The following is a 143,327-nucleotide window of genomic DNA, read 5'->3' as shown; positions in this document are numbered from 1 at the left end:
CGCTTTACCGCGCCAGGCCAGTAGCACGTAGTCTGGAGTCATTGCATAACAAAGCATGGCAGCGTATGGTCCCAGTGTTTGCTGGCATTTAAGCAACATCCATTCTTTATCTCTCTGTGTTATCTTCAGGAGAGTGATATCATTCATGGTCACCTAGTTGAAATAGGGTAATTTTAATAAGGGGCATTCAGAGGTGGTTGTTCCTGCTGGGCTGTTTGCCTGTGGCTGAACAGAAATGTTCCCCGCTGTTAGCCACTTGGTGGGGGGAGGAGTGAAGTGATCATCCCAGAGAATTGGGTGTGTTGTGGGGGGGTTTAGTTGGGTTTGTGCTGCACATTAACCTGAAAACCGCAGCCCCTTCTTTTAAATGGCCAACCCAACAGCTATTTGGTATGGGAAATGAGGGCGCTGCTGTTTGAAACCATTCCCACATGTTATGAAGGTTAAAGAAGCCAAAAGACTGTGGCTTACCATGTCTGCCTGCAAGCTGAATTTTCTTGCCCGCCGTCCCTGTGTGTGTGATCTCTCACACCAAACTGGCAGACTCTCAAAAAAGAGGTAAAATTCAACCTTGTACCGAATGCACACATGCTATGTAATGTTAACAACAAGGTTCACCCTGAAAGAGTCTACCTATTGTCCTCTAAAATGTGTCTTTTCAGCTACTACTCTCCCATTTTTTTTTTTTTTTGCTCCCGCAGCTGCAAATGTTTCAATGCTCACACTGTCATCTCCTTCCCAGAGGCTAGCGAAGATTAGAAGGTGAAAAAAACGCACTCGTGATGAAATATTCTCTGAGTTCATGCAGTCCTCCCACACTGAAAGAGCCCAGCAGAATGCGTGGAGGCAGACCATTTTAGAGTCCAGGAAAGCACAATATGAACGCGAGGACAGATGGCGGGTTGAAGATGATAGGTGGCGTCAGCTTGCTGACAGAAGGCAGGAGTCAATGCTGAGGCTACTGAAAGATCAAACTGTTATGCTCCGGCATATGGTTGAGGTGCAGGAAAGGCAGCATGAGCACAGACCTCTGCTACAGCCCCTGTGTAACCAACCGCCCTCCTCCCCAAGTTCCATAGCCTCCACACCCAGACGCCCAAGAATGGAGTGGGGGGGGGGCCTCTGGGCACCCAACCACTCCATCCCAGAGGACTGTCCAAGAAACAGAAAGCTGGCATTTAATAAGTTTTAAAGTGCTGTGTGGCCTTGTCCTTCCCTCCTCCCCCACCCCTCCCGGGCTACCTTGGCAGTTCTTCCTATTTGTGTGATGAATTAATAAAGAATGCATGAATGTGAAGCAACAATGACTTTATTGCCTCTGCCAGCGGTGATCAAAGGGGGGGAGGGGAAGGTGGTTCGCTTACAGGGAAGTAGAGTGAACCAAGGGGTGGGGGTTTTCATCAAGGAGAAACAAACAACTTTCATACCATAGCCTGGCCAGTCATGAAACTGGTTTTCAAAGCTTCTCTGATGTGCACCGTGCCCTCCTGTACTCTTCTAACCGCCCTGCTGTCACTGCGCGTAATCAGTGGCTAGGCAATTTGCCTCAACCTCCCACCCCGCCAAAAATATCTCCCCCTTACTCTCACAGATATTGTGGAGCGCACAGCAAGCAGTAATAACAGTGGGAATATTGGTTTCGCTGAGGTCAGTAAACTGCACCAGTGCGCTTTTAAACATCCAAATGCACATTCTGCCACCATTCTGCACTTGCTCAGCGTATAGTTGAACAGCTCCTGACTACTGTCCAGGGTGCCGGTGTATGGCTTCATGAGCCATGGCATTAAGGGGTAGGTTGGGTCCCCAAGGATAACTGTAGGCATTTCAACATCCCCAGTGGTTATTTTCTAGTCTGGGAAGAAAGTCCCCTCCTGCAGCTGTTCATACAGACCAGAGTTCCTGAAGATGCGAGCGTCATGTACCTTTCCCAGCCATCCCACGCTGATGTTGGTGAAAGGTCCCTTGTGATCCACCAGTGCTTGCAGCACCATTGAAAAGTACCCCTTGTGGTTTATGTACTCGCTGCCTTGGTGCTCCGGTCCCAAGATAGGGATATGCGCTCCATCTATCGCCCCACCACAGTTAGGGAATCCTCTTGCAGCAAAGCCATCCACTATGACCACATTTCCCAGAGTCACTATCCTTGGTAGCAGCAGCTCAGTGATCACATTGGCTCCTTGGATTACAGCAGCCCCTGCAGTAGATTTGCCCATGCCAAATAGATTCCTAACTGACCGGTAGCTGTCTGGCGTTGCAAGCTTCCAGAGGGCTATCGCCACTCGCTTGTGAACTGTGAGGGCTGCTCTCATCTTGGTATTCTGGTGCTTCAGGGCAGGGGAAAGCAAGTCACAAAGTTCCATGAAAGTGCCCTTATGCATGCAAAAGTTTTCCAGCCATTGGGAATCGTCCCAGGCCCACAACACTCTGCGGTCCCACCAGTCTGGGCTTGTTTCCCGGGCCCAGACTCGGCGTTCCATAGCATGAGCCTGCCTCATTGCCACCATGATGTCCACATTGCTGGGGCCCATACTTTGAGAGAAATCTGTGTCCATGTTCTCATCACTCTCCTCACTGCGCTGCCGTTGCCTACTCGCCTGCTTTTGCAGGTTCTGGTTCTGCATATACTGCTGGATAATGCACATGGTGTTTAGAATGGTCATAACTGCCGCGGTGATCTGAGCGGGCTCCATGCTTGCTGTGGTACGGCGTCAGCAGGAGAGCAGAGTGGCAGCAGAAGCGGCGGGTGAATGATGATGCTGACAGCAATAATGCGCCTTCATGGAAAAAGGCACAAAACAATTGTCGACCGTTGCTTTCACAGAGGGAGGAGTAAGGGGTAGGCTGGCAGCAGATGGTGCAGTACAACTGCTAGCTGTCATCATCTCCTGGGTGCTTGCAGTGCAAGCTAGAGCAGCCTGAGGCAGAATGGCCCCCTCAAGGATTGAGCTCACAGCCCTGGGTTTAGTAGGCCAATGCTCAAACCACTGAGCTATTCCTCTGCCGATATTCCAGGCAGGACTGAATCTCCATTAGACAAAACTTAAAGAAGAGAATGACCTGAGTCACTCCCATTTATGTCCAGGCACCCCTGACAGACCTCACCGAGGTCTGCCAGGAGTACCCATGTCCGCACAGGCGCCCTGACCAACCTCACCAAGACCAGCCAAGAGCACCCAGGAGATGACGAGGACAGCTACCAGTTGTAATGCACCATCTGCTGCCACAAGGCAATGAGCTGCTGCTGTGTAGCAATGCAGTCCCGCATCTGCCAGCACCCAGGAGACGGACTGTGACGGTGAGCTGAGTGGGCTCCATGCTTGCTCTGGTATAGCGTCTGCATGGGTAACCCAGGAAAAAAAGGCGCGAAACGACTGTCTGCTGTTGCTTTCAGGGAGGGAGGGGTGGCCTGACAACATGTACCCAGAACCACCCACGATAATGTTTTTTGTCTCATCAGGCATTGGGATCTCAACCCAGAATTCCAATGGGTGGCGGAGAGTGCGGGAACTGTGGGATAGCTACCCACAGTGCAACACTCCGGAAGTCGACGCTAGCCTTGGTACTGTGGACGCACTCCGCCAACTTAATGGTCTTAAGTGGGGACACACACAATCGACTGTATAAAATTGATTTCTAAAAAATAGACTTCTATAAATTTGACCTAATTTTGTAGTGTAGTGTGAAATTTCAAACCCCTGAGAGACGTAGCTATACCAATCTATCCCCCAGTGTAGGCAGCGCTACAGAATTCTTCCGTCAACTTAGAACTAGTCTACACTACGGGGTTAGGTCGATGTAAGCTGCTTTGGGTCAACCTAGCTGTGGAAGTGTCTTCAATTAAATTTGGCTCCCGCTGACATAAGTGTCTCTCTATGCCAATTCGGTAACACCACCTCCTTGAGTGGTGTAGAGTCACAGTCGATGTAATTAGGACAACACAGTGTCAGTGTAAACACTGTGTTGCTTATGTTGACTTTTACTGGCCTCCAGGAGCCATCCCACAATGCCCCACACTGATAATAGAATTAATGCAAGCACTCCTGGTGACGATGCGCATTGCCAGGTGTGCGCACACACAAGCGATTTAATAACTGCGGTGGCTGTATGCTGATGTAAGTTACATCAACATAATTTTGTAGTATAGACATGGCCTTAGCTACCACCTCTCTGGGAGGTGGATTACCTACACCAAGGGTAGGCAACCTATGGCACATGAGCTGATTTGCAATGGCACTCACGCTACCCAGGTCCTGGCCACCGGTCCGCGGGGCTCTGCATTTTAATTTAATTTTAAATGAAGCTTCTTAACATTTTAAAAACCTTATTTACTTTACATACAACAATAGTTTAGTGTTATATTCTAGACTTATAGAAAGAGACCTTCTAAAAACATTAAAATGCATTACTGGCACGTGAAACCTTAAATTAGAGTGAATAAATGAAGACTCGGCACACCACTTCAGAAAGGTTGCTGACCCCGACCTACACCAATGGGAGAGCCCTTCTTGTCGGTGTAGGCAGTGTCTGAATTGAAGTGCTACATTGGCACAGCTGCAGCGTTTTAAGTGTAGGCGTATCCTTACTCTCTGGCATCCTTTACTCAAGAGTCCGTGAACTTTACAAGCGCTACAAGAACAGGATCTTCTCAAGCTGGATTGCAGCCTTCCCCCAGGGCCATATCATTTTGTCTTTATTCACCGGAATCTGCATTCCCTTCAACCAGTGCCACTGCTGACATTATCAGAGAAAGCTATAGTTATAATTACTGAGTATCACACTTAACAGATTGATTATCAAAAGCTTTATTAAGTAGCTGAATTTCACTGCCTCAGTGCCACTTTTTCCATGACTTCATTCAAATATCATCCAATTTCTAGGGATTCCATTATTGCATTTTAGGGCTTGTCTTAACTTTCCTGAGTGTCCCTGTGCAGACAAGTCAGCTAAAGCTGTGGTCAATGCACTTTAGTTAAAGCTTCTTAAACCGCTGTGTGGCTGCTCTCATTCAAAAGTAAAGCAGCCTTAGTTCACTGTAGGATTAAGCTCCAGCAAACTAAGGCTACTTTACTCCCGAATGAGTGCGTCCACACTGGTTTAATGCGCTATAAATTATGCGTGTTGACTTCATGCCTTTAGCTGAACTTTCCTGAGTGTCCCCATGTACACAAGGCAGTAGGTTATAAGGCAATTGGCCTTTATTATAGTACTAGGCTTCATTGCAGTGTGGTACTCACTTCAGCATATGTTTCAGTCAAATTACCCGGTTTCAGAACCCCCTAATTTTTCCTCTAGGTATTTTTTTTAGTATGATCCATATGGGTGTATTAGTGGAGATGGGCTTTTTGTGTGGCCATGGGTGGTTCTTCATTTGCATTTCCCTTAATTTCTCATGGCCATTGCCCCCTGTGTTGGTTCCCTAGATTTGTCTTTGTATGCTTTTAATGTATTACGTTTTTTAATTGTTGTATTTTATAATGTGTAGTTATAGTATTGAATTTAACACCTAAAATGTAATAACCTGGGCTCAGTGCTGACCCTTCAGGTCCCTAGTACTTACCATACACCCTTTTCCAGAACTCCACCCAAAAGGTGTGAAGCTTCACACACAGCAGAGAAGCATATATACATGTACACCCAAGCTTTGCCCAGTCTGACATCTTTATGCTCTTCAATTTAATCCTGTTCAGCACAGGAGAGTACAGATTCTAGAAAACAAATGTATGAAAGCACAAATGTCTCCTGCTTTCTATCGCCCTTTCCTTGTGAGTCCTGGGGGGACCATCTGGGTCCAGGAGGGCAGGGTGTCCCCTCTTCATGCTGGCTGTTGCACCCTGGCTGAGCTCTCTCTTATGGAGCCTCTTCCCAGCTTCTGTGACCTTGCTCACTCTTTCCTGCACCATGCTTCCTCTTTCTGGCCCATCTTCCTGTGTGTTCCTTCATTTAAAACCCTCCTTGTCCACTGATCTCTCTCGTTCTCCTCCTGGTAACTTCCATTGGTCCTGCCTTCTCCCTGCCCCCCCCCCCCCCTCCATTTGCTGGGCTAAATAATCTTGGCCTTTGCTTTCTCTCATCAAATACAAGTCCCTCTGAACTGCTAACCGTCATCTTTGCCCTTTGATTAAATCTTTTTCTAGGAGAGCCAACTACAGCTGGACCCATTATTCCAAGGGAGGGTGAGCCATTGTTCAGGATAATGTTTCAGGTTCTGATGGCTGCTCTTAATTGTGGCAGGGGGCAGGAAATCCCAGCAAAATAGGAGAGTGCAAAGGTCACCTTCGCAATTCCCTGATCTTCAGCAGCATTGTGTTCAAGGATTTAGCCCATTGTTTTCTGTGATCTGTCCAAATAAATATGCCAAGTGTTAAGAAGTGCTGAGCAGCAAAAGCTACTGGTGAGGTCAACCTGTGGAACTCTTTGCCGGAGGATGTTGTGAAGGCCAAGACTATACCACGGTTCAAAAAAGAACAAGATCAATTCATGGAGGATAGGTCCATCAATGGCTATTAGCCAGGATGGGCAGGGATGGTGTCCCAAGCCTGTTTTCCAGAAGCTGGGAATGGGTGACAGGAAATGGATCACTTAATGACTGCCTGTTCTGTTCATTCCCTCTGGGGCACCTGGCGTTGGCCACTTTCAGAAGACAGATACCTTTGGTCTGACCCAGTATGGCCGATCTTATGTTCTTATGTCAAGAGGTGAGGGTGCTCAAGTGTCTCTGAAAAGCAGGCTGCCCATTGAGGGGCCTAACCATGGGTTTAGGTGCTTCACTTTGGGCACCCAAGTTTGAAAATGCTGCCTTGTTTCCCTAAACCAGAGGTCCCCAAACTGTGGGGCATGTCCCTGGAAACTTTGGGGGGAGGGGCGGGCCAGCCCCCATGTGGGGTGGAGTGGGAGCGCCATCCAGCCCCTGCCTACCCCCCCACCCCGAGTTCTGCTCCAGTCCTGCCCACAGCTGCATCCCTGGCTCCCGGCCCTGCCCCTAGCCCCATCCCCAGCCGCGGCGTGGCTCACCTCCTGGCTCTGCCCCCAGCCGTGGCCGGGCATGGAGCTGCACGTGGCCGTGGGCCCAGCTGCCAATCTCCACCATAGCCCAGCTGCGGCTCCACTCCTGCCCCCGTCTCCAGCCTTGGACCCTGGCCGCGGCTCCTGCCCCAGCCCAAGCTGTGGACTCAGCCTTGGCCCCCTTAGCCCTGGCCACGTTACATCCCCCCGCCCCGAGCCGTGGCCCAACTCCTGGCCCGGTCTGGGGGGACAGATGTGTGTGGACAGGGATGTGGGGGGCACGGCCCTCAAAAGTTTGGGGACCACTGCTCTAAGCACTCTAAGGCTGCTGGTAGTGACCTCTGTTCTCAGTAGGGATAGGATTTTAATTCTTAACAGCAAACTGTTTAGCAAACTGAATAAGATGAAAGAGATACTGGTCAGGATCATTTTACAGTTGGTTGGCCAAGCTTGTGAAGGCCTTACACTCCACTGGACAGTATTTCTGTGTATCTGTCAAATACATGATAACCTCTTGTGCCAGAGTGCTAGGTAGGAAACCCTGAGTCAGCACTCTGTTCACAGCCCCTCCAATCAGGCATAGCATAGCAGATTGGAGCTGATGAGGCAGACCTGTGCCTAATTTGTGGGTGGGGCAGGGAAGAAAGGCTAATTAAGCCATTAGCCAGAGCTCACAAATTGGCACAGGAAGGAAATGAAAGGGAGGAAAGCAGGCAGTGGGACTCAATTATAAATAAACTGCTCAGAGTGGTGAACCAGCACAAGGATCTCTGAGTGGTTTATTGACTGATACAGAAACAGGACTGAGGAAGCCGGTTACACCTCTGAACACCGCATCTGAGCAATTCCAAATTTTCAGGGAATGTTCTAGGCATCGCTTAATGGAACCCTATTGATTTTGGGGAAAACTGGAAGAAAAAAAAAGGAGGGGAATGGGGAACATATGGAACCCCCGTGTGTTTAGCAGACCCACAGCTTCAATCATGTCTGTGATGGGCTGTAGATCAAAGAACTGATTAATGGCAGCCATTAATGCCTTCCAGCATAACAAGCCCCCTATCTCATCTCTGCTCATCTTCCCACCAGAGCTTAACACCGTGTGGCACCCTGAATGACTAATCTCCTAGACTGAAAGAAAACAAATCATAATGGTTTGGTGGGGCTGGGGAGAATAGGGGAAGCAGGTGCACACAGAGCCACTGTCATGGGGGAGAAATGGAGAACTCTGGTATGAGGGGAGGCATAAATGGGGCATACAGAGGCCCTAGCAAGTGCTGGGGGAGAGGGGGTTATAGAGAGCTCCTGGCATGGGGGGGAATATGGGGAAATATGAGTGTCGAGGGAGGGGAAATGGAGGCATCACACAGCCCCTAAGATGGGCAGGAAGTGGGGGGACCCTGCTGGGGGGAGGGGGTAACAGAGGGCACATAAAACACTTGGCCAGGGGATTGTAGGACCTTGGTATGGGTGGAGGAGGGATGGGGGTACACAGAGCCCCTAGTATGGGGGGGGGAAGTGGAGGGTGTGGGATTGGGAATGCACACAGCTATAACCAATCAAAGAGAATGGGGTCCTCGGTATGGGAAGAGAGGAATAAGGGGTACATAGAACCCCTGGCAGAGAGAAGTTGGGGGAGAATGGTATAGGGGAAGGGGATCACAGAGAGCCCCTGGTGGGGGGAGACTGGGGGATACTGTATGATTCTGGCAGACCAGGTGCCAGCTCATGCCAAAGTCCCCATGTTGCCACTGCACCCTGACACATATAGCTGGAACCAGTCTGGTTCACCTGGGAGTTAGTATTGTTAAAACCGGTATTAGAATGATAAGAATGTGTTTAGTGATTAGACTTTATGGAATGCTTGTAAATTGCTGCACGCATTCATTTCACTTACATCATTTGTATCCCATATTGTAAGGTAATATTTGAGCATTTGCACTGTAAGCCTCTGTAACTGTAAATTACCAGACAGGAGAGAGACACTATCAATGATTTCAGTGTTTCTTTGTACTTCCCCATCTGTCCGTCTGTATCTCTCTCTTGTCTCTTATACTTGCATTGCAAGCTCCTTGGGGCAGGGACCATCTTTTAATTCTGTGTTTGTGCAGCGCCCAGCACAGTGGGGTCCTGGCCCATGACGGGGCTCCTGGGTGCTGTAGTAATACAAATAATCATAATAATAAGGGAGGAGGTTAGGGAGGATGAAAGAGGATTTGTGGAAAACAGAAACCCCGACATCTTTTCTTAACTGAAAATGTCCAGTTACTGGGAGGGGGGAGAAAGGAATTCAGTGGGTGAGACCCACACGGACTCTAATAAAGCTACCTTCCTTACCAAGTATTAACAGGGTTTTCTTAGGAATGTTAGGACCATACAACTGCATTTCATTTGAGTCCTCCACCAGCTGAACATCTTCATGCGAAACCTAGACAGAGGGAGCCCTCCACCGTTCAGTTCATGCACTTGCACCTAGCAGTCCAAAGGACTGTTTGCAAGCCATTGATAACAGGAATAATGTCCACAAGTGTTCCCACGGCTGCTGTGGTCTTCATATATGCAAAGTAGGGTAGGGCACTATGGGTCTGATATATGATAGGACTGAATTTATTAGTAGAAATATTCAAATTCATGAACAGATTCTAACTGGAAAGTATAATATTATAAGATATATATCTAATCTGTATCTATCTCAACATGGCTACAATACTGCAAACAATATTATGATACTTTGACAATTCATAGCATTCCCTTGCGTTTATATGATATCCTGAGAATATGATTCTTTTTGGACAAGATACGAATGTTAATATCATGCTGCTACTGTGGTACTGCAGGTAAGATTTTAAATCCAACCTTTCAAATCTAAACCCTCGGTTGGCTTTGTGATTATACGGAAGGCTCTTTTTTGTATCACACTTAAATTAGTTGGGAATTAAAATAATGAAGGTAAAACTCACTTCTATGATTTTATGATCAAAGTAGCTGCTGTGGTCAAGAAAACAGCTCTGCAGCAATCTCCCGGCATTCAGAATTAGATTGCAGGATAACAATATTATTCATTTTAGCTTTAGAAATGTATAGCTGTACAGGGTGGCATGCATTCATAAAATAGTTAATTACAAAATCAAAAGCATAATGAAACCTCTGCTAACAACCAGCCATCCTCCTATTCCCTAATTTTACCAAAGACCAATCAAACGCTTGACCCAACAGTGAGGTCAAGACAGCTAACACGTACTGTTAACACAGCTGTGTCTGTTGAAAATCAAAGTGGGCAATCAATAGCACACGGGGAGCAGTGCTATATGGTACCCCATACCCTCCATGCTCTGTTGGGTAAAAAGCCTTATAAAACTGTTGGGGTCACAGAGAACAGCAAGAGACAATGTGCAGAAATACTTTAGGGAGGAATAAAGAAATACTTTAGAAAGTGTTTTAACAGAGAATCAAAAGTCAGTTTAAAAATGATTGCAGCAGTGCAACAGCTCTTAAGATTAGGTGTGCGTTTATATATGCACTTGCTGTGACTATACATGCACAGTGGGTATTTCTGCATCTAGCTGGCCATTTGCACTTTCAGAAATGTGAATTGTGTGCACAATCATGGTAAATGCCATGCAAACGCGCATGCTCGGTGAGTGCCTGAGCTTTTGAAAATCAGACCTGTCTCCTGTTACTCAGCAATGTAGGTGCAACCCTGGGGCATGTCCTGTCGATTTTTCTGATTCGTCTTCATTTTCTGCTCAGTGCAACTGCAGGACTCATTTGTTCTCACTCCTGGTCCCGCAACAACCCCAATTTTTAAAATTTGCCTCACTGTTCTATCAACACCCTTAAACAATACCACCGTATCCGAGCACCTCATAGCTGTTAATGTAAGTATCCTCACAAGAGGCAGGGGAGTATTTGCATGGCCATTTTATGGATAGGGAACTGAGGCACAGAACAGTTAAATGTTTTGTCTCAGGTCACACAGGCCGTCTGCAGGAGAACAAGGAACTGGCCCCTGCTCTCCTGACTCTTGTTCTAATGCCTTAACCACAAGACCACCCTTTCGTTCTGTGCTGACTCCCAGTGGGTTGTGGTTGCTCCTTAGCTGTGTCATGGAGTTACCGGGCGATGCTCTGGAACTACTCTGTATGAAGCCAGTCAGGACTCTGGGGGAGCCTCCTCTCTCTGAGCAGACTGTCTCCAGGGCAAGAAGCTTACACAGCTTCGACCTTCCTGGGCCTGACCTCAGAGCATTCAGCATCCCCTTCCACACCGTGCGCTTCCCGCAGCGAATCTGCCTGGGCAGGGCTCCTGGGTAAGCCAGAGGGCCCTGCACCCCTACTCCACAGTCAGACGTGACTCTCAGCCAGCATAAAACCAAAGGTTTATTCGTCGACAGGAACACAGCATAGAACAGAACTTTTTAGCACAGAAATCAGTGACTTTCAGCCAAGTCCATCTAGGGGAGTCCTGGGGCAGGCGGCCTGGAGTCCTCCTCTTCCAGTTCCCCCAAGCTGACTGCCAGGTTCCAACGACCCCCATTTCTCCTCCTCCTTGTCTTTGTCTCACTTCCCAGGCAAACAGTCACCTGGTCGTCCCCTGGTTGCATCCCCCTCCTGGGTCTCAGGTTATGAAGGGCACTGGTCATAGCATACATGCAGACAGCTGGAACAGCCTCACCTGCCCCAGAGGTCTCAGCCAAAGTCACACACCCCTATTCCCACCACTGAGGTATTGGTGCACACATGGAAACTGAGGCACACATTATTCATGCAAAGCAGTAAAACTCACATAGGCTCAACAGTAAGACTCACATACAACATAAGGGAAAATCCCCACTTCAGCACAAGCTGCATATACATTTGTGAATATAGGGTTCTTTTAAAAGCGCCAGGGACTTCTGCTGTGGGTTGACCGTTAACTGGGATGTCTGTTAACATCTTGGTGCCCTTCCTAAATGCTTGCCGCTTATGTTGCTCTGGAGCCCCTTAGTGGAATTTACACTGCCCATTAGGGAAATGGGGAGCAGCTGGCTTTGCAAGCATAGATCATCTGAGTGATGAAAGTGTTGCACAGGGAAATTAACAGCTGTGTATGGAGCAAAAAACCTGAGAAGAAAATAAATGTGCATAGTTTGCTTTAGGGTTTGTATGTCAGGGTGGGGAAGTGCCCTACGAACACTGATGGAAGAATCACCACTGCTGCCCCTGATTTAAAAACAAACCATAAATCATTATGGAAGTGCTAGTGAGATGCTGGTTCCAGGTCAGCAGCACCCAGCTATCCACGGCCTGTCAGCCCCAGAGTGGTCTGTTAGCTTTGTTCCTCATCTGGGCCTGCTGCTTATTCCCCACTGAAAGCCACAAGCCCATTTGCAAAATCACAATCATTTCTGTGTATGCCGTGTAACTGTAGCCATGTTAGTCCTAGGATATTACCTCACTCCCCTTGTCTCTCTCTAATCCAGTGGTTCTCAAACTATTATACTGGTGACCCCTTTCACATAGCAAGCCTCTGAGTGCAACCCCCTCCCCCTTATAAATTAGAAACACTTGTTTATATATTTAACACCATTATAAATGTTGGAAGCAAAGCGGGGTTTGGGGTGGAGGCTGGCAGCTCACTATCCCCCATATAATAACCTCATGATACCCCATGTAATAACCTTGCAACCCTCCTGAGGGGCCCTGACCCCCAGTTTGAGAACCCCTGCTCTAATAATTTCCATGGCAGCCTATTGTGATGTGAGGCAGAATTATATTGATTTTGCTAGAGGCAAGAGGAGGGATGGCAAGAGGGAGGTGGTGAAAGCACAAGATTTGGAGAGATCTGACGGGCTTTTCCACTGACTTCCCAAGGGACCTTGAGCAAGTCATTTAATGGTTCTGTGCCTCAGTTTCTTGATCTGTAAAATGGGGATGATGATGATGATGATAATACGGATCTTCCATTCTAGGGTGTGGCGAGGTCGGGCTTTGAGCATCATTCCCAGAGGGGAGTACAGTCCACGCAAAGGGGATATTTCATTTAGGGTTCAGGACTCATGCATCCAATAGTTTTTGCCTCCCAAGATTCCCACACAAACGCTTCCTAAAACCTGGCCTGGATTATACAGTCATGGAATGGAGTGTTGACTCCCCACAGGAATTTACGACATTACGGAACTGCAAAGTGTGATCATTTATCATACCTTTCTGCAGGAGGAGTAAACAGAAATGAGCAAAAATGAATGGGACAGAAACAAAATCCTTGATGGAAATAAGCAAAGAAAACTGAGGTTGAATATCAGGAAACATTTCCTAATGGTGATATGTTAGGTGAGGGACAGTCTCACAAGAGAAGTTATGGAAGCTCCATTATCTGGTAATTTAACATGGGGCTAGGCAAGACGCTGGGGAATATACAATAAAAAACAATCCTATATTGGATCCAATAAGTCTTTTCCCTCTCTAACTTGCATGATTCTACCATTTGGAGAGTAGAGGAGGGAGAGGAACTGAAAATGCTGATCTTTGGTTTCAGTGCATATGAGTGGAAGCTAAAAGAACAGGTTAATGGATTTGAGAATGGGAAAATGGGCATATTCAGCATAGATTAGGTACCATCAGCGGTACTGTGCACACTTGTGTGTGTGCAGGTGGCATATAGGACACCTCCAACTGCTTCATGATAAACAAGGAGGGATGTCATTTCGGTGTATGGTACAGCCTAAAGCAACGCTCATTAAGGGCTGTGTTCCCACTCACAGTCTTAACAAACTGTTCGTTTGCACTTCATGTGTCAGCGAAACACTCAGTCTGAAGCCCAACACTATAATTGATCTCTCTCTAATCTAGAGTCCAGCACCCACAGCTCCTAGCACTAGATGAGAAAATACTTTCAAACGGAATGAGCACCAAACAGTGGGAAGATACAATAGCATCTGCATCATCCACATGAGCCATTTGTGGGTAGTGGGGCAGCTGAAGAGGGACTCTGATGTCTAAGAAGAGATCAAAGCAGCTCTTTCCTGTGATGGGACTTTCCAAAACCCCAGGTTACATCATTGCTATCAGATAGAAAGGGGAGCTAATAGACTTGTTTTGCCTCAGTATTCAAGTTTGGATCTTATCATCTTAATCTTAGCATTCTAAGATTAAAATCAATGGTTAAACAGAATATTTCCTCTCGGTCAGACAGATCCCTAAGGATCAACATCCCCAGCTACCTTTGAAACTGGAGATGGGACTCGAGGCATAAAGTGTGGATTCCGATCTGGAATTTCTCAAAGTCTCATGCCACTTCTCAAAGTTTGGGGTTTTCACATCTGGGGTTTTGGTTCAGCCCTTTGAATAGAGTCAGCTGAGATATTCAGATCTGGATATGCAAAAGTTTCCCCCAAACTGGGAGGATCTTCAGGCCAGTTTTGGTTCAGGCTTTATTCTGACTTCTGGATAAAAACTCCAGCCTCACAAACTCATCCATGGGGCAGCAGGTTTATTGGTAAATCTGTATATTACCTTGACCACCGAAGGGGCTCCAGATGGACAGTCCTTGGGGTCACAGCAATTGTTATAGTGGAAAGTGGGCTGGCTGTGTGAGTTGATTTTGATGGAGATATTGACACATTCCCAGCTGTAATTGCGTGAGAGAATAGAACATCTTCAGTGTGATGATGTTTGTATCATGACATTTAGATACCACATTGATAGGCATCTTAGAAATAGCCAAGAGAGATTAGATTACCTCTCCCTGCCATATCAAGACATTGACAAGGGGCCTAATCTATTATACTTTCTGTCAAAAATATTATCTTCACTGAAGTCAACAGGAATTCTCTCTGAATGATGATGCTATGCCATGTCTTTTCCTCTAGGGGCAAATGTGGAAACACTAGTAATGGGCAGGCAGCCAGTTCACTATTTATTATTTATATTACAGTAGCCCCAGTTATGGACTGAACCCCACTGTGCTAGGTGCTGTACAAACAATGGTCCCTTTCCCAAAGATCTTCCAATCTAAGTAATTGGCCTGACCATGGATTTTTCCTTCATTCAGTATGGCAGCTAAATTGTTATTTAATTTCCTCCCCATGTTGTGCAGCTTGGTGAATTTATTGGGTTGGTGGGACATTCCATTGGTCTGGAGGAATCCTGACCCTCTGTTACTACACAGGTGCTAGATTTTGACAAAGTGTAACTCATGGCAGGCAAAATGCATCTCACTGAAGACAAGCATGAAGAGAGAACTGGATCTTTCAAAATAAATCTTTCAATCTTGTATTGTTTTTTCATTTTTAAAATCTCATTGGTATTTTGACTATAATAGGTTTGGCACCATTTCGGTAGATCCGAGGGGCCCCATCTTTATTGACCACAGTAGGCTGTCGTGCTAGGATTAGATCCAAAACAGTCTATGCTCATGGAAGTCAAGTTCAACAAATTCAGCTTGCACTGCCCCTCCCTTGTTTTTGTATATTTACCCTAATCAGAATATGAATAGTTAAAGTACATCAACAGTCAAGCTGTAGATGAAAAGACCCTCATCTCTAGCTTTGGTTTGGTTTACTTGCCCTTGTGAGTATGATACGTAGTAACATTTAAGAACCCATACTCAATAGTCTCTTCATTATCTTTTCAGGTAAATGGCAAGGGAGAAAAATTGAGTTTGTGACTTTTTCTGCTTGTGTATGATGTAGAAGGAAGGCCTGAAAGATTTATTTTGCTTGTTCTTTACCTTAGAAATATCAAGTTCTGACTTCTCTGTATTTTCTGGAGGACTCCCTGGGGGTCTGGAGATCTAGTGGGATTATGACATTGCTAGAACAAGAGACTGAGACTTGAGTAGTGGAGAAGAGAAGGGAAGGGATTTTTTACACAGACTGCTGAAAACTCTGTGTTTTGAAAAAAACACTTGGGAGAAAAACACTCTCTGCCAAAAATGTCAACATCTCTACCCGTTCACAGCTGAGACTGAGAAAGCTCCCACTTTGGTTCTCTAATCCTCCATGAAGTCCTCCAGCTAAATCATAGACAAATACATTTTTAAAAAGTAATGGTGTAAGCTGCCTCTCCTCCCCCCTAGTCCTCCTCCCCAAAATTACTCAGACCACGTCATAAAAATGCAAAAAGGGCACAAACAATTATTTTCCTTTTCTGGTCAATTATAATTTCTAGCAGAATTGTCCATCTCAAGATATTTAAAACGTTTCTTTCCTACAAAGTAAGGTACTCCTCAATAGGCCTGTCTATGCTAGAGTTTTCAGCTGTTTTAATTTGAATTAATTGATTGCCAATTAACTCAAGTTAACAAATTTAAGTGTAAATGTTAATCTAGGTACAACACATACATTTGTTACTGGTTTGTCCTAAGAACAGACAATTGTGGAGTGTCTAGATTAGCATTTACAATTGTGTTTATAACTTGAAAACCCTATTATTTCATAGAGGCCTTTCAGAACAGTAAAGGCTGATTGCAAGAGAATAGGCTAAAAAACACTTCTTTTTGAAGAACTGTGACATTCCCCTCTGATGTTGTCTGGACCAGTGATCTGCTAGGACACTCCAATCCTTGACTCTGGGAGCCAGCCTTACCCTGCTCTTCTGTGAGAACCTCCACTCCTGGGCTGTTCATGCACAGCCTCTGGCATGTAAGCTGCTTCCAGCTACTTGCAAGCGAATGACACCATCCACTATCTCCAGACCCAGACACAACCCTGGGAACCTCCGTTTTGCAGAGTCCAGTTATGTCTGCTGGATGCTGCAAGCTTATATAAGTTCACCAATTTAACAAATAAATTGATATGTACCAGGCTTGTTTTCCCGAGGAGAGTCTCTGACACACTGCAAACCAAATGCACTGCTTCAGGCAGAATAAACAAACAGATTTATTAACTATAAAGGCAGATTTAAGTGGTTATAAGTTGAAGCATAACAAGTCAGATTTGGTCAAATGAAATAAAAGCAAACCGCATTCTAAGCTGATCTTAACACTTTCAGTGTCCTTACAAACTTAGATGCTTCTCACCACAGGCTGGCAGCTCTTCAGCCAGGCTCTCTCCTTTGATCAGTTCTTCAGTCGCTTGATGGTGGTGGTATCTGTAGATGTAGGTGGAAGAGAGAGAGCAAGGCAAAATGTCTCTCCCTTTTATCATGTCCTTTCTTTCCTCCTGGCTTTGCCGCCCCCCCATTCAGAGTCAGGTGAGCATTACTTCATTGCAGTCCCAAACTGCCCAAAGGAAGGGGGGGTCTAACAGATTCTTTTGTTGCTGCCTAAGCCAGTGTCCATTGTTTCTGTGAGGCTAGACTGGGTTTGTCCCATCCATGACCTGATGAGGTGTGAACTGCCTCTCTGTTCTTGGGGAGTTTTTGCATGGGCTTGCATTAAGCCATGAGGATACATTTTCAGCCTCATAACTATATACTGAAATTATAACCTATAACTTTACTATACCATTACTGTAACAATTACTATAACATCACTATAATAACCATGCTCAGTGCATTATGAGCCTTCCAAAGACACCCAACATGACAAACTTTGCATTGGATACCACATAATCATTTTATAAAGATGAACATGGGGGGTGCTGGGTGTTCCCCGAGGTACAGAGTGTCACAAGAACACAGCAACATATGTGTAAATCCCCCAGAACTGTAGAATCCATAATATTACATAGTCCCTGCCACTGATCTGCAATATTGGGAAAAACAGGCAGATTTAGTTAAGCAGACAGCAAACTTAAATGTGACCGTTACTTTTGTTGTTGAGACAAGGTGGGTGAGGTAATATCTTTAACTGGACCAACTTTTGCTGATGAAAGAGACAAGCTTTTGAGCACACAGAGCTCTTCTTGGGGTCTTGTTGTTGGGCTGTTAATATAAAAAGGGATCCTGTTCGAGCTATTGGGCCAAAATGTAGATTTTTCAAACTCCCTCCATCCCCCAGCCTTTACAAAGCTTCTATTTTTTTTGTTTTAAAATTGTCCATAGAAGCAGTTTATTTGAAATGACAAAAGTTTCCCTTCAGTGTTTGCAATTCAGCAGTTTTGTGTTAATTCATAAGGACTTCAAAGTAGTGAAGCAGAGGCCTTGCCTACTCAGGAAAGTTGAACCATTTTAACTTGAACCAGTTTTTACTCCCTGCATGGATGCTCTGGTTTCATTTTGAGAGGTTTATTTTGTTTTATCTTAATCCTAATTTGTTCCAAATAAACTGAAATAAACCTAAACCAAAATAAATCCACACAGGGGTGTTTGCACCAGTTTAATTAAATGCATCTAAAATCACATCTTTCTTTAAATTGGTGTGACTGTCTCAAAGTAGACAAGGCCTGACTATAAACAAAAGCGAAACTGGTAAATCTCTTTTCATTGTCAATTTGAGTCTAATTTAAGACAAACGAAGTATAAAAAAGAGCTTTATTTGATAAAGTATGTTAGATTATTGATAACTCTTTCAGTATTAATACTAAACTGTTATTGGTAACACAAATAAACACTTTTTGTATCTGCCCATTCTTCCTTTGTCATCATTCTCTTTGCATGGAATGACTGTTCAAGCCCTAATGAAAAGTCAAAGCGTCATAGTTTGAATGTGACTTTTAAGAAGTTGAATATACATACACAGCCTATTGTGCTGACCAGGATAGTCTCTGTGTACTCCCCAACTGTTGTCTCTCTTCTTACACGTAGGGATGTCCATGCTAGAGAGACTCTATTGGCCTAGCTACAGTGCTGTAGTTATGCTGGCATAACCCCATAGTGTAGATGCAGCCTGCCCAATGGAAGAGTTTTTTCCATCAATGTAGGACTACCACATCTCTGAACTACCCTAGTTACGCTGACAGAAGCATTCTTCCATTAACATAGCTGCAACTACACTGGGTTTAGGTCAGCATAGGAATGTCACTCAGGGGTGTGTGTATCTTTTTTCTTTTCTTCCACACTCCGAAGTGATGTAGCTATGTTCACCTAATATTTACATGTAGGCCTAACATTGTAAACTCACTGGGACAGGGACTGTCTTTTTGTTTTGTTTGCAGAGCCCCTGGCAGAGTGGGGTCCTGATCCACAACTAGGGCTCCTAGATGCTAAGGTAATTATAAATACTGTAATAACAGCATAAATGAATCCTTCACCATCAGACTGAGATGCTTTAAATGCTGCTTTAAAATTAATCCCAAATAAGGGATTTTCCACACATATGGGACTAGTGCAATTCTGTTGCATGCAACAGCGAGTTCTGAAACTACACAGATTACTCTGGATATGACACTGTGACCTATTGTAACTTTAGACCAGCAGTTCTCAAACTGTGGGTCAGGGCTGCAAAGTGGGTTGCAACCCCATTTTAATGGGGTCATCAGGGCTGAAGCCAAAGCCTGAGGGGCTATTTTTGCAAGCAGGGCATTTCGTTATCTTGGGTAAGCCGATCTAATGCTGCAGATGCATATTTTGGGTAGCAAATTATTATCCTATCCAGTAGTGACAATGTGAATTTTGAATCCTTTTTTATCCTGGCTTCTCCTTAACTCCTTGGAAGGTGACTTTAGATGATGCTTTGTGCAGCAGGCATTCTTTTGTGCAGCAGGCATTCTTTTGCCCTGTGTCGTCCTGGCTTTTCTGTTGCTGGATTTGGGAGGAGCGTTGGTGAGAATCCACTCTGCTGCCTATAGAACACTACATTCTAACCAAAAGTATGTTACTTTGGATCCTGATTTCCTTCTGTTCCTGGAAGGTGATGTTTGGAAGTTTTCCATGGTGCATGAAACAAAGTCAGAGTCAGTATTGGTAAATGTCCCCAGAACACGACTTCAACTTACCCTGCATCAGCCAGATCCAGCCTCTTAATTTCTTTGGTATTGATTTAAGGTAAAATCAGTGTTACACACACACCTGCATAGGGTGTGAGTGTGTGAATCCTCCAAGGGCAGAAGTGAGATGGAGTGTATATGAGAACTTATGAGTGATATCGAAGCATTCCGCAATGTTGGAAATCATGGCCTTGTGGACAGACAGAAAGCAAAGTGGGGGATTCTTCTCCTTCTCCCCATGGCAATACAATTAACACACCCTCTGTTTCATTCCATTGGAAGACACTTCCACACCTGCTGGGCCAAGCCTGCTGCCTGGGACTGCGGGTGCTACAAGCAGCCAGCAGTGGGCCAGAAGGAGGAGGACCATGCAGGAGCTTTTGGAGACAGGGGCAAGGAGGAACAAGGAGCAGCTGGCTTTCAAAAGAGCCAGAGAGGAAAGGGACATGGTCCACGAAGAGAGAAGCCTCCATGGTCCACGAAGAGAGAAGCTGGGCCAAGCCTGCTGCAGGGGTTGCTGTAGGAAGAGCAGGGAGCAGTGCCGATTGCTCAGGGAGGGCATGCTGGATGTGGGGCCAGCAGGGTGGGTCATCCAGCTCATGTCACAGCACCAGCCCCAGTGCGTGTGCCGGCTGCAGTGTCTGCAGATGGGCAGGTCCATGTAACTGTGACAGTGGAATGGCGTTCCCGGGCCTGGCTCACGATGGTTGCAGGGTGGAGTTTGCGGCAGGGCCAGTGAGCAAAATTACAGAGGGGTTTCTGTTCCCAACTACTGACAGTTGTATGTCTCAGACAAAGATCCTCTAAGTCCTCTCTCCAAGAGAGGGACCCTTGTCTCCAAAACCAGTGAGGTGGCAGAGCACATTTTCTGGCCAGCCTTAAACTCTCCAATTCCCTGATGAATGTTCTTCTGACACTTAATGGCTTTTATATTTTTGCTCTAGCGATTATTCAGACGCTCAGCCCAATCGGCCGGGTCCCGCTTCCACGTGGTGCCTCACTTTCCCCCTCTCTGAAGTGGGGATAATCCTAACCAACAATTAGACAGTGTTTGATCCTCAGATCTTGCTTCCCAAATCCCTGCCCTCCTTGCCCAACATCGGCCTCTCCCCCATTTCCCCAAACTTCCATGCCTATGTTAGTGCCTGTCTCATCCAACTGCAAGGTCTCAGACGCAGTCTCCTTCCAGAAAGCTGAAGCTGTCCCTGGCTCTGGAGCTGGAATCGCATGTCCTGTGAGCTTCCCTTGCATGGTGTATTCACCGTGGGCATGAGAAAGGACAACACCCATATGCAGGTAGAACTGCAACCTCCATCTCTGTCTCAGCAGCAGGATGGCCTCTGGTCCCTGCTCCCTCGGACAGCTGGAGCTACTGAGAGGTGGGGTTGGCAGACCATGAGAACAGCCCGTGAGGTTAAGAAATGGCAGGGAGAGCCTCTTCCCTCCATGGGACATTACGTTGTCCCTCTGTGGGCAGTCCTTTCTTTCCGCAGGCTGGGCTTTGCTTCCTGGATTCTGCCCAGAAGCCCAGGTCCCGTCCCTAGCAGCTGGGCTGTTCCCTACCCTGCTGTGCACCAGGCCCTCTGCAGAGACCTGCTCTGGGCAAGGGCTGCAGATCCAGCTGTCATCCTGGCAGCTGTAGCCCCAGGTTCCATAACCCTGACCCAGGGTCTCCCTCCGCTGGCAGACTCTGAGCAAGGCCTGCCCACAGAACATGGATGACAAGCTCTAGATCCTGCTGACAGCACCCCCCAGCACAGACAAACTCCAGCACATCTTGGAGGTGAGCAGAACGGGGAGGGACAGCAAGGGTTTTACCTTAGCCCTTGGGACTCCTAGGAAGAAGAGACTGGAAAATTCATGCTTCTGTTGGATCCTTCTGAGTATGCATTTGTGATATAAACTCACTGGGTGACCTTGGGGTTAACTCACTTTCCCCTTATGGCATCAGTCTTCTCCACTATCAAAGAAGGACATAAGCCCCGACAATCACCTTCACCTGTGGGTGTCTGTCCTTTGGAGCCTAAACCAACTGGACTATCTGCCCCATCACATAACCCGCCTCTGTCTTTCCCTCCTAGGTCCATGTCCTAAGCCAGGGGTTATCAAACTGGGGGTCAGGACCCCTCAAGGAGTTGCAAGGTTATTATAAGGGGGGTTGCGAGCTGTCAGCCTCCACCCCAAACCCCACTTTGCCTCCAGCATTTATAATGGTGTTAAATATATAAAAAGTGTTTTTAATTTATAAGGAGGGGTCGCACTCAGAGGCTTTCTATGTGAAAAGGGTCACCAGTACAAAAGTTAGAGAACCACTGTCCTAAGTGCTCAGCCTGGCCCCTTCCCAGCTTGTCCCTGACCTCTAAAGGACTCTCCAAGCCCCTCCCATACCTGCTCCCCTTGGGGTCTCTCTCCTGGCTGAGCACAGGCTGCCCTTCTATCTCTCAGCAGGCCTGGGTCCTAGTCACATGCTGCTTCTTGTCACATGACCCCCCACCTAGGGTGACCAGATGTCCCGATTTTATAGGGACAGTCCTGATTTTTCTCTCCCACTTCCTGTCCCAATTTTTGACACTTGCTATCTGGTCAGCCTACCCGCACACTTATTCCCTTCGCCCTAGGGAGCTGCGTAACGTGGGCTAAGTGCAGTTGCGCTCCAACCCCTTTCCTCGCCATCTCACCCTGGGACAGGTTGAAACTGGAACCTGTGGGATAACAGGAACTGTTTGCTCTCAAAGGTGCTGAAGACACAATGGAAGAGGAAATCCTTTGGCCTGGATTTCAATTATTCCAACTGAAAGTGAATGAGAGAAAATAGGTCCAGAGTTATCTTCCTAGCAGCATAAAATGTATAGATTGATAGATGTTAAAGTCAGAAAGGACCATTATGTGCATCTAGTCACACCTCCTGTATAACTCAGGCCCTAGAATGTCACCAAGTGGTTCCTTCAGCCAACCATAACATGGGACTGAGCCAGAGCACCTCTTTTGGAAGGACATCCACATGCATTAGAGCCAGCTGGCTAACAGAAAATCCTTCTTCTGCAGTGACGTGGGGTTAAGGAACATGGAGGAAAAGACATGGAGGCTGTGATTAAAGTTAGAGCAGTGAGGCTAGGATAACTGTGGCTAGGTCCCAGGACTGGCTATCAGAAGACCTGCCGTTTTCTATTCCTAGCTTTGGGACCATGAGCAAGTCTCTTCACTGCTGCATGCCTCGGTTTCCCCAACTATCAAATAGAGCTAATCAAGGTTTTGTTTGGTCTCCCCATTTTACAGGGTGAGAAACCGAGACACAGTTGGGACCTGTCTACACTACAGGTCTGTAGTGCATTTGTAAGCTGCTGACCCCCACATGTTTGTTGTTCAGAGCCTACTGACAACACAGCTCCTCAAGGTGTGTTTGTTCTGTGCTTATCCCCTATGTACCAGCAGGGCTGGACGGCCTTTTCTCACTGTGCTGTGGGGAGCAGGTCCTGGGTACTAAGGGTCTGAAGAAGCTCTCAAGGACTAATTTTTTAAAATAATTTTTATCAATGAATTGAGAGAAAACATACAATCACTGCTGATAAGATTGGTGGGTGACAAAATAGTGGCAACGTGGTAATTACTGATGAGGAGAGGGCAGTGATACAGAGCGATCTGGCTCATTCGGCAAGCTGGACCCATTCAACGAAAACAAGTTTGACCAGAGCCAAATGCAAGATCCTATACCTAGCAACAAGGCATGCCAGCCACACCTCCAGAATGGGGAAGTGTATCCAGGAAAACAGTGACTATGAAAAGGATTTAGGGGCCATAGTGGAGAAGCCACTCAACACGAGCTGCCAGTGTGATGCTGTGGTGAACAGGGCTAAAGCCATCATTAGACATAGGAGCAGAGCCGTGGGTAGGATAGGGAGGTGACACAGCATCAGTGAGACTGATATTGGAATACAGCATCCGGTTTTGGTGTCCTCATTTGAAAAAGATGTTGAGAGATTGGAGCTGGGGCAGCAAAGAGCGACCAAATGTTCCAAGGGCTGGAGAAAAATGCCTTCTAGTGAGCTATTGAAAGAACTCAACCTGTTTAGCTTATCAAAAGAAGATTGAAAGGTGACTTCATTGAAGTGTTGAAGTGGCTTAATGGAGAGAAAATCTTGGGTATTAAAGGGCTCTTTAATCTAGCAGAGAAAGGAATAACAAGACCCAATGGCTGGAAGGTGAAAAGAGACAAATTCATATTAGAAATAAGGCACGAATATTCAACAGCGAGGATGATTCACCACAGAAACAAGCTACCAAGGGAAGTGGTGGATTCTCCATCTCTTGATGTCATTTAATGAAGACTAGATGCCTTTCTGGAATGTGTTTGCCCAAAAAGTAGCTATTGTGGTATACAGGAGGCCTGTGATATGCAGGGGGTCAGCTTAGATGCTCTAATGGTCTCTTCTGGCTATAAAGTCTACTAATTTCTGAAAAACTGAGTGTTGCATTGGGAGCAGCCTCTGATGTTTTACTGTCTAGCTGGCTTGCTTCCTAGAATGAACACTCATTGAGTGGAGTGATCCACAGGGGTAGCTCAAACCTCCAGTGGGTCTGGCCAGTGGAAGGACATTAGCACTGCAGGGGAGGGGTGGTGTGGCAGTGGCATCACAAAGGCCTTTTGCAGGACCTCAGCCTATTGGTCAAAGGTGGTGACCTCACAGAGAGATGCGGACATCAGCCAGGCAGGACAGGGGCTCAGGGCCAGGGAAACCTCAGAGACCCCTGTGGCTTTGCTACAGCAAGTCTCCTTCTTGAAGTCTCTCTTTGAGGACTGAGAGAGTATTAGGGTTCACATACGTGAGAGCGAGGAAGAACCTCTTTCAAATTTTCTCCTTTCCTTTTCCTGATTTTACTAGAAAACCGATGTCCCTGTTTACAAGGTAAGAGTCTCCAAAAGGTTTGGAACCTGTTCAGTCTGATCCATCTGGTGCCAGCTGAATTCTAGGAATGGAAAATACTAGCTGAAGGTGGGAGAATTTTATTCCCCACCTTTGATTTTGTCCCTTAGAATCACTGGGGACATTGGGGTTTGTCCTTTTTGTTTTACCTTTTCCTCCATCCCTCCCTCCTTTCTCTTCTTTTCTCACTACTTTTGTTGTTTCCCCTGTTCCCCTCCCACCACCAGGAAGGGAGGGATGTGTGGGTGTGTGGGTGTTGGGGGGGGTGCTCTACAGCTCCCATTGTGGGAGGTCCACCCGGGGCTGAAATAGTGCTTGGACAGTGATCCCCACCGGTGATCTGGGCCATCCTCTGGGCTCTCTGGAGAGAACCCGCCTGCCCCTCAGTCTCTACCCTGATTGGCTGAGCAGGGGGGTTATTGACAGGGAGGAGACTCAGGTCTTTGTTGTTGTCTTTTAAGACCAAGTAAATAAGTCATAACCAGTCATATGTTTGACGAATTTTGCTGCTTCTCTTCATTAATTGTTTCTGAGCAGTTCATGATTCTCTGTAACATTCCAGTTCTCCTAAAATACTTGCTGACTAATTACTGTGAATTGTTGATCTGGAGCTCATTTGAGAGCACTTTTTGAGGTTATTCAATGTATGAAACTCAAGATCTGATGGTTAGTTTGAAAGTCAGGGCTCTTGGGTCCTATTCCCAACTCTGTCACTGACTGGCTGTGACAAGACAAGTCAATTCTCCTTTCTCAACCTAAGACAAGTCAATTCTCCTTTCTCAACCTTAGCTCCTCCATCTTTCAAGTAGGGATAACAATCTGCTCCTACCTACCTCACGGTGGGTGGAGGATGGGGATCCATTGGAGAGTGTCACTAGGAACAGTGTATAATATGAGGTTCCTATCACGTTTCCTCAGATCAGATTATGACATCATAGAATAGCTGAAATATTCTGTTTTATTTGTATTTTATTATTTTGAAATTAAGAACAGCAATTACTTACTTCAGATTGAAGCATTTTATCTAATTTTCAAGATCTAAGTGTCTTCTCTTTATGTGCAACGAGACAATTTAACACAGTGTGACAAACAGGAGATGCTTTTGTTTTGCAACAAAATATTTTTGCAAAGCATTTTCATCCCACTTGTTATGATTTCAAGAAACAAACTGGTTTAGTCTGAAAGGAATTTTCTGACAGAAACGGTTTCAATGTAATTTCCCGGCCATCTCGATTGCTGGGCTCTATCCCTGCCTCTGGGGGGTTTGTTGTCTGTTAGAACAGGAGTCAGGACTGGTGGCCTCTCTTTCTGGCTCTGCCACCACCTTGCTGTGTAGGCCCTTGGGTAGGTCACTTCCCTTCTCTGAACCTCAGGCTCCCCATCTGTCCAATGGGAAGAGGGAAAATTCTTGAACTCTGGGCAGCCGTCATCCTGGGTGAGATAAGGGGCGTTAAAGCCCTTTGTGAAGGAGAAAGGGGAGTTTCACGGTGTTGAGCACCAAGGAATTCTAAACTTTGCTAAAATGTCTCATCTGTGGAAACAAGAAATGGTTGGGGCCAAATGTTAACCATTGTCTTTTTTAAAGCCCATTCAGGGATGTGAGTCCCACTCTTTTAGGTACCTGGGGTTCTTTGCCAGGAGGAGAGAAGAGGTTCCTGCCTCCATTTTTGTGGTCTTAACAAACCAGGTGCTGTGTCCCAGTTCTCTTCTGAGATCCCCGAAAAAGAACATCTTCCCATCCACTAACAAGACAGTACCTATCTTTAAAAGGGGAATAAAGAGAACCCTGGGACTTACAGACTAGCCAGCCTCACTTCCATCCCTGGAAAGATACTGGAACACATTATTAAATAATCAGTTTGTCAGCACCTACAGGATAATTTGATTCTTAGGACTAGTGAACATGGATTTGTCAAGAACAAATCATTCCAAAGCAATCCTATTTCCTTCTTTGACAGGGTTATGGGCCTAGTCGAGGTGGGTAAACAGGAGATGTGATCTATCTTGGCGTTAAGAAGGCTTTTGACACAGTCCCATCAGACATTCTCACAAGCAAACTAGGGAAATGTGGTCTTGATGCAATTAGTATAATGTGGGTACACAGCTGGTTGAAAGCCCGTACTCCAAGAGTCCTTCTCCATGTTTGGCTGTCCAGCTGAGAGGGTGTACCTAGTGGGTCCGGCAGGAATCAGTCTGGGGTCCGGAACTATTCAATATTTTCATTAATGATTTGGAAAATGGAGTGGAGAGTATGCTTCTAAAATTTGCAAATGACACCAAGCACTTTGGAGCACAGGATTGGAATTCAAAACTCCCTTAACAAATTGGAGAATTGGTCTACTTGAGCCAAACTCCATGACTGGGCCCCTGGCTAGAGACTGGGCTGAAGTGAAACCCCAGAGCCCAACACTCCTCCTCCTGGGCAGTGCACACTGACCTTTATTGGTCAGATGCTGCTTAGCACTGTCAGAGCAGCTTTTTTCTCCCAGCACTTTCCCATAATGGGAAAGTAGGAAATCCCCATTTGACTGCTGGGGACAGAGTCATAGAGTGGGGAGCAACTTGCCCAAAGTCCCACAGGTCAATAGGAAAACCAGCAATGGAACCCAGGAGTCCTGACTCCCAACCCCCTGGTCCAGTCTCTACAACAGAGCACACTCCCCCTCAAAGGCAGGGGGACTGGACATGAGGGCCTGGTTGTAATTGCCAGCTGTGGGAGGGAGTGTGCAGCAGTGGTTAGTGAAGGGGTCTGGAAATATGGACTGCTGGGTCCCATCCATGGCTCTGACACTTGGTGTGACCCTGAGCCAGTAGCTTCCCCTCCCCAGGCCTGTTTCTCATCAGTAGGGTTGGGGGTCACAGTCCCTACAGCCCAGGGGTATTGGGAGGCTCCAGGAAGGTGTGTAAAGTGCTGGGATGTCAGGAGCTGGGAGGCGCCATCACCCCTGCACTAGGGCAGTGTTCTGCACCCCCTGCTGCTGGCTGAGTTTCTCCGTCCCTTGGCAATAAGACAGACTCTTCTTTTCACAGCCAGTTGATCGCCCAGTGTTTTCACCCTGCCTGCTGGCTGGGCAGGGTAACTCCTCAGGTCACCACCCTCTCCAGCCTGCCTTGGGCTTGGAGAGCGAGGAGGAGGGCGAGCGACAGCAGGTGACCCTGAACATCCGTCATCCATCGCTCCATCACCTAGAGCAAGTGAGTGGCATTAGGGTTCCTCTGTGGCATCTCCTGTCTGTCTGGGGAGAGGCAGAAAGAGGAGGAGAGAATCTCTCCCAAAGGAGATTGGATTTGCAAACCGCCCCCAGGAGCCCCTTGCTCTCAGACCGGGGAGGGGCTTCTCCAGAGCTGTCCCCAGTGTGTTTGGAAAGGTCCCAGCAATGGGGCTCACAGCCCTTCCCTTGTGGGAGACTGTTCCCAAGGCTGAGAGTCTCTGAGCTGGGCCAGACCCTGTGAGCGGCTGAGCATGGAAATCAATGGGAAATGAGGGAGCCCTGGGCATGCTATGCCTTGGGACTTTGACGTGGGGAATGGTTTCCCAGGAGAAGTCCGCACTCCTGGGTTCTGTTCCTTCTCTAGCCTGGGGGGGAATGTGCCCTGGGACGGCAGGAGTAAGCTGCTTGTCCAAAGTGACTGATGGTCTTTGTGACTGACCCCAGTGCTCGAAAAGGAGGAGACTCCCCGGGGAGACAGCACCAGGGATGACGAGGGGGAACGTTGGGAGCTGATCATGCAATGAGCTCCTGCCAGCGTGTGGAGATTACACTCCCTGCACCCCTGTGGGGGGAGGAGGAGCTGCTCTGGCTGGGGCAGGGATGGGGAGGGACAAAAAAGGCTGGTTAGTGAGAGGCTGCCTTGACCCCAGACTCATGCCTGCTCCCCGCTCGGTTCCAGGATGGCCAAGCTCCTGAGGATGTTCAGGAAGAAGGTGGCCCTAGAGCCTGAGGGAAGCAGCTGCCATCTTCCCCAGGAGCAGAGCGGCCCCTCCCTCCCTGCTGGTGTGGAAGGAGCCCCTGGCTGGGCCAGGAGGTGGAAGTGCCCAGCCTTCTGGCAGAGGAAACCCACTCCCGGCGCAGGCGCCAAGGTGGGAGAGCCACCGGCCAGGCCGAAATGGAGCTGGCCCAGGATGCGACTGGGCAGGCAGGACCCAGCCCAGGAGGGGAACCGGGCAGGGTGGCTCTGGGACTTGTTGTGTGGGAAGCACTGGCCCCAGGAACCCAGCCCTGATTCCCAGCAGGAGGCGTCTCCCTGCCCGGTCACTGAGGACCTTCCAGCCTCCCCAGGGCAGGAGGTGGAGTATCCCTGTCCCTGCACCAGCAGCTTGGCCTGCTCCCCATGGGACAGCAGCAGGACCTATGACTCGGGCAGCAGCGAGGCCGATGGGCGCCGCTGCTTTGTTCCAGGTGAGGAGCCAGGCTGGGCTCAGGGAGGGGTGAGGAGGGGGCTGTGAACACCTTGGGTCCAGGCCCTCGACCAGTGCTATGGGGGTGGGTCCCCAGCCCAGGTGTCTGGCCTGAGCCACGTGAACCCCACTGACACTCGCCACTTTGGTCCTTGGTGCTCCAGTTGTGGGGTGGGGGACAGGCACCTCCCAGGGAGTCCAGGACAGTGTCCAGGTCTCTTTGCTATGGACTCCTGAAGGAATTGGGGGCTGAAGGCATCACTGAGAGAGAGGGGAGAGTGTGGGGCCCGATCTGCCCTGGGTCCCGGAGGTGGGAAGGGGACACATTGCCCCACCATGCCCCTGTCCTTTCCCTGAGTGGCAGCAGGCGTGACCCTGTCCCCTTCTCTCCCTGGTGCAGGGACCCCCAGGAACTCAGAGGACAAGGAGGAGGAATGGGTGGATATGGCCACAGAGGAGGCTGCTCTCAGGAACATCCGAGAGCAGCTCCAAGGCCAAGAAAAGGTACAAACGTTCCCCAGCTGTGCTGGAACCGAGATTGTCCTGCCCCTTCCCAGCACCCTGACCCCCTGCAGAGGGTCTTGTCTCTGATGATCCACCAGCCCTAATGGGGACCTTTCTCCTCCATGATCTGGGACCCCCAAGATGGGGGTGTTTGTCACACACCAGCTGGGGTCTTCCCCCCACAAGCACTGCTTGTGCAGGAGTCGTGGGTGATCTGGACAATGGGGGGGTCCCCACTCTCCCCCATTCAGGCCTGAGTCCTGCAGCTGGTGGGGGTGGGGCAGGGAGGTCCCTGGCTAACTGGCTCTCTCTCCTCTAACCCCACTCCTGGTGGGTGCAGGATGAGGCCCAGCACCTCATGTTCCTGCACACCATCCACCCCACGTGTCTCGCTGCACGTCAGAGAGGGCAGGACACACTGGAGCCGAACTGCTGCAAGGCAGCTGTAGTGGAGAGGATTGTGGTGAGCGAGACACGGTGCCCAGCAGCTGGAGGGAGGACAGAGACGTGGGAGGGCAGGAGTCTCTCTGGCCCAATGGATGGGGGGCTGGCTGATGCTGGAGGGGCAGCTGCGGGCAGGGATGGCTGGAGCTGAAGATTGGGGAGAAGAGACGGGAGAAATTCTGAGATTGGGCAGGAATCGGAGGAGTGGGAGGCAGGTGGGGTGATCCTGCTGGCTGTGTGGGGCGCTGACTGTGTAATCTCCTAACTGGGAATTGTCAGTGAGGCCTGAATCTCACACACTCCTTTGTCTCCTTTGGGTCTCACAGGAGTTCATTGAGGAGCTGCCTGATAACTTTCCACCCGGCGCCGTCCTCGCTAACTCCCTGATTGCTGTGGGCAACCTCAGGTACCGAGACCCTCCCTCCTGGTTCCCCTAACCCTGGCGCTGCTCAGGTTCCAGGGCTGTGAGTCACCTCCCAAGGGTGGCTCCTCTGGCAGAGGTGGTGGGAAGGTTCACTCTCTCTGTGCTGAACTGTTCTTTTCACTTCAGTAACATTGCAATGGCTTTGGGGAGAGGCTCCCTCCCAGGATCAGATCCAGGAGGGGCAGCAGGGCCCAGGGAAGAGGTGCTATTCCTGCCCTGCCACTGTCTGTCTGGGAAACCTTGGCCTTGTCATTCCCTGGCTTGGTGCCTCAGTTTCCATTCTTGCCAGCCTGTGCTTATTTCCCTGCAGTTTCACATCCATGTTGGTGACAGTCCCACCACCGCACTGCACAGTCTAATACCAGCTCCTCTCTCTTGCCAGCACCATGACACCTGCCCTGGAGCCAGAGCTGGAAACCCACCTCCTTCAAGCTGCCCTGCATGTCATCTTCACCCTGGGCACGGAGAAGGACACCACCCAAGTCCAGGTAGATCATGCTAAAGTCATGGATTGAAGAGCCAGCTGTCATCCTGCCATGAATCCTTGCAAATTGCCTGCAGTGGGATGTGAATGAGAGAGGCCAGGATATGTGTTTGGGGGTCTCACCAGTGCTTCCCAGAGACCCCTCTTCCCATCCTGTGGCAGGTGTAGTCCCTCTTTCCTTAACTCTGACCCATGGCTCTCCCTTGCTTTGCAGGATCTGCATAGGGTCTTGCCAGACCTCCTGGATGCCATGCTGGGGAACCTGCTGGCAGAGTCCCCAGACACCAGCAGGCTCCACTACTTCTTGGAGGTGAGCCCGATGAGAGGGGTGGGGGCAATTTTACCTTAACTCTTAGATCCATTTTCCAGTCTGTCCTCTTAGCTGGGCCCCCAGTGGGCCGTCCTTGGTCAGGGCAGTCAGTGCAATGCAGTGTCAGGCCCTTCCTCCTGGAAGGACAGAGGAAGGAGCTGGGACTTCAAGCCAGAGCTCTGCCTGGTTCTGTTGAGCACTAACCACAGGGCCCCTGGCTGGCTTGGGGAGTGAGAGTCTGAACCCCTCCTGTGAGATCCAGAAGATGGTCCTCAGAGAAGAGTCACAGGCTCCTTCCTAGAGAAACAGTAGTACCCCCAGAGAATCAGCCCTTCTCTCTGACGGGCCGTGAGATTCCTGTGGGGATTGTGCTCACACTCAGTCCCTTCACTCAACCAAGGACTTGAGTGAGAGTCAGGGAGGGGTGAGGGGTCTGTCTCTTCCTGGTGAGCTGTTCAGAAATCAGGAGTTCAGGGAGGATGGGACCAGCCCAGACACCGAACATTGTTCCAATCTAGAAAGACAATGACAAGTTGTGACCTGCAGGAGACAAGCATCGTCCTGGGGGCAACAATCCCCTTCTAAAGCTCTGCGATCAATGAATCAGATATTCCACCCTGCGCACAATGTCTCAGCCCCCTGGGGATCGGGGGTGGGTCTCATTTGCACAACACGTGCACCTGCCCATTGGTCCTATGCTGCCTCCTTTCCCCACAGCACATTAACTACTGGATCGTGTCCAGGGTGTCGCAAGAGAGAGCCAGGGCCATTAGGAGCAGCACGGCCCTGCTAAGATTCATTATCACCCTCCCTGAGTTTGACGTAAGTGACCTCTGACCCCAGCTTCCTGACTCCAGGCGTAGGTGGGCTGGCTCCCACGAGCTGTAGGATCTGCTGCTGCAGGGGCTGTGGGTTTGGAGTGTTCTTTTTGGGGAGGCAGAGTCATGATAATGAGCTTGGCTTGAGCAAGCTCCCCGCACCAGCTCAACTCTGCCTCCCTGGGCCTGAGCGCGAAGCTGCCGCTTGCTTCTCAGCCCCCCCCCCCCCCGGCTTCCCGTGCGAACAGATGATTTGCGGGAAGCTGTGGGGGGGGCGGAGAAGCAGAGTGGGGCAGTGTGTTCAGGGGAGGAGGCGGAGGTGGAGCAGAGGTGAGCTGGGGCCGGGCACGGGGCGGGGAGCTGCCGGTGGGTGCTCTGCACTCACCAAATTTTCCCCATGGGTGCTCCAGCCCCGGAGCACCCACGGAGTCGGTGCCTAAGGCACCACTTTTGATGTGATCAATGGGGGGAGCAGCTGCTCCTCCTGCTCCCCCCCAGCTATGCTCCTCTGTCCCTAGGAGCCAGAAGGACCTGCCAGATGCTTCCTGGGAGCATCACATCTTGCCCCCGGCAGGTCCCTATGGCTCTTAGGGGCGGGGTGGCACCCACTACGGTGGCCCACGAGACCCTCCTGCCCGGTTCTGGGGTCAGTCATGGGACAGGGGAGGGGGGTAGATGGGGCAGGAGTTCCGGGGGGGGGGGAGGCGTCAAAGAACGCAGGGGGTTGGATGGGGCAGGAGTCCCTGGGGGTGGAGGTGGGTCACGACCCCCTCGTGGGGTGAGGAGGGAACCAGTTGTTAAGATTTTGGCAGTTCATCACTGGCCTAGTGTCCATGTCACCCGAGCCACCACCCAGAGTTGCTCCCATCACTGGCAGCCTGGGAGGCCAAGGACTGACGGGTGATGTGAACTGACCAGGCAGGGCTGAGGCACATGGGCGGGGGAAACTTGTCCTGCTGCTGGCAGGGCTGGACCCACTCTAGAGAGAACGGGAGGATTCAGTCAGCAGGGGCTGCTGATCTGCCCCATTCACCAGGGCTGCCATCCTGCAGCTTCAGCACTAGTGGCTGGGATGACTTGGGGAAAGGTCTCAACCTCCCCACATCCTACTTCACTGCTGCCAGAATCCCTCATCCCCCCGCCCCCGCCTCCCCGCTAGAGCCCCCTCCCTGCCCAACCTGAGTGGGGGTGGGGGTGGGGGTGGAGGAGAGGGTTCTGAGAACTTGAGCTGTGGATTGGAGGTGGAACAGCTCTCAGGGGCACTGAGGGGGAGGTGGCAGGAGCTCACACTACAAGGAGGGGGGTTGGCACTAGAGGTCACTAGAAAGGACAACAAGCCTCCATTCTGGGGGTCAGGAGGGTGAATCCATGCCTCCGACATGGACAGGTGCTGGGTGGGAATGCTGCTGGTTCCAGGTTCCCTTAATCCCCCCTGATTCTTCGGGGACGTCTGAGTCTCTGACAGGTTCTCGTTCCCGTGCAGCAGGAGGACGTCGTGGCCAATGTGATGCGACAGCTCTGCATCATCCAGCGCTTGCGCCAAGTGCCTGAGGCACTGCAGGGGCTGTGCCTCTGAGGCCACCAGCCACTCCCACTTCCAGCTGCAGGTACTGCTCTGGCTCGCTGTAAATGGGGAGCTAGTGGAAGGGGAAATGGAGCCCCCTGGTACTCACAGAAACTCTCTCCCCTCTCTGTGGAGCAGGATCCTTCCCTCTGCCCCCCAGATTCCTTCATCTGGGGCAGAAGCCTCCTTCCCAGCTGTCTTCCAGGCCCTGGGATCTGGCAAAGCCTCCCAGACAGGCGCAACCTGCAGCTGAGCCACCTCAGGGAGCAGTGGGGACAGGTCACCTCCTCCCATCAAACCAAGCAATGCTGGCTCTCAAAGAGGCTTAGATGGAAGACCCCACTCCCTCATGGAGGTAAGAGCCATTTACTCCTTGGGGCATGTGGGTCTCTTGGGGGAGAAATGGGATCCCCAATGCACAGCCTGGCTGGGAGCTTCCCCCATCCCTGGCTCCCAGCTCTGGGACAGAGACGTCTCCATCATCATACCACCCTGGTTTTGTTCCTAGGAAGCAGCTCCCCAGAGATGTCCTCGAACCTGGACTCCTGAGAGCACTTCCGGCAGGAGGCTCCAGCCCCTCAGGCATGAAGAGAGCATCAGATAGTCTCGTTCCCATGGCATCTCCTGTCTCCAGCTCCACTTCCCACAGCAGGGCAAATGAACCCATCAGCTCCCAGAATCCCAACTCCTTGACATCCTTCCGCTCAGCAGTGGGGTTTCTCCAGCACCCTCACCACACCTGTCAGCCTCTGAATGATGAAGGGCCTGAATGTCAGAGTCACCAGAACAAGCACACTCCAGTTCCAGGCAATGAGGCCTTCGTGTACTCAGCCCCTTTGGAAACCAGGTGGGGTGCAAGGACCCCAGCGCAGTAACAGTAGGAGTGGGCCAGGTGCTTTCCCCTGGGCTGCACAGCCTGGGGATTAGCCAAGCTGATTATAAAATGAGCCCTAACTGAGAGGCACCATGTACCTCCCCATAAAGAGCCAGACTTCGGTGGTGATACAGCCCAGCTGGGGTATCCACAGGAATGAGAACGAGGTAGGAAGTTCAGAGCAGCAAGGAAAGCCTGGAGGGGAACTTGAGAAGAGAGGTAGGAAGTGCCCAGGGAAAACTGCAGGAAAGAGAAAGGAGCAGACCTAGCTGTTGGGTACAGGGCCCTAGGCCGCTCCCAATGTCAGGGTGGGAATGGGTTCCCCTACTGGCCTCAAAGAACGGTGCATACACGCACCCGGAGAGGGTTACCAAACCCAGCAAGGGGGCTGCAGGCTGAGCAAGAGCCCCAGCGATGGCAGAAGGACTTCTCTCTGTGGAAAGACCTCTTTGGACTTTTAGTGTGAGACAAGCTGGGCCCCAGAAGGATGGACTAAAGCTGATGACCTGGCCGGAGGGCTGAGTTACCAGGCAGAGAAACTGCCATGGTGCTGGAGCAACCATCGAGGGGTGATGCTAGCCCAGCGAGAGGGCTGTGATGCCATGTCTGCCCATCAGCGGGGCACGTAACTCCCAGTAGATTCGTTTCTGATTGGCATAGTCAGGAGGATTGAATTCCCCCGGTGATCCATGAGGGCTGATGGAAGTCTTGGTTGCTGAAGGCAGATCTGTTCTCCCAAGCGGGTGTCTCGAGGGACCGAGCTGGTCACTGGATTTCCCACTTCAGTTCCAGGGACTGGTTAAGCAGCCAAAGCAGGTCTAGGGGTTTCTCCAGCAGTTCCTAGAAAACCAACAGAAGCAGAAGGAAATGCAGGCGGAGCTACAGACGCGGCAGCAGCAATGCCTGTGAGAGATCCTGCAAAGGGAAATCAACCCAGGGTCTGCTCTGCTCATGGATAAAAAGAGCAGACACAGAGAGCATGCCTGGGCTGTGCTGAGAAGGTTAGCCCAGGAGAGTAGGGCATGAGAAAGTCTACAAGCGTGGCCTAGTGCCAAGATGGGGACAAGACCTTGCAGACCCTCCACCCACACACCCTGTCAGATGCTGCAGGGAGGTGAAGGATGAAATGGTTGGCCCAGAGATGAAGCAGACTGAAGAAGGGACAACTACAAGGGTGGAGCTGTCCATGGTGGGTTCTCAGACCCTGACGGAAAAGGTTTTGGTGTATGCAGCAGCAGTAGCAAAAAGGCTACAGAAGAAGCTAAAGGCTTCAGAAGAGGCTCTGCAAGCAGTGGTTAATGAGAAGGAGTGGCTGCAGGAAGAGCGCTGGGATACTGCAGAAGAGAAGGATTGCCTCTTCATTCTGGTGAGCGGCTGGCAGTGGAGCTGGAGACACTGTGCGTGCAGGCTGTCCAAGCGCGCAGCCGGTGACAGTGACGAGATGACGAGGGATGAAGCTTGGACAAGAATAGAACTTGCCCCCCATGTGGGCCAGGTTCTAAGGAGGAGGGTATGTAACAGGGGGGCTTGGCCTGTGGGCTATAAAGCCTGGAGCTAGGCCAAATGGATTACAGAGTGAGCTCCACCTGAGGGGAAAACCAGGGAAAACCACAGCAAAGGTACAGGAGTAGGCCCTGCTGTTCGATACAGGGCTTTGGGGCAGAACCTTGAATCCAGGATAGGACTGGTTCTCCCATGATCTCTAAGGAAGGGGATGTACAAGGCCACAGAAAGGGTTACCAAGGCCAGCACAAGGGCAGGCTGAGCCAAAGTCAGGTTGAGGAAGAGCCCTCAAAGGGACAGAAGACCTTGTTTCTGTAAAGGACCTTTTTGGAATTTAGTTTGGGATGAGCGCAATCCAGGAAGGAGTGGACTCAAAGATGGTCACCTGGCTGAAGGGCTGAGTTCCCAGCCAAAAACCTGCCAGAGCACCCTAGCGACTATCAGCAGGGGTGCTAGCCCAGCAAGAAAGCTGTGACACTAGGCCTTGCCAGGAAGGGGCGCCTATTGGTGTGTGAATTCTGTTACAAGCCTGCTTCCATTATGGAAACAGCCTGGTACTGGAGAGTGGTGGGGATGGCCTATGGGAGAGGATGGCTGGAGGGGTCAATCAGAAGGGGCAGCAGGGTCCAGTGATGAGAGCAGGGAACGGGTTGTACTGCAGTCCTGCCACTGAGTGGTAATGTGATCCTGGCCAGGTCACACTCCTACCTGGTGCCTCACTTTCTCTATCTTTGAAATGGGGATCATCCTGACCCACATTAAGAAAGTGTTTGATCCTCTGCTCTTCCCTCCCAAATCCCTGCCCTCCTTGCCCCACACAGGCCTCTGCCCTCTGTTCGCAGTGATGACTGCGTGTTTGAGTGGCTGTTTTCAGAGAACTATCCACAATGACTCCAAGACCTCTTTCTTGAGTGGTAACAGCTAATTTAGACCCCATCATTTTAGACGTAGAGTTGGGATTGTATTTTCCAATGTGCATTGCTTTGCATTTATCAACATTGGATTTTGAACATTGAACAATGCCATTTTGTTGCCCAGTCGTGCAGTTTGGTGAGAACCTTTTGTAGCTCTTGGCAGTCTGCTTGGGGCTTCACTAACTTGAGTAGCTTTTTATCATCTGCAAATTTTGCCATCTCACTGTTTACCCCTTTTTCCAGATTATTTATGAATATGTAGAACAGCACTGGTCTCAGTGCAGATCCCTGGGGGGACACCACTCTTTACCTCTCTCCATTCTGAAAACTGACTATTTATTCCCACCCTTTGTTTCCTATCTTTTAACCAGTTACCAATCCATGAGAGGACCTTAGGATGTACCTGTATGGCACAATAATTCTGCATTGAAACAGTTGATTCAATTGCTTGTTCTTTGGGGTTCTGACCCCCTGTTCTCCCCATGGGGTGACAGAACCCTGATTGTCACATCTGACGTTTAGGCTCTGTCTCAGCCTTTCACACAGATGTATCGTGCAGCCAGCCCAGCTCAGGGAGCAGTGGGGACAGGTGATCTCATCCTGTCAAACTAAGCAACATGGGTCTCATTGAGGCTCAGATGGAAGATCCCATGCATCACCTGGAGGTAAGAACTGTTCACTCTTCCTGCCACTTGGGGCTCTTGCAACAAACTGGGGGCTCCTGCTACATATCCTGGTTGGGAGCTTTCCCTATCCCTGGATCCCAGCCCTGGTACAGAGACCTATTTCTCATCATGATATCCTCATTTTATTCTCAGAGGATGTGTCCAGGATCCTGGATAATGTTTTCTGCAGGAGGTTTGAACGGGGAGAGATCAACCTGGGTCTGCAGGGTTCATGGGAGCAGCCACACTCCAACCCTCCACCTGGAAGCTGCTGAAAATTGCTTACCTAGGACCCATGAAGTTCAGCCCCAGTTTGAGGCTCCACTCCTGAGGTCCTATTGGAGGAGTCCCAGAGAAGCTAATTGGCCCTCTGGCCCTGCGCAAGGAAGCAGGAGGAACAGGAAGCTGACTGAACACCAGGGCTGCTCCCTGTCCTGGACCGTGTCCTGCTTGTTTCTGCTGCCGCTCCCCTGGCTTGATTTTCTGGCATCTGATTTGTGGTTGCGATCACAAGTTTGTCTTTTGCTTCTGATCTTCCCGTATCCTGACCCAGCTGACTCTTGACTCCTGTCATGTGAGTGTGGACTCTGGCTCTGTCCAGAAGATCTGTCTGCCCTTGACCCAGCCGTGACATTGACTTTGTACAATTTCTCCAATGCTCTTTTTTGCTGTCCGGCAAGATACACCAGTCCCTTGGCTCCCAAAGTCCTAGTTGCCTGCTATTCAAGGGCTGAGGGGTGGTGCTTGTATTGTCCCCACCCCCACCCCAGCTGCTTTTCCTATGGGGAGCTCCCATGAGCAGAGGAGAAATCTGCTCTTCTCTTAGGCTCCGTCCCAGCAGTAATTCCACCCACCCTGGCCTCAGCTCAGCTACTTTGTTTACCTGGGATCAGGAATCACTTTTGAAGCCCTTAGCCTGTGGGTGGAGGTGAGAGCAGAGGCTGAAGCTCCTCCAGTTTCCACCAAAGAACACCACCCTGTCTTTCTGTGGTCTGACTAGGGCTCACCATCCATCTTGGAGGTGAACACCAGATGGGAGCTGATAGATTGTCCTTGGTGGGCCATGTTCTTGTGTGTGATGGAGCTGTGTGCCAGAGAGGACCAGAAGCAGATGCACCAGGCATGGCCAGGACCGGGCTAAACAGCCTGTAATGCTAGGTGAGTCAAACCATGGCCACCTATAGACACGTTGGGTATCCAAGGGGTCTGAATCTGGGCCCTTCGCTGCCAAGAGCACAATTCACTCCAACTTGAGTCATTACGGTAGTGACCCCTGCCAGCCCCCTCTGGTGGAGGGTCAGTATTATCTCTGTTAGCTGGCGCACAGGGATGGAAAGCAACTGGCTGCAAGGTCTCACACAACATCATTGAGAGAGGCAGGAAGGAAGCATGGTACTGATACCAGTCCAGCTCCAACCACTAGACTCCACCCACTTCCAAAGCCAGAGAATCCAGGAGCCCTGACTCTGACAGCTAGGCCTTAAATGACAAGACCAACCTCCCTCCCACTCAGGAAGCCATAGAAGGGACCATCTGCTGAGCTCCCCTTTGCAGTGTCACTGTCAGAGACCATTGCTAGTGGGGTGCCAAGTGACTGAGCAGGGAACTCCTTGAGAGACTCCTAGAGACTTGCAGGTATTTCCCTATGACCCTCTGGGAGCCGTGGAAAGAGAGCTGTATTGAAGACACTCTCCTGCTCTAACAAAGGGTGTCTGTTCTCCTAGATAGTCAGCCAGTGGGGCCAGTTTGCAGAACATGGAAGAGCCGTTTGGCGATGGGTTGGAGGATTCACCATGTAGGTGGCAGCAGCTGCAGTGCCTGGGGTCCCCATGGGCCAAGCCTCCACTCCTGACACTCCAAACTAATCTCCCCCTGCTCTCAGGGGGGGCGGTCTTTGGCATTAGCTGCTGGGCCTGTGTGCCTAGGCAGAGGGCTCAGGTATTTCCATCAGGCTGCTCAATGGCAAATGCAGCCATCCACAGAAGTGAAGAAGAATGGAAGTGAAAGAGCAAAACTGGACCATCCGCTGAGATGCTGCAATCAAGTGAGCAGAGCTGGGGAGAGAAGAGGGAGAACTCAAAGGTGGCTGGTGGCAGTAGGGAGGAAAAGCAGTTTGGGAGCTAGGAGAGTAGAAACAAATAGTTAATGATGAATACTGTGGGCTTTGTCTTGTGTGGTAAAGGGTTAAAAATGGGTCTCTTTACTATCACGCTAAACTTTAAAATAGCCGCGTATGATGAAAGGGCAGGTCCATAAAGGTAAGAGGTCAGTCTAGGGGCTTGAAGTCCCAGATTCTGTCCATATTGCATACTTCTACCAGCTGATCTCAACCCAACCAATCCCTGAGGTGGTAGCTGTAGTGAACTCTTGTCCTCTTTTTCTGGAGTAGAAAAAGGACACGATACATGTGGCCAAGGAAATAGAGAGGCATGGGGGTCACTTGCAGTGGTGCCTGTTAATATGGCTTTTGTGGGGGAGCACGGCAGGTTACTTTGGACTAGGTAGCAGCCACATGTCTCCAAACCTGCACATCCCAAGGCTCCAGAGACCTCTCTCCAGATCCCAGAGCTTCCTCAGAGTCCTAAGGAGCCAGATGGAATCTGGCCTCTCTCCCCCCACCTCAGCAGTCCAGAAAAAGTTATTTGTAGACATGTTATGTGTCCTCTCCTGCCACACTCCCCTGTTGGTGACTAATGCAGTCACAGAGTCCAGGCTCAGTGTCATGCATTCCTCTGGGCTGTGACAAGCAGGAGGACTTGAGCTGCAATGGATCCTCCTGTTCATGGGCTGAGTGGGCAACCTCTCTACGGCCGTATCTGGTTTCCAGCCCACACGCACTAAGGAGGAGGTGATGGACTTACCCCAAAGGTGGGTGTGGGAAGAAGCAGAGTGAAGAGGTGATCAGAGAGCCATCCCATGGCATTCCTCCTAGAGTCGCTCCAACAAGCACCTGGCTCCTTCCTGGCGTAGGCTGCAGCCCCTAGGTTCCGTAGGGAATTTCTGAATTAACCCTCTAGAAAGCTGCCTCTGGCTCTCTACAAGCTCTCTCACAGCCCTGTCACGAGAGGTAAGGAATAAGGTCCTGCCTCCCCCAACAGCTCGGGGGAATCCTCTCAGAGAAATCAGTGCAGGGCTTTATGCATCTCTACAAACAGATCACTTTGCGTGGTGTTGTCAAGAAGCTGTACAGCTCTTTTTAGAGCAACATTAACTCCCCCAGGGATTTCTGCTCTAAATGCTCCAGGCCTGAGGGAAGGATTCTGTGGAAAACAGACCTTTCCCTTGCTCCAGTCCAAGCTCTGCTGTTCTCATGCTGCAGAGCTGATAGGGAAGGCTTGAGGGCTCCTGGAGAGCATGCTGCAAGGCCAGCAATCCCATTCTGCAACTCCAGCAATCCCATGCTGCCTCAGCCCTGGGGACATGTTCTCTTTCTCCCCCAGCACCTTCCAAAGGAGGGAAGAAAGGGACCAGTGAGGTGGAGTCTCTCCCTGGCTTACAGATAACCCATCCTGCAGTAACACAAGTGTGGACTCGGGAATACTGTGGTGCGGTGTAGGTGCTCTGCAAGATATCACTTGTGAAGGGAAACAACACTGCTCTTGGCACTGGAATCTGGGCAGTAAGGAAGAGGAGTTGGAAGTTCTCCCTGGGGAGGGGAAATGGGGAAACCTGGTGGGACGATGTGTATGACTGGAATGTTAGTGTCGCTGGTTACAACACACTGAGGTACGGGAGAGAGGGTAAAAGTGGTGGGCAGGGTGGCACTTTCAGCGGTTCTCAAACTGTGGGTCAGGACCCCAGAGTGGGTTGCAACCCCATTTTAATGGGGTTGCCAGGGCTGGTTTAGGCTTGCTGCGGCCCAGGGCCAAAGCTAAAGTCCAAGCCCCAGCACCTGGGGCCAAAGCCGAAGCCCCACTGCCTGAGGCTGAAGCCAAAGCCTGAGGGCTTCAGCCCTGGGCAGTCGGGCTCACGTTGCAGCTCCCCTGTCTGGGGCTGAAGCCCTTGGGCTTCGATTTTTGTCCAAGGCTTTGGCTTTGCACCCTCACCCGCACCCGGAGCAGTGGGGCTTGGGGGGCCTCAGGCTTCGGACCCCCTCCAGGGGTCACGTAGTAATTTTTGCTGTCAGAACGGATTCAAAGTGTAATGAAGTTTGAGAGCCCCTGCTTTAGACCATGGTTCTGTGACTGGATCTGTACAGATACAAATGTCACCCCGTGTGGATCTGATTACAGGACTGAGGTTTTAGATTGTCAACTGTTTGGGACAGGGATTGTCGCTGTGAAGTGTCTTGCAGCCTGTGAGTACCAGAGAAAGCAGTAATCTACCCCCATTTAGAATGATTAGCACAGTATGTTAAATAAATGTTCCGACACAGAATACTGTGCTAGAGAATTAATCTTCATCTGCGCACAAATGTCTAACATGTAACACCCCGATTTATGATTTAAACGCACTGAACCACTGGGAGCTCCAGGCACCGAGGGCAGCTCAGCTCCAGCTCTGAGTGCTCAGATTTCTCCCGCTGGCCCCGCCCCCTGGCAGGATCACCGCCAAGCAGAACTCGGCAAAGCTTCTCAGCCTGGCTTTCCAGCTCCCGGGGCCGCCCCTCTTTGTTGCGGCAGCCAATAGGGGCGCTCGGAACGTCGGCGGCTGCCGGGTAACAGGGTTACGTGTCAGAGAGTAACAATCATGGACCATGGGCTAAGGCGAAAGAGGCAGCCGCAGCAGCCCCAGCCTCCCGGAGGGTCCGTGGCGCAATGAATCCCGCTGCGACCAGGTGAGGCGGCGGGGGGGCGGACTCAGGGCAGGGGTGGAATGTCTGTTAAAGAGCGGCCGGCAGCAGCAGCAGCGGGGGAAGCAGCCAGGCAGCCCCCCGCTCCCTGCCCAGCCCTCTGCTGCTGGGGATCGCTTGCGAGCGGACCCGTCTGGAGCTGAGCCTGATATAAGACTGGTCGTGCTGCAGCCTGGGTCTCTGCTGCTGGCGGCTGGCACAGAATCACCCACCTCCGAGGAAAGAGGAGAGGGTGAGTGTGGAGTGCGGGGTCTCTGGGCTTCAGTTCGAGGGGGATTCTGTTGCGTTTGCATTTTGGACTCCGGCATTGTCTGAGATTGAACCGGGTGATGCAGACAGGGATCTAGCCAGAGTGACAGCCCTAGGCGCGATATGCCGAGGGATCTAGCCAGGTCCAGGTCACTTTGGGAACCCCAGGGGTAATACGGGGAGAGAGATCTAGGTAGATTGCTATTGTCACCCTTGTGTGACGCCTGCAGGAGTTTTACAGAGAGGTGTCTCTCCAGATTGCTATTTTCCTTTTGTCTGTCAGTCTTAGTTGATACGGAAAGGGATCTAGCCATGTTGTTATCCTCTCGTGTGCCAGCCTTAGGTGATGCAGTGAGCTGAATGCTTTGCATAAACTCTGCTCCTCTTCTTCTGCTAACATGCTTTCTCTTTCCCCCTCTTTCTCACCCTCTGCTGGTTTTAGATTCAGCCCACAAGAGAACAAACCCAGCAGCACTCACGCTGGCTAATTTTAGCTAATAACCACTCTGCCTAGTTGCTGTGGCAGCAAGTGAGAGATGGATAAGGCTTCCTTGTTGTGGCATTGAACTGTATACATACGTCCTACTTGGACTACTCTCGCAATTCAAACCCATCATGACAGGCTCTACTTCCAATGCCCACCACTGCCCCCATCCCAAGGGAGCCAAAGGGGGCCGGTCAAGGAGCACTCATGCACGGCCTGTCAGCACAGCCAACAACGGGGGCTCAGAAGAAGAAGACAAAGATGGAGGGGTGCTTTTCCTCGTCAATAAAAGTGGCTTCCCAATCGACGGGCAGACCTGGGAGAGGATGTGGGTGCATGTGGCAAAGGTGCACCCTGCAGGCAGAGAGATGGTGGAGACAATAAGGAATGCTGCATACCTGGCTAAAGTAAGTGGCTCTAGGCCTTGGCAGAACCCTGAGATCTCAAGAAACTTAGTACAGCAGTTGCTTTCCTCTGTCTCATGAAGTGTATGTGTACGTTATAGCTGTTATTTGCACTTAAGCTATAGTTAAAGATGCCTAAGTGTTTCCATTCTAAGCACCTGTTTTGCATCATGAATAATTTCTTGAAAACATCACCTATGGGTTTCTAGGCTTGATTTCTGCCAATATATGTATATGTTTGCAACTATTTGTTGACAGCTCTAATGCTGCACTGGCAATGCAAGTCTTCAATGCCGCAAAGGTTTTTTTGTTTTTAACAGTGAGATAACTATTGCATGTTAGTTATCTCAGTATAAAATCCTAATAGAGATAAAGCACCATATTCTATTATTTTTATTGCTTCAGCACCTAGTAGCCCCAGGCATGGACCCCATTCTTCCAGGTGGGGTACATAAACAGATCAAAAAGATGGTCCCTTCCCCAAAGAGTTAATACTTAGTTTGTAAGAAAAAAGACAACAGATGTACTTCCCCATCAGTTTGTCTGTATCCAAGGAAACAGATGATGTTGGTCAGTATGATAGGCTATGGTCTCTGCACATCAGCAGCCTAACTTGTCAAGTTTTTTTGGTAGGCATCACAGCAAAGGCGAGCTTTGAGGAAGGATTTGAAGGTGGATAATGAGGTGGCTTTGCAGATGTGTACAGGGAACGCCTCCCAAGTGTGGGGTTTAAATGGGACCCTCTAAGGGTTAACTTGGTGAAAACTCTGCTGGAAGGAACACCAGCTTCTGAAGCCTGTGGGCCTGACGGTATACCTGGGTGGAAATGGGAGAAAGCACAAAGGTGTTTATTTGAAAATTTAACAAGAGGGCAATGGTGACTGGCCTCATGGGCCCGGGTGGAAGTGGGAGGAGACCTTACAGTTCTGAATGACAGATAATAGGTAGGGTGGGGCTAGGTCGTGAAAGATTTTGAAAGGGAAGACAAATCGCTTATATTTAATGTGATAGACAAGAGGGAGCAAATGGAGGGATGCCAACAGATGGGTAATGTGACCAAAGCGATAGGCTAGAGAAATGATCTTTGCAGCAATGCTCTGAATGGATCTGAGTGGGACATTTGTGGAGGCCAGGGAAAAGGATGGTGTAGTAATCAAGATGCGAGATAACAAGAGCTTGGATGAGAGTTTTGCTGTGTGAAAAGACAAGAAAGGTCTTATTTTGCTGATGTTCTGCTGAAAGAATCTGCAAGATTTAGACGTGGACCTCTGTTTAGGTCCTCACATCCAGGCTGAGTTGCACTATAGAGTTTTCCGTGAGGTAGCTGGTAGGCAAGGTTGGTGCTATACCCTCCACCTGTGGTTGACCTTGCAGTAAAACTAAAATGCCTTGTCCCCACTAGGGTTTTAGCTAGTGCACTCTAGTTAATCCATGGTAAAAACACACTTTTTTTTTTTTTTAGCGGTCTAGACCAAACCTAATTTGAAAATTAGCAGGTTAACAACCCTCACTGAGAAGTGCCTTGGAGTGTTCCGGTGAATATTGGTTTTGATCTGGCAGTTAGGAGAGCATGAAAACCGCCCTTCGCGCATGGACCGTGCACTCGGAACACCCCTGACACTTGAAAAGCAACGTTCCGACGGAACCGCAGCTGCGCAGTGCGCAAAGGTACCATTCGCTCAGCTGCACAGTGGCCATGTTCCAGATTGAATGAGGAAGAGCTCTTAAGGGGTCCTGCCTCAGCCAAAGCAATCTTAAACCTTGACTTTACAACCGTGCTGTGGACTCTCCTGGCCTTTGAGTTCTTTATTTATGCTCTATCCCTGTCTTTTACCCTCTGTCTGTCTTCTCTGTTTAGAATGTGAGCTCATTAGGGCAGGGGCTGCCACGTACTCTGTGCAGTGCCTTGTATACCTGGCTAAAGTAAGTGGCTCTAGGCCTTGGCAGAACCCTGAGATCTCAAGAAACTTAGTACAGCAGTTGCTTTCCTCTGTCTCATGAAGTGTATGTGTGGGCTTGTACTGTGGGGCCCCCATTCTTGGTTGGTGCCTAAGCACTATAGTAATAAACAGGAATAATAATAATTGCACAAGCTTGACATTCTCTTAATAAAGAGGGTGAAATCCTGGCCCCATTGCGTTCAATAGCAAATTTCCCACAGACTTCAGTGGGGCCAGGATTTCACCTAGAATGTGTGTTTATGAGACTTTGGCAAAGTTTAGGTCGGGGACTGGACTTCACAGCTGGAGCCCATCTCTTCCCCCCCGCCCCTTATATCTCTACTGATTTATGAATGCAAGACTGAAAAACCCTTGGTGAGGAATAGATAGTTTGCATGTAGCTTTGCATTAACATATTAGTTTAATGAACGACTGAGCTGGGGGTAGGTGGACATAGGGCATGTAAGCCATGGTGAACAGTTTAACGTTTCTGCTGGCAACATTTCCTGCTGAGACTAGCAGGTTTGTTTTGCTCTTCACACTCTGGTTGTCTCTCTGCTACTGCATTAGTAATCATACTGTATTTAACTATCTGTCTACCCTCAGAGATTATGGCTTTGATTCTCTAGTGGTGAGATCTACACTAGTGCAGATCAGGAGTTTTTACTCCTGGGAAAGAAGATTGGGATGGGCAGGGGGGAATGGTTTGATAAATGTAGTATGTGTATGAACTTCAGATGGCTAGTTATATCCCTGTTCTTTGCCTAGGTTAGTAACTAGGAGCCCTGTGCTTCTCTCTGCTCTGTGACACAGAGGTGGGCAAATTCATGGAAGGAGAAGAAGAGAAAAGGCCCAGATCCATAAAGGGACTTAGGCACTGCAATGCCTAACTTTTAGGCACTGAGAAAATCACTCGAACAACTTTGGGATCCACAAAGCCTGAGTTCGGTGCCTAGGCTTCATGTAAAAGCCAATATGCTAGGTGGGAAGATGCCTGAGCTAGCCAATGAGAGATGCCAAGAAGTGGGGAGGGCTAAGCTCCACCCTTCTGACAGAGTTCAGCACGTAAGTCTGGGCTGCAGGGAGGTGCCCATCTCTGCTTATGATTCACAACTGGGAACTCCTCTCCCGGAGTCAGGTGGCTTAGGTGCCTAAGCCGTTTCTTACAAGAATGAGTTAGGCACTTGCCTAGTGCCACACAATGGACCATTGGGATGGGGAGGAGCAGGAGGATGACCATGACCTCTTCTATAACTTTTAGCCCAGTAGTTAGGGTATTCCCCCAGGATGTGGGAGACCCCCGTTCAGTTCTGCCTTCTACTTGATAAGAAGGGATTTGGACAAGGGCTCCCCGCCTCTCAGGAGGGGGTATCAATCATTGGACTGTGGAATATTGTGATGTGGGACTCTCTCTCTGTCTCTTCCGTAGAAGTTGAATAATTAGTTAGGCCAGAGACAGGGATTCTCACTCCTTAGCTGAGTGGTTAGGGCACTCACTTGAGAGGTCTGGGATCGCTATTCAAATGCCTTATCAGACAAAGAGGGAATTGAACCAGGGTCTCCCCTATCCCAGAGATGTTACCTAACCTTTGGGCTAAAGGGAGGCTGCCTCTTCCTGTCCCCAGGCATTTTGTATGGAGTTAGGTGTACTCAGTATGCCTACTGATTGGGCCCCACAGGCAAGATAAGAGGAGGAGTGCCTATCTTCCCCCAGTTTGTGGATCACTCTGGGACTTTGATGTAAGTAAGACTTGAAATGTAAGATGACTTGAAACACTTTATTTTTAATCTGGTTTGTGTGGGCAAAAGTGGTAGTGGTCTATAGACTGTAAGACACGCACACTTTTTCCGTTCAGAATGTAGAGGGCTAGACACGGTGTGTAGGCCTTCCTGCTTAAAGCAAGGCAGAAGTGCACATGCCCAGATGCAGAAATATAGGTGCTCAGGGAACTTCTGCAACAAAAATGTAGGGTGCTGTGTGAGTTTAAGGCACCTACAGGGTTCGGCAGCCGCTGAGTGGGGTTTTTTGTGGATTGTAGTGATGCCTAAATCTGGATTTAAGTTCCTCTGTGGATCTTGGCTTAAGTTTCCAGCTTTTTTCCCCTTTCCTTGAGCTTGCAGGAGCCCCTCTGTCTGAGCACTGCACCGCTGTGGCACTGCATGTGGCAACCAGGAGCAGTCACTCCCCAGGATTCTTCCCCTCGGGCTCAAACACCAGAGTTATCCTCCAGAAAGTCAGCAGTCCTGATCACCACATCACCTCCCCTGCTTGGAGGCCGTAGAGCTCAGGTGCAGCGTGGAGAACCCATAGCAGCCCATCCCAAAGAATCCACTCGTCTGGAACATCCCTTCCCCATGGGGCCTCAGGTTCTCTTGGAGTTTGAAGGCCCACACTCTGCTCTCTTTAAGGCTGTAAAGCCCTGCCCCCGGTAGGAGCATGGAGCAGAAATCCTACAAGACGAACTGGCTGAATCAAGCGGAGTTCTTGAATTCTCTTCCCTACTCCTGGGAGGGCTTTACTGCAAGGGCGTGTGGAGTTGGGCCTAGCAAAGTAACTCATATGGAAGTTGGAAAGATAAGTGACTGTCACCTGAGCGTCCCTTCCCTGGGGAGGTGTTTCTCAAATGACAGTTAAGATCCACGTGAAGTGGGAAGGTTTGACTTCAGCGTGTCATGCTTCCTCTGAAGTGTTAGGTATGTCCTGGGCAGAGGTCAATGATACTGCATGTGGGCCATTGGTCTATGCTGTTACGGCAGTTCCTGGGTCCTATAGGAAGTAGCCAGGATGAGATGCTGTTAGATGAAGGGTCCAGCTGCACCTGGTGGAATGAAGCACTTGTCATGCCTTCATTAATGACATGGAAATGGATCAAGCTGTCTAAACCAATGGCCAAAGTGTTTCCAACACAGACTGAGAGGGGATGGCAGGAGGAGCTGACAATCACAATGTGTTGACAATCACAGTCAGCAGCAGTTGGGTTCCTAGTGTAGTCCCTGCTGCTTATTTCTTTGATTTTCCTCTCCCCCGTTAAAATAATAGCATGGACCAGGTCTTGTCCTGGAATGTGATCTACTCCTGCTTAGGAGTGCAATATTGTAAACTATGGTACTAATGATAACATCATAGCTGCTTGGCTGCTGACACTTTACTATGCTACTCACAGGCTCATGGAGTTTTTCTTTGCATTATGTTTTGTGCCATCTTTTAGCTGAGCCATAGGCAATTTGTGTTAGGAAGAGATTGGATTTGGGATCTTGTGTTAATACATCAGGTACTGGTGTCTTTTCTAGCAGGTTCTGCTCTTTGTGTATCTGGCAACACTTTTCCTGGTGATAGTCTTTAGATTTAGACTCTGTTGTGGACCCTTTAGCTGACTTGAAACACTTTATTTTTAATCTGGTTTGTGTGGGCAATGGTGGTGGTATATAGACTGTAAGACACGCACACTTTTTCCGTTCAGAGTGTAGAGGGCTAGACAAGGTGTGTAGGCCTTCCTGTATCTGTAGATTTCCTCTTGAGTGGAAAGGACTGAAAGGTCAGAGTTTCTTTGACGACTTCACTGTTGACCAGCATCTCTAGTTGCAATTCGAAGATAGCAAAGCACATACTGGACTTGATTCTCTCCCCTTGCTTTCCAGTCCCAAAGGGTTTGCTGCATCATACGACTTACGCTTGGAATGTCTGTGATTGATGAAGCAACTGGGGAACGATCTACTTGCAGCAGAAACATTCCAAGTATACCAGCACGCGGAAGGCCACCTGATATAGCTGAATGCTGGGTAGCACTGGTGGTGCATTTCAGTATCTTCAGAGTTGAATCCCCATTCCATGTTATGTACACGCGAGCCTTGTAATAGTGTAGAGATAACACTTGATACCTGTCAAACTAGACAGCTGGATAGTTTCATGTGTTCTTTTCCTGAAAGGTCAGGCTACTACTTCCTGATCAATGGGAGAATTACCATCTCCTAGTGCTTCATTCTCCTTCCTCTATGGTGCAACAGGAGACCTTCAGGCACCTTTAAGGGGAGATGGGCCCAGTCGCACCTGTGACTAGTTAGCTGCCTCCCAGTTGATGCCAGGGGACAAATGATTGCCTGAACGCACCTGGTCCTTATAGAGGCCCACAAATGATCAGTTGGGCTGGTGAACTACAAGGAGTAGAAAATGGAGCCCTGGCTCTTGGATGGGTCCTAGGTAAATGGACTGGGGAAGAAAAGCATTGTAGTGCATAGAAAGGTTCCTATAGAAATCCCTGGGTCAGGGCACTGGCTGAGAGAGGTGAGAGAAAAGTCCCTGGGACTGTAGCCCGGGTAGGGCAGAAGAACTTCTTTATTTTGATATTTTGCCTAAGTATCTGGTTAACCAATAACTTGTGCCCGGAGGCCAGGGCCGGAAGTAGTCACTGGTGTAGCACTGATCTTTCTCAAGCTGGTAAGAGAGTCCACTAGCTTACACCTTCCTTCTAAAAAGTGAATCTTAGTCTCTTTTATATTTTCAGTAACTAAAAGCTGAACCTGATTTCTATTTACATAGCTACTTGCGTGAATTTGATGAGTTCAGTTTGGATTCTGAATCATTTTAATTCCCAGTGATGGGCGATGACTTTTCCTCCCTTTCCAGACCGTTGCATTTGACTGAGCTAATCACCTTAGCATTAGACTCAGAACTTCTTAGTGTGGAGCAGTAAGCAGCTCCTGAGTTTGTCTGTTGGGCTGCTGTTAGTGGGACAGATGTAAGTTACAGAAACACAAGGCTGATTTTTCTCCCTCTACCTCCCAACGCCAGATTCTCTGGAAATGAAGATCTCTCTCTCTCTCAAACCCGATGGAGTGGCCAGTTTGGAAATGCCAGCATCTTCAGGATTGTCCCCGTTCCCACCCTGCCCCCATCTTCAGTTTGTTATCAGCGCCTAGTACATTGTTCTGGTCCTTTAGCTAGTGCCAACTATAGAGCCTTTGCTATAGTGTCAGCTAGCCTCTGCTCTCGAAGCGTCTTGCAAACGCTAATGAGTGAAGCCTACCTACAGTCACTCTGATGGCTCCACTCTGCTGAGTAATAATGGGAGTACTTACGGAGGGAGGGCACAGAATCAGGTGCTGGGGTCAGTAAGTATTACATAGGGGAGACTGAGGTGCAGAGGCATTAAGTGACTTGCACAAGGTCATGTAGGAAGCCTGTGGCGGGGCTATCAATAGAATCCATATTGCTTGAAACCCAGTCCTGTGAAAAGTACTAGCCTCAAGACAATCCCTCCTCTCTGTGTGGGCTTTAATACAGACTTTGGACCTGACTTTGGTCTCACCCATATCTTATACTGGGGTGGCTCCCTTGTCTTCAGTGGAATTATTCTTGAATAGCATTGGTATGAGATCAGAATCTGCCCCTTTGTTGTATGTCTCTGTTAATCTGTCACTCACTTTATAATTTATGAATGGCTGGGTTCATGTTTCCTTCCACTCTGTGCTCCTTCAGCTGTTCAGTTATCCCATTACAAACTCTTGCAGATGTCTTGCATCTGTTGGGACATGTGGCTATGACTGGAGTACTCTGTTTTTGATGGCATAGTATTGACACAGAGCCACGCTTCTCTTTTAAATGGGAGGCTAAAACTTTGCTGCATTAGCATTTCATGCATTGTTTGTATGGAATGAGCAGGTAGAATTGTGGGAGGACTGAACTTAGCACCTTTGTCTGGAGTAGTTGCCAACTCTAGGTGTAAATTGAATGGAAAAATGCAAGTTGGAGGCATGGAACTTACCCCTAGTTGCTTAGCCTAGTTGTAAATGTGCTAAAACAGAGGCTCTCAAACTTTAGCAACCCGAGGACCCCCATTTTGATGTAAAAATTTTCGTGGACCCCCAAGCGCCCCGCTCAGCCCCAAACCCTGCCCCCATGCCACCCCTTCCGCCAAGGCCCCACCCCTGCCCCACTTCTTCCTGCCCCCGCTCCACCCCTGCCCCTTCTCTTCCACCCTTTCTGCCCCCTTGCCTGAGTGCATCCCATCCCTGCTCCTCTCCCTCCCTCCCAACACCTCCGTCACGCCAGGGAACCAAGAGTACTCCAGGGGGTCCGCCGGCCCCACTGATCAACTCCTCCCCCTCCCTCCCTCAACTCCTCCCCTCCCTCCCAACTCCTCCTGCACATTGCTGAACAGCTGTTCCCTAGCTTGCAGGAAGCACTGGGAGGGAGGGGAAGGAGCTGATCAGCGGGGCCGGCGGATCCCCTGGAGTACCCTTGCGGACCCCAGTCTCAGAAATGGTGTGCTAAAAGATGTTAATTTATAATGATCTTATCCAGCTAGTGTTACTCAAGGTATAAAACAATAAAGCGCATTGAGATTTTTAGCTTTTGGAGTTCTTTGTTTATAAGACAGTCCTCAGATATAAATTTCAGAAGTTCACTTGGATTCCATGGACCAAATTCATCCCTAGCATAACTGTAATGATCCATGGAGTTATTCCAAAGACTAATTTGGCCCTATGTATTTAACTCAAAGTCTCTGTCTCTGAGTAAGTACACAGATGATGTGAACTACACTATAGAGAATATAATTGTATTATTATTATTTGGAGGAAGGTTTCCTCAGGCTATTTCTGCTTGTGATGCACTCCCCTATAGGTGATGTTCTGCAGGGAGTAGTGAGTAGCTGTCCACCAAGAGTCAGTGCCTCTGAAGCCAAACGGTACGTGTTCCCTTGGTATTCGAATGAGAGCGGCAAAGGGTGCTTCAGAAAGTAGGGTCCCTGTCACTTCGCTTCCTGCATGTGGCAAGGAGAAGAGAGACTCTCAGTGGGGACAGCACAGGAGAAAGAGACTAATGGGTTTCTGAAACTAAAATTTCCTGAGGAGACACAGGACCTTTGGTCTGACAGCTCTGTCAAGATATGTTAATAGTAAATGGTGCAACAGTACTAACCTGGGGTGACATCCTGGCTCTATCTATGGTACTTATATGCCCCCCCACCCCAATTGCCTTAGTATCTGAGCACTCCACAATCTTTACTGTGTTTATCCTCACAACGCCCCTGTGAGGTAGGGAAGTGCTGTTGTCCTGTTTTACACACGGGGAACAGAGGCCCAGTGATTTGTCTGTACCCAGGTCTCCCAAGGCCTAGGCTAGTGCCACAGCCACAAGACCACCCTTCCTCCCTATTCTGCTCTATGGAAATCATGAGCAAAACTTCATCAGAGCTAGGTTTTAACCTCTGGTATTTATTTAAGACACTGGCTTTTGTAATTGCTTGCATATTGCAAATAGAATAACACCTGCCCACGCAGTGTTGATAATTTTCAGCATTCGAGCTCTCTACTGTCATTTAAACTTGCTAAGCAAACTCCTGGCTGTTTGATGCTTATACTAAAAATTTACTTAAATATGTGTTATCTGCTGGCTAGCTTTTAGATCCATTCTTTTCGTCAAACACAGAACCTATTCACCACTTCCTTTCCCTATCCCCCGACTGCTGGAATTAGAACTAACAAGGTTTTCAGTGCAATTACCTGTACCCCTCTGTAGATATTCAGGTAATCTGATCTACATGGAGAACTTGTCCTTCTAACAACTAGATGTGTCTGGCACAGTGTCTTTCCTGATCAGCATCTTGACTCTGTGCTGGATTGCCCAGCTCAGGACTCTGGAACTATATCAGCCTCAGCAAGTGCCTAATCCTGGGAGGGGCTGAGCACCTGCTGTTTCCATTGACTTCAGTGGTAGTGGGGGTGTGGTCTCTGGGGTGGGGCCGAGGATGAAGGGTTTGGGGTGAAGAAGGGGGCTCGGGAAGCTCTCAGAAGTGGTAACATGTCCCTCTGGCCCCGAGTCACAGAGGCGGCCGGGGGGACTCTGTGTGCTGCCCCTGTCCGCAGGGTTCCCGGCCAAAGGGAGCTGCGGAGCTGGTGCTTGGCGTGAGGGCAGCGCACAGAGTCTCGATGGTGGCCCCTGTGCCTCGGAGCCACAGGGACATGCTGGCTGCTCCCAGAAGCTGCACGGAGCCGGGGCAGGCAGAGAGCCAGGGCAGGCAAGAAGCTTGCCTTGGCATTGCTGCGCCACTGGCTGGACTTTTAATGGCCCAGTCAGCGGTGCTGACCGGAGCCACCAGGGTCCCTTTTCGACTGGGCGTTCCAGTCGAAAACTGGACGCCTGGCAACCCTACCCCTTTTTCCCGCCCCATCCTCCAACATGCCCCTTCCTTCTCTTTCTGCTGGAATAGGAGGGTGACTCATAAAGCTGCTTCTACCACTCTTCTGGTAGTGGAGAAGGTGAATTCTCGGCAGGGTTTGCCCTAAGAGACTGGAGAGGCTGGCCCACAGATTTCTCTTGCGTTATATTGGTTTTCAGACCTACATGGGAAATATTTGTCTCAGTGTTACCTGTCCAGGGCATCCATGTGTCTCTTGTTTGCTCTAGTTAACAGTCTTTCCCTGGCAGTTTTGCGGAGCTGAGAAGAAAGTTGAAGAGTGGCCTGTCTGGAGTTAAGCTATTTAACTTCTACTAATCTGTTTTGCTTCCAGGCTTTATTGTAAGAGGCTTTCAGCCCGAGGTGCCTGCTTTGCTTGGCGTATCACAAACAACAAATGTTACCCTTGAATGTGTGAACTGAATTCTGTCACAGCATGAAGGGCCAAATCCAGGTCTGAGCAGCCTGGGTGCATTGGGAGGAAGAGGTTGAGAGGGCTCAGGAAGCTGTAACAGGTGGCTTGTGCTTTGGGAGCAGAAGTGGGGGAGGCCAACCAGCACTGCCGTCAGCACTAGTAGCCTCAGAGATGTGTGTCTTGGTGAGGAGCCGGTCTTACTGGATGGTGCCTGTGGAGCTATTTGCAAAGAAGCGCTTGCTGCCCAGTGCCCTGGAGTCATTCCCCATAGGCATAGTGCCTCTGCAGCCACCTTCCCCCCCACACACACACCTCCCCCGTGGGACTGCCTGTAGGTTCCCTGTCTGTCTGAGCACACAGAGAGTTGGGTTTGAAAGTATTATTGCATGGCTTGAGCTGTAAGCGCTTGGAAATTCAGTGTGGGCTGGAGCATGGAGAGCTCCGCAGAAAACAAACTTCTGTTTTCCCCTTGCTGCCCAGTCCTACAGGGTGCTGAGCACCGCCTGTGAAATGCTGAACCTCCTCAGCAACCACTGAAGTCAGGGAAAGTTGAAGGTGCTCAGTGTCTTGCAGGATTAGGTCCTTGGTTGCTACCTTGGGGGGAAATTGTCTGCTGTGTGGTTCTGAGACACAGCGGAGTTCCTTGCCTGGCCTTCCTGGGTTCCAGGCAGACCCATCCTTCATGCTTTAACATAATTGATAGTGGAATGGTTTCAAGCATAACAATCCTGCAAATCTGACCTTTCCTGAGCCATTTAGTGTCTGTCTGTGAGGGCCTGTATGTGCCTCACATGCTTGAAAAAAGATAAAAATCATTTTAAACTGCATTCTCTGACTTCACATACATACAAAACTTCACTATCGAGTTGTTCCTAATGGGACACTGTGAGATTATTCATAGCGTGGTAGCATCCAAGCGCCCCAATCAGGATTGGGGTCTCTGTTAGGTGCTGTACAAACATAAAGGGTTGGAGTGCTTGGCGTTGGCCTGAGTCGGCTTCTCTGGAAGTCAATGGGAGTTTTCACATTGGGAGCAGAGTACAGCTAACATGGAGTGCTTTTGAATAGCCCACCCAAAATGAGAGTGTGTCTGTGTAACGTAAAAAGAAAGGGGCGATTTTACTCTTATGTTTACAACCGCATAAATGACTAAACCTGAAATTATTTGAAACAATCCATGTTATTTTTCACCATTTTTACTGTGTGCAGTTCCTGCATTTTGGGCACATTCTGGTCTGTGTGCAGCAGCCCAGTGTCCCAATGGTTGTGTTGCAAGAAGTAAAGGGGAATATTTTGCAGGCAGACACAAAACATTTCTTTGTTTAACTATTTATTTATTTAGGGGGTTTTAACAGGTTTACAAATCCTTGCCATGTAAATATCAGAGACAAAATAATGATCATTATAACAGTGAGCTTTTGTTAAGTGAGACCTTATAGATTGATTGATCACTTTATTTAACATAGCGTTGCCATAATAGTGAATGAGTCTCTTTACACTACCCACATTGATGTTGAAAAATATTTTTCTCCTCATAAAGCTATTTTAAAAAATCCTTAACATACATGAATTTTCCATACAAGTATTAACAAATCTGATTTATAACCTGTGTTTGTTACCATTAAAAGACACATTTGTGTTTAGTCAATGTCTTATTGTTTGGTGGTTTATTTATTTATTTTTTTTAATTTTTTTTTGGTTCAAACTCCAAAAATGGTAACCATACATTATAAATGTCTTGATCCTAGGCTGTCGTATTTTCTATTGAAAGGATTTCCCATACTTTATTTCTCCATGTCACTGATGTTGGAGGATCCGTGTGTATGTGTGTGTTTTTATTTTATTTTTTTCTTTGAAAAAGGACTGATCACCCATCTGGCTGCCAGTAGCAATTGTCTAAAATGTATAGTTTGGGTCTAACCTGTCTGAGTCTTCTAAACACCTTGGGTGAAAGGACCTATTGAAACTGGTAGGAGTTTTGCTATTGGCATGAACAATGTGAAGATTTCACCCACTTTTTCTGAACATTGCTTTCCTGACACCCAACCCATGGATGTGTGAATTGCTCAATCTGTGTGAATACAATTATTAAAAATTCACATTGTCTACTTGAGATTAGGTTTATAATGATTGCAGTTGTTACTTGTTCAGTTCAGCATTCAAACTAGTTTAAAATGATAAACTGGAGTTCAAATGTATTAGGCAATCGGAATTGGGTACAGCTGCAGTATAGTAGTTTACTGAAGGGATTTGCAGGAAATGTTCAGGAATTTGGGAAACAATCGGAAACTATTCTACCATCACAAGGTATGGGGAGGTAATTCTTAAGGCCAATTCTGCCTTCAAATACGTGGGTGCAGTTCCCAAAGGGCTCCAATCCATTTACTCCTCAGTTTTTTCTCCCATGGAATTGTATCATGTATCTGATGGTAGAATTGGGCCCTAAGACCTATATATTCAAAACCTGTGGTGATTTTGGGTGCCCACCCTGTGATACTTTAAAGGAACCCTTTTTTCCCCCGGAAGTGCTGGTTGCCCACTCTCTGAAAACCAGGCACCTTTAAGGTGTCTCAAGCAGGCACCCAAAAATGGACTCCCCAGAATTGCTAGACACTTTTGAAAAGTTTGGCCTAGTATTTTAAATAAACAGCTCCTCCTGAACTTGGTTCCCTAGTACAAGTGCTTTATGCTTAACAAATTGGAATGTCTGTAATGCAGGGATACTGGTGTCTGGCTACTGCCTTCTGCAGTGCTTTGTGAAGTTACAGCTTTTTAAAATTTGTTTATTTCTTGTGTCATGTTAATTCATTAATCACCCGCACAAAAGGATGAAGAATGCTAGGTAAAATAATGAGCCCTATAATGCTGGCACAGAAACAGCTTTAGTGAATATCCTGGGGAGGTTCTAGACTGGCAGTGAGGGGCAGAGACTGAGGTGCGTCTCCTCAAGGCAGTGATACAACATTCTTTGTTTGATTTGGTGAAATTGGCTTTAAGTGGGCATGGAGCTAGAACTGACCTTGAAGATGGTCCTGTCCGAAAAGGCTTGAACCGGTGAATGGCTGAGTCCTTCTTGTGAGCCACTGCATGTCCCAAAGTCCCACTGAAAACTAACTGGGTTGAGAATAATTGGCACCTCAAAGGTTATTGTAAACTAGTGAGCTCTCTGACCAGCCTGCTGACCAAAGAACACTCTCCAGCCACAGGGTGCCAGTCCCTTTCTTCATGGCTTCAGTTATTTCTTCAAAATAAAAACTAGTTAACATAATCTGAACATATCAATTTTGCCCTTTAACCCAACCCAGCGCTTACAGGATTGCACTGCACAGGCTGTCTGCCTGAGATTCTCTCATGAACTGGAGGGCAGATTTTTAAAGGTATTTAGGTGCCTAGTGGAATTTACAAAAAGCTCCTAACTCCCATTGACTTCCAAAATCTGGCCCCAACTGATCTTCAAGCTGTCACCTGAGCCCTAGCCCCACAGCCGCAGCAAGGAGGCAGCTAATTAGTCACAGGTGAGGGCAGCCCCCTCTCCGCCTCCCATGACCATTATGATGTGGCAGGACAGTATGGCAAAAGCTGAGCCGGGGTGGCCTGATGAATCCTTGAGCTTTGGCCCTGCCAGCGGACTTAGGGTCCAGTGCTGCACTCCGTTAATGAGCCCTGACCACCAGCAGATGGGAAAATGTGTATTGTCAAAGTTGCTCTTTGTCTCTGTTCAGCTCTCTCTCTCTCAAGATGGATAAAACCAGAGATTAAAATTGAAGTTAATACTCTGAAGAGTCTGGAACAAATCCAGCACTGGAATTCCATTAATCTGAGCAAAATTGGTTTTTCTAGTTTTAAAATGCAAACGCTGTTGGTTTCTGTGCCAGGATCTCTCAGTCTAGGATGATATTTAAAGGCTGCCCCTTCCTCATGCCAGTGGTCCCACCAGAGTAGATGCAGGGTAACTCCAATGAACGGATAGTTCACATTGTTGTAACTGAGCTCAGAATCTGCACTATTTGCATGGGGCTGATTGCTTTCATATGGGGTTTGCACTATCGGGCCCTTAAATCTGAATTGTATCCCTTTAAGCGCCTGCCTTGAGAGCCAAATTGTTCTAGCTGTTGTCCTGGAAGCAATAACCTATGTCATCTTTTTATCCTTCTTTGTTTTCAGCCTTCAGTGCCACCAGTGCCAAACTACAGGCTCTCCATGTCTATCCCAGAATGGCTTCAAGCAATACAGAATTACATGAAGATGCTGCAGTATCCTTCTTGAGTTGGGCAGCAGAGTCATTACACTCTGCACTGAACCCACGGGGTAACTTACTGAAACACGAGGCTGCCGCAAAGGCAGAGGATAATTCAGGAGGGCAAAAACTCCCACTCTGCCAGCTTTGTGAGGGACCAAAGCGTTGAGCTCCTCATTCTGGTCTTCAGGGCCACACAATTAGCCCTAAGTGACACTGAGCAGAATTTAACTGAAGTGCCAACTCTCTAGATGAATAGGAATGTTCTGAAGAACCTCATAAGCCAATTTCAAAATGATCAACATTCACGGTGCCTGGAGAAATATATTCCAGCCTCTCCTGATAGCTCACTTTCAGTTGGCATTGCCAGTGTCCACCCCTTTCCTAACCTAGCTGCAGCCTGTGATTACAGTGTTTTCCCCTCCAGGCTGAATCCGACCCTCACCTTCTCAGCCACAGCTCATGCTTTTCGCTGAGGGAGGGATTCGGCTGCCCCCGGGCCAGGAGGTGGGCTGCACTTGCTCAGCTACCTGGGGGTGGACTCCAGAGGGGCATGCAAGAGGCCTTCTTCTCCCCTCAACTTGAGCCTCTGCTCAAGCAAAACACACAGATGGAGTCCCCTGCTGCATTAGTGCTTGGGGACTTTTGCTGCTGCTCTCCCCACCCTGAAGCAAAGTGCAGGAACGGCAATAGAGACCTGGTCCTGACCTCTCCAAACCAACCCCCCTAATGAGGCCTGCACGTTTGTGAGCGTGCCCTAGAGTAGTGCTTGATGCTTAGGGGAGGGCCACGTCTCAGTTTCTTGCCTTTTGTGGATTTAATCAGAACCTGACATGCATTTCTTCCCCTTCTCTCCCCACCGCGGAACATTGATTGTGTTTCCACAGCACATAGGCAGCATGATGGAATGAGCAGTCACTGGCCAGAATATTTACTCCTGGGGGAATTCTGTACCACTGCGCATGCACAGAATTTGTCCCCCGCAGATTCCTTTGCTTCCTCACAGAAAATTAACTTTCTGACAGGAAGCAAAGGGAAGCCACAAGAGCGGTCATGCGACCCTTCCCAGCAGTATGTTTTGGGTGCTCAAGGCAGCCAGCAGAGAGGTAAATCACTGTGGGGCAGGGGGCGGGACTGGAGAAGACCCGGCTGGTGGCTCCTAACCTGCGCCAGGCTCAGCTGTTAGTCCTGGATAGGCAAGGGAGGACGGGACTCCCTGTCCCCCTGCACGGCATCTGGGGCCATGTCAGACCCATCCCCAGATATCTGCCCCAGCTGTAGGGAGCTCTGCAAACTGCTCCCACCCCTCTGTGCTTCCTGCACTCATCGCTCCTCAGCTGCAAGGGGAGAGATCCTGGTACAGGGAGCTGCTCCCCCATCTGCCCAACCTCCGTGCATCCAGACCCCCTCATACTAGACCCTCCCGCCGAGCCTCATGCCCCCACATCTAGAACCCCCCCCCCATGAGCCCCACTCCCCCTGCACTTAGACCACCTCGACGAGCCACCCACACCCAGATTGCCACCCTACCAAACCCCAACCAGCTGCACTTGGATCCCCACCCCAGAACCTCACTCCCCCAGCATCTGGACCTCCCACACAGAGCCCTTTCAACCCACATCTGGATGCCCCCACACTAAGCCCTCCACACTTGGATCCTGCATTGCTGAGCCTGCCTTCCCACACCTGCTGCACCTGGCATGGAGGGGTAGGGCCTTTGGGTGTTTCTGGGGTAGGTCCAGTCCTTGCGCTGTGTTAGGATTGGGTGCAGCCTCACCGCTGAGTCCATATCCTGGTGGGAGGGCTGGGGGGGGCTTCACAGTCGTCTCCCATCTCTGTGCAGCCAGTGGCCTGTGCTCCCCAATGAGCCTCCACATTTATTTGACAAATAAAATGTGCAGAATTTTAAAATATTGTGCGCAGAATTTTTAATTTTTTGGTGCAGAATGCCCTCAGGAGTCAATATTGAATTAGCTTCTTTCATCTTGCTCCATTTGCCAGTTATTTCTCTCCTCTTGTAACTTTTTGATCTTTATTTGGCAGAAAGGCAGTGGAGGTAGAAACAAAGGTGCATGAGGGGCTGGTGAGCATTTGGAGGAAAAACAGACAGTTGGAAGAGTATCTAAAAATAGCAGGAGGTTTGGTAGGCCAGACAGAGCAGCAATAAAGATCAAAGCACCAGCAGAAGATACAGCAGCAGCTGAACCCGAGAGGGAGAGGCATGGCTAACCTGTTGTTTAGAGAACACGTATATTGGGCTAGGTTTGGACATGGAATTTCTTTACTTGTTGGTGCATGATTGCTACTCAGACACAGTGAGCTCTGCTAATGCGCATTAAAGGGCGGAACGGCATGATGCAGACAGGAGGCTCTGTCACACTATGAAATGCATATGTGGGATTTTTAATTTTTCAAAAGTAGACACCACTCTACTTGGTAGGTGCTAGAGATGGCCTTGAGAACTCAAAGTTTGGATCCAGATCGAAACAGGCTTCAAAGTCTGCTGGGTTTCAAATGCAGGGTTTTGGTTTCTCACTGAAGGCTATCATGCCACTCTGTTTTACTCAGAATGCTCTGAGTAAGGGCAACACACCTCAGAGCTCAGGCTCTGTTTTGTCTGTAGGGCCTGATTTTCATCAGTGCTCCGCATCCACAACTTCAGCTGAAGTCAGTGGGAGCTGCGGGTGCTCAGTTGTTCTGAAAATTCACACCACTGGTGCTGAGAGTCAGGGCTACGTTCAGTTAAATGGTCATGACATTTTGTTTTTCCACTAGTGCGATGTGTGCTTGTGGCTCATTCCCCACCGCATATTGTTAACAGATGTTCTCATTGTCTTGCTGTCACAGAGAAGGACTTACATCTGTTTATATGTGGAAATTATCAGCCACATGTTGCCTATAGGGAAACCTACATGAATAGCATGATTCTTTTTGCATGAAGGGCCGCGGTTATGAGCATTCTTAAACAATGAATGAGGTAGACTGTTGATAGATTTATAAACTGTATTTCTCTTTTCCATTGTGATTCTTCCCATTATGATTCTTTCCTCCCCCCCATACTAACAGGAGAAGGGTCTGAGCTGGCCAGAAAATTAATAATTATTTCTTGAAGCATTTGATATTTGGATCAGATTTAACAACTTCTTTCACTTGCATTTCTTCACAGTTGAGAAAATAGAATTAAGTTTTATTTCACATATACAGGATTTAATTTCTGCCATGAGAGTCGGTGGCTTTTTAGTACCTGCTTTATGCTTCCAGCGGAAATTACAATTTGAGAGTGAAAAGAGACTTTCCATCACCTTGGTGAGCTTTGTTGTTTTGTTATCTGACTCTTTCTTAAAGTTACTTTACTTTAAACGACAAAATCCAGATACAATCACACAGGAACTCAGTTCTTTGAAATTAGGAAAACAAGACCTCTAAGTGGGTAAGTGGCATCTGCCTGCCTGCAGATTGGTTTGGTTCTCTTACATTCCTGAGGCTCTGAGATAGTCTAATTCTTTTCCTGGACACATGTATACAGATCCTCAGCTGGTGTAAAGTGACAGAGCTCTGTTGAAGTCATCAGCTAACGATCTGACCCAGGCTTTTTCTCTCCTGTACTTCACTGTGACTAATCATAAATGCCTGGCCCGAGTACAGCTTGCAATTGAGACTGATGGCAGTTCTGGAAATCTGGAATCGATTGAGAAGGTCCAGTCTGGGTCATTATGATGGAAGTCTTCCTTGCTTCCTACTTATATCCTATCTCCCTGTTTATTGCCTCAGACAGTACAACCCCCCCACCTTCCCCATTGTTTGTTTTCCTGTGTGGTGCTGCCCTGTTGACTTCACGGTTCCTTCCGTATGTTCATATGTAAATGGATGTCCCTTGTGCTAGCTTTCATCTGACAGAGAGACAGGTGAATAAACAATCTGACAGGAAACCTGTTTCTCCACCTCTGCTGTGATACAGAAACTAAAAACATATTTTCAGTATACGTCCATGGAACTCCTTTTAGTATCTATATACGTACATTTCACAATGGTATTAACAACCAGTGTGACCCTGGTTTTCATTTAAGGCCTCACATGACGGTCTTTGGTGAATCAGAATGTACCAGTATCAAGATATTCCTGTAACCCCTTGGCAATGATGGGCTCTAATGTGAGTCATTTCCTTTATTTACCCATTTATCTCTATCTTTTTTTAATAAAAGCTGGAAGCACTTAGATTTTTCTCATCATTACCTGCCTGAAAGGGCTTTTCATAAAGTCTGAGAGGAACTTCATTGATGGAGAACAAAATCAACCTGTAGAGAGCTTTGAAGAACACCGCTAAGAGCAGAGTTCCCTCACTTTGTGACTGATGTCAACTTTCTGGGAGCAATGGGCTGCATCTTATTTGCAAATAAATTTACATCACTAATGAGAAGTGTGAACTCAGCCTGTTACCCAGACAAAATTCTCTGTTACTCACACACTCTAGGGGCATCCACCTTTACCCAGTTCCTAGGGCTCAAGGCGTAACCCTCTTAATTTAGGCATCCTCTCTTACCCTTCTGTGAGCTCAGGCATAACCTTATGCTCTAGGGCACCCACCCTTACTCAATTCCTAGGGCTCAGGGCGTAATTTTCTGCAGGTTTGCAGGACCTTTTACTGGTGAAAGAGCCTTACACAGTAAGATCTTTATCCTCTATTAATAATCACTAAAAACAGAATGCACACGCTATACATACAATGCTCACCACGCCCAATAAGACAGGTGAACTTTTCCCTGCTGGCCATTTGGGATCAGGTCCATCTGGGGGACTTCAGTGTCTGCATGGTGTCATTGGCAGAGTGTTGAGGTCTGGCAGCTCTGATGGGGCTGTGTCCTGGAGTTGGTTCATAAAGAACTGCCTTTTGGACCCCGGTTTATACAGTGAAACATGAGTCCTGCTTAGCTATACCTTAACCAATCATTTTACTAACCAATCCTAACAAAATTCTCTAACCAATCATACCCCAGCATCTTCATTAATTTACACCTAGCAAAATTAATTATTTAACAGACCGAACCAATCAAAGAACCAGACAGAGATCATACAGACAAACAATAGGGAAGTGGGGACCATAATGACAAAACAATAAGGAAATGAGGATTTCACAACCACAACTATTGATAAGTGGTTTCTTGCCAGGCAGAATGCTATCAAACTAAGTTTTCTTTAACTATCTTAAGATCTGTTTCTTTATCTGGTGATAGTGGGTGCTATTAGGGCAGGGTCTCCTTCTTAACGGCCTGATATTACATTGTTTTAATGTAATTTAGATGGAATGTGAGGATGTAACTTCCTGCTTCTCAGCTAATGGCTGCTGCTCTTTTAACTTGGCTGCAGACGAAGGCCTTAGGCCTTACAATATGGCTATAGGCCTTATCCTTACAAGCCCACTGTAACATTGCTTGTACTGGTCCTTTCTTTGACAGATGAATCAAAGTTACTTGTTTGAAGGTCACCAGCAATAATAGCTGAGATTTGATCAGCTATTAGCTGTACTTTAGGGCCTGTGAGGTGCATTTGATCTTCTGGCCTTTTTTGGGTACCCTAACTTACTATATATGGGAGGGGGGTAATTCTGACAATTGTCACGCAATTACAATAAGAACTATTGAAGCAGCTAATGGTTCAGATCTTGAGCTACCATAATCATGCTAGTGTTCTGTGATCTCAGTTAACCACTTATACCTGGAGGCATGGGTAGACTGGTCAGCTTCTTTCAGCTTGTTTGCAGGTTGTATGAAAATATAATGCTTTCTCATAAAGGGCTCAGTCCTGTGAGATGCTGAGGGTCTCCAGCTGAGCACCCACATTTTACTTAATTTACTCTGAAATTCAGGCTGCTCATTAGAGAGCTTGTATATGGATTTAGGGGCTTAACTTTAGACACCCAATTTTGAAAACATTGGCCACAGCCACTCTGTGCCTCAGTTTCCCCACCTATGAAACAGGAATAATACTGTAAATTGTTTTGAGGTACTCTAATGAACTGCATGATATGAGCCAGCTCCACAGGTGTGGTAAATTGGCATAGCTCCATTAAAGTCAGTGGAGCTACACAGATTTACACCAGCTGAGGATCTGGCCCTTTAAGTACACACATTTTTCCATGGCTATTGCAATGATTAAATAGGGGCTCTGTCGGGAAGTCATTTTTTGCTCTGCAATTACTTAGCTATTGGCTATAAAATGCTAGCTGGATTTATTTGTTAGTTTTTTTAAAAAACTGCTGGTGGGGATGGAAAGCAGGCAGGAGAAGAAATCGTTGGTCATCACTGTGTCTTCCAGCTGCCCTGTGCAGCTGTTCATGAAGCCTGAAGCCAGGTGCATAGGCCCCAATTGAGCAAACCATGTAAGGAGTGCATAAATCCCTTCCTATTCAATAAATGCTGAAGTAGGTGCTTGACTTCTAGCACATGCTTTCAGTCGCTGACTCTTTAAGCCTGTGCTTAATTGCTTTGCTGAATTGAGCCCTCGCTCCAGCTGAAGACACACAGTACTTCGGTGAAGTGCCCAGCACCGTGCAGGGTCAGGCCCCAAGTTTGGGTTTTAAATCAAAGGCCACTGGCCAAATAGAAGTTTTCCATTTTGTTGCAAACTCTGCTTGCTGCGATTGATGGATATTTTCAGAGACGCTTCCAGAGGCTTTACTGCTCAGTGCTTCTGTAGTGATTCCTGTTGGTTTACCCATTGAGTGCCCCAAGTGTATTTTGTTCCTGAAATGACAAAGGAGTACTGGGGAAAAGCTTGCTGGGTGAGCTACTTTCATTAGCTATTGCTAGCTGTGATCTTTTTAGCTTTGTACATTTCTTTGGGATTTTCTTTCAAATTTTAATTGTGATCATGTATTGCCCCTTTCCTCCCTCCATTGTACAGCTGAGTTTGAAGTTTTTGGTCTAGGTCTCGGTTCAGAAGTTTCATGCCAGGATGAATTAAGTTTATTATTTACAAGATTTATTTTGGACGCTTTTCTTACGGTAATGCCTAGAGACCCCACCTGAGATCAGAACCACACAGTATACACATACAGTAAGTCTCAATCCCTGCCTTGAAGAGCGTACGATGCAGAGGTAACATCACTGTAGTTATAAGTTGTGTTATAGAGCTGAGTTTTAACAGGTGCTTTAAATCTTTGTTTTGTGAAAGTCTCATTGAAATGGCAAAAACTAAGCCATGGAATCGAAGCTTTGAGCACAATCTGAATTTTTCATGGTGGTTCGAGGAAAAACGAACTGATGGTAACAAACCTGTAAAAGTCACCCATTTGGGCAGTTTTTTCACTGGATTGTCTCCTGTGTCTTGGTACCCCTTTTTCAAGAAATCTAAAGCACTCTGGGCCCTCTCCTTTGGCCACGTTGTTACTCCCCGTATGCTGGTTCCTAGAATATCAGTTATGCATCAGGAATGTTTGCCTATAAAACACAGATAACTTTTTAATAGTAACAACAAGTTTTTGCCACAAAGCAAATCCTCCAGATTGTAGTTCGGTAGCATTAATGCCATAGCCGATCTCTAGTCACTTACTTCTGAGAAAAACTAAAAAAATGAGTGATGCGCTCTGACTCCCTCACCAAATACCCCTGGAATGTAGGAGAAAGCTCCCTGAGCTAGGAAACAAGAGCGCAGGAATTCAAATCTCCCCTGTTCTGGTGCTGTAGAAATTGCCATTCCCTACCCTACCCTTATGATTAACTAATACATGAACCCCAACCTAGAAGATGGTTAGGGAACAGCTGCTGAACACCCCTCCCCCCAGGCTTTAAATAAGTTAATAGAAACAGGTCACTCACTGCAGCCCCAGAATCCAGGTCAAACTCCAGTCCTAGGCTCTGTACCACACTGGCTTTCAGGGTGATTATACCAGTTTATTTGCTTATCTTCAGCAGTGTTGGGGCAGAATAACTTCTGTTACCAGATTTGCCCATTACTTTGAGGTACGCTCATTCATTGGGTTTACTCTTCTGGGGGTGGTGGGGGGGTGTTCTGTAATTCTATCAATGTACTGCTTGTGTCACTTGTGTTCTCATACGGAGCTCTATTTCTCCCTTCTGCAAGTTCCCTCCCAATGGAGCTCTCCTGCAGGACCTAGTTTCCCCAGGGCTAGGTTCTTCCAGCCCCAGAATCAGATGAACACACATTAACAGAGCGCATCTGAGAGGACCGGGTTAATCAGCACTCCCAAGCTGACCCCTTATATGTCCCTGGACTCAGCAGGTGGGTTGAACAGCACTTCCAAGCTGTCACCCTCATATGTCATGGGCACCGCACTGGAATAGAGTATGGCTGAGCAGGCTGGGTCGAGCAGCGCTTTCAAGCTGCCACCCTCATATGTCCCAGGTTCAGCACGTCCCTAACCCCACTTTCACATCACAGTTGTTCTGCTAGTAACCCACTTGATGAGCAAACCCCACAGGATTTTTGGGTGCTGCAGGGACCTTTAGCTTAGGTACGAGGAGTGTTGTTGCAGAGTGAATGGGGAAGCCAAAAAACACCCACGAGTGGGGGGGAGAGAGAGAGGGAGAAGCAACCAGCTTAACCATGAAAGTTATTTATTGCCAGGTAATAACCATACAAGGAGAGCCAAACAAACAAAACAGTTATAATATTCAATCTAACTTAAATTTGATTATAAAAGTCAGGTTTAGAAAACTATAACTGATCACACAAGTCAGGATCAGAAGGTGATACCTAGAGAGAGCGCGAGACAGAGAGCTGGTTTTCACGACTCCGTGAAGCTAGAATCGATTGGGGTTTCCAGGCTGTGGTGTTAGCCGAGGGTGGAGACAGGCTGAGACCCCAGCACGATCAGTCAGGAGAAGATGAAGTCCCAATGGAACTGATGCAGATTTTGGATCCAGGCATCAGAACACATACTTGAGCATGAGTTGGAGTTTTTGTAAGGAAAGAACAGTGGTTCAGGGGAGAACACTAGATTTGTTTGTGGGTAAACTGATAACTCAAGGGGATATATCAAAGTTGTTTTGTTCAGGCTAGACAATAGGAACTGATTATTCCTGGCTATTTTGGATACCAATAAAGTATTTATTACTAAAATTGGTCTGATAACTTCTGAGCTGGGTGTGTGTGGGCATGGGTTCATTAACATCTGGAACAGAGACCCCCATCATGCAGTGCTTCCCTGCTTTTTCTGATCCCAGAGTTCCATGCGGTTCTTGCCTTGGAATCTTTGTTCTCCCTTCTGTATGCTAATGGGGATGCCTCCCTGTCCCATCTTTGATGCAAATGAGGCTAGGAGGGTTTCCTTAATCCTGTCACCCTTGTCCCAGGGGTCTCCCACAGCCTTTTCACTGCTTTTTCTAAGTCTTTCTTCTGATCGGCTTTGGTTCAAGCAGAGGCTGGAAGGGGGAAGGTCTTTTGTGAGTCAGACAGACTGGGTACTGCACCCTTGTTCCCCAAGAACACAGCTGATAGGTAACACTTCCCAAATGTATGGAACGTGTGCTGGCCAGATGTGCTGGTCTGTTGTAGTAATTGATATAAACGCAGATGAGGTCACTGTTACGGTATTAGAGTGCAAGTCTGGAGCTGGGGTAGGTATCGCTTTGGGATAACTGTTGGAGATGGAAGTGAAAGCCTCATGGAGTGTGTTACTGAAGCAGTGTTGCAGGCAACTTGAAGGTGGCAAGAAATGTACAAGTCTTTTCCGTAAACTTCTTATTTACATGCTTTTAAGGTTTTGGGTGCGCGGGGTGTGTCCTGCTGTAACCTTAATGGTCACTAATCCTGGTTTTAGTTTGGCAATTATCTAAATAGACAGGATAGACAAAGGGTGGGGGAAAGGCATTATTATTCCCTTTTTACAGATGGAAAATGGCGGTGCAGGCAGAGAAAGTGATTTGCCCAACATTAAAATGGGAATTTGGAGCAGAGCCAGGAATTGAACCTTGATCTTTTTAGGCCCACTTTAGTGACTACAAGACCATCCTTCTCAAGGGTTACTAGCTGAAGTCTTTTAATAGCTCTTTGCCTCCGAGTTTGGCTTTCTATAAAATCTGCATTTGGTAAGTGTCTCCCTCTCAAGATGCTAGTGAAAGGCTCAGTACTTCCATTGTATTGATCATGTGGAAATCCAGAAGTCCATCTGGATGAGCAGGCATACATATGGGGCTTGATCCAGCAGCGTGCCCTCAGTTTCCATTGATTCCTTTGGGAGTTGTACCTGTTCAGCAGTGCCACACTGGGCTCCTGACTTGTGCTTATGAAGTTGATTTTTTTTAAATGATTCTCTATTGTGAAGGCTCTGAGCTAACAAAGGTTCTGTTGCTTCTTCCCCTCAGGAGACCAATGGGTGAGCTCAAATGTGTAAAGAAGCTACATACAAATTGAAGATCAATAAATCCGTGTGAATTTGTACTTGAAATAGCTCTGATCTATTGTTAGGAAATTGGGGACTAGACGCAGGAAGGATTTATTACCAGTATCCGCCTGATCCATGAGAAAATAAAAATTCAGAGTTCCGCGCAGGAAGGAGAGCATGAATTATCTGTTTGAGACACTTAATGTTAAGGGAGACAGGCTTGATAGGATGCAATATTTAAAAATGATGTTAAGAATAACTCACTGTTGGCTAACAATTGGCAACCAGCCAGCCAGACCCCTCGGGGTTTATCTAGACTAGAGACACTTTTCAAAAATGCCTAGGTGCCATTTTCAAAAGCGACAGGCCCGTCTATATTAGAAAGGTGTACAGCCTTAACCAAGCTTTTTTAACTATAAATACTTGTACAGCTGTTGCCATATGGAAAGGGGAGTAACTGTACTGGTATGTCACCTTTAAGCCGATAAAACTGCATCCGTACTAGAGTTCTTTACTAGTAAAACAATTCATATCTCTAAAACTTCAAAGTGTAGACCAGGCCTATGTCACTTACATGCTTATGAAAATTTTTCTCTGGCATTTTTGGCTGTATTGTAACTCACGTAGTTAACTCGATGGATTGGGAATCAATTAACACAATTGCTAATGCCAGTCTAGAACTCCACAGTCTTTTGTTCTAGGACACAAACATGACCCACAACAAGGAACAAACACTTGCAATTTTGTTATTGACTCAAGTTAACTGATAATCAGTTAACTTGAGTTATAACCATACCAAAACCTCACATCTGGACAGACTCCTTGAGTCAGATTCCAAAGGCTTAGAGAAATTGTAGTACAGAGGCTGATCTGCAGAAAGACCAGAGGTTGAGTAATTCTGTTACTGAGAATATAGTGGATAATTGATTAAAGAAGTGCTTAAAAAAACAACAACCCCAAACCGAAGTGTGACAGAAGCAGGCAGGTGGGATCTACTTACCCTAATAACAGAAGAGCAAGCCCTTTGTTAACATACCCCGTTCTCAAGGAACCCCAGTGGGACTGAAGAATTTGGCATATATTGTGTCCAGACAATAGCCTGGAGAGAATATTTGAACATCTGCTTCTAATCTTGCAGCTAGAGAGAGGAAAATTTACGGACATACTGGGTTATTCAGATTGAAGCTAAATGCACATTTTCTCATTAAAGCAACCCTATGTTATTGTCATGACTCTACCAGTAGCTGCTCCAATTGCTGTAGCTGGATTTGAGCAGTTCACTTTCTTGTCTATGTCCTTGGGAATACTAAATTATTGCTGATTTAGTTTTCTCCACAGAGTACACAGCCCCTGGGCATTATATATGCAGACGAAGTGCCCAGAAAGCTTAAATGGATATGCAGAGGACTGACAGAAATTCCCTTGTAGTGAGGTACTTTGAGGAAACCTTGTGAAGTTCACTTTTGGCAAAGCTAGTGCTTAGATAGCAAAGTGCCAGGAGCTGTAGAAATACGGTAGAGAGTGAGTTCATGGATGTCAAATGTGCCAGTACCAGGGGAGGAGGTGCATCAGTGAAAAGAATCACATCCATAAACTCCAGCAGAGGGAGTATGTCAAGACCCCTCAGACTCTAAAGTACTTGATAAGAGGTTGACACTTAGGGCAAGTCTACACGACAAAATTAAGTTTACCTAAGTTATATTGAGTACAGCCACTATGCTCCTTTCCTTGTGCCAGCGGTGTGCATTCTCACCAGGAGTGCTTGCACCGATTTACCTGTCAGTGTGGGGCATTCTGGGACAGCTTCTGAAAGGCAGCAACAGTTGATGTAAGCAACAAGTGTCTACACTGACACAGCGTCAAGCTAACTACATTGACCCGCGCCTTGCCTCTTGCGGAGGTGGAGTTACTATTTGGTTGGTGCAGTAGATGAGTTACATTGGTGGGAGCTACATTTTAGTGTGGACGCTTACAGAGCTGGGTTGCTGCAAGCTGCCGTCCATTGACCGAACTGTAGTGTAGACCAGGCCTCAGTGAATTTTACTTTTGCCAGTTAGATGTAACCCTTTATGTGACATGGGTATAGTGAACTGATTTTATTTGTAAAAAAGCAACTGCTGTGGAATTTTTGTAAGCACTCCTGCTTTAATAGAAACCCCAAGATTCCTAAGAGGTGCCATTATCACGCTGTTATTTTCTTTTTGTATGTGTGGCAAAGGAGTTAATCCAGACGGGCACACCGATAGTTTATGGTCCTGAAGCAATTTGCGGAAGAAGGAAATATTGCCCATTGAAACAGTGCTAGGTGTACAGCAAAAGGAAAACGACTCCTGGTTAGAACAACCAGCTGAACTGGTTACATGTATTAGGGGTAGGAGTGGCTGTGCTTGGGGGGAAAAGAGTGACTATGCAGGTTTGGGGGTGATGGTCAAATTGTACACTCCAGCAAAGAGAGAAGTTGTGTGACGTTTAAGACAATTTAAGTTTAGACTCCTTCTTTGACTGGCTGAGGGCCTGATTCAAAGCCCATTGAAGGCAGTGGAAAGGTCCGTTGGGTCAGGCCTTGCGTACCTGTGCTGTGCAGTCACAGGAAGGCCAAGTGAGGGTCTCACAGGCCGCAAGAGGAGATGCTTTTGGCTGTGACTTTTGGATACAGTGGAGGATCATAGAATCACAGAATATCAGGGTTGGAAGGGACCTCAGGATGTCATCTAGTCCAACCCCCTGCTCAAAGCAGGGTCATGAGTGGTAAGTCCAATAAGGCAGTGATGAGCTGCCAAAATCTTAACAACCGGTTCCCTATCAAAAGTTCTGATTTAAGGGATGTGCCCCAGTATGTATTTTTTTTTTGTACCAACAGGGTTACCATATGTCCGTATTTTCCTGGGAGGAATTTTTAAATTTAAATTTTAAATTTTTAAATTTTAAAAATTCCTCCCGGACGGCAATTTAAGAACCAAAAAGCCTGACCTGTCAGGGAAAATATGGATGTATGTTAACCCTGCCTAAAGTTTTTTTTTAAAAAGATGGGCCTGAACTAGAAATGAGCTCCGTTTCACATGTGTGGGTCCCCGCCACTCTCTGGGGGTGTGCTCGGGTGACCAGATGTCCCGATTTTATAGGGAGAGTCCTGATTTTGGGGGCTTTTTCTTATATAGGCTCCTATTACCCCCCCACCCCCGTCCTGATTTTTCACACTTGCTGTCTGGTCACCCTAGGGTGTGCACATGTGTGGGTCCCAGCTGCTCCCTGCCCCCCTCATTGAAGCAGGTGTGCAGGGTTACTGCCCTGGGAACTGCAGGGCACTAGTGGATGTGGGGCCAGCTGCAGATAGGGGTGTGGGGCAGGGCTAGCCGGAGGCAGGGGGTGCGGGGCTGGCTGGAGACAGGAGGGTGCGGGGTTGGCTGGAGGCAAGGGAGTGTGGGGCTGGCTGGAGACAGGGCAGGGGCTGACTGGAGGTAGGGGCTGGCTGCAGGCAGGGCAGGGGGGTGCAGGGCTGGCTGGAGATGGGGGCTGGCTGTGGGCAGGGCAGGGGGTGCGGCAGGGGCTGGCTGCAGGCAGGGGGTATGGGGGTGGCCAGAGACGGGCTGGCTGCAGGCAGGGCAGGTGGTGGCTGGAGGCAGGGGCTAGCTGCAGGCAGGGCAGGGGGTGGCTGGAGGCAGGGGCTAGCTGCAGGCAGGGCAGGGGGTGGCTGGAGGCAGGGGCTAGCTGCAGGCAGGGCAGGGGGTGGCTGGAGGCAGGGGCTAGCTGCAGGCAGGGCAGGGGGTGGCTGGAGGCAGGGGCTAGCTGCAGGCAGGGCAGGGGGTTGGCAGGGGCTGGCTGCAGGCAGGGGAGGCAGGTGGTGGCTAGAGGCAGGGGCTGGTGCGGGCAGGACAGGGGGTGCGGGGGTGGCTAGAGGCAGGGGCTGGTGCAGGCAGGGCAGGGGGTGCGGCAGGGGCTGGGTGCAGGCAGGAGATGCAGGGGGTGCGGCAGGGGCTGGGTGCAGGCAGGGGATGCAGTGGGTGGCTGGAGGCAGGGGCTGGTGCGGGCAGGGCAGGGGATGTGGGGGTGGCTGGAGGCAGGGGCTGGCTGCAGGCAGGGCAGGGGGTGGCTGGAGGCAGGGGCTGGCTGCAGGCAGGGCAGGGGGTCGGCAGGGGCTGGCTGCAGGCAGGGGAGGCAGGGGGTGGCTGGAGGCAGGGGCTGGTGCGGGCAGGGCAGGGGCTGGCTGCAGGCAGGGGATGCAGTTGGTGGCTGGAGGCAGGGCCTGGCTGCGGGCAGGGCAGGGGGTGTGGCAGGGGCTGGCTGCAGGCAGGGGATGCAGGGGGTGGTTGGAGGCAGGGGCTGGTGCGGGCAGGGCAGAGGGTGCGGGGGTGGCTGGAGACTGGCTGGTGCAGGCAGGGCAGGGGGTGCGGCAGGGGCTGGCTGCAGGCAGGGGATGCAGTGGGTGGCTGGAGGCAGGGGCTGGCTGCAGGCAGGGGATGCAGTGGGTGGCTGGAGGCAGGGGCTGGCTGCAGGCAGGGGATGCAGTGGGTGGCTGGAGGCAGGGGCTGGCTGCAGGCAGGGGATGCAGTGGGTGGCTGGAGGCAGGGGCTGGCTGCAGGCAGGGGATGCAGTGGGTGGCTGGAGGCAGGGGCTGGCTGCAGGCAGGGGATGCAGTGGGTGGCTGGAGGCAGGGGCTGGCTGCAGGCAGGGGATGCAGTGGGTGGCTGGAGGCAGGGGCTGGCTGCAGGCAGGGGATGCAGTGGGTGGCTGGAGGCAGGGGCTGGCTGCGGGCAGGGCAGGGGGTGCGGCAGGGACTGGCTGCAGGCAGGGATGCAGGGGGTGGTTGGAGGCAGGGGCTGGTGCGGGCAGGACGGGGGGTGGCAGGGGGTACGGGGGTGGCTGGAGATGGGCTGGCTGTGGGCAGGGCAGGGGGTGCGGCAGGGGCTGGCTGCAACCAGGGGTGGCTGGAGACAGTGGCTGGAGACAGGGGCTGGCTTTGGGTAGGGCAGGAGGTGCGGCAGGGGCTGGCTGCAGGCAGGGGATGCAGGGGGTGCATGCGGCAGGGGCTGGGTGCGGGCAGGGCAGGGGGTGCGGCAGGGGCTGGCAGCAGGCAGGGGGTGGCTGGAGACAGGGGCTGGCTGTGGGCAGGGTGGTGAGTGCTCATGGGGAGAGCAGCTCGGAGCAGCCCGAGCAGCAGGACGCAGCCCAGGCCCAGCAGAGCAGCCGGGGACCCACCAGGCAGCAGTGGGAGCCCCAGGGCCAGGGTTCGGGGGAGCAGCAGCAGCACAAGGGCTTGTGCCCAGGGCCAGGCGGCAGCCCACAGGGCTCCCTCAGTGCAGCGCCCCTGGCGGCCGGAGGAGGAATAACATCACTTCCCGACCGGAGCCCATCAAAGCCTCAGCACCCCCTGCAGGGAAGTGGGTTAACAACCAGTTCTAAAACTGCTTCAAAATTTAACAACTTGTTCGTGCGAACCGGCTCCAGCTCACCGCTGCAATAGGGTGACTTCCAATAACCAAAACAAATGTAATTTAATGGCCTGATCCAAATGCTGCTCAAGGCAACAAAAGACTGTCTTTGATCTCTGTGGGAACTAGACTGGATCCTATTTTGATAGCACCGTGTTCCAGATTAATTTCTAACTATGAGATTATTCCCCCCCCCAGATAAATTACAAATGCAAATTCAAATCAAATATAGCTTTTTTTCCCCAGTATCAACAAGGCCTTTGGGGAAAAATATAATTCTTTTGCACATCTATGTGACTGACAGTTGTGGAGACTGAAGTCCTTGGGGCCTGGCCCAGGAAGCCCCAGGGGAAGCTTCATCACTGTACTAGCTTGTCTCAGCCTTGACCTGGAGGGGCCATCTCTAGTGGAGAGTGAGCAGTTCAGTCTCCCTGCCCAGTCAGTCCTTGGCGTCTGACACTGTAAGCAGTGGTGTGCATTATGATGGTTTCCCATGACGTGTCTACTGTGAAAAGAACTGTGTAGCCAGCTCATTCCCTGTATGCCTGTGAACAGCCATCAGATGATCACTGGTAACTTTTTGTTGGTCACTAGTGCTCTAGCTCAGTTCCATACTGGTGATCTAATGGTGAAAGGCTGTGAATCCCATTCCAATCCCTATTGTTAGGGACTACAGCTGTTCCAGAACAATAATACAAAAAAGAGGAGGGCCGATCCTGCTTCCATTGAATGGGAATTCTGCCACTGACTTCGATGAGAGGCAGACTGATATAGTATGTGGAGGGTTGTGCACCAATAGACAGTCTGGATCTGTCTTTGTTAAGCCAGAAGAATGCCTCATATGTTGAATTTCAATCTGTCTTAATGGCCTCTAAGTATCTCGGAGAGCTGTGATTGAAGACAAATGAGTTCATGCATTGTAAACAGAACATGTATCTTTGTAACAGTCATAAACAATATGAATGTTGCCATGACGGATCAATCACTACTAATTTGGCAACTTGTTTATGCCAGTTGGTTTGCAAAGGCTCCCTGACAATGGGGACATTAATATTATACCCACGCTGACTGCTTCTGGAACTGGTGATAATAATGAACTTATAACAGCAGTCAACAAGGGACCTGATGCCGCAGCCAGTGGAGAGGCTGCAACAAAGGGCTTGGCATACACAGGGTCTAATCTTGTTTGTCTTCTCTGCCATTGGTATCTGGTTTTGTATTGTAAGTGTGCTCAGTGCTGCATGGAGCAGAGGGGAAGACTGTCTCTGTCCAAAGGAGAACATTTGGTGTGGTGTGTGCCTGAAATGTCCAGATTTTAAAGCTATCCTGTTTCTCCCTCTAGAAGTCTGTAGAACTCTGACTTAATTGTGCTTTGTGATGTGTTTGGGGCTTGCTGTGCTTGAGGCAAGTTACGCGTGTGGCAACTTCCTACCTGAGCGAGACGCTCTCTCTGGGTCCTCAGAGTCCTAGGTACTTCCTTTCCTGGCTAAAATGTGATTGTGCTGCTTGTTACTCTGACTTAGCACTGGGAGAACGACTAGGATTCTGTTCTGCACCATCAGCCGAATCGTTACTGAATTCCAGTGACGGGGTTTCTGTTACTGACGGTGAGGCGATAGGAGCCAGACAAGACCCAGCTTGACTTTCATATGCTAGTTTGTCTCTGCAGATTGAGTTTCAAATGAGTTTGCTGCAGGCTAGGTTGAGTTTGCAAATGAAAAGATGACAATAAACAGGGAACCCTAATGCCGTCTTCACTGAATTACTGCTCGGAAAACAGGCACGCTTTAAGATGGGTTTCACCATAATAAGTTAGGAGATGGCAAAAATAGGACACTGGGGGTTTGACAGGTGTACCTTTACCAGCCGTTCTAGTTCAAATGCTGATAATATTGAAGATAACGTTTCTGTGGTGCTGGGATCTCTTCCAGTTGGGTTGGACCAGGAAAGGCTAAGGTTAAAGAAGAATTTCAAAATAATACCTCTCTCCCGACCCTTGAGTTTTTCAGCTACTTCTGAACATGATTCTCTTTTATCTCTTGGTCTCTTCCGGTCCTCTTCCATGCTTTGTTTCTCTCTCCATCCTTCGATGGTGCCCAGCGATAACCTATTGACCGACGGCACTGTGCCAGCAGCACAATAGCCCTTTCTCAGCTGCACCAAGACTGGATTGTTTGTGCCAAGCAATGGTGATGTCTCTTTAAAAGGATTGCAGACTTGAACCATCCAGTCCAGTTGCCCTAGGCACAGGGGGGCATTTTGAGCGCACAACCTCTTTTCTACACAAAGAGCCAGAGCCATTTTAATACTATAGGAGGATACGTTAGAAGCTGCTGCTGTTTGGAAAGAAGGTTTCATGTACCTGCTGCAGGAGCTTGCAGAATTAATACCCCGTAGCATGGCAGTGCCCTGAACTGCAGCCTCATTCGGCTGCTGCCAGCGCCCTCAGGGACGTGTTTACCATGCAGTCCTGGGAGGAGAAGCAGAGGAGGGGAGAAAATATTGTATCTTTCCAGCCCATTTATGGCAGGGTTTTCAAAGCCACAAAGGGGATTTGGATTCCCATGGAAATTGGATGTCCGACTCTTAGGCAGCTTTGAAAATATCTCACCTGTTGGGCTTAATTCTGCCCTTGGCGGGGGAACCCCATGCCTGGGATTTCAGTTGGAACTACACAGCTGTGTCATAGGGTGGAATTGAGCTCTGAGTGTTGCAGGGAGTTGTCCTGCTGTGTGGGCTCATTAATGTTAGCAACAACAACAAACATCAGAAAATGTTTCCAATGTAGGTGTAATTTGCTGGTACCTCTGGTGTGGAGGGGCCCGGCTGTTGTGGAAGCACTGCATGTGGGGTGGTGGAGGATTTGGGGAACCTGCCCAGGGGGTCTTGGAGCCCAGCTCCATGGGGCCTCCTTGCCTGCAGCTGGGGCAGAGGTGCAGACATGGGCGGCCGGTGACCTGGCCGTTGGGGGAGGCTAGCACCCCCAGCCCCTCCCCTTCTGCCCTCCACCCCCGCAGGAGCTCAGTGCCCAGAGCACCCCCACCGCAGCCCCCGGCCCCAGCGCCAGACAGCCAGGAGGTGAGGCCTCGGCCCTGGTGCTCCAGGAGGCCAGCACAGCCCCAGGCACACCGAGTCCCTGCGGGAGCCAGGCCAGCCAGCCAGGGCAGAGAGCTGGGAACGGCAGGAGGGGGCTTGGCCGGGCCTTGGGGTGCAGCATGGGTGGAGCCACATGAGGCTGTTTGGGGAGGCACAGCCTACCCCTGCCTATAATACCCGCTGCCCATGCAGGCAGTGCAGAGGCTGCCCCCACCCCCCCACCAGAGAACTGCATAGCAAACAGCTCAGCTGCTAGGCTCTCGTCCTGGGAGAGGATTGGGGCTGCTGAGGGTGGTGAGGCTTTAGAGTGTGCATACGCAGTGCCCACATGGGGTTAGTTGTGCAAGCTCCTGTTGGCATGAGACGTGGCGCATCCACGGTAACTTTTTCTTTGAGAATCCCGATCTCTGAAGAGGAGACTTTGTGAACACAGTGAGCTGGAGCCTGCAGCACCCCTTGGGACGGGAGTTTAAATCTGTGACTCCACTGGCAGGTAGCTCTCAACTTAGATGACGCTGCAGCAGGAGATACGAATGCTTACTTGAAAACGTACCAGCTTTTCCTGATCAAAGCAGAACTGTTGTCTTTTTAATAATAATAGTTTATCACTGGCATTTGTTTTTAAATCAAAATGTCATGCACATCTGTGGTGGTCTGAATTAATAACATATTCTGTTAATGTTGGTAAAATTTGTATTACAGTAGCACCTAGAGTCCCTATGCCCTGTATAAGCATGCAGTGAGAAACAGTCCCTTCTCCATCGAGATTAGTCTAAGGCTCAGATTCTGATGCCCTTATCCAGGCTGGGTAGATCCTTTCTCCTCGAGTAGTCTCATTGGTTTCCGCTGGTGCATGGTACTACTGAATGTGAGGGAGGGGCTCAGAATCTGCCCCTAAGTAAAGAAAATAGCAAAAGCCATTGCTTGAAGGTGACCCTTCTGAGACATCTGGGTTCTCCCATACATCTGCTGCCACTCAGTCCTGGCTGCCCGTACATTGGGGCCTGTTTTTTACCCCCTCCACTGTAAACTAGTGATTCTATTGGAATCAGTGGAGTTACATCCACGTGAATGTGGTTTGAGAGGCGAATTGGGCCCAATAAGACCAGAGGGGTTTGGCCCCCAATAAGGTAAGAGGAACCTTTAATTTTTGTTGACTATTTTGACCAAAAGGACTGAAAGTTTTTTCTATCCTAGGTTAATGGAGACGGCTAGAGAAATGACCAGGGAATCCTTACCTATCAAATGCCTTGAAGCAGTTATCCTGGGGATGTATCCTTTTCTCCATGTGCAGTTTGTTCCAATGGGGGTAACCACTTAAAAATAATACTAGTTAATGTATCCGCACTTTAGGGATGCGGGATGACAACCTCAGTGGAAGGTGAGTTAAGGGGGCTCCATGTGTCTAAGTGATTTTCAGTGATTGATTGAATAAAGGAATCCTCCTTATTAGGAACTCAGCGTGGTACTAGGGCCTGAACTTCTAGTGTCAATCAGCATAATCCTATTAAAGTCAACTCCATTGACTTTGACATCTGTTTACACCATCTAAGGATCTGACCCTAAATGCCTAGATAAATAGCTGTCTAGTTCAGCTCTTAAATTCTTCCATCGCCATCCTGGGCAAATTATTAACGGCCTGTTAACTGAGTTTGAAATTCAGGTCTGTACTATCTAGGTTTCTATAACACATGCCCAACACAGTACTATCTGAGTCTTGCTGCCTTTTGTCTCTGATCCCCTGTAATTGTGCTGTGTACAGAACTAAGCATGTGCATGTTGTAATGTAGCCAAACCTTTAAACCACTGTAAAGTAACACTCTGGTTCTTATTCAAACCCAGAAAAGCAAAGGATGTTCAGCTTTCAGGGTGAGACTCTCTTCCTTGTGAATTAACCTGTTTTGTCCCAAGGTACCGTCGTAGCACAAGATTGGGCTGCATGTGCTGCTGCCTACCATGTGTGTTCTGATCCTGCTCCCAGGGAAGTTCAGTGACTGAGCATTGAGGGCCCTAAATGCAAAAGGGTAGGGCTGTCAAGTGATTAAAAAAATTAATCGCGCGATTAAAAAAATTAATCCATAATAGAATACCATTTTATTTAAATATTTGTGGATGTTTTATAAATTTTAAAATATATTGATTTCAGTTACAACACAGAATACAAAATGTACGGTGCTCACTTTATATCTATTTTTGATTACAAATATTTGCACTGTAAAAAACACAAGCAATAGTGTTTTTCAATTCACTGCATACAAGTACTGTAGTGCAATAACTTTATCATGAAAGTTGAACTTACAAATGTACAATTATGTACAAAAAAATAACTGCATTCAAAAATAAAACAATGTAAAAGTTTAGAGCCTACAAGTCCACTCAGTCCTATTTCTTGTTCAGCCAATGAAGTTTGTTTACATTTGCAGGAAATAATGCTGCCTGCTTCTTATTCACAATGTCACCTGAGAATAAGAACAGGCATTTGCGTGGTACCTTTGCAGCCGGAGTCACAAGGTATTTACATGCCAGATGCATGAAAGATTAATATGTCCCTTCATTCTTCATCCACCATTCCCGAGGACATGCGTACCTGCTGATGGCAGGTTCTGCTCAATAACAGTCCAAAGCAGAGCAGACTGATGCATGTTCATTTTCAAAATCTGAGTCAGATGCCACCAGCAGAAGGCTGATTTTGTTTTTTTGGTGATTTGGGTTCTGTAGTTTCTGCATCGGAGTGTTGCTCTTTTAAGACTTTTGAAAGCATGCTCCACACTTCATCCCTCTCAGATTTTGGTAGGCACTTCAGATTCTTAAACCTTGGATCAAGTATTGTAGCTATCTTTAGAAATTTCACATTGATAGCTTCTTTGCGTTTTGTCGGATCTGCAGTGAAAGTGTTCTTAAAATGAACAACATGTGCTGGGTCATCATCCGAGACTGCTATAACATGAAATATATGGCTGAATGCAGGTAAAACAGAGCTGGAGACCTACAATTCTCCCCACAAGGAGTTCAGTCACAAATTTAATTAACGCATTTTTTTAACGAGTGTCATCAGCATGGAAGCATGTTCTCTAGAATGATGGCCGAAGCATGAAGGGGCATACAAATGTTTATCATATCTGGCATGTAAATACCTTGCAATGCTGGCTACAAAAATCCCTGATGTCACCAGAAAGCGAGATTGTAAATAAGAAGTGGACAGAATTATCTCCCAAAAATGTAAACAAACTTGTTTGTCTTAGCGATTGGCTGAACAAGAAGTAGGACTGAGTGGACGTGTAGGCTCTAAAGTTTTGCATTGTTTTGATTTTGAGTGCAGTTATGTAACAAAAAAAATCTACATTGTTAAGTTGCATTTTCACAATAAAGAGGTGGAACTACAGTATTTGTATGAGGTGAATTGAAAAATACTATTTGTTTTGATTATCATTTTACAATGCAAATATTTGTAATAAAAATAATAATATAAAGTGAGCACTGTACACTTTGTATTCTGTGTAATAGAAATCAATATATTTGAAAATGTAGAACAACATCCAAAAATATGTATTAAATTTCAGTTGGTATTCTGTTGTTTAACAGTGAGATTAAAACTGCGATTAATCACGATTAATTTTTTTGAGTTAATTGCGTGAGTTAACTGTGATTAATCAACAGCCCTACAAAAGGGTGAGGTAAGATCTCGTGCTTTCTCCAGGAGAACTGTTTCATGACATTCGAAATGCTGATTCCATCAACTTTCCTTCTCTCATCTACCTTCCCCACGACAAAAATAGAAGCTTCGTCTAGTGTCTTCCATGCAAACTGTCTGAATGAGGGCCAGGATCTGCTCCCAGTCAGACCCAAACAGCCCCATTGAAACTGGGAATAGATTCAGGGCCAGAATCTTTACAACTTGATCTTCATTTGCAAAGATGTCTTTTAGAATACTGGTGCTACAACTGAAAGGAACCACAGTCAACCCTCTCCTTTGGATGGAGCTGACTTTGCCTGGCTAGTGGCTGTTGCGTCAGTGAAGTCCATGAGTGGTCCCTCAAGTCTACAATGCATTTGTGCTTGGTTAAAATGATAGAAAAGGGAAAAGAGACATTGGGTTTAATTCTGATCTCATTTGTGCCTGCTTTACATCCATTTAACTCCGCTGACTTGAATGGTGTTGAATTTATACCTATAGGAAAGTTCAGAATCAGGACTTCAGATGTTCGTTATCTCTTGCCTGATGGTTTCTGCCCTCTTGGACGTGAACAACCTTTCCGACAGGTTTTAAATAGGGGTGGGGAAGTGGCTCATTTGGGTTTTCCTGGAATGTTATTAAAGCCTCAGGGAGCCATCTGTGGGACGAAAATAACATAATTTCTGATCATCTGATAGTATTTCACTTTCTGGATGGTAGAAGTAGGAGGGAAGATCAGATCTTATATTATTTTGGGCCCATAAAAGTAGAGAGACAATCCCCACACCTAAAACTTCCCCACCCTCCCAATGAAAATCAAAAGGACAGCAGCTAGTACAGTGACTATGCAGGTCTGGGAATCCTATGCACACTTGTAGTGTCAAGCTGTGAGTGCCAAAGACTGACTCCAGGAACAAAAGAGATGATCTGTGATGCCTGTAATCATGGTGTTCTGTCATATGCCATCCTATTTATATACACATAAAGAGATGGGAATGTACTTGCATACATACAGAATGCTTATAGGCATGTCACCTAAATATGATGTTGCTAGGCCTAGTAGAAAAGTTTCTGCTGAAACTTTTTTGTCAGAAAATTTGGTTTTCAAGGAAATGACTATTTTTGTGGGAATTGTCTGCTTCCCTTGAAAACTTTATTAATTTTTAGTCAGCAAACTGAGAGCCCCCAAATTGGAAACTTTTAGCAGTTTTTGGATAATTGTTTTGGCAATTTTCAACAGTTTTCAGTTTTGGCTGAAATTTTTTGACTTTCCTACCAAAAAAGCACAATTTTTCATGGAACATTTGACTAAAAACTGCTTTCCTGTTAGTTTCCCTAGACAACCCCACCCATTTTCCAGCCACCGGGCATTGCTGCCAGGGAGGGGATGGAACCTCCTGTAGGAGCTCCTTCCTCGTGTAGACTTTGAACCCCCAGGAACTAGTAGCTGGTCCAGGTGTCATGTGCATGGCTACATGTTCAAAACTCACCATCAAAATTTCTTGTGCAAAGTGTGATGCCCCCAGGGCCTGTTTGTGAATGTAGTTGCTGGGTGCTGTGTAGGAGGCATGCTGAGCGAGCCGGAAATGTGCCGGGAGGGCTCAGGCTCGTTTGCCCCCGAGCCTGGGCGGGGAGTGGAAGCTGCCTTCTGGCCAGGCTCTCTCAGGCAGCTGCCAGCCTGTCACTCTGCAGAGTAGCGTCCCAGCGGCCGGAAGGGCCTAGTCCTGCCCTTTCTAGGTCCTGCTCCTGGTCCCCCAGCCCCTTTCACTCCCTGGCATCTGGGGATGTCCCCCTGATGTGTCGCCCAGCCCTGCCCTTGCTCCGCCTCTTCCTGCCCCCTGCTCCTCTCCCTCTCCCCCAGTGCCTCCTGCACGCCTCTGAACAGCTGATCCTCAGTGGGCAGGAGGCGATGGAGGGGGAGGAGTTGATTGGTGGGAGGTGCTGGGGGAGGGGAAGCAGGGGCCCGCCGGTGAGTGCTGAGCACCCACAATTTTTTTTCTGTGGGTGTTCCAGTCTTAGAGCATGCACAGAGTCAGTGCCTATGGCTGGGAATGTATTTCTGTAAAGGGACTTGGCAAGGATGGTCTGAAGGTCCTTTCGTGACAAGCACCGGGGACCTGATCCAAAGTCCACTGACGTCAAAGGAAGTCTTTTCATGGACTTCATTGGGCTTTAGATCAGGCCCGTGGTATATTTTAGCAGTTTTGTCATAATCTGTGGATTGCCCCCAGACACTGTCCTCTCTGTGCAGGCAGCAGTGAGCGTGAGCATCTGTGGCTAGATTTCCAGTTAGGAGAAATTATTTGTCATTCTCTCCCCCCTCCGTCTCCCGAATGTCAAGATGATCTTTTCAAACGTGTCTGAGCCATGCATCCCTGAATTTTGCGTTGCCCTCCGGTTCCCTTCTCTGCCTGTGGAAATAAGATACTGGTTATAATAACTTCTGTGTGCTGACAAGCTTCCCCGTTGCTTGGCTACCAAAAAGGGCATAGACCAACACAGCAGCCCTCTGTGGGAGTCTTTAAGCTGAGACCTCCTAGCGCAGAGCAGATTAGGGAGATGTCACTTTAATCAGGCTGCTTGCCAGCTTGTGCCATCAGCTTTTACTGAGACTTTTTTTAACCACTTGTGCAATCCTTCTTCGTGTCGAATTAGGTTTTACATAACGTCCTTTCGCACTAGACACATCCCAGAACATTTGGACACGGGAGGAGTTAGATACTGATACTGGTACTGCGGTGCCTGCATATACAGAGAGAGCAGCTCTTCTGTGCTTAGCAGAGGCTCTCCCACATCCATGGCTATTCGATTCCTAGCAAATAGAGCTGGGGAGGACCTATATAGGTCTCCTTGTCTATGCATCTATCTAACCGAACTACCTGCTTAATTGAGCCCATCTAACTATCTGCTTCCATGGCCTCACCCCGTCATCACAGGCCCAGCTGTGCAGGAATGAGCCCCCTAATGCGTTCTCTGTGCATTGTTCAGTCCAGGTTTAAATCCATCGAACAATGGAACTTCCACCCCATCCACTGCGAGACAGCATTAGAACTAGTTCTGTTCAAGGATGGGAATAATGGCGAAGGAGTCAAAGCTAACCAGAAAGTGCCATGGGAACCTTTTCCACCCCAAATTTGTCTTATTAAAACAGGTGAAGGTAAGAAATCATAAGCGGGGGGAGGGCAGGTCACCTAGGAGGAAAATCTTATGTGCAATACGGAGGATCAGATCCTCAATTGGTATAAATCAGCTTATATAATCACTGACTTCAAAGCACCTACCTCAATTTACACCAGTTGAGGATCTGGCTGAGAGAGTATATTTAAAGAAAAAGCAAAGCATTTGTACAGGGAAAAGAGACCAGCATATAACTATGCTAGGAAGGTGAGAATTGAGGAGATTTAATGCCCTATTATACCTGCCATTTATTTGATTAATGGATACCAGTTTCAAAGACACCTGCCACAGCTACCATCCTGGATCCCTGTGTTTCCACCTGTCCTGCAAAGGATTTTGTGGCCTGCAGGGTGAATCCCATTGATTATCACTGAGTTCTGTAAGAAAGATACTCCCTTACTGCAGGAAAACTGGACTGTTGAAAGAGTTCTACTTAATAGCTAGAAGCACTCGGACAGCTAATAATAAATGCTGTGAAAAGGAGCAAGAGGAATCTCTATCAATGGGCCATCTATGTAACTGAAAACTCCTGGGAATCTTTAATTCTAGTTGGACTCTGAAGGTTGGCACTCTAGGAAGGGCAACATTGGCATGGCAGGTTTGAGAGGAGAGGCCCACCCATCTTCTCCCCTTCCACTATCTCAAGCCCTGGCTGTATTCCTTGGGAGCCATAGCTGTCATACACAGAGGTTCTCATTAGAGAAGGACTGCGCCAAAACTCTGGATCCAAATACTTGGAGATCAGGTCCAGATGTGAATAATGAACTAGACCAAATCCCTGGATCTAAACATCCTTGGACTCTGGGGAACTTGGATCTGAATCCACATTAAGTTGCTTGGGGCCTCTCTGATTATGTACAGCTGGCCCTGTGAGGCCCTCTGCCTCTCTGATATTGCTAGCAGTTTCATGATGCTTTTGCAAGTAGCTTATCCATTTTTGCTGAAGTCTTAAACCTTCTCTGACAAACGTGTCAAGGGTGGGAGGTTTATTTCCCCCTCTGCCGCCTTGTTCCAAGTTAGCAGCCTCACTCTTGTCAATCTAAATAAAGCCGCTTCCCATTTTGTCTGCTCTTACCCCTCAGCTTTTCTAACTAAGGATGAGTGCAGTGCCTTGTGACATCTCCTCCTCCACAGCAGTGAGCACTCCAGGGGCCTTATGTGCAGCTCCCCTGGCCTGGGGCAAGGGCAAGAAAAGAGGGTATATGAGAGTCCTGTGTACTCCAAGGCCAGCTGGTCCTAAATTCAGCAGTGACCCTGGAGTCTGGGTGCTAGGGTGTGTCAGGCTGGAGATATGTAAAATGATGGAGGATTTTAGTGAATTAGTTGTGAAAATGAATAGCACAATCAGTACAGCAGGGGCTTGCAAGTTATCTGAAGTAAATTCAATGTGATGCTCTCTCTGCTATTTCAGTTTTCATTCAATAGGACACAGATGTTTGTACTGAAAACACATAACTGCATGTAAGAGCAAATGTGGATATTCTGGCCATAGGCACCGACTCCACGGGTGCGCCGGAGCTGGAGCACCCATGGGAAAAAAAATAGTGGGTGCTCAGCATTCACCAGCCACAGCTGTTTGGTGGAACCCCGATTGGCAGCGCCCCCAATTAGTGGATTGGGGCACCGCCAAACAGCTGTTTGGAAGCTCGAGGAAGAGCTTGTCGGAGGGCGGAGACTAGCGAGTGGAGTGCAAGTGGGGGCCTCTGGGAGGGGGAAGAGTGAGGGAGGGAAGAGGTGGAGTGAGAGCGGGGCCTCAGGAGGGGGTGGAGAGAGGGCGGGGCCTTAGGGAGAGGGTGGAGGGGGGGCTGGAAGAGCCAGAGCGAGGGTGGGGCCTTGGGGGAAGGGGCGGGGCCTCAGGGCGGAACAGGGATAGAGCACCCCTAGGGAAAACTAAAAGTCATCGCCTATGATCCTGTCCGCTGAGGAAGGAGATGTTATGGCTTTTGGTACCTGGGAAGGTGCTGTAGATAATTTGGGGTCTGAGATAAGTGCACCGAACTGAATTTTTCTGATAAAATCACCATCAGTGAAATATTTAACAATACTGGCATTTAAACTGTTGTCCTTAGTTTCTAGAGCTAATACTTGAGCTGAATGGAACAATTCACACCTTTCAGAGCTACTGTTTCAAGCTGGCTGCAGATTTAGGAAGACATTGTTGCACTTATTTATGCTCAGATTCTTATTTTCAGGCTTTTCCTGTCAACTATAAGGACACAGTTTAGTACTGCCCCCCACATCCCCCGCTGTGAAAGCATAGATTCTGGAACTTGGATCTGGATCTGATATTTTTGGTGTCTTGAACCCTATGTTTACGCTGGGTTGAACCCAAAACCCAAAACTAAACACTTCCCAAGCTTTGAGAGAAACTCAGGTTCAGGTCTGAACTTTGCAGCTGGGCCATTTTGCTTGAAACAGACTCTATGGAAAGATTTGTCTCTACAGAAGTTACTCCTTTGTGCAGTTCCTTCATAGTCAGCTGGAAAGTCCTGGCCCTCCGATAAAGTGAATTTAACTTGCCGAGCATCTCATATCCATTTTACTGTATAAATACTTTAATGCCAGCCGTTACCCTAGCATGGTTAAGGCCAAACAAGGTCAGTCCCCTGTTGTTGTCCATATTTCCTCTCCATGGGAAAAATTCTCAAGTCCTTATTCAAGGAAAATCCCATGCAGGGAACTGACATCCGGGCAACCTTCCCTTCATGGAGCTTGCCCTGGATCATTCCTTTGGTAGGGTGTGTGTGTGAGACTTGGCTCTCAAAGCCCGCAAGTATATAGTGGCCCTTGGCATATCTCTGTGGTCTCTCTTGGGGCCCCTCCAGCTCCTAGCAGTTAGCTCCAGAGGAGAATTCCCTGCTGGCTCTGTAGCTGTCCCTGGTTGGAGGGAGGGCTTCATGCTGCAGAAGGGGAAAGTGCTTAAGTTAATACCGATAGAGCCAGTAGATAGTGAGCCCAGCAAGCTGAGAGGAAATAATGCTACAGAGAGCATCCTCTCCCACAGCAGTGAATCGCAACCTCTGTAGATGCCTGGTGGAGGAGCTTCCTGAAGGTCCAGGAAATGGAGTATGATTCACTGAAGGCAGCAATCCTGTCTGCCCACCTCTGTTCTTCCCCAGGACTGCCAGGTGTTTGTTCCCCTCTCTCTCAGACTGGCAGAGGGGGCAGTTTATGCCTCAGTCTTTATTCAGTCCAAGCTCCCATCAAAGTCAACAGGAGTTTGGCCTGGGTACGAACTGGTTAAGGCCTTCGGGCCTTGGCCCAGTCCTACATGCTCTGTATTGTTGGCTCTGTGTAAATTTACTTTTGGGCAGTAAATTGAGCTCATCTCCCCATGGAAAGCCAGCTGCTGTCACATAGATATTGCCAGCTGCAAGTGCCCATTCCAGAAACTTTGTTGTTGATGTACACAGCCCAGAGACAGCTTGACTTTGATGCTGGAGTTGAGCCCACGCTGCTGGCACTTAGAAAAATTGTGTTCAGATTAACAAACTGAGGACAGTCGACCTGGAAGTCACTGCTGAAGAATAAATAAGGAATGTCAAGGAGGGTGGCTTAAAGTCTGTCTTCTGACCTGGCAGTAGGGAGGGAAGGTACTTTATTCCTGCTAGGACTCTTGTGAACATGGCATTGTGTTCCAATTCTGACTTTTAAAGCTGTTGTCGCATCCGTGGTGCATGGAAGTGTTGGTAAAAATTGATGGCTACAATCTCTTTCTACTGCAAATGTGTGAAAACAGGTATGTGACACCTGGATTTTTAATTTACAACTGGCTGGGATCTAGCAGCCTGAGTACTTCCGTCTAATTTAAAAGCCATGATCATGCTGTCCGTGAAATATCATGACTGTTCCATTGATAATGAAATAGGTTTGGAATGCAATGTCAATGACATGCTTTCAAATGGACTTAGGGTGACCAGACCTCCCAATATTAGGGTCTTTGTCTTATATACACAACTTTACCCCTCTCCCATCCCCACCCGAGAAAAAGGTGTCCTGATTTTTCACACTTGCTGTCTAGTCACCCTACATGGACTCAAGTGTCAATGCAAGATGTGATCAATCCAACTTAAAGACTAGACCTGATTCTCATCTCACTTACACTGATGTGAGCCAATGTAACTTCACTGACCAATTAAATTGCGGCTTCTGAGACCTTCTGGTAGAAGCATGTGTATATGGGCAGGTGGCCATGGAGGCTTTGTGTGGACTTAGTAGAGAGCTACTCAGAGTGAAACAGGGTTAAAACCCTTTTATAATGAAAGGAACAATTGTGGCAGATTAGTGCAACACCTGAAAGTTTAATAGGTGCTAACAAAAGGCATTGATCTCGTCCAGGGATCGGCAACCTTTCAGAAGTGGTGTGCCGAGTCTTCATTTATTCACTTTAAGGTTTCGTGTGCCAGTAATGCATTTTAACATTTTTAGAAGGTCTCTCTCTATAAGTCTATATATTATATAACTAAACTATTGTCGTGTGTAAAGTAAACAAGGTTTTCAAAATGTTTAAGAACTTTGTTTAAAATTAAATTAAAATGCTGATCTTATGCCGCTCAGCACGCTGCCAGCCTGGGGTTCCATTCGCCTAGCCAGCAGCAGGCTGAGTGGAGCCTGCGGCCGGGATCCCGGCTGGCAAAGGGCCGGCAGTCAGAACCCCAGACCGGCAGCAGACTGAGCGGGGCCGGTGGCCGGGACACCTGACTCAGCCCACTGGCTCAGCCCACTGCCAGTTTGGGGTTCTGTCCACCGGCTCCTGCCAGCCAGGGTCCCGGCTGCCGGCCCCTCTCAGCCCGCTGCCAGTCTGGGATTTCATAGAGTGGGTACCTACCTTCTCCCTGGTTCTAGCCCATTCTCTTCCTCTCTCTCTGCACTGAGCTGAGGGTGGGAGTGTACTGAGGGTGGGAGTGCTGGGGGTGAAGGAGCAGGCTGGGGGTTGGGATATAGGGTCTGGCCAGGAGCTAGAATGAGGGAGGGGACTCAGGGTTGGGCAGGAGGTTTGGGTGTGGAGCGCTTACCTGGGAAGCTCCCATTTGGTGTGAGGGGTGCAGGTGGGAATGTGGGGGGTGTGTGTGCAGGAGCTCCCGTTCGGTGCTCAGGGTTGGGGTGGGAATATGGGGGGTGCAAGAGTCCGGGTATGCAGTGGGGGGGGGGCTGAGGGTGTGTGAGGAGGGTGCAGAAGTCAGGGCAGAGGGCTGGGGGCAGGTATGGGGGGTGCTGGAGTCAGGGCTGGGGTCATGGGGGGGTACTGAAGTCAGGGCTGGGGTCGTGGGGGGATGCAGGGGTCAGGGCAGGAGGCTGGGTGTGTGTGAGGGGGGTGCAGGGGTCAGGGCAGGAGGCTGGGGGTGTGTGAGGGAGGTGCAGGGGTCAGTGCAGAGGGCTGGGGGTGTGGGCTAGGGTCCTGGGGTTGCTCCCAGCCCCCTGCCCAGAGTGGCTCACGGCAGGGGGCTGGAGGGGATATGCCCTGATTCCACCCCCCTTCCCCAAGGCCCTGTCCCCACCTCTTCTCCGCCTCCTCCCCAGAGCGAGTGCTGCGGCTCGCTTCTCCCCCTCCCCCGCAAAGGCCGTCAGCTGATCGGTGGCAGGGAGAGGAGGAGGGGCAGGAACGCAGCACGCTGGGGGAAGAGGCGGGGGTGAGGGGAGCTTGTCTGCCCTGCAGCAGCAGCCAGCAGGACCAAGCTTCTTCACCCTGCCACTGCGGGGGGAGGCGGAGAAGAGCGGGCCGGGGCGGGCAGGATCTTTAATGGCACGCTGCTGCCTGCCAGGGTCCCAGCCTGGGTTCGGCAGCAGGCTGAGCGGGGCCGGCTGCCGGGACCCGGCAGGCAGCAGCGTGCCATTAAAAATCGGCTCGCTTGCCGTCTTTGGCATGCGTGCCGTCGGTTGCCAACCCCTGGTCTAGTTGGTTATGTAGAATAATAAATACAATAGGCCTTTTCATTGGTGTTATTTCTCATTTACACCAATGTGAGAGGAAAATCAGGCAAGACTCAGAGTTCAGAGGTCTTCCAATTTTGTGTTCCAATTCAGGTCAGTTACAGAGAGAATCCCAGATTATGAAGTTTGGATCTGGATCTGAATTTTCCCAAGGATCAGGGTAGCAGGGGGGGTTCAGAGCAGGATTTGGGGTTTGGGCTCATCTCTAGTGTTTGCTACCGTTAAAGCAAAGGAGACTTAAATATGAATAGCTGAAAAGAAAGAAAATGTTTATTTTATACAGGCCATTAACTTTTATTTTTGAATTTATTAAAATACTTCTCAATGGAGCTATGCCAGTTTATACCAACTGGGAATCTGGCCCATCCTCAAAGCCCCTAAAGCTTTGGTCTGATTCTCCTCTCACTGATTTTAGTCTGGTGCATGTCCATTGATTTCAACCACCTTGTGTATCTGAGAGATCACAACCAGGCCCTTTAACTAAGCCATTAATGTTCGCATGGGGAAACTGAGGTTAAATGACTAGTGTAAAGCCACAAAGGGAATCTGTATCAGAGCCAGGAGTAGCACTTGGGAATTCCTGCCAGGGGATTGAGGGTGGGGAATGGTGAGTCCACTCATGCTTCATTTTCCATATGTGCTCCAGTGGTGTATAGGGACAAGGAAGGAACTGCAAGTGGCCAGGGGAGAATTCCTGTGGCATAGGAGTTGTGTAGGCTGACAAATACCCTGTGGAATCTCCCACCCCTTCCCATGGCCCCTGGAGTAGGAGACGTGTCAGGCAAGATGAGGCAGGTTGGGAGATTAGCATACCTGAGTGCTATGGGGGATTCTGGGCAGCTGCACAGCCCATAGATAGCCCTGGGGAGACTGCGCTAATTTATAAGCAGAGCTATATCGGCCCCTGCAGTAGCCTGGAATCTAGAGGGGGTAGCCACTTTTGCTTCTTCCATCTCTGGCATGTTGTGCCTTCTGTGCTGTAGCACAGAACTGAATTCCCGATTCCCATTCCTGCAGTCAGACCCACGTCTCTCAAAAATGTGACTGTGACAGCAGTATTGGTATGTCTTGGCCTTCTGTTTGCTGCAGCACAGCTCTACTTGTGGGGGGACTAGAAAGGAGATCATGACACCCAGCCAGAGGGGAAGATCTAAGTTGCCTTTCTAACCAAGTTGCTGTGTGTTTCATTTCATCTCTATTGGAGATTCTGATTGACTTGTCGCTTAGCAGACGCATCATGCACCTAAAGGTTAATTTTCACAGCAGTTGTTTCTGTGATAGCTGCTGGTAAGTAAAGCCATTTCCTTCCTCCAAAGGCTTTTACTCCTACTTAGAGCTTAATGCAATTAAATTGCGACTTCTGAGACCTTATGGTAGAAGCGTGTGCATATGGGCAGGTGGCCATGGAGGCTTTGTGTGGACTTAGTAGAGAGCTACTCAGAGTGAAATGGGGTTAAAACCCTTTTATAATGAAGGGAACAATTGTGGCAGATCAGTGAAACACTTGAAAGTTTATTAGGTGCTAACAAAAGGCATTGGTCTAGTCGGTTACATAGAATAATAAATACAATAGGCCGTTAAAAGAGTATATCCACAGAAGAAAAATGATAGTAACCTGATCTTAGCATATACAGAATATTGCATTCTGTTACGAGAAGACTGAGGTCACATTTTAAATGAAGCAGTTGTAGGCGTAATTCTCCAACTGGTGTAACTGCATTGGGCCTGATTTTGATCTCTCACTGGATTTACACTCATTTAATTCCATTGACTTCAGTGAGGTTACTCCTGATTTTCACTGGTGTAATTGAGCTTACAGTCAAGACCACTGAATGCAATGGAGATACTCCTGATTTGCACCAGTGTAGCTAAGATCAGAATCTGTGTTTGTTTACTGTAATCTGGAGGTAGCAGATGGATGGAGGGATGCATATACTGCCATGGTTTATCCAGTTGCACCATGTGTTGCACTTGGATTTCTGGGCTGCTTAAATGATCTACTCTGCGGGCTTGTTCTTTTATTCTGTTTTGCAAGAAATGGATATTGGTTGGTGGCGAGAGTCCATTAATGTGCAGAAGATGTAGACCTGCCAGGCTTGCTATGTTTGTCTCTACTTCTTTTAATGTGTTTTCTCTTTATCAAATTCTTCAGTTTGATGCTCAGAAGTTAAATTTTTTTTCTTGCTCAAAAATGTTGCCTTCTTGAATGTGCTGGATTCCTGTTTAATCCTCCCCTTCAGTGGAGCGACTCTGGGTTTAATGGCTCCAGGCCTTTACCATGGTTAGGACAAGTGAGCTTTTGTCGCGTGTAGAGCCCCTCTCTTCTCACTCTTACCAAAGGGTAATGAGTTCATGTTCTGGTCTCACTGGGTAGAGGGGTGATGTAACTTGATGTAAATTGGCATAATTCTGATAAAGGCAATAGAACTATGCTGACACCAGCAGAGGATCTGGCCGATTGCTGGACAAAGACATCAATATGTTTTAACCTCTGGAGTATGGACTTTAGACCTCTGGGTCTAGATGATCCTGGAATCCTTTTCTAGTGAGTTTCAGGGATTCCAAGGCATGCTCATGCTGGAAGGAGAATAGGAAAAAATGGTGGTGGTCTCACAAAGTGAGACTTGTCCAATGCCAACTGGGTGAAACCACCTGGAGAAAAGATTTTGGAGGATGTATGAGGATCACTGGATATTCTTCTTCACACAGCTTTAGGAACTAGGGGCTGAATTTGAGTTCATGCTACTGTATTGATTTCAGTGGTGTTACACTGGCAAAAGTATATAGTATCAGTTCAAGTGAGATCAGAATCAGGACTCTGATCTTTTCTTTTCTTGTGTTGGTAAAAAGTTTTTTGTTCTCCAGTTTCTAAGCAGCTGTCAGGCACTCCTGGTATGCAGGAAGGGGGGAGGAAAACAGGCTATAGGCAGGAAGAATTTTCAGACTAATGTCCTATGCCATTTCAACTATATAATGCCTATTGTTGTGTTTGTGTTAAAGAATTTTTTTGGGGGGGGGGTGCAGGGAGAGGATGCCAAAGATCCCAGGATCAGGAATTGTATATGCAACATTTTCCTTGTTGGGTCATCCCTTGTTTTCTATACTGAGAGAGATTTTGGCCAGATCTTGAACTGCAGTCGGGGCAGTGTGGGTGAGAGTGCATGGGGATAGTCTTAAACCATCTTAGTCCCTCTGGATCCTGGGCTGATCTGCGCTAGGCCTATTCCTCTAATTCTCCCCCACAGTACAACTTAGAGCATTTTCTAAGGCCTGAAGCCTCCTCTAACTTCTTCTAGCTGTTCTAGGCCTGTTCCAGCAGCCGGGGTGTAGTCGGGCATAAGGATACCCCAACAATATACCTTTCCCATAGCCATGTCCCCTGCCTCCACTACAGAGAAGAGTTAGCAGCTTTACCTCGCCAAAGAAACCCACTGGCAGAGCAGCACAAGGCAGCTGAGGATCCAGATTCTGGCCTCTGCTCCAGCCCCTTTATGCTACTGGAGCAGCTGAGGATTCTGGAGTAATCAGCTGGCTATGGTAGGGAGGACCACAAAGGTGTGCCATGAGTGTGGACAGAGCATGTTTTGCTTCAGCGAGCTCTGGCCCTTTGACTTGAGGGGAGGCCATTTTTCTCTGAGGGCAAAGGGCCTGCTTTTCTGTTTCACATTGGCTTCACGCTGGTCTGATTCCATTGACCTTAAAGAGTGACTCTTGACTCTCACTGATGTGACTGAGAGCAGAACCAGGCCTAAAGGATCTCATTTTAGTGCTTCCCTTCTAGTCCCTCCCTCTCACCCTTCAGCAGAGATAATTTGATTGGTATGCTGCTGCTGATCATATCTGTGCCCCTTACATCTGTCCAATCTCCTTGCTGGCAAAGGATGGCTGGATTTGGCTCCCACTAGAACCAACCAGCACCAGTCTTGAGTCTGTAGGGAGCCACTCCAGAAATGATCACACGGAGGTGGCACCAGCAGGGGTTGAGGAAATGATCTAGACAACTACATGTAGCTTCCCTGTGGAGTACTGTATTATGCTGGTATAAGGCAGCTCTCTTCTGGAGACTTCTCAAGGCGTATTTGGAATGGTTGATCACCATAACATGGTCAGGTTAAAAGGTGGCTACTCCTGGTCACCTCTTTGTGCCAGTGTCTGGAGTGAATCCTTTCTTTAATCCAGCTGCTCTTGTTTCATGCATTTAATGGGATATCTGAGGACAAAAACACTCACATGGCACTGGTTGACAGAACAAAGGTGAGTTTGTAAACTGGAGGAATAAAACTCTCTTCAAATGAGACGTATGGAGTGGGATCTTTCCTAGCATCTGAAGGCTGTGGAAAACTCTGAGCAGCAGCCAGCTCCAAAATGGAACCAGAGGAAGGTTCTTTGGAGCGCAGAACTGAGGAACTCTGCATTGGTATTAATTGAAGGAACAAATGCTGGGGGCATTCACTAGTTCTTCGGCATACTGATTGGGCTTTGCCTTTTTTACAGGCGTGGTGAGGGCACTGGGAGTCAGGCCTCTTCCTGGCTCTGTTACTGACTTGGTGCATGACCTGGGGCAAATTACATAAGCTTTCTGTGCCTCATCCACCAGTAAGGAAAATGGGTATTATAACACCTACCTTGCAGGGGCATTGTGGGAGTGAATGTTTTTGTTCTGAGCCCCTAGGGTGGAAGGTGTAAGAAGACTTATAACAATATTTGCTTTACAACCTTTGTTCAGAGCTGCCTTGACACAGTGCATATCAGATACTTAACCAATGGGCAGCCTTCCGTGGAACGATTCCCAATCAGCTTTAAAACCCACTTCTCAGGAAACTATTTTCATCATGTGGTGCTTGGGATTTACTGTAATGGCCGGTATGGCTCACTGGGCATGAGCAGAAGATCAGATCTGATGGACAAACCTTTGACCTATCGAACCCTGACCGATCTTGTCTTTGAATTTGAAGATTCCTATAAAAAGTATTTACATTCAGTCAAAAAAGTAAAAATTGGATTATATGTCCCGCACGAGCCACACAGCTTTCAGCCCATTGAGTGGAAGCAGCTGGTCCTCAATGTAGCAAAGATGATGCGGACGGACATAAGGAAGGAGCTGGAGAAATATGCCAGGGATATGAGAATGAAGGTAGGTGCATGATTTCTATAATGCCTTGGGAGTCTGGGTCTGATCTCATTCACACTGGAGTAGATTGGGAGTAATTCTGTTGATGTTAATGGAGTTACACTGGAGTAAAACCAGTGTGAGATTAGAATCAGATCTGGTATCCATCTACTCTGTCCCTCTGTGTGTTTCTCCTGAACTGTGTTGCATGTTCTGTAACTTTTTATTTGTAGGATCTCTCCCTCCTCACCTGACATTTGTGGCCCAGAAGTTCTCCTAGTTATAAAGGGTGAATATCCAGTCTGCTGTTAGCAAATAGCTTGTTGAGTCTTGAGCTTGGAAGAAAGTCACTGAGCAGACCTAGTGACTCTCTGGTGTCTGGGGAGTCATGTGCATGCTCCAGTTGTTGGCTTGGATTATCTGCTGCACCAACTTCCTGCTTTGGACAGCAAAGAGGTGGTCCCAGGCAGTCAGGGAACCAGTTATGGTTCCCTGATTCACTGCCCAGCCCTATTGTATGTTACAGCAGCCCCGAGGCAGCTGTAACATGCACCTGCTGAGAGTGGCCTCCAAGGGACCATCTGCCAGCTGGGTATAACCAAGGGCAGCATACTCTGGCTGTGCCTCTTCTTCTGCAGTAGGAGTTGTGGGGAGGGAAGTGTAGGAACCAGCTATGCCAGCTCTTCCCCCACTGAGGACTCCTCAGAAGAGGAATTAGGATTATATCCCAACCTCTTTGTGCTGCCAAAGTCATAACTGCCTTCCAACCTGTTCTCACCTGTCGAGGGAGTGAGCCCTGTTGTGTGTTGGGGGTGGGGTGGGGAATTTCACTGTGGAAGGGACATGGTGAGGGCTTTGTGGCAAGCAGTTCTGTTATTTCCTCTGCGTCGCTGGGTTAAAGTATCACCTTATGTGCCTAACTAGGCCAACAGGGTTTTAGTTTGCAATGGCCTCCTGTGGCACAGAAAAGTCTGCCAAGAGGTGCGCTGTTTTCTGTATCCAATTAGAAACCTGAAATTAAGTCTCCAGAGGAGTTGTATGTAAAATACTATAGCTGTCTCCAGGGTCTCATGAGCATGTGCTGTCTCATTGTGAACAAATTCTCCTCTGCAGAGGACTGGAACTGGCTTACCCCTTCATTACATCTGGTTTGGACGTTCTGCTAGAGTTCCGCCTTCCACTGATGGCAGCAGGATTGGTTCTCTGGTTTAGAATCAGCAACAGATTAATTTTTCTTCGTTATTGTTTAATCCTTAGACTGCTGGCACTTCCCCGTTGGAGAGTCAGATTGAAAAGCTTAGAGGACACTTGCAGACAAAGGTCTGCGGTTGCCAAAGAGTTGAGAATATGACTCCCTTTCTGGTTGGAGTTCCTGAATATGCTTCAGTGGCAGCTGGGGGTGAAGAACAGGTATCGGTTGCAGTGAAACTGGATTTGATGTCTTTCCAGCCACCTGTCGGCAGTTAGGGTAAAGCAGGTGCACTCACGAAGTGCAGGGCTGCTTCCCTTTTCCGAGAGGTATGTGGCATCATTTGTAAGTTACTTCACACACCACTCCTGACTTTTTGTCTCCCTCCTCCTCCTCCTAAGAATGAATCATTTGGCTGGGTAGAGAGAGAGCTTCTTACATGTGACCTGGTGTTACAGAGTCTGTCTCTACCGTTTCAGTTTGCTCACAGGCACCGGTTAGCACAATGGAAAATGGGTGGTAAATCTGCCTAAACAGAGGCTTCCTAGCGCTGCCGCTACAGCCCCCCTCTCCTGCCACTGTCAAGGTACACGTGTGGAGGATGGGATGTGGGTCTGAAGTGACTATCCTCATCCTGGCTTCTGTCCACGAGCACTTTCCTCACCCAGATCATTCACCTCAAGTCAAGGCCAGTGAGCTGTGCAGAGCACAGTTATGAATCCAAGAAGGCAGTGGAAGGGGAGGCCCTGCTTCCTGAGAGCAAGTCTGATAGCGTCTGGCTGGTCTGCAGGGCAGTCAGACAGTGGAACTGATTCATGCTAGGGGAGTTTGGCCTATTGTTAGTGTCTGAGATTGTCTGTCTTATTTTGAGATCTTACAGCTTAACTTGTGTTATTGGTCAAAAACTGTGGGAGTCGGCAGTGCAGGCTCAGGTAAGCATCTGTGCTGTCCCACAGCAACACTGCAAAGTTCTACATTGGAGCCCAGCCCCATTCTAGCTGATGGGACTGTCAGGGCAGCTTATTTGCATTAGGCCTTTTAAACCTCAGAGGATATTGTAAGATACTGAATGTTGGTTTTTAACAGCTAATCAAGGGCCAGAACCTGCTTGCTTTACTTCCACGAGGAGTCCCACTGAAACCAGTGCTGACTGCACAGTGGAGTCACTGGGGCTCTGTCAAGGTTCCTCCCCCACTCTGAACTCTAGGGTACAGATGTGGGGACCTGCATGAAAAACCTCCTAAGCTTATCTTTACCAGCTTAGGTCAAAACTTCCCCAAGGTACAAAATATTCCACCCGTTGTCCTTGGACTGGCCGCTACCACCACCAAACTAATACTGGTTACTGGGGAAGAGCTGTTTGGATGAGTCTTTCCCCCCAAAATACTTCCCAAAACCTTGCACCCCACTTCCTGGACAAGGTTTGGTAAAAAGCCTCACCAATTTGCCTACGTGACTACAGACCCAGACCCTTGGATCTTAAGAACAATGAACAATCCTCCCAACACTTGCACCCCCCCTTTCCTGGGAAATGTTGGATAAAAAGCCTCACCAATTTGCATAGGTGACCACAGACCCAAACCCTTGGATCTGAGAACAATGAAAAAGCATTCAGTTTTCTTACAAGAAGACTTTTAATAAAAATAGAAGTAAATAGAAATAAAGAAATCCCCCCTGTAAAATCAGGATGGTAGACATCTTACAGGGTAATTAGATTCAAAAACATAGAGAACCCCTCTAGGCAAAACCTTAAGTTACAAAAAAGATACACAGACAGAAATAGTTATTCTATTCAGCACAATTCTTTTCTCAGCCATTTAAAGAAATCACAATCTAACACATACCTAGCTAGATTACTTACTAAAAGTTCTAAGACTCCATTCCTGGTCTATCCCCTGCAGAAACCAGCATATCTACAGACCCTTTGTTTCTCTCCCTCCTCCCAGCTTTTGAAAGTATCTTGTCTCCTCATTGGTCATTTTGGTCAGGTGCCAGCAAGGTTACCTTTAGCTTCTTAACCCTTTACAGGTGAGAGGAGCTTTCCCCTGGCCAGGAGGGATTTCAAAGGGGTTTACCCTTCCCTTTATATTTATGACAGGCTCCTTGCAAGAGTAAGGACCAGCAGGATTCATCCCCTAAATGTAAAGTCTTCAGATGTGCCTGCATGACAGAAGGGGAGAAAGCGAGAATTGGAGCAAGACCCGTGTGAGAAAGCACATTCCTTGTTCAGTGTGGAATGTGTCTCACTCCATGCATGTCTTTGTCTTAATAATAAGCTCTTATATAGCAGTTCTCATTCATAGCTCTGTTTTACAAAGGAGGCAAGCACCATCATCCCCATTTTGTAGAGCTCACTGTTGTTCATCCACACTTTCCTATGAAGCTCCTTTATTTAACAAAGGGGTGGGGGTGGAGGGGAATGTAATTAGGCCAAGGCAATGTTTGTGGAATTTTTAACTTGAGTGAATGTAGTGCTTAGGCAAGCAAGGGGCTAACAGTGCAGGTCTTGGCGATATATAGTATTTGCAGGTGTCACAAAAGCTCGCATGTACAGCTTTGCCAGTGGACCCCGCATCCCAACCTGCAGCACCCTGCTCTTCCACCCTCTGGTGGCTTATGCTGTGCACAAATAAAAGTCCAAATACACTAGGGAAATGATCTCTTGTTGACAGTGGGTTTTCTCAGACAGCTGAGAACAGTGTAGTTGGGGCCCCACTGTTTTCCTTTCGGACAGAATGTGGAGTCTAGTGAGCACTAGCAGGTTTCCCTGTGATGGTGGAGAAAAGATTTGTCCCCATCAACTCCAATTAGCAGGTTTGTTGACAATAGGTCATTTGCCTAGTGTCCATCAGACCCAAATGCAGGAAGAAACACCAGATGGATTTCCATGCAGGACCAAAGAGCTAGGGAGCCATATTCTTCTCTGTTCCACAGATGTAAATCTGGGGGAACTCACTGACTATTCTGGATCTACACTGATGTAACTGAGAACAGAATTCAGAGTGGTAGCTGTGTTAATCTGTATCAGCAAAAAGAAGGAGTACTTGTGGCACCTTGGAGACTAGCAAATTTATTTGGGCATAAGCTTTTGTGGGCTAAAACCCACTTCATTAGATGCATGGAGTGGAAAATACAGTAGGAAGATATATATACAGAGAACGTGAAAAGATGGGGGTTGCCACTGTAATTGATTTGTCTTGTTAGAGTTGGTAAGGCAATCCCCCATCTTTTCTTGTTCTCTGTATATATATATATATCTTCCTACTGTATTTTCCACTCCATGCATCTGATGAAGTGGGTTTTAGCCCTCAAAAGCTTATGTCCAAATATATTTGTTAGTCTCTAAGGTGCCACAAGTACTCCACGTTCTTTTTGAGAACAGAATGTTTCCCAGGGTCTCCAGATGTGGAAAACAAGTGTACGGTGACCCTGCACTGCTATAACACACATTAAATCTTTCTCGTGTTCATGTTCAAATATGGGGTGAGATGAACTTCTGCATTTTGAGTCAGTCCCACTGTGATCACTCACTCTGCCATGGGGATGAATGGAGCATAATTTGCATTGTTCCGTCAAAAAGGAATTATGGGCCAGACACTCAGCTGGTGTAACCTGCCACAGTAGAACCACTAGGATTTATGCCAGCGGAGGAACTGGTCCACTATTTTTTGTCTAATCTTTAAAAGATGGCTATTCCTCATGATTTTTTTAGATAGAGAATAATGGATCTTATACTTCTCCCTATCACACTGGGGTAAATCAGAAGTTACTCCACTGAAGTTGGTAGAAGTGGTATAAAACTGAGCTAAGTGAGACACAAATCAGGCCCAGTGATAGCCTTTGAGACTCAAGTTTCGTATTTGTCCATAGAACAGTTCCATGCTGTTGTCACAATGTGCTTTACTGTGAGTTGAGGGCAACCGCCGCTAAGGGGACAGGGTAGTTCGTTTGCCGTCCCATGGTCTCTCTGCTGAGACTGCTGACTAGAAGGCCAGTTGTGGTGATGGTTTTTGTGACGTCAGCGTATCTGGAAACTGGATTGAGGCCACCAACTAATTTCACAACGGGGCACTGATAACAGCTTTCAGTCCCTTCCAGCCTGGGCAGGATTCACATAAACCTCAAGAGACTACAGGCTCTGTGTCCCATTTCTGATCTCCAGTATTATCACGGGGTCTTTCTTTTTTTTAAATGTTGAACAGGCGTCTTTATTCAGTGCCTCTCTTCCCCTCCTCCTTCCAGATTCTGAAACCCTCAAGTGCCCACTCTCCAATCAAAGAGAGATCACGAGGCAAGTCACTGTCCCCTCGGCGAAGGCAAGTAAGCCCTCGGAGACGGGTGTGCAGAAGAGACAAATCGTGAGTATTTCTGCTTTGCTCCCGCTCATGTGTTCTCTTTGAGCTGATGCCCCATTTGTTGATGGATCAGAAACTCTGCGTAAGGACACAGTAAAGCTAAACTATGGATTTGGAGGGATATTGGGATTCATCCGCCATAGCAGTTTGCCTATTTGTGTATGCTTCAGAGATTCTGGTTAACTCTATGGCTCGAGCTCTCAGTGCTAATAGCACGGTGGTATTGCACATGCTCTTCACGCGGTCTCTTAATAACAGAGCTGCTGGAGGGACAGAAAGCACTTTCCCTTCCCACGTACTCCTGGAGGGATATTTGTATCATGGGCTTTATACTGCTAGAAGCTAGTGGAGATTCTCCTAGAGTTCGAGTGGTAAGGGTCTGTGCTTTTGGAGTCGGAGGATGTGAGTTCTAGCCATGTTGCGGTTGGAGTGAAGTTCTGAAAGGCCATGCTGTGCAGCAGAATGACACCTATGAAGTACCTGTGTGGCCACAAATTAGTCACTATTTATGATGAGCACTTTTCAAGTAAGTTTCCAGTGGGACTGTTGGTCTAATTCTTTGTTAGTAGCTAAGAAAGAAGTTAGACTGACTTTCTAAATCTATATTAATGCAGGTAGCAGCTGATGATTTAACAGCAGGTTTACGTTTTACATGTAAATTCGTATTCTATCTGCATCATTATATTTTGGGCTGATCAGCAGGGGCTCCAGTCCTCATTTGGTGTCTGGATAATTATAGTAGTTTAAAGGCCCTGCCACTCCAGGCACTTTCCCTTCCCATATAGTCCTTGAGGGATATTTTCATCTTTGGGTTTCTAACACTGCTACCGCAGTTGTTCGAATGGCACAGATGTTCATTCTGGAGAGGAGTGTCAATGTCGCTGGCTTTACAAAGACGCCTCAGGCTTTCTGAGAGCTAACTGCTGAGCAAGCGTCAGCTGTACAGCAACCCTGCTCTATTCTTATTGCTTAATTTATTCAATATGAAAGGACAAGTGAAATAAAAGTAGTCTAGCTTTGACCCACTGGAGTCAGGTGGTGACTCCATGGTCTGCAGTGTCTGCATTTCCACGCGAAACACACACACCTGCCCAGGATCCTTCTCTTGCATGGTGTTCTTTGTGCTCCATCTCTAATGGCATTACATATAGTTATAGTAAAATAAAGCCTTGGACTATATAATGATGACTTGTAACTAGACAGCAGATCTGATTAGAGCAGGAAACTGAGAATTGAGACTCCTTGCGTGAGATTCTCATTCCTGCTCCGGCCCCTCTACACTAGTGGCATAAAGAAGGGGCTCTGAAGTTCTGCATCCAGCTACGGGGAGGATTCCCCCAGCACCAGAACTGAAAAAGACAGCTATAAGACTGCCTTCTGAGACCCTCCCCCTAGGGGGCATGCAGCAGGAGGCAGTGTATTGGGGACTGGGCTGCAGCACGTAGTGCTATAGAGACTCCAGGCAGTGCTGTGGTCCCCCAGGGTAGACCGGACTTAGGGCATGGCTACACTGGAAACTTCAAAGCGCTCTTATGGGAGCGTTCCCGCGGCAGCGCTTTGGAGTGTGAGTGTGGTCGTCCGCGAGCGCTGGGAGGGAGCTCTCCCAGCGCTCCTGGTAATCCACCTCCACGACGGGATTAGCACCCATGCTCCCAGCGCTCGGAACTTGTTTACGCTGGTGCTTTAAAGCGCTCGGACTTGCTGCGCTCAGGGGGGTGATTTTTCACACCCCTGAGCCAGCAAGTTAGAGCGCTATAAAATGGAAGTGTAGCCAAGCCCTGAGAGTATGTCTTCACTAGCAACGTTAAGCTTTAACATAGCTGTGTAGTCGCGGCACTATAGAAGTCTCCCAGCGCTATAAAAAAAGCACCTCCACGGGGGGAGTAGCTCCCACCTCCACGGGGGGAGTAGCTCCCACCTCCACGGGGGGAGTAGCTCCCACCTCCACGGGGGGAGTAGCTCCCAGCGCTGAGGTACTGTCTACACTGGCACTTTACAGTGCTGAAAGTTGCAGTGCTCAGCGGGGTGTTTTTTCACACCCCTTAGAAAGAAAGTTGCAGCACTGCACAGTGCCAGTGTAGACAAGGCCTTGGCCTTAGACAGGTTCCATGGGAGAAAGGGGAGGAGAAAAGTCACCAAAGTTGCCAGCTGTGATGAGGTTTGGAGTGTCTTTATTTACGTAGTAACTTTGGATGTTTAGCCTATTGACCTGAAGTCCGTCAGTAGCCTGCAGCTGCCATGCCACAAAGGAGGAATGTCAGGACTGCCATTCAGCCTGGAATGTGGATTCATTGGACATACTATATGAGGAAAAGCTCAAGAGCTGTCTGTGTGCATGTGGTGGCCTTCCAAAATCTCTGTGCAGTCCAACTGGGCCTTTCCACAAGGACCAAGCTGCGAGTGTTGCTCATGAACAGAGGCACCTTTCCACCATCAGAGAGAATTTCAAAAGTGTTAAACGTGGATGCCTAAATCTGTATTCAAGCACCTAACTAAGAGTCCTGCTTGTCAGAGGTGCACAGTACTTGCTGCTGCTCATTGACTTTTAGGGGAGTTGCAGCCGCTCCTTTGGAAAGCAGGCCTTAGTAAAGGCGTCTGGATATGGATGGACATGCCTGGTTTAGGTAAAGGTTGAAGAAGCTGGTGTTAAGTGATGCTCCTTCCCATCATTATACAGTCTGTTTACGCTAGAATGTGGTTCACTGTAGTCACCAGGAGCCAGATTCTCAAAGCTGTTTAGGTGCCTAAAGATGCAGATAGGCACCTAGTGGAATTTTCAAAAGCACCTCCACTGCTATCCTACTGGTGCCTATCTCTGTCTTCAGGCACCTCAATACTTCAGTGTCTGGCCCATGGAGACCGACTTTTCTCTCATTTACACGGGGGTAAATCAGGAGTAACTAAGCCAGTGGAGTCACATTGATGTAGAACTGATGAGTGAGCAGAATCCAGGCCTTGTTTTAAAACCACACTAACCCCTAGGACACTGACTGACTGGCAGTTATGGCAGCTTGGGCACTGGCCACATTCCTCTTTTCAGCCAAGCCATAGTGGAACGCCTTGCAGGTGGTTCTGATGCTGTAGGTAGCCTCTTGGTGGGAGACCATCCCTTCCAATTCCAGGAGCCCCTTGCTTTCTAAGCCTGCTCCCCTCTGTGGCCAAACAACTCTTGGTTTCTGCCTATTGTAACTGGAGCTATCAGACCTGGGACAGGAGGGAAGCGAAGGGGCAAAGAGGTGAGTTTAGTGCCACTTAGTAAGTGACTTGGGAGGACTGATGGAGAGTATGCTGGTCCCGTAGAGTTAAGAGGTTTCCAAAGGTTAGTTAATGCAGGGAAGGAAATACATAAAGGAAGCTTGTGCACTCCCCCTTCTTTTGGCTGGGAAGAACCTAGCTGTTTTGAGATGCCCTCAAATTTATTCCGCTGGCAAAAAGATGTTTAGGCACCTGTGCTCCTAACCAAACAATGAACAGCTTGAACGTGGATATGGGCATTGTGCATCTTATCTCTTTATGAATCTCTTATTTGCATGCTCTAATTATAGCCAATTACAGAGTAGAGAGGCCTTTCATGCCACACAATACCCATGCTAGGCTGAGCTACATTATTAGCTGGCAGAGACTGAATAAGATCCTGGCATTCACTGGAGAGGGTTCACCTGCTGATGGCAAGCTGTTATTACAGACTGCTCTTTGTCGACAATAAAATTATATAGGCCCCTCCTGGGAAGACTCAGCACACTGAAGCTGAAATGTTTTCACTACAGCATTTTCCTGAGCTCAAGAGCTGATGTGTGAATCCTTCCGTTTCTAGGTGGATTATATACATCCCAGGGGCAGTGTAGCCTCACGATTGAATAGATGTGGGGTTTGGGGAAGGGGCGTCAGAGGAGCCAGACCTGTGGGGTTGCTGCCCTCTCTGCAGGGATGGGGATGCTCTGCCCTGCATGCGGCTGGGTAGCTGCTCCCGGTCCCGTCTCGCCGAGCTCTGGCTCCACCGCCGGTGGGAGTAGTACCCCAGACCCTGCTCCTACCTCTGGCTCTTGGCCTGCTGGATTCCTCGGGCCCAATGAAATGAATCTAGTGACAGCACCAGTGGGATCTGGGCCCTGCTGGGGTAGATGTGAAACCTGAGTAGTGCTGTGACCCCATGTGCCAGCTCGCAACATCATTTGGTCAAATTTGGCCCAGCAGCCATTCTGTCGTGACAGAAGCGTGTCTGGGCCAAATCTAAGTGACCCTTTGCAGTGCACATTCATTAATCCTGACTTTTGTGGGTTAAATTGCACCCATGGGTCCCTCTAGAGCTGCCCCTTATCTACCCCAACCTTTCACCTGCATGCTAGTGCTAAATAAGCCCATATTGTGTGTGCAATGTTGCGATTGCACCAAGGGAGGGAGTGTTCTGAAATGTTGGCTCCTATTACATTGTTAAGTTCAGGCCTTTCACAACGATGGGGTACCTCCAGCCTAGTGTAAACACATCCAAATAGAATAGCTTCAGTTCCTTCTCTTGTTCATTACAGTTTAATGAGTTTTTGTATTTTCCTAAAAGACCGGAATGCTAATCCAGGCTTTCAGAAGATAAATTTGAGTTAATTCTGTGCATTCACTCTTGTTACAAGTGAAATACAATAGGGATAGATTAATCCATGAACTTCTAATTAGACAACCCAGCTAGATGGAGCCATGCGGAAGAATCTCCCCCGTTACTTAGTTTTGCACTGAAAACCTCTCAAATAAGAGAGTTATTTCAGATTAATTTTTAGTTTTATTTAAATTAGAGCTTAATCCTGCAGACACTTACTACTGGATTTACAGCTACAGTGGATGCTGAGCACCATGCCAGGCACTGTTTGCAGGATCAGGCCTTTGTCGTCAGATTCGCATCTCATTTTCACTGGCGTAAATCTAGAGTGGCTCCCCTGAAATCAATGGAGTTAAACCAGTGTAATACTGATCTAAGGAGAGAATCAGGCCCATATTCAGCCACACGGCGGTGCATATTATTTAATTCTACATTTAAATAAAAAGCTATATGTTATTTTTATCCTTTTGGAAAATTTTACAAGAATAAAGCCAAAACAAAAAAAACCAAAACAAAAAAACCCCTCTAAATTGCAGAGTGTTGCCTTAGCACAGAATGGTCCCTTGTTTGGTTCTGTTCTTTCTTCTAAACCCAAAGCAGAGGGGCTGGTAATTCTGATTCATCTTTATGAAACTGGAAAGCAATGTTTCATTTTTAATCTGGGGAAGAGTTAGGGCCTGGATGTAATGCGAGAGTCAGCACCAATAGCCGTGCTGCAAATGTCAGCTAATATTACATGAAATTTTAATAAATGCATGTTGTGTGAGTGTAATAATGTGCATCTCTAGTGAGACTGACTTTGATTAGACATTGACAGGAAAACTGTAGTGGTTTTAGTGCTGCTCTGGACGCCTAGAGGTTGATATACTTCATTAGGTTGGCTATTAGGTTTAGGTTGGATATTAGGAAAAACTTTTTCACTAGGAGGGTGGTGAAACACTGGAATGCGTTGCCTAGGGAGGTGGTGGAATCTCCTTCCTTAGAGGTTTTTAAGGTCAGGCTTGACAAAGCCCTGGCTGGGATGATTTAATTGGGGATTGGTCCTGCTTTTGAGCAGGGGGTTGGACTAGATGACCTCCTGAGGTCCCTTCCAACCCTGATATTCTATGATTAGGATATACAAGGAGACTTTGAAGCAGTATTTAAAAATACCTGAGGATGTTTCACAATCAGTATGAATTGAGGAGCTGGTTAGTGCCTGAGGCTGCCATTTTAGTCACAATTCCAACAGGAAATGCAGGCTGCTGGACATGATAGGCTAGGAAGATCAGAGCTACTCATAGAGTATTTATTTAGCACAGTTACAAGGCCTGACTGTATCCCCATAATCCACATGGAAGGGACCCTCGGTGCCAGTCACTCCACCACCATGGGAAAAGAAAGGAGCTCTGATGCCTCCATGTCAGTGTTCCCCGGCCTTTTCCCCCAAGCCTCATGTATGTTGCAGGTACTGGGATTCACAAACAGGAGGGCTGGTGGGACTAGGCATGTTGGTAAAATGTGGGCAGACCCAAGGGAATCATCCCACCCACACTAGACTTGCGGAGGAAAATGAATACAACTCCAGGCCTTACTGAACCAACTGCTGGGATTCCCCCTTTAAGGCTGAGGAAGCAGAGCCAGGGTGTTGGCCTTCGTGGACATGGAGCTGATCTCCCACTGGTTGTCTGGTGTCTGCACAGGCTCTGGGAGATGGAGCTATGGCCCGATCCTCTCTGAAGGACTATGTGAAAAACCTCAACAAAAACCTTGCAGAGATCTTCTCAGGCTTAATCCCCTCTCACAGGTGATTGGGCCCATAGTTAAGACACTTTCCTTTCTGCAAAGTGTTTAAAAGCTAAATAAGAAATAAGACAGGACACAGGGTAACAATTCAGAAGAGGCTAAAACTATTTATAGCGCTAGTTGTAGAAACAGATTAGTGAATAAACAATTTGAGTTCAATTTGTGAATAGTCAAAGGAGCACTAGCTACTCACAACAAGGTTCCTAAATCTCAAAAGCTATGTGAATTCATAGTAGAAAAGTGTTATTTTCTGCCCTCACCTTCACTGGTGCAACTGACTGACTCGAAGAGCAGAAACAATGCATCTCAAATGAACAGCTAATAGTCAAAAGTGAACTGCTCCAGTTACAACTCAATTGGAAAGGTATTTGTCCAAACTGTACAGCAGAGACAGAGTCACAGGAAAAAGGATTGGTTAGTAAATGAGATGCCAACCAACAAAGCCCCCAAAATTTTTGATCCAATTAATGAGAGCAGGTTAAATAGTATTCACCAGAAAAAAGAAGATGCCTGAAGAGGTTGACTTTTAACTTGAGAGCATCTCTCTTTCTTTCACTTTTTCTAAATAAATCCTGTATTTTTCTGAGATTATTTTTGCTGTTTAATGTTTATCTATGTAATGTTTAAATCCTTGCAAAGGAGTGGGGAACCTACAGGATTTACCTTTAAAGGATTTACACACTGTTCCCCAAGTCTCTGCATGCAGCTCTGATCTTCTTGCCATCACAATGTCAAGATGATAACATGGCATAATTAGTTCATTCAACAAAAAAAAGTTTAGTCCTGTTTTTACATTAGATTAAGTGACAAGAGACTTTGTTCCATTAGTTTCTTTTTTTGAAATGGTGTTTTCAATTGCACAATCTCTGTGTCAAAGAAATGCTGACTGCTGACCACCTCTTCCCTCTTTGACTGCAGGCCTGCCGTGATGGACAAGAAAGTGGGTGATCTCACTACATTGAATGAAGTGGGCTATCAACTACGCATCTAACAAAGCCATAGACCAGATGGAGGGCTTCCATGGTGCTTCACCCGCCCATTACCCTACGCTCCGTTGGAAGGAAGGGGGGTAAAAAAGAAAAGAAAAGAAACCAGGCCTATTTATTAAGAACTTGTGGATTTTATTTCAAGTTTCACTTAGAAAATAGAAATTCTAGAATGATGATGGCAGTATTATCTTTTTTTAAGTTCATTAAGCGGCATCAATGAAAAACTAAATTATCTTCACCAGGCTTTCTTCCCCCCGTCTAATAGGAGGGAACTAAGGTGGTGGGTTGTTTTTTTTTTATTTTAAATAATTGTTTCTAATCTATTTAATTGGCTTTGAATATTGTGCTACATTGGTAGTATTAGAAGAGTGGTGATGAAATCTATTTCTCGTTAGTGTTAACGTGCTGGGGGCAGTCGGTTTAAACAGTCAGTATTAATATTTTTATTCAGCAATAAAAATGGCAGTGCAGAGGTGGATGTGACTTTTAAAGTGTCTATTACCTCAGTATACAACAGATATGCAAAATTGACCATTTTAATTTTATAATCAATTTGTACGGTTTGCCAGCATTTCTGGGAGTACTATAGAACTGCATTAGATGCACCCCACCACTCTTATCATGTGCATGCCTATGAGAGAGTGTAAGGTTTGATTATATGCAAGTGTCTTCTTGAAAGCACTGCTGTCTTATTAGAAATACAGAGAACCGGTTGAGGTTTCTGTTGGGTTTTTTAATAACCGGCCAACAATGAATTTTTAAAATTTCATAATTTTTTAAAACTTTGTCACAAGCTTTTAAACTTTGCAGACTAGACTGTTAAAGCACAAGACCTGGAGATCATTGTTTTGTAGAGACTAGCATTTGCATTGTATTAACAGTCAAACTGCGTGTACAGTCAGATTCACGAGGAAATGTCAGAATCAATAGGCTTCCTTGAGAGTTTACTTTTCTATTCATATTTGTGTGTAATTTTGAATCATTTGTCTTTGAAGGTTAAACAGTCTAAGGTGATGATGCCTTTGTGTCTTATATTAAGATCAGACATCACAAATTAGGGAAGATTCTTGTTTATATGCATTACAGTAACTTAGTGACCCTCAAAAAGACCTGGCTAAAGAAATTCTTATTAGAATAAGTGTAGCAATAATAGTTGATTTTCAGGATATTTTTTTCAAGAACAAGTTTGTCTATCTCCTCCTTCCTTATAGTGTCCTTTTACTGATGGATTTAACTAGCACTATGGATGTATGGCTGGATTTTCAAACCAGCTTAGCTCCCATTTAGGGACCTAATGGAAGTAGTCAGATTTCTGAAGTGGTCAAATTTTCAAAGTGCTCCGCACCCAGGAGTTCTCATTGAGCTCTGGGAGTTAGTGGGTGCTGAGTACTTGAAAGTTTAGCCACTTCATTTAGGTGCATAAGTGGGAGCTGAGCTGTTCTGAAAAAGCTAGCCTGTACACCAGGGGTGGGCAAACTTTTTGGCCTGAGGGCCACATCGGGGTTCCGAAACTGTACGGAGAGCCAGGTAGGGAAGGCTGTGCCTCCCGAAACGGCCTGGCCCTTGCCCCCTATCCACCCCCTCCCACTTCCCGTCCCCCTCAGAACCCTCCACCCATCCAAACCCCCTGCTCCCTGTCCCTGACTGCCCCACCCCCTATCCACACCTCCACCCCCTGATAGGCCCCAGGACTCCCATGCCTATCCAACCCACCCTGTTCCCCATCCCGACTGCCCCCACCCCCCAGAACCTCTGCCCATCCAACCACTGCTGCGCTGCCCGGCAGGAGCTCGCAGCCCCTTGTGAGAAGTAGGAGTCTCACATTTTTAATAAATATTTAGCTGTTAAGAGAAGTCAGTCCCCAAAGCTGGAGTCTGATTTTCCATGGCCTTGCAGCTTGCAGTGTTATTTTTACACGTTCACAGTGTAAGCGGGACTAGGCGTGAATGAGGGTGCAAGGCCATAGTCATTTTGGTGGGGCAGGGAGGGGTGAATGTGGCCGTTTTGTTATAAAGTACAGTAAATCAACTGCCTTAGTACTTTTAACGGAAAAGTTTCCCCAAGCAAACTAGTACATAAACACTGAATAATATATTGATCTGTTGTCTGGCCTGTCTTATGCCTGGAGGAAGAGAACATGACTTTTTATAAAAAGAGGGGGAATTTTTGCAATACGCAATGGTGAAATAAGCTACAAAATGACTAGAGAACAAATTAAGGCCCCATTCTGGCAATGAGCCCTGGCAGGTCCTGCTGCAGTTGAACAGGGCTCCAGTGTAATTGGCTGGGTTTGCTGCAGATGTATTTGGAGCTCATTGCAAGATTGGGGTTATGTATCTATCTTCCCCCCCCCCCCCCATAGCAAATAAAAAACTGCTGGTAATTTCTTTTCGTAATTCACATTTCATTTTGGTTTCTCAAAACGATTTCCCTTCTGTCTGAAGAACAGCACCGGTGAGGATGACCTGCATGCATCGGATGAAGTGAGCTGTAGCTCACAAAAGCTTATGCTCAAATAAATTTGTTAGTCTCTAAGGTGCCACAAGTACTCCTCATTCTTTTTGTGGATACAGACTAGCACAGCTGCTCCTCTGAAACCTGAATTGAGAGGATTTCCTTTTCCTGAGTTATGGAGAGGGTTCCTTGCAGTAAAACATCAGGTTTCATTATAGCCCACAGCCTTTTTGTTTTGTGTATTTATCAGGTCTGATATGCTTTAAGATAGGTTTTGAATAGGATAGGGTTGGGGCCGGGGGAGGAGAGGGGAGAGGGTTAGGGTGGAGGTAAAGAATGGGGAAAGACCATGGTTTGTATTAGTGTCAAATTTTAAACCGTTATGATTATCAATAGAATTTCAATTCTAAAACATGTACAGCTCAGTTTTGTGACCTTGTAAGCATGAGTCAGCTCTTAGCTTACACAACAGGTTCCTCATTAATGAGGGGATAAGGAAAATAAGAATTAGTTAAGCAACAGAAGCCTTGATTTTAACTGTACTTTTGTGCCATTAGATAGAATACACTTGATTTTGAAAAATCTCTTTTTCTACAGTACCCTGACTATTTTGCATTTCTTCCAACTTGATGATGTGGTTTTACCGGCATCCAGAGTATTTTGGGTTACATGTTTTATCTGAACTTCTAACTTACTACACCGAAGCTTTTCTAAGATATAAAGCTGTGACAAATTTATTTTGTACATTGTTTTGAAGTACAAGTGAATTTTATTAATTCTCTTTAAATTTGCTCTTGCATTTGCATTTTTGTCTTACCTTTTAAAACTGTGATTCCAACTGCCTGTTTTTCTAGCTCATTGCAAACTTGTCAATTGATATACTAGAATACATGTGCATGGTTCCAGGTCTTGCTTTTCTTATCACTTGTATGTTTATGTGCAGCATGGAATTTTAATAAAATGTCTTGATTTTTTTTTTAAATAGCCCATTATGATTTTTGCCATGTGTATTAATGTACAGGTGGTGGTAGAAGCAGTATGAACTAAATGATATAGTCATGGTGGGGAAAAGTGTTTTTAAAGCGTTCACTCAGTATAGGCTAGTAACACCAGAATGGAGGAGGGGTTAATGCAAAATTTCAAAAAAATCAAATCTTTATTAAATCAGCCCATGACTATTTGGCACAAAGTAACCTAAGCATTAAGCACTCAATCATATGGTGGGTTCTTGTTTCCCCTAGTGATGGCACCTACCAAGAAACTAAAAGGAGACCCTTGAAATAATAAACACCACTCACTCAGCATCTTTCATCAGTAATGAATGCTACATCTCCCCCCTAACAGCTGTTGCTTTGCCCTGACAGTAAAGTCTCTGCTCCATCCCCTAAAGCATTGTCCAAAGACAAGGGTTGTCTCTTGAAGAGAGAAGGGAGTAATTCAGGTTCTTTGCTAATAATATGTGCTGATAAAGCAGAACGGTATTAGTGGCCTTGTTGGTTTAGATTTGGGCAGGAGGGAAATGGGGAATGTCCTTGAGGCAGGCAGGTGTCTTCCTTCAACACCTTGGTTAATTGGCTGTTAAGATGTTAAAAGCCTTCCTTGATAGAGCCTGCATGTAAGTACTCTGTAGTTCTAGCAGCACCAAATAGCTATCTATCAGATAAAACTAGGGTAAGCTTTTACTTTCTGAAGTGTCTGGCTTGTTCAATTGGTAAACAATATCTTTCAAAACTGTGACCAGATACAGACTAGCACTGTACATAGTTCATTCCATGGCTGGGCTCCCCTATCCTGTAGGGATAGAAGAAAAAAGTACTCTTTCTACCAAACCAAGATTATGCTTTGCAGGGCAGGGAGGTGGAAACTCAATGTTTCAGCATGAACATTTCTCAACTATTTTCTAAGTTTGTCTGGTCTACAATCTCATGTATGAACTAGGAGGTTGGTATGGGAGCCGGTGCGGACAAGTATGTGCATTGAGTATACCAACGCCCAGAAATGTTTCTGGGGACAGCTCTTTAAAGCCTTGGCTTGTATCAGCACTGCCTCTTACAAAGCCACAAGTGGAGGGTTCAACAAGAACAAGCCCTTGGGAAGAACTAGAAGCCATTCACTGGCAGAAGAAAATAAGATCTCAGCCTGCCCTTCTTCTATGAAGTCAGGAGTTGGGAGAAAGATATCGTATCATACAGAGGCTCAGCTTGTTATGCAGCAGCCTAATATCGTCTGTAGTGATGTGATGGGTTAACTGTGAGTTGTGATGCATTGCTAAAATTGTAAGAAGAGCAATGTTGCTCTACAACTAGGCTAGGGCTCCAGTCAGTGATAAGGTAGCTCTAGTTTTTCATGCCTGACTCTTGCTTTCAGCCATCAAAATGCAAGAACTCTCGCACTAGTTGAGCCTGAGCAGTGGCTTAGCACAAGTTCTGCCAGCTCAGTAAGTGTGGGACAGGTGTAAGTTTTTAACGATCACTTAAGATAAGTGGTATATAGCTTAAATGTCAAATTCTGCCCATCTCACTTAGTTGGGGAATAGGCTGCATTTGCAACCCCATCATCTTGTATGTTTATTAGGAAGCTCATGTGTTTATTGTAACATCCCCATTAAAATAATTACAATTTAAATTGATTTAGCTTTATCATATGAATTGTAGATAAATAAAAGCTGACATACCGACAAACCTCCAGCTTCAGTGGAAATCTTTGATTCCCTTTCAGGAACAAACATTTTTAGTGAAAACGTTTCAATTGTCTTCATGTAAAGGATATTCAAGGAGCTGTAAAGGACTTAGCACCACTGTTAAACAGTGTGCAGGTCAGAGTCAGCTGTTTGCCAGAAACTCTAGCACTATTACATGAAGAGTAAGAAAAGGGCCAAGCTCTCACCCTTTCCCCACTTCAATTATATAAAGCTGGAGAATTTCCCAGTGTTCTATTTTAAAATGGTTTAGCTGTGGTGTTTAAAGAACAGGTAAATTTATCAAATTCTACCCATAGCCACTTTAAAAAAAACACTAACACAGGAAAAACACTCCACCATGAATCAGAGTACAAATGTGTGGAGTTCAAAGCTCTTGTGTTCCAGGTATTGAAGTATACACAAACAGCCTAGTATGTGCTTCTGTGATATTCCATGTACAAGTGGGTATTCACCCACAAAAGCTCATGCTCCAATACGTCTGTTAGTCTATAAGGTGCCACAGGACTCTTTGCCACTTTCCCAACCTCTACTACTATCCCCAAGCACTATACATTTTCACCGTTTACTGATCTTCCCTAATCTGTCCTAGCAGCAAAAGAAAAAAAAAATGAACAACAAGCAAGGACAGTGAAAGCTTCCTAAAAATCTGACATTGAACACACCAGGTCAGAGACAATGAACCAGACAGAACAACCAATAAGCTTAGTGCTAGGCACTCTTTTCTCATGTAGCACATTAGATCCACTTGGTTAAGCAAGAGGCCTTTTCCCCTACACACATGCATCAGAATAGCTCTGAATTCTGAAACAAAGTGGGAATTACTGTCAATAGATTATATAATAATCTAACAACTCCAATTTAAGAGCTGCAGTGGTTATGGGAAAGGCAATGGCAGAAGGGGCTGAATGAATGCCTTGGAAGACAACATGGGGTGTTTGCAGGAGAAAGCAGGTGCCATCAGGGATCCTTTTGCTTCTCCAGAGCAGGGGATAGAAGTCCCAGACAGCAGACATCTCTTTCTCCCACAGTGACAGTGCTTCAACCCTTTCTGCTATCTCCCCTTGCTCCTATACAGATCACCCACATGCAGCACTTGTACAATAGGCTCAGAAGATGGCCCTTTCAGATTTATCTGGCATCTTCACAAAAATAGTTAAGTCATTCAGCCATTTGCCTGCCAGCATAGCTGCATTTACTAGTCCTAGATCTTAAAGGCTTTACCCTAACCCACATAAAATGGGGTACACCAAGAACTATTTCCTATTTTTAAATAAAGTTTAGTATTAGACAATAGCTAGCATTTGTTTTTCAGCATTAACTGAATGGGTGGCTATACAGCCAGAAAGAGTAGCTCACTGTGCAGATGGATCCTTAAGTCACAATCTAGTTAGCAAAGATCAGAGGAAAACCATTCAAACTGAACCAAAAATCCAATCACCCCAGAACAGTCTGAATTACGAGTTCAAATCAACTGGACTGTCATTGGCCCCACATTCCTCTGGTGCATGAAATAATGTTTAGCTTAAGTCTCAGAATATAAAGTGACAATCAAGAAGATGGTTATTCTGTAATTAAAATAGTAAAATTAAAGTTAATACAGAAAATGGGACATGAAAGTGGACTGAACAAAGAAATGTTTCTGAATTCAGCTGCTTATTGGAATATAATGATCAAGTAGAAGTTTCAGTTTTTCTATCAGCACACTAGTGAGAGCAACTCTATTTAGAAATTATACTGGTTAGTTAAATTATGTATGGATCTGTGTGCGATTGAATTAAGTCACAAGAATTTCTGTTTGTCCTCCCCTCATCCAAGAAGTTTGTTAATGTAGTAGTACATTAAGGTTTAATCTGTAAATCCTAGGTGTTTTGCAGGGTATGCTGCATCATGGTGTATTATGAAACTGAACATGAGGGAATCTTTACGTGCTGAATATTCTGGAGCTGTAGTAATGTTACAATATTTAAATGATGAATACATGAAAAACAGCCTCATCTACTCTGTAAACACTTCTGAAACATCTGGGAGTGAGACTTTTTGAGAAGTCTGTTTAAAAAAAAAAAACCTAAAAAACCCCAGTTTCAAATATGAAAGTTCCTTCAGTTCGGCCTGTGTTGTACCGCTTTGTGTTCAGCTACCACCACTTGCCTACTTGGTTTCATTTCAGATTCTTTTTAAAGCTTCTGCACATCAGCAAAACATGTTGTACTCTTGTAAGATTAACCATTACACAATCACTTTTTAGAGTACAACTAATTACTATACTGCAAGAATAGGCCCAATCCTGCTGCCCCGGCACTAGCTAAATTCCTGCCGAGGGACTCCAAGATTGTGTCCAATATTTAGATATTTGGGGAAGGCAACAAAAACAACTTGAAATAGAGCACACTTGAAAGTACATAGAAATCTACTTTGAGCTCATTATAAAGCTTGCTACAAACACACAATCTTTTGCTTGAAGGATTGAGAGATGTACACTGTACTTAAGAACCATCACCCATTTTACTATGATTTACAATAAAAACATTATCTTTTTAAAAAATAATGCCATTTTCAGATTATGGCACAGACATTTTCCATTATCAAAAAGAGGAAGCTAATGTAAACTTTTTTTTCTCTTAATGACTCCATAAAGTAATTTAAGCAACTTTACAAAGAAATCTCTTTAAAAACTCTACTTTACACAACACTAAAAATTCAGCATCCAGGCGAACTTAACTTTAACCAGTCTGACAATCCCTGAATTAAAAAAATTACAGGAAGAAGAGAAGAAGGTGAAGGAAAGTGCAGATATAAAAATAATTTGGGAATTATTGTTCAATAAGCCTGAACTGAGCTAGTAAGGACAGGTGATCGGAAGAGTTATGTTCATTGGGAAGACCATTAACTGTCCACAGATCTTGCTCTGTTAAAAGTGATAATCTACCAAGAAGCTTCAGACCTCCATCAAAAGTATCTTCGGCTCCTACATAAAAAGAAAAGAAGAAAAGTATGTGCAGAAAACACACCGTTGTGAGTCAAATCATACACACCCACACCCGCCTTATACATGGAAGGAGGACTCCAACCTGGGAGGAGTGACTTGTGAGGTCTTAATACAATGCTTTGGTAACAACGATGCTATACACAAATTTGCACAGATCACTTCACAGCTGATATCAACTGTGTTGTGTGAGAGTTAAGCTCATTCTATACATAACAAACAAGACCTTCGACACAGTAGCTGTTGCTTTGTTCATGAAAAGCTGGACAGCTTCACAGAACTCCTGGTCTTCAACAAGCCAGCAGCTACTTTTGGTCTCCATGAAACTACTCAGCTGGTTCAGGAACTTCACTCTTCAAGCAGCTTTGCAGAGCTCTAACAAGCCAGCAACTGTGACTGCACTGAAGACAAGCCTAGTCATTGTGAAACTGTTCAGTCAGCTCAGGAATACGGCTTCAGCACAGATCCTGAACCAGCGGAACTTTTTGCACACATCCTGGTCTTCAAAGCTACAGTTGCTGTGGCAAAGATCTGGATCTTCATGGATAAAACTATTCAGCTGGTTCAGGAGCGCTCCTGAACTGTCTGAACAGTACCACAGAACTCCTGAGCTACATAGAACCAAAAGCTGGGTCTCAAACTGGTTTCCCACAACTAAGCATACAATAAACCAACAGCTATGCAGTAAAACCCATTTTTTGGGGTTAATTAACAAATTGACCTAGCTCCAGAGACCCCTCCACCCCCAAACGTACCTGTAGGTTATAAGATAATGAGGTCCAAAACCTTACCAGACTTAGAACACAAACTCTTTATTCAACAATTTTTAAAATTTATTAGCACTTGGAAACTAACTAATCGGTTTTCTTGGAACTACTCAGAAAATTCAAGTTTTACTCAGATTATATGCTGAAAGTTTGGGGCAGATACACTTTTTCATATAAAACAAAGAGCCTGAACTCCTGTTTTCAGAGCAAAACTGAATACAACTTTAATTAGGGCACGCAATTAGGGCATTCTAGGTATTTAGGGCTCAGTCTTGCAAGGTGCTGAGCAACCTTAACTCACACTGAAGTCAGGGGCAGTTGAGGACACATGGCACCTTGCAGAAGTTTTCAGCACATTGCAAAACCAAGTCCTTGACGCTAGATTAATTTTCTTGCATTTTTCCTTTTACATTTGGTAGTGTATAGAAAACTGAGGCACAGATGGTTAAGCAATTTGAAAAGGCCACACTGGAAGACTGTGCTTAAGGTAGGAATGGAACCCAGGTCTCCCTGTTCTGGGATTTATCCCTAGAATGATTCAGCTGGCCAGGCTGCACTGTATAATGGTTTTGTGAAACAAAGGATTTCAAGCAATATAAAAGGCTCATTATCCTGTATGATGATGTAGGATGAAGCAAAGCAGATGGCCAATTGTAAAACATGGAAATGTGTCTCTCAGGGAACCCACAACAAGACCACAAATACGGTAAGTGGTATGTTGCTTCGTTGGTAACATTTAAAAGCCAAGAAAGGGTACCCACTCAAATGCGTTATGTCTTCCTTGCACCATCTGGTGAGTTTTAGCTGCAACTACAACCACAAAATTGTGGCACAGGTACACACACACACACACACACACAAATGCGCTGCTCCAGTGTGATTTTTCACCCCATACCAAGAGATCTCAAAACCACATAGGTCATCTCTTGAGACAAACACTAATGCTGCTCCAAGGTAATTTTAAATATGAGCACTTATGCCGAAGTGGTCATATATCATCTCTAACGCATCTGAAATCTCTGTTCATCATATTCTTGAAAATGTGAACCAATCATGTCACTGGTCTAGTCACTAAGCTCACATAGGCTACTGAATGACAGTGATATTACCTTGGTGTTCACTTCTTTAATTAATGCTCGTCAGGAGTCTCACCTCCTTGAATCTTATAGTCAGGGAGACAATGACGACCACATAAGCGTCAAAGTTTTTAGTAAAAGAAACTATGCAGGCCTCTGCAGTGTTCTACAGAGGATGTCCCCTACATACTACAATGATCCCAGCAAACAACAAGCTAACATCAATCAGTAAGGGAGAAAATAAATGACAGGAAGAGATAAGACAGTAGCATTAATCTGTGAGGGAACAGTTCACATGTTCAAAATGTTTGGGCACTTGTAAATCACTGAGGTTAGTATCTTTTGTGTACTTGAGATCTGTGAAATTTACCAATATGCCTCCTTTTAGGCTAGGTTCTGAAGTTTATCATTCAGCAGGGAGATATTCCTTAAGAGAACTTCAGTGCTTCAATTCAGCTTCTTTACCTGGCTGAGCAGCACTATCATCCTTTGCTGCAGAATAGAAAATGTAATCCACAGTGACAGCACTTCTGGAATGACAAGTTGTTACTTCTGGAATCCCACTTTCAGGTAAGTAATGAGAATAGACCGAAGATAATCTAAAGTGGTGTTGTAATTTTGAAGGAAACCTAAACAGAATTACACAGAAGTATTTTACTTCATTATCGCTACTAAGTAAAAGACTTAGTCATTAATAAAACACACTTTTTTAGTTATTATGGCAAAACAAATAAGCTGCATAAACAGAGTCTATTTTTAACACCCTCCGAATGTAACATTCTCATGTTTTGCATCTTGTTAACTTCTTGGAGCAGGGACCTAAGGTACAATTTTCAAAGGAGTCTAAGGCCATGTCTACGCTAGCGAACTTATGGTGGGTGGCACAGTTGCACCGCTATAAGATTGCTCATGTAGCCACTCTATGCCAACAGGAGAGAGGTCTCCCGCTGACATAGCACTGTGCACACAAGTGCTTTTGCCAGTAAAAAACTTATGTCGAGCAGGGGTCTGTTTTTTCACACCCCTAAGTGACATAAGTGGTAGTGTAAGCATGCCTTAAGTCCAATTTTCAAGTGATTTAACACTTAGGATCCTGTCCCATTGACTTTCAAAGAGATTTAGGGTCAGTCTACACGAGAAATGCCACAGCAGCACAGCTGTATGGCTGTAGTGTAGATGGAAGGGGTTATTCCATTACTGTAGTAAATCCATCTCAGCAAGAGGCAGTAGCTAATTGATGAAAGAATTCCTCCATCGACCATGACTGAGGATGGCTTAATTACATTGCACAGGGAGTGAAATTTCTCACAGGCCTGAATGATGTAGTTAAGTCAACCTAAATTTGTAATGTAGGCCAGACCTTTGGATAAGTGCTTCCTCTGGATTAGCTCTTCCACCCATGTAATTACTGTATTCTTCCTTCCTCTTGACACCAACCACATGTCCCTCCATGCCAGTCTAAACTGGAAGGCACCCTCTTGATTTTTAAGTAAACTTTTGGGTCTAACTAGGAGTCTTCACATTAAATCTTTAAATGCTTTTAGGCTTTTTCTTTTTAAAACTTAGTTATGAGTCTAAAAAGAGAAAGGAAGTACCTGTCTCCATGCCTGTCCAATATGGAATTCTTGGGGAGAAGAGTTTTTAAAATAATTAAACTTCTTCCTGTTCTATCCAGTTTGATCTCTCCCCTCTTCATTACCACAGTTCTTTGTTTCCCAATAAGGATACTTATTAACATTTATAAACCAGCATCTCCAAAATGATCAAAATAGGAGGAAATATGAGAATTTAAGCAGCTGGATACTGCTGCCACTTATAAACAGATTTCTGCTGCTGGCCCCAAATTCTATGGCTTTGCTACATCACTATAAAACAAAGAGTGCTGGTTATATCCAAAAGTAAACAGATATCAAAAGTATTGTTTAATGAGGAGAGATGGATCTTGCCCAGTAGCCAGTCTTGATATTTCCTTAACCTCAGCTCCTTAGTTTGGAATAACATGCATCAGTTGCACATACAGAAATGGTCCTTTACAATACATAATTCTAATCCTTTCCCATCTGTGGTTATCTTTTCTTTCACTTTTAAATGAAAGATGATTTTTTGCCCTTCGCATAGTTATCCTAATCCAAATTTTTCTGGGTTCTATTCTCCAATTACTACTTTTGAAAACAATAGGCAGCCATGCTTTTGAACTAGTGTAGTTGCTGAAAGTAAGATCACCAGTATAAGAATGATGAAACATACAATTTAATTTTAGTTTGTTTTTATTCACATCCTCTAACTGCTCTGATAATTCAAGGGTGCAGGAACTAACTCACCAGAACACAGTTGTGAAATGTCAGAGGAAACATTACATTAGCTCTGAAAACTGCACTGACTCCATTTCTGAGACTTTTACTTGAGAAGATGAGGGTTTAGGTGTGGTGACGTCTACTTTTGAAAATGTCTTTTTTGTTGTGGGTGTGTTTTATTAGATAATGTCCATGTAAATAGAGACATGTAAATACGTATATTTTAACAACCTACACCGGCAGATACAAAACCCAATTAGAAGACCACGTACAGTTTTATCAGTTATCTAATTTGAAATCATACCATAGATGATCATGGTTTTGGTTTTGCCTTTTTTTTTTTTTTATAAATAGGAGCCAACAAACAGCCTTCTCAGGTTTTCCAGGACTTACTTTTCAGCTGCTATTATGATCTCTTCTGTGTGCTCCAGTTTCGATTCTTTTTTTTCTCCACCTACAAAAATAAAGAGAATTTCTTATCTATGTTTTAAATGAGATCATTAAGACCACTGGAGAAAAACTATAGGAAAAGTAGCCTAGGACAACATCTTCAAATGCTATTTATTTTTCTTTTGATGGGAAAGATCAAATAAATAAAAACTGGATTGAATTGCCCAGTTTCATTAGAGCCCCTTCAAACCAATCTGTACCTTTCCAGAAAACTTTACCTAGAAACATACACTTTCAAATTACAGAGCAATTCAGATGAGCTGAACGTATGTTTAACCTTGAACATAAAGACAAAAAGTAGACTTAGATGGAAGGTTTTAAAAATAGCCCACAACAATGGTTCTAATAATTCTAGTCACCTACTGCATGTTAATCTCAAAGGAATTTATTTTTCTAAGGCCTAAGCCTGAAAATGCCTAGGATGGTGAAAAACTTTATCCCCGAGTAGTCCCACTGAGCTCATGTTTGCAAGACTGGGGCCCATTTTTTTAAATGGAAAAATATCTGGTCTTCAACAGTAAATCTGGGTGATGTTTTCATAGAACCACTAAGTTTACCTGTTCAGAAACTGACCTGTGTTTTCTTCTTGTCGATGCTGTTGTACCTCATACACACAACTCTGTGAAATGCCTAGACTTGGGGGCCAAATTGGAATAGTTAAGATTCTTTGTCCCCTAGGAAACTGCTCTTGCCCAGACACCTAAAAAAAAGGTATATGGTTGTTTCAAACAGAATCTGATTTAGTTCACAAGATACCTGTGCAAAATTTTAATTTAAAAAACTATTTTTTTAAAGTCAACTGTGATCCAATTAACAAAAAAGACATACTGCTAAAAAGTTCACTTTTCTTATCCATGCTGTGATGTAGCGTATGAACGCAGGGTAAACAGTGGGCGGTTAAACCCAATTAAGCCATAGGGTATAATTGGTGATCAAACTCAACCTGAGAGGAGCTGGATCTTCAGAAAGGAAGGAGCAGAGGGCAGTAGAAGGAAGGCAATGGAGGATACCCAAGTGAGACGTAGAGGGTATTTCCTCTCTTGGCTAAAGGCTGAGAAGTCTGGGAGGCCTGAAGCCTAGAGCCAAAACTGGAAGGCCTCAAGCCAGAAGGAAGATTGGGAGGCCTGGGACAGTGAAGCCTAGGGCCAGGGGCAGGTTGTCTTGAGCCAGCAGGAAACCAGAGGCAGTTAAGTTCAAGAGGCTGTGATAAGTAAATCTTAAGGGGCATTTGGACTGGACCTTGAGGGGCTCCAGGGAGAAAGGCAAGAACTCTGCTGGCACACTCGGGGCACTATAAAGTGGGAGATATCTGGAAGACAAGTCTGGAGCAAGCTCCTCTGGCTGACCCTGACCAGGGGTACGAACCCGACCTCTAGGGAGACCTTCTGGAAGGTGTTGGCCCTTACAAAAGGCTCAGGAAGGGGCTGGAGAAAAAGGCTTGAGGAAAGACTAATGACACAAAGGAGTCCAGAGAAGCAGTGGCAAAGAGTCTGACAGAGCAGACCTTGGCTGCTCGTCCTAGGTTCTCTGGACTGGAACCCAGCATAGAGAGTGGCTCTGCATTCCCATACCACCCACTGGGAAAGTGGTGTGAAGCCCCCTGAAGTAAGGGGATTAGGGCAATTCAGAGCCTGGAGAGATGGGGGTAAGGGCCAAATGGACCCTGAGTCAGGGGCCAGAGACCTTGGATTGATTTGTTAGACTGTTTGTGGCTCTTTTTTACCATGAAAGGAGCATGGAACTAAAATTTGACCTGCCTGCAGGGCCAAAATGTGAGAAGAGGAAGACCACTAAAGGACCGGAATAACTATCAACAGGGGATGCTAGAGAAGGCAAAGCTGTTAAGCCACACCCAGCCATGAGGGGGCATACTTGCAGTGAGTCCACTCTTCTATACATGCCTTAAACATGCCTTTTGTAGCAGCTCTTCAAAGCTTTCTCTGCTAAACCATGATATTCTTTATATGCAACTTCTCTGCGTGCTCTTGCTTATCAACATCTTTACAACAACCCTATTTTGTAAAATAGTTCTTGCGAGACTAAGCTGAGAGAATACCAAGACCTCGTTAGTGACATTAGAAGCTCTAGTGCAGGGGTTCTCAAACCGGGCGTCGGGACCCCTCAGGGGGTCGGGAGGTTATTACATAGGGGGTTGCAAGCTGTCAGCCTCCACCCCAAACCCTGCTTTACTTCCAGCATTTATAATGGTGTTAAAAAGATTAAAAACACTTTAAAATATATAAGGGGCGAGTCCGCACTCAGAGGCTTTCTATGTGAAAGGGGTCACCAGTACAAAAGTTTGAGAACCACTGCTCTAGTGTAAACAGTTCACTGACTGCTGACATTGCTTTTAACAGTGGGGCATTTATTCTTCTGGGAGAAAATCAAAAGGGGGCTGAAAATGGGGTTGGCAGATGATGGGCAGTTAACACCAATAATGGAAAATTCACATTTCCCTAGCGTAGATGCTTTAGTCACTTCAAATTAAATAGCTATTGGTGATACGTCGAATGTTATGTTCACACTAAACTCACATAAAATATCTTAGAATGTGGTGCCACATTCAAACATGGCTTCTACTTTGGTCACCTAGCAATCATAACTTTGACTTTACACTTACACTAATCAATACAGCCCCGGCTCATCCATATTGTGAGAATAATCCTTTTGAAAAGGTTCAGATGGTCTGTGATTAAATCTCCTCCCACACAAAAACCTGGGACACTTAAATCAAAACTAATAATGGTGTAAGGTGGAACAGTATTTTACTCTGTCAGTAGAACATGTTTTATGGACATTTAAGCTAAGTTAATGAAAAGGGAACCTTGGTCTTATTCTGACTAATAACTTAGACCCTATTGTATTGCCAGTTGTAAAAGGAATACCTTAATACTTAAATAAAATTATTTTTTGGGAAAAAGTACCCTTTACAAAAGAAAAGGAACACTTGCCAAGTACTAGACTTGGCATTTAAAGTGTTCCCAGAAAAATGGTCCAGATCTACACTCCGGACCTATATCAGTATAACTACGTCACTCAGGGGTGTAAAAAATCCACACCCAAGTGACAGTTTTACTGACCTATCTCCGATGCAGACAGCGCTATGTCAATGGGAGAGCTTCTCCCACCGACATAGCTCCCGCTTTTTGGGGAGGTGGATTAACTACGTCAATGGGAGAAGCTCTTCCGTTGGCATAGGAGAGTCCTCACTAAAGCACTACAACGGTGGTGTACTTGAAGACAAGACTTAAATTAAGCCAGAGGTACGGCCCAGATACAAAACTGTATATATACACACCACTTTCAAGAACAATTGTTTATATGTTTGAAAATGTTAGAGATTCACTGAAGTGAAAGCTAGGTGCTGGTACCAAAACAAAGGCCTCACAGGCTTGGCAGACACAGCAGTTACAATTCTAATCCTATAAAAATCCAAGTACTAGCAGAGGCTGGGTGTGAATAACAGGTCCCCAAGGACCATACTGCCCACCACTGCCCGAGTTTAAAACCACCAAATGGGATTTAATAGCACCCAAATGAAGCAGGAATTAAACTAACCAACTGGTGAAGCCCAATGGCATAGATGGCTCCCAACACTGGGGATTGGGTACCAGCTTGGCCATTGCACTTCTGAAACAAAGCACTGAGTCAGCCTCAGACCTTGCATAGCAATTCTGTCACAGACTTTCCTCTGTTTGTAGATTTTAGAGTGGAGATCAAAATTGGGCTTCTAATGGCAACTCAACTCCACACAGAACTGGAAAGGGTTAAGGTGGTCAGGTAGGCCTATTAACTCTACAGGCCGCACCTGGAAGGAAAGCCAGGGAGTAGGGAATTGATTGCAAGCAGGTTCAAAGCCAGGAAGCTTGCAATAGACAGGGGCTGCTGCTGAGAAAAGGGATGAGGGTTTGGAGCTGTTATACCCAGGGCAAGAAGGGGAAATCAGGAATTGTAGGAAGCAGTCCAGGGAAGGAACAGTGAGGCTGGGAGAGGAAAGCCCAGAACTGCTGGGCATAGGGTCCCTGGAGTAGTGAATGAGCTTGGGTTCCCCTACTAGCCACTGAGGACATGGCAGAGACTGTGGCATAGAACAGGAAGCCTGTCTGGGTTACAGTGGTGGTGACAGAGAATTGAAGGACTGTATCCTGAAAGGGGGAACGCTGAGTGACCTAGCCAGAGGGCTGCATCATGAAGACGCTGCGGTTCCCGGGACGAGAGGTGCTGCAGACCTGAGAGAGAGAGGGTGTGTGTGATGGTATGTGACCATGAGAAGGGGCGTTGAATTCAAGAGCTAATCCTACAACTGATCAGGAGGAAGCACCAGATAAGCAGTGAGTGGTGCACACCATGACAGGTGGCCAGTGTCACTCCATAAAATATTCCTTTCCCACGAGCATTAATTCTTACTTGAGATGAAAAGAACACCTACCTTTCCTATAGGTAGTCCTTCATAATTCAGCTTTCCTTCCTTTATAAAACTGTACAGTGGAGAACCAGGAACAGAGTTGAAGTCACCACAAATGATAATAGGACAGAATCTACCATCTTTCCGATGGGCAACGCTGGCAATCTCTGCCAGTAACATTGCCAGTTGGGTCAGTTTAATGTCCCCTCGCCTTGGATTATACAGCAGATGTGTGTTGGCTATACAGACTGCAGAAGTAGCTTTACAGTGAAATCTGGGCTGCAGAAGCAACACTAGTCCAACATTGTCTCTGTCCAAGAGTGGAATATCATGGCGGAAAAATTCCACTGGGTTTGAAGAGATAAGATTAAATTTGGAAATTTTGAAGCAAATAGCACAGCCATCAGGTTTCCTTCCTGTCCTCATTTTAAATTCACAATGATAACCTGTACGAAAGAAATGTGAATCACTAACGAAAAAAAACAAAACAAGAACATAGCTCATGCTATTGTTTTTCCATATAGTAGTCAATACCTGAGCCTGCTATAGTTAAGGCTGCAAAATGTTTCCACTGTACCCATTTTCAAATGTTCCTAACTTTGAGATCTTCACCTTTTGGGCTGAAATGTGCCATGTTTGGTCTCTGTCTGAAAACTAATTATAAAAAAAGAATATAAGCAACTGAAAATGGGGGGATTATAATGGAAGCTGTTTTGCATAATTAAATACATATGTAAAGAGAAAATTGTCTTTATAAATGACTTACTAAAAATATGCCTCCCAATACATATTCCTACCAATAAATCCCCTTTTGCTTTAATGGCTGCTGAGAGGAAAAAATCACTCTCCTAGTGCACGTTAACATAGGGCCTGAAACTCATTTACCTAAAGAGCTGTTTACACTGCTCTGTACACTGACTGAGCAGTGTAAAGGGGCCTTAGTGTAAGTGAGCATCAGGCCTATGATCTTCATCTTTCAAAATAAGAGTTGCTTCGCTCTAGCGCCATACTGCCATTCCAAGAGGGCAAACTTTATAGCTCAACAACCCACATTCAAATTTCAGGCCCTGATATTTGGTTTTTATTTTCCGGGACGGAAAATGTTCACTTTTGCATTCTCTGAAAGAGAAAAGATACATGTAACCATATCATACTTCCTTTACAGACATGTCTATGTTCGGTGTGACTTGTTAAAATAAAACCAGATTTCTGAGGCTACACATCATGCACCCAAGGAACTCAGAAAGGAAAGAAACACTTGGATGTGAGACGTTAATTTGAACAATAAATCCAGTTCAGTATCTTCTGTGGTGTATATACTTCTAAACTAATGATTTAAGATACTCATCATGGCACTTCTCATGCATCAAAAGACAAGTCAAAATGTAAAATGACTGATGCTTTAAAGTTTATTCAGGGTGCTACCAGAGCAGCTTAATAATGCTTTACCTGTGAAACATTCCTATTAAGAACAGTACTTGACAGATTTCTGTAGGTCAGAAATAATTGTCTGACAGCTTTAAGAACATTACTCTATCATAACATTACTCTTTTAATATAAAAATCACCCAACTTTCTGAAATTTGCTTTACTGTAGTAAGACCTGCATTGTCTCAAAATAAGCTTCCAGTGCCTTCTCAATATATTAAGAGTGCTTTGTACCCAACACAGCTTAAAAATGACAGCTTTTTTGAAAGTTCTTTTCATACAGAGCAAGACATTTATATTCAACATTACCGATGCATTATTCTGGGATTATAATATTTTCCATTAGCTGTAACTGTCACAAAAGTAAGTATTTTCTACAATTCTATTTATGACTGAAGCTGTACATCTTCCACGGTAATTAAATATAACTATTTATGAAAGTATACTTTGACTGTATTAACCACTTCAGGGAACACACAACAGCTTAAATAAATGGTTACACTAAACTCTAAAGCATACATAATATAGACTTTAGAAACCAATCAACAAGACTGGTTTTGATTTGTAGCTTCAGTTAAACCTAGAATTCTAAGATCCAGCATCTACATTCCTCTAGAATTTAAGGGACTGACTTGCATGTTTTAAGCATCTCTTGTGAAGTGATGAGTGGCCTCCTTTCCCACTGAAGCCAATGAAAGCTGAGGGCACTCAGCAATTTACAGGATCAGGTCTTAAGTAAATTCATTTGAAAGCAGTTCTGGGCCCAGTTCTGCACTTCATATGCAGGCAAAATTCAGGCATTAATGAGTTTGCCAAAATAAGGAGTGCAAGAACAGGTCTTAAAGTAACAACTATTTATCTAATTTTTGCCATATCAAAAATGCATCTCTCTTCATTCCACATGGATTATTTCTTATAAGTACTGTATATATCCGATCATAAGCCAGTTCGTTTATAAGCTGACCCCCCACAAGATGGATAAGTAAAAATGGAAAAATTTACGACCCGTTCATAAGCTGACCCTACTATTCAGGGGTCAGCAAACTTTGGCTCCTGGGCCATCAGGATAGACTGCTGGTGGGCTGAGATGGTTTGTTTACCTTGAGCATCCACAGGCATGGAGGTAAACCTAAGTAAACAAAACGTCCCGGTGCGCCAGCTGCTTACCCTGATGGGCAGGACAGCAACTAGTGGGGAAATTTGGGGGGGGGGGGAGGGGAAGGAGCTGGGGGTCAGGGGAGTAACCCCTGTGACCACCCCCCACATGACTCCACCTGTAGCCCAGGACCCCCACACTCTCCCCATCCCATCCCTTCCCACCTTAGCTGGAGCGGGCCAGGGGAGGATGTCTCTGGCCTGGCCGCAGCCTGCTCTGGTGGGTGGGGCCAGGTGGCGAGGCCGCAGCCTGCTAACCCCAGAGCTGCAGCTGCTTCAGAGGCTGAGAGGAGAGCAGCGTGGCCAGAAGCGGAGAGACTCTGGCCCCACCTCTTTCCTTCTGGCTCTGTTGGCTGTGCAGCCTCTCCTTGCCCCCTCCGCTGGGGGGAGAGGCTGTGTCCCACCCCTCCCTCTCTATACCCGCTCATAAGCCGACCCCCTTCTCTGATGCTTCCCTTTTTTACAAAAAAAAAAAAAAAAAAAAAAAAAAAAAAAATCGGCTTATGAATGAGTATATACGGTACATTAAAAAGGAAAATGTAATGAAATGTGGGACAAAAGTGTTCCATCATACCCAAAGATTCCAAACTTGGCTTGATCTCCATTCCAAAATGGTCCTCTTGTACTTCTTGCAAACACAGTACCTAAAAGAGTTTTCCCAATTTGAATTTAATATATTAACAAACATATTAACAAAAGCTTTCACTTCATTAACTAGTGCATCTATTTTTTCCTTGAAGCTTTAGTAACTTTATTTAAAGAGGTAAAAACCATCATGCAAGAGCTTTCTCTATTTAAAAACTGCTTAGTGTAAGTAGTATTTGGTACCCATTTTATTTATTCAAAATTCTGATCTGTCTAATCATGTAGATTTACCAAATGACTAAGTGACAAAAAATAAAAAAGCTCCTGGTTGACAAGGAGCTAAATTTTCAAGTTTGGGTGCTTGATTGGGACGTCCTAATCCTATTCTTGGACACAAATCAGCACTTAAGCCCCACTCTGACAAACATTTATGCACTTGAGTAACTTTACTCATGTGAGAAGCCTTGTGATCAGCTTGCAAAGCACTAAGTAGTAGCAGAGGCTCTGGAGATATCTGCCCACAGACTCCCTCAAACAGCACTGTCTACGTTTATACATCTCACATTTGGGAGATTAAAAATAAGTTTCTAGCCTTGATTCCTGATGGCTGTAGTTTGTGTTTGTATTCTCACTTGGCGTGTGCTGAGCTTGTGTTCGTCTGTCTGTTTGAAGGACCGTGTGCTGTGGCCGGCAGTTGGAAGCTGTGAGCTTCTAAACAAGGTTTGAACTCTAGAAGCCTATGTTCATTGGCTGAACCTTAGTCAGGGGGCAGGGCTAACAAGAAGGCCAGAGCTTTATAAAGCAGTGAGCAAGCAACCAGGGAGCAGCAATCACAATTTTTCAGCAGCCTAAGCATTCACAGGTTACCATTTCATATATACATTAAGGAAGGAGAAAGATTTAAAGGAGGATGAGGTAGCAGCTTTCTAGATTTTGATGGAGATCTTTTTCCACTCACAAGGGGCAGCACAGCAGGAAGTGCTTGTTGTAGAGTCAGGCAATCAAGCCTGGCATCACTGGTGAAAGAAAGGTAGGAGTTGACCTTGTGATAAATTAAAAAGGTTGTGAAGGACTTTGCGAGAGTTGTTGCAAGCAAGATGGTGTTCTTGACAGCAGCATTTTGAATGGAATTGAGCGATGAGGTTGCAGGCACTGAGAGAAGAAATTACAATAGTTAAAGTGTGAAGCGATCAGGACTTGGATAAGAATTTTGGTAGCATGGGCAGAGAGGAAAGACTGGATCTTAGAGGAGTTGTGCAAGAAAAAGTGGGAAGATTTGGACATGGCCTGGATGTGTAGGTTCAAAGAGAGGGCTGAGCCAAAGATGAAGTGAAAGTTACAGGTCTGAGTGACAGACCGCTGTCCACTCCAACAGAGAAGCAGGAGAGAAGCTAGTTTCAAAAGAAAATAATGAATTCTGTTTTGGCAGTGTTAATTTTTAGTAGACATCTCGTCATGCATGTCTAGCTATCACAAAAGACAAGCTTAAATTTTAGTTTAGATGGAGGGGTGAGGTCTAGCATGGAGAGGCAGATCTGCAGGTCATCCGTATAAAGATGGTAGTCAAAGCCTTATTTGCAAATGAGATCAACCAGAGATAAGATACTGAAGGAGAAGAAGAGATTGCCAAAGCAGAGCCCTAGAGAGGACCTCCCCCTGAAAGGGAGGGGAGGAGGATGATGACCCACTGAATAAGACACCCAAAGGGTAGGAAGAGAATCAGGAAATGACATCATGAAAATGCAGGAATGATGGGATAATGAGAGACTATGTTTGACCGTAGAAGCATTAAGGACAGTTTCAGAAGTGCATCTGTAAATATAGTAGTGGGGATTACAGTAACACTGCCACTGGCTACTGCCTGAGGTTTAGATCACTCAGAAAACATTACTTTGGTAAACATGAACCGGCAGTACTAATAAGCATGACGTGATAACTTAAAGGACAGTTGAATCCATTAGAAATCTTATCTACTAGATCACACACAATCCAAAACTACTCTTGCTACACATTAACTATGTTGTTCTCAATGAAACCTGTGTTAGTTTTCCACTTACATCTGCATCCAGGTGTTTGATTTCCCGTAGAATGTTGGGAAATCTATAACCCCAGATTAACACTGGCCGTCTGCAGTGATTATACAGGTGGGAGTTATCTTCTAACAAATTCTGTGAAAGGATATTGTAGGACATCACAGTAAAATCAAACTTTCCCTTGTCTTCTGTATTGTTCTGGTCAATTTGCTTATCTTCAAGAATCTTCATTTTTTTACTATGGTGACAGAAATACTCCCAATGTCTTTTGATCATGCCTGTTAAAACATGAAATACCAAAATGAATGATCATGTAATACATTTACATTACCATACATTGATCTTACAACTTGTTTTGTATGCCACATATTGTATTTAAGGAATTATGATTCCTCCTGAGAGCTCCCTTTGCTTAAAAAAAATGTATAGGCAAGTTTGTACCTGTTATGATTAGAAATATTTCAGACCTTCCATTTGAGATGGAAGTAATAAACTGTGCTCATATAAACTGCACACTTGGTAGCCACTGGGTATGCCCCACATTTCAGACTTCTCTGAAGTTGGAGTAACCGGATATATCCTATGAAGCTCATTATGGCCAGTTTCCAGATATGCTACTCATGGTGTTTATAACTCTCCTGAAAAGTTTGGGGATTAGAGAGACTCAAAAGCTTTCATATGGTTCTAAATTTGGAGCCACAAGAACCACTGAAAATGCCATCTTGCCTCTGCATTATCTCCTATACAGTATCAAGAGTAGTAAAGGATCTGGAAACAGGTAGCAAAACCGATACTCTTATCTAAGGGCCTGTCTAGGCTACAAAATTAAGTCGACTTTATCTTATTTGACCTTGAGCCTCTGAATTAAGTCAGTCAGCTGTGCTTGGCCACACCATGCTCATTGTCTTGATGGAGTATGTCCTCACTAGCAGTGCATCGTGGCTAGCTATCCCAAAGTGCAACTTGCTGCAGTGTGTTTTGGGAAGTTTATGCAATGCCTCTTGGGACCAAAACTTGATCACAGGGGAGAATGGGAACATTGTGTCGGCATCCCACAATGCACTGGGCTCAACGGCAAACCACCCAGTGGTTTTCGTGCCTTAAAACCACCACGCGTATGCCATAACCCCAGAAGCATGGAGTCTGCTCAGTTGTGCACTCTTGCTGTGAGCATCTCAAACACCTCACACCTTCTCCTGCAGTATTTCCAGAGCTGAAGTAGGGTCTGCCACGCGGAACATAGCAATGTCCCGCAAGCAGACCTGCCGCAAGCCATTGAAAAACAATTCACAGTTGCTGCTCGCAGTCACAAAGCAGCTGCACTCTGAGTGCGGTTTCTGGTCCCGTGAAACAAGCACTGACTGGTGGGACCACATCGTTTTGCAGGTATGAGCAGTGGCTGAAGAACTTTCTAATGCGGAAGGCCACCTTCCAGGAACTTTGTACAAAGCTTTCCCCTGCCCTGCAGTTCAGCAACACAAAAATGAGAGCTACTCTGACAGTGGAGAAGCAAGTAGCAATTGCTATTTGGAAGTTTGTAAGGCCAGACAGTTACCAGTCAGTGGGGAATCCATTTGGAGTAGGTAAATCAACTGTGGGAGCTGCTGTGCTCCAAGTGTGCAGGGCTATTTATCAACTTATGCTATGAACGGTAGTGAGTCTGGGAAATGTGCAGGACATAGTGGATGGTTTTGCAGCGATGGGGTTTTCTAATTGCGGTGGGGCAATAGATAGCATGCATATCCCCATCTTGGCACCAGACCACCTTGCCAAAGAGTACATAAACCAAAAAGGATACTTTTCAATGGTGTTGCAAGCACTGGTGGATCACAGCGGGAGCTTCACCGTCATCAATGTAGGATGGTCAGGAAAGGGTCATGACGCATGCATCTTTAGGAACTTGGGTCTGTTCAAAAAGCTGCAATCTGGGACTTTCTTTCCAGACCACAAAATGAACATTGAGGACGTTGAGATACCTATAGTTATCCTGGGGGGACCCAGCCTACCCGTTGCTCCCCATGGCTCATGAAGCCATACACTGGCCATCTGGACAGCAGGAAGGAATGGTTCAACTATAAGCTCAGTATGTGCAGAATGGTGGTTGAATGTGTCTTTGGTCATTTGAAAGGGAACTGGAGAGGTTTACTAACAAGGCTGGATCTTAGCAAAGAGAACATTCCCCATGGTTATAGCTGCCTACTGTGTGTTCCATATCTGTGGGGAAAAAAAGGGGGGAAATTTTCTGCAGGGCTGGGCAGTTGAGACAGATGGGATGACAGCCATTTTTGAGTAGCCAGACACCACGGCAATAAAGGCAGCACAGCAAGGGATGCTGTGTATCCGGGAGGCTTTGAAAGGCCATTTCAACAATGAGTCACAGTAACGTGAGCTGCTTGTGCTTTCCCAAACCTTACCTGCCTTGTATGACTGTCCCTGTAAAGCCAACTCCCGCCCAAGCCCACTGCTTCTACTCAATAAAGAACATTTATTTCTCGAATCCATTTACTGTATTTAACAAACATAAGTAAAGAGGGAGAACAGAAAAAAAGATAACCCTGGGGAAAAGGGGTTGTAAAGTTGGAATAGGAGAAACATTTTCAACTGTGTAACATAACACCACATTCCAGACCACCAATGGTCTGTGAATGGGCGTCCTTCTGTTCCTTGTACCCTCCCCCGGAGTTAAGTGAAAGGGATAATGGACTTTTAGCCCATGCCTCATGGAACACTTGGGGGAGGGTGATTCTGCACCAGGCGATGCTGACTGGCTGTCCACCAGGGTCTGCAGAGGAACTCTACCCTCCTGCTTCTGTTCCTGCAGTTCAACCAGACGCCTCAACACGTCCCTCATAATCCGAAGTATCTCATCCTGCGCCACACGCTCTTGCTCATTGGAAGCTTTCCTGCTCTCCATGTTCATGTCTAACTTCTTGGACAGTGAAATCCTCCACGCTCTCAGCTGTCTCAGCTGTCCTGGAGGCATTCATTATCTCTTCCGCGTTCTCTTTCTTCTCCTTCTAATCAGCGAAAGTATGCTTTCAGGTTTTGATGACACGCTGAAGGACACATTTCCAGGGGTCAGTCATAGGAAAAAAATAAAGGAGCCATTGTACATGAATAAAATGTTTCCATAACAAGGTTGTTTTCATAAATAAAACCCTTATTACACTAGGTGCAAGCCAGAACATAATCAGAATCCGTAACCATTCACTGTGCCGTTTTGCTGCTCCAGCCATGGTGAGCAGGTCACCCTGGGTCACAGGTGACTGCACTTTCAATGAAGTTTATGGCAGGCTCATGTGGGGAACAGAGGTAGCTAGTCAAACAATGGCTCTTCCCCACAGCAAGCTGTTTACGAACTGGGCGGGGGGGGGGGGGGGGGGGGGAGAGAGGGAGAGGTATGTTTTCACTCCTAAATTGCAAAATCTCTCATGTGGGGCCCCAGTCCCTTTTCAGCCACTTTAAACTACTTGCCGGTGCATTAGCGGCTGCGTGGTTTGGCAATCCAGAACGTGTGGGGGGTGGGGGTTGTCTATGCGCTCTTTTTTTCTTGTAAGAGCACTTTTAATGAGAACTTTCCCCACATTTCCCCTAGGTGACCTGATATGATATCAGTCTCCTGAGGGTAACAGGTGGAAAGGAAGGAGATGCGGCAAGTGTCTGGGCACAGACCCGTCCTTATGCTGCAATGCTGTGTACTGCAATGATGCCAGCAGAATTAATACAGGAGTTGGGTGAGAAAGTGTCCTACCATGGTGGGAGAAATAAGACTGCCCTGCCCAGAAACCTTCTGCAAAGGATTGTAGAGTACCACCATGAAAGTTTCCTAGAGATATCCATGGAGGATTCCGAGGCTATTCCAGTCCACATAAACAGTATTTTCTGGGGGCCACTCTCTGCATAGCTGGAGTGGCCTCTTGTAAGCAGAGAGCCACAGCACCTTGCTTTTTCTTCACAGTAAACATGCAATACCATCGAATGTGTGTGTCTGCTAAAGTTTAACTGGACTTTGATTGTAACTGTATACTCACCAGAGGTGCCTTCTCTGGCATCACGGTCGGCTACCGTGATGCCCTGCGACCCACAGGGCTCCAGGGTTAAAAATATTTCCTGGTTCTCGGGGAAAATGGATCCACCATTCGTCTGTCTCCCATTCTTCTCCTCTTTCTCATCCACCATATCATCCTCATTGTTGTCCCTAGAATCACACCTGTGAGGTGTCCACATTGCTTGTGAGGGTGCTATAGTAGGGTCACCCCTGAGAATCACATAAAACTCGTTGTAGAACCAGCAGCAGAACAACTGTTCGCTTCCCTTGCCTTCTGGTACGCTTGGCAAACTTCTTTTATTTTCACACGGCACTGCTGTGTCTCCCTCATGTAGCCCTTATCCCCCATTCCACAAGCGATCTTTGGATATATGTCAGTGTGTCTTCTGCTGGATCGGCACTCTGCCTGCACAGACTCTTCTTCCCACACAGCGATAGGATCCACCACCTCCTGTGCAGACCAGGCTGGAGCACATTTGCGGTGTGTAGTCTCCATGATCATCTGTGCTCAAACTGGCATGCTCCCAATGCTGATCAAACAGGAAATGGGAAATCAAAAATTCCCAAGGCTTTAGCAGTGAAGGGGCTGTTTCCTGTATACCTGGCTGCAGTGCAGCAGAGTTGAGAATGAGCTCCAGAGTGGTCTCAGATGAGCATTGTGGGACACCACCTGGAGTCCAATTAAGTCAAATTACACAATGCTGCATCTGCACTACCTCCTGAATTAAGTGCTATGCCTCTTGCAGAAGTGGATTACAGAAGTTGACGTTAGAGGTGACTTAGGTCGGCGTGAAGGACCCGGTAGTGTAGACACATACATTAACAGGTTGACTTAAGGCGGCTTCTTTCTACCTAATTTTTTAGTGTAGAACAGGCCCAAGGGAATCCTGCAAGGATGAGTATACCCCTGGGAAGCATTGACCATTTTTAATGAAAACAATTCAGTTCAACTACTTGAGACACAAGTGTATTTTGACCATTTCATGTAAGTTTATATATAACCTGAGGCCAAAAAATGTACTATATGACAATTATGCCTCTTCCTCCCTTGAAAGGAAGCTGGAGGACAGATACCGAAATTATGCACCGATGAAATATTTATGCCAGTGGCTGTCCCATCTCTGCTATTGAATTGTATTTGGGCTAGTCCATTCTAAATCCTAAAGTGGTCTTCTGTGATTAAGCACAGTGACAAAGTTACCTCCCTGCCAAAGCAGACATTCACTGAATCCTTGACTCCCCCTCCCGACAACTGCCAATTCCGAACTCAAAGACAGTACAGGGAGATATTGCCCAGAATCTTCTCAGCAATCTGAAGGACTTTCCAAAGAGAATACACTCCACCACTGGGACTCCACATCCTCAGAGGAGTGGGGAGGAGTTGCACGTGCTAAGGTGCTAAAGGAGGGGCTGCCCATTGATCATTCCTCTTTTTGTCTGTCAGTCATCTTTCTGAATCCCTCCACCGACTCCTTTTTCCACTCTATTAAATTTAAATCTCGGATCCTCACATTTAAGGGCCTTCACAACTGTGTTCCTCCCTTATCACATCTTTTCCTATGTCCTGTGCTCCATCAATGATGGCCCAGATGATACTCTCCCATGTCTGCTTCTCTGATGCCATTCTTGTGTACAGAATGTCCTCCCTGAGCTGATCTGTGAGACCACTATCCTGTCCTTCAAATCCCATTGCTGAGACTCCTGCAAGAAGTCAGGTAACTCAAGATGTCTAGGTGAAGGGTCAGTTCTGGACAGCTGATACATATTTAAAATTTAACATACATTTGCTTGTTTTGTATAAGTAATTTTATCCCTCTTCCCCAGAGCCATTGCAAGTCACTTGCCTTTACAGGCAGTCCTTGACTTTACGACATTTTACTTACGATGAACAGCACTTACGACATTTCTGAATTGACATCCTGATTCAATTTACAACCACTGGTTTCAACTTTACCACACTTGGTCCCGCAATGGAGTGGATTGCGGTTCTGAGTTCCGACTTATGACGCAATTTTCAGGAACCAATTGTGTTGCAAGTCCGAGGACCGCCTGTATAAGACTTAATTCTGCAAGAAACTCTATGTAGGCACTCTTACATTTATGAAGAGCCCTACTGAAGTCAATGGTGCTCCAAGCAGGCACAAGGACCTGCTTGTGTTGGGCAGCTTGCAGGACAGGGGCTCTAGGCTAAGTTATTTGGACAAGGACTACGTTTTCCAGACAGGTCTGATATTTTTAGTCTCCAAAAAAAGTCTAGACCCCATACTAAAATTTCTTGCTGAGAACTGGGCAGGTGGGGAGTGTCGCTGAACATATTTTATATACAGCATAATTGTTTATTTTGCTTTATAAAATTATGTATGTATAGTACCAAGCACAATGCAGCCTATGAAGTCTGACTGAAGCCGCGGGGCATTAACAGCTACTACCAATTTCTCTTTGTAGCACCTCATGCTGGTATCCGAAAGGAGTCCATTGGAGAAGAGAACAGACTTGCCTCTTTGGGTGGAGGGAGGTATGAAAAAAAAAATTCAAGGCATCAGAAGCAGCAACAAAACTTAGAAGTTCCTGCTGCTAGGTCAGAGTACAGACACTAAATTGGGCTAGGGTAGATTGGATAAATGAGATGATTTTTTCTTTTGCCCTCCTCACCCCTTAAAAAAAGAAAAAAAGCCATTCACAATGTCAAACAAGTCCCAGAATCAGATTATGTAAAAAAAAAAGCTCTTAAGCAAACAGCTGGGGACAATTTAGGAGGAGTACGTTAAAGTCAAAGTATCGAGAAAGAGTAGTTGCTGCAGAAGACCTCACTGTGCTCTTAGCATCAAGCACGTTGACTTTAAATAATTAAGCATTCTGGCTCCCTGTTCATAAATAATTTGATTGCTGATGCAGTGATTCTCACTTAGACCTGATAAGATTTGAATTGTATAGACCACATTGTTTTGAGTTGAGAAATTGGGCATTAAGATATGCACAATCTGCACAGGTGTACTTGATTCATGTTCAGATAAGTAAAGAAAACTGCAGCAAGGCCTGCTGAAATTATAATTTATCAAAATAAATGGCAAAAATCAAATATGACCACCTGGTGGTGCCACTTCAAAAAAATGAGAGCCACCCTGACTGTCTCAAGCAGCATGAGCTCAGCTCTGTCTGCCAGATTCGGGTCTTTGAGAGCACAAAATCAAAACAGTTTAAAGCTATAAAGTACAGTACTTGACATTTGTAATACCTTTTAAAAACCAAGACCCTCTTGGTATAGTCGCCAGCAAAGAGGTGGAATATAGAGGGCGCTAGAAAATGGCACTTAAAGCCTGTTAAATATGTAAAGAAAACACTACAGAAATAGCAAACACCCTTTTTACCTCTTGTGTTTGCAGTATTTTCTTCTTCATTTTTTGGTGGAGTGGAAAGACAGGCTGCTTCATTCTGATTAGAGCTGCTAATTTCTTCATTAGGACTGCAAACATCATTCTGACCACTGTGTCTTCTCCTTTTTGAAGAAGGTTCATCACCCTCAGATTTCATATTAGGATTAGAGAAATGAAAAGAAGAGTTGTGTGTGAAGTTATCAGGTTGCCACTTCCAGTACTGAGGCGGTCTCCAAGGCCCAAAAAAGCGAGGCGGTCTCCAAGGCCCAAAAAAGCGAGGCGGTCTCCAATTCACTGTAAAATCCCCAGTGCTGAGATACGGCGCCCAAGAATAGCGACCAACCCACTTTATAGAATTGGAGATACGATTGTTCCAGCAGAATCTTTGAGGGTTATCCCAGTGGGCAACCCAATCTCTGCCCAGCCTCTGCATGTGACGGGGCAGCATGGGGGGTCTACAACAGAAGAATAGATTAGTTAAAACATACTGCTCTTTATTCAACTAGTTTGCTTACAGAACACGAGATGCAGACTACTGTCCACAGGTACAATTTTTCCTAAGTTGCTGACTGTGATTTCTTACAGGATATTTCTTCCCCATACACTGATTTATATGAAGATAGTGGGAAATAACATTTTCCATTTAGAACTCACTCAGAAGCTTGGATGCCCAGAATAAGAATCCGATTATCAGATCCAATCACTTTTTATGAACCTGTCACTTCTTCCTTCAGTTACAATTTAAACAGTTGACCCATTAAAAAAAATAGATGAACAAGCCCTGTTATAACTTTTTTCAGATTTGATTATGCTTTTTCATTCAGTACCTGTATGAGGAGTACTAATGAGAAAGCCCAGAAGGTAGGTACAGTATTTTAGTATGCTGGGACATCATCTATTCAATATAGGCTCTTATACCACACACTTCAGTGTAGAAGTTTCCTGTAGAAAAGAAAAGCTGTCACTGAACATATTCAGAAGTTGGTTTCCCCTATATAGCATATTTGGCTCTTCACCACCACAAAGAGGTTTAATTTTTCTAAATGGTCTGTTGCTCTTTAAAACTAAATTTTTAGCCTAAAGAGGTGACATGCTAATAATAATAATTTAAAAAGGATGGGGTGAAGGGGGAGGAGGGGGGAAGAGAAGAGAGAGACTGAGCCTGCCTCCTTTTTTAATATATACACAGGTTTGAAAAGATTTTTAATTTTTTCCCCATTAAATGGTGTCTTGGTAAAAATTCAAGACTGCAGGCTAGTGGAATGGGTTTATTATTATTCTCACTTTGAATGATCTTGGACAGATAATTCACTCTTTTATTTTTAACTGCCAATTATACTCTTACCTTACTGTACCAAGATATGTGGACAGGTGTCTGAAAACAAAACAAGAACTTGAAATCAACTGCAGCTGGGTAAAGAATGATCAGAACAGACATTTTCTGACAATTTATCTATCTTTGAGTGTACAAAGCTACAGCACAATAGGATCAATTTTACAAAGTTTCAACAGTTTTTGAGGACATTTTGCATGATTTTTTTTCCATTATAGAGGGAATTTGCAAGAAATCAGAGATCCACTTACCCTCAATAAGCCACACTTGTGAATTTTGAAAATGTGCTAGAGGCTTACCAAAAGCCACATGGTCTACTGAGTTAAGCACAAGGATAGGAACTAGACAGTTCTGAGTTCTAGCCCCACCTCTGCTACTGATTTGTATAACTCTTCATACTTATAGCACTTTACGAACATAAGAATGGCCATACTGGGTCAGACTAATGGTCCATCTAGCCTGGTATCTGGTCTTCCAACAGTGGCCAATAGCAGGTGCTTCAGAGGGAAAGCGCAGAACAGGCAATCATTAAGTGATCCATCCCCGACACCCATTCCCAGCTTCTGGCAATCAGAGGCATGGGGTTGCATCCCTGACCATCTTGGCTAATAGCCATTGATGAAACTATTCTCCAAGCACTTGTCTACTTCTTTTTTGAACCCCACTATAGTTTCAGCCTTTACAACATCCCCTGGCAATACAGGATGACTGTGTTGTGTTAAGAAGTGCTTCCTTTTGTTTGTTTTAAACCTGCTGCCTATTAATTTAATTGGGTGACCCATGGTTCTTGTGTTACATGAAGGAGAAAATAACACTTCCTTCATCACTTTCTCTGTACTAGTCATGACGTTATAGACTTCCACAATATTCCTTCTTAGTTGCCTCTTTTCCAAGATGAAAAGTCCTTATCTTTTTAATCGCTCCTCAAATGAAAGCTGTTCCATACCCTTAATATTTTTTGTTGCCCTTTGCTGTACCTTCTACAATTCTAATATATCTTTTTTGAGATGCGGTGACTAGAATTACCCACAGTGTTCAAGATGTGGGCGTATCATGGATTTATATAGTGGCATTATGATATTTTCTATCTTATTATGTATCCCTTTCCTAATTGTTCCTAACATTGTTAGCTTCTTTGACTGCTGCTGTATGTTGAGCAGGTGTTTTCAAAGAACTATCCATGGCTCCAAGATCTCTGTCTTCAGTGATAACAGCTAATTTAGACCCCATCATTTTGTATATATAGTTCAGATTATGTTTTTTGACATGCTACTTTGCATTTATCAAGATTTAATTTCATCTGCCATTTTGTTGCCCAGTCTCACAGTTTTGTGAGATCCCTCTGTAAGTCTTCACAGTATGCTTTGGATTAGGGCTGTTGATTAATCACAGTTATCTCATGGGATTAACTCAAAAAATTAATCATGATTAATTTCACTGTTAAACAATAGAATACCAACTAAAATTAAATATTTTGGATGGTTTCTTACATTTTTAAATATATTGATTTCTATTGCAACACAGAATACACAGTGTACAGTGCTCACTTTATATTATTTTTGATTACAAATATTTGCACTGTACATGATAAAATAGTATTTTTCAATTCACCTCATACAAGCACTGTAGTGCAATCTCTTTATCATGAAAGTTGAAATTACAAATGTAGAATTATGTAAAAAAAACTGTATTCAAAAAATAAAACAAAGTTAATCTTTTTAATCACTTGACAGCCCTACTTTGGACATAACTATCTTGAGTAATTTCATATCATCTGCAAATTTTGCCACCTCACTGTTTATGCCTTTTTCCTGGTAATTTGTGAACGTGTAGAACAGCACTGGTCTCAGTACAGATCCTTGGGGGACACCACTATTTACATCTCTCCATTTTGAAAACTGACTATTTATTCCTATCCTTTGTTTTCGGTCTTGTAACCAGTTACTGAACCACGAGAGGACCTTCCCTCTTAACCCATCACTGATTACAAAAAGTTACTAATGAAACAGTTAAATAGCATTGTCTCAGTTTTCTAGATGGAGAAGTTGAAGCTCAAACAGATTATCCTCTTATAAAACCAATGTCTGAATCAGAACCCAGATTTCCTTGTTTCCAGTCCAGGCCTAATAACCTAAGCCACAGTGCCACAACACAAGTCAGTTTTTCTAAACCTCAGTTTCTCCAGCTGTAAAATGGACACAGGGATATTTAATTACTTCATAATTAAATAAATAGGATTTACAAGTAAAAAGTACTAAGGCTAGTAACTGTCAGAAGGAGGGCTAGAGACAAAAGCCTCGTGGCTTCCTCTTGGTCTAGTGGATAAGAATACTTGTGACCCTCAGTTGATCCAATTTCTCCTCTTCTAGCAGCAGCTTTTTATTAGAAGCCCTCCTGGTCATTTACACAGAGAAATTAATACAAATGGAATAGAATGCTATGCTGCAGTTAGGATGTAAGTCATGTTCACACCACTTTCTGATAGGAGTTCTTAGAATGCTTGTTTTATAATCACTCAGATTAGATTTTGTTCATAGTTCAAATGTAAAGCCTCTTACAGCCATACATTTTTTCATGAAATGTTTTTGTTTGGGAAACCACAGGTGAATTTCAAAGAGAAGTGCAAAACTGTGCTTGACTCAATTTTATGACCTGACTGCCTCCAATCCAAGTTCTAGTTAGTGGGGCATTCAGCATATAAACATGATCTTCATTTGCTTTCAGATTCCCACTGCAGTTTGGTTTTAAGCATTTGCTTGCATTTATAAGCAGTCTTCCAGTTTTTGGAAAGGCATTAGATATGCAGTATTAAAATTAGGCCAGTTAAAGTTACTGTCGACTTGCTGCTCATGAAATTGGACACACCATTGACTTGAAATCATACTGTCTCCCTAATGTAATGATATTTTCACAACAGGCTGTGTCACTGGAAAAAAATACATTAAAAACTTCAGCTTTGTGTTGATTAAGACAACTAAAATATTTTGCTGGGTCCCACTATCAAATAATTTCCTTCGACTGTTTATCAAAAGTAGAGAGAGGTCTGAGATGAGATGCATGTGTAGTGAACTAAAATTATTCTGCCAAACTCATGATTTTAACGTTTCTTAAATATATTTATCTTTCTATATATATATTTAAATACAGTTCAACCAAAAATTCAACTGATTTAAATAAATAAGTTATCTGCCTATTATTTGCTCATTCAAAGCCTGCAGCTCTACTTTCATTGGGATACACATTTCTTTCCCCAACAAAAGTAGGTGTTGCTATGTGGGATGCCGTTAGGTACTTATATGGAACAGCGCTCCATAGTTTTAATCTTTAATTTTCACTCAGTGGATCTGGAAGTAGAAGGAATTACGTACAGAGTTGTAAAGCACATACACCACAAACCGAAGCATTTAGATACTCAAACCAGAGGTCGTTAATGGCAGTTCCCCAACCGCGGGCCATGTGGGAGAGTATCACTGCATGCCCATGCCAGTGGCCAGCGCGCCCCCTCTCCCATTACTCCCCGCTTCCCTGGGCCCGCCTCTCCCGCCCAGGCCTCCGGGCCAGCCCGCCCCCAACACCCACCCGCCACCTTAGCCCCCGCGGCCTAGGCCCCCCGCCGGCCCGTATTTACCTCCAAGTCGGGCGCCTCACTAGCCGCTCCAAGGAGCTCCTCTGGCCTCTACATCGCTCCCCCACAGGGGGGTCATCCTAGAGCGCCACCAGCTCCTTCCCCCCCGGCCCGGCCTCCCGGCCACCTTCCGCACTGACCGACCTCTGCAACCGCATCGGCTGCAGCCCCCCCTCACACAGAGCCACGCTTTCATCGCCGCCAGCCGGCCGGCCTGGCACCCGGGCGGCGCGCACTGGGCCATGGGAGTCGTAGTTCTACCGCCTCGCCCCGCTAGGAACCGTTCCCGGAGGCCATGTTTGTTAAGGGAATCTGGCCTATTCAGAGCGCCGAAGATCGGCGGCCATCTTGGTTTAGGGCGCAGGCTCCGTTTCTTGACTGGCGGACGGCCATCTTGGTTAAGGGTAGGCGGCTGGGGGCCATCTTGATTTAGGGCTGAAGCCGGGCAGAGAGGCAATGGTAGTTAAGGGCTGAAGCTTAGTAGCCATCTTTGCTCTGGGCACATTGCAAGGCTCAAAGGCCTTTATTTTAATGTGTGACTTAGTTGCAACTGTGGAATGGTGACTAGCAACTAAGAACGCCCTGTGCTCCCTAGGGCTCTGTCTGGCTACTCTCTGTCATACTACCCTAAGGGCAGAGGGTG

General features: G+C 46.5%; 2 protein-coding genes across 7 annotated transcripts; one reads left to right on the top strand and one right to left on the bottom strand.

Moving 5' to 3' along the window:
• The first annotated feature begins 42,258 nt into the window (after nt 1-42,258).
• On the top strand, nt 42,259-113,355 carry VASH2 (vasohibin 2). Of its 3 annotated transcripts, XM_084624453.1 has the most exons (9): nt 42,416-42,635; nt 43,095-43,543; nt 58,237-58,325; nt 61,683-61,739; nt 78,374-78,448; nt 94,710-95,091; nt 96,325-96,477; nt 100,499-100,614; nt 107,903-113,355. In XM_084624453.1, exons 2-9 carry the CDS (start codon nt 43,268-43,270, stop codon nt 107,973-107,975), a joined length of 1,221 nt encoding a protein of 406 aa, XP_084480579.1. In that variant the 5' UTR covers nt 42,416-42,635; nt 43,095-43,267; the 3' UTR covers nt 107,976-113,355. The 3 variants fall into 3 exon arrangements, with proteins under 3 accessions (XP_084480581.1, XP_084480580.1, XP_084480579.1); XM_084624454.1 differs by lacking the exons at nt 42,416-42,635; nt 96,325-96,477 and adding an exon at nt 42,262-42,388; XM_084624455.1 differs by lacking the exons at nt 42,416-42,635; nt 61,683-61,739; nt 78,374-78,448; nt 96,325-96,477 and adding an exon at nt 42,259-42,388.
• Nucleotides 113,356-115,693: 2,338 nt separating this feature from the next.
• On the bottom strand, nt 115,694-142,934 carry ANGEL2 (angel homolog 2). 4 transcript variants are annotated; one of them, XM_084623527.1, is made up of 11 exons: nt 142,688-142,934; nt 139,072-139,101; nt 138,554-138,668; nt 137,721-138,181; nt 130,329-130,582; nt 128,261-128,330; nt 125,128-125,549; nt 121,272-121,398; nt 120,642-120,702; nt 118,420-118,583; nt 115,696-116,093 (listed from the first exon to the last, which is right to left on the bottom strand). In XM_084623527.1, exons 4-11 carry the CDS (start codon nt 138,172-138,174, stop codon nt 115,939-115,941), a joined length of 1,707 nt encoding a protein of 568 aa, XP_084479653.1. In that variant the 5' UTR covers nt 138,175-138,181; nt 138,554-138,668; nt 139,072-139,101; nt 142,688-142,934; the 3' UTR covers nt 115,696-115,938. The 4 variants fall into 4 exon arrangements, with proteins under 4 accessions (XP_084479655.1, XP_084479653.1, XP_084479654.1 ...); XM_084623529.1 differs by lacking the exon at nt 138,554-138,668 and having other exon boundaries at nt 115,694-116,093; nt 142,688-142,753; XM_084623528.1 differs by lacking the exon at nt 139,072-139,101.
• Nucleotides 142,935-143,327: the final 393 nt, after the last annotated feature.

The sequence above is a fragment of the Lepidochelys olivacea genome (assembly GCF_965140295.1).
Source record: "Lepidochelys olivacea isolate rLepOli2 genome assembly, chromosome: 3".
Lineage (NCBI taxonomy): Eukaryota > Metazoa > Chordata > Testudines > Cheloniidae > Lepidochelys > Lepidochelys olivacea.
Note: the sequence above shows the minus strand (reverse complement) of the source record. Positions and strands in the feature narration are given on the sequence as shown.

Coding starts and splice junctions, on each gene's coding strand:
- VASH2 (XM_084624453.1), top strand. CDS start 43,268: ATGACAGGCTCTACTTCCAATGCCCACCACTGCCCCCATCCCAAGGGA. Junction 61,740..78,373: donor AAAACAAGACCTCTAAGTGG/GTAAGTGGCATC, acceptor TTTCTATCCTAG/GTTAATGGAGACGGCTAGAG. Junction 96,478..100,498: donor CAGCTGGGGGTGAAGAACAG/GTATCGGTTGCA, acceptor TCCTCCTTCCAG/ATTCTGAAACCCTCAAGTGC.
- ANGEL2 (XM_084623527.1), bottom strand. CDS start 138,174: ATGCTGCCCCGTCACATGCAGAGGCTGGGCAGAGATTGGGTTGCCCAC. Junction 128,331..130,328: donor TCAAACACCTGGATGCAGAT/GTAAGTGGAAAA, acceptor AAACTCTTTTAG/GTACTGTGTTTGCAAGAAGT. Junction 120,703..121,271: donor TCGACAAGAAGAAAACACAG/GTCAGTTTCTGA, acceptor TTATTTTTGTAG/GTGGAGAAAAAAAAGAATCG.